The sequence below is a fragment of the Malus domestica genome, chromosome 05 (genome assembly GCF_042453785.1).
Source record: "Malus domestica chromosome 05, GDT2T_hap1".
NCBI lineage: Eukaryota > Viridiplantae > Streptophyta > Magnoliopsida > Rosales > Rosaceae > Malus > Malus domestica.
The window spans coordinates 39,917,727-40,058,952 of NC_091665.1; the positions used below are offsets into that span (position 1 = coordinate 39,917,727).

At 37.6% G+C, this 141,226-nt stretch overlaps 16 protein-coding genes and 2 pseudogenes across 21 annotated transcripts; 5 read left to right on the top strand and 13 right to left on the bottom strand.

The window, feature by feature from the left end:
* The first annotated feature begins 14,577 nt into the window (after positions 1–14,577).
* LOC103435638 (transcription factor MYB114-like) lies at positions 14,578–28,462 on the top strand. The gene is made up of 3 exons (XM_008374034.3): positions 14,578–14,704; positions 14,811–14,940; positions 27,944–28,462. The coding sequence occupies exons 1-3, from the start codon at positions 14,578–14,580 to the stop codon at positions 28,329–28,331; spliced, it is 645 nt and encodes a 214-aa protein (XP_008372256.3). The 3' UTR covers positions 28,332–28,462.
* Positions 28,463–31,574: 3,112 nt separating this feature from the next.
* On the top strand, positions 31,575–51,916 carry LOC108170912 (transcription factor MYB114-like). Its single transcript, XM_029103063.1, has 4 exons — positions 31,575–31,701; positions 34,204–34,333; positions 36,091–36,285; positions 51,655–51,916. The coding sequence occupies exons 1-4, from the start codon at positions 31,575–31,577 to the stop codon at positions 51,914–51,916; spliced, it is 714 nt and encodes a 237-aa protein (XP_028958896.1).
* On the bottom strand, positions 41,034–44,252 carry LOC103435188 (F-box protein SKIP19-like). 2 transcript variants are annotated; one of them, XM_008373587.4, is made up of 2 exons: positions 43,038–44,252; positions 41,034–42,028 (listed from the first exon to the last, which is right to left on the bottom strand). In XM_008373587.4, exons 1-2 carry the CDS (start codon positions 43,361–43,363, stop codon positions 41,380–41,382), a joined length of 975 nt encoding a protein of 324 aa, XP_008371809.2. In that variant the 5' UTR covers positions 43,364–44,252; the 3' UTR covers positions 41,034–41,379. The 2 variants fall into 2 exon arrangements, with proteins under 2 accessions (XP_008371809.2, XP_017187608.2); XM_017332119.3 differs by having other exon boundaries at positions 43,053–43,606.
* A 1,021-nt stretch (positions 51,917–52,937) lies between the features above and the next one.
* Positions 52,938–59,202, top strand: LOC139196556 (protein ANTAGONIST OF LIKE HETEROCHROMATIN PROTEIN 1-like). 2 transcript variants are annotated; one of them, XM_070822758.1, is made up of 5 exons: positions 52,938–53,254; positions 56,143–56,191; positions 56,414–56,925; positions 57,020–57,245; positions 57,341–57,948. In XM_070822758.1, exons 3-5 carry the CDS (start codon positions 56,416–56,418, stop codon positions 57,796–57,798), a joined length of 1,194 nt encoding a protein of 397 aa, XP_070678859.1. In that variant the 5' UTR covers positions 52,938–53,254; positions 56,143–56,191; positions 56,414–56,415; the 3' UTR covers positions 57,799–57,948. The 2 variants fall into 2 exon arrangements, with proteins under 2 accessions (XP_070678859.1, XP_070678860.1); XM_070822759.1 differs by lacking the exons at positions 56,414–56,925; positions 57,020–57,245; positions 57,341–57,948 and adding exons at positions 57,997–58,355; positions 58,453–59,202.
* Positions 59,203–61,653: 2,451 nt separating this feature from the next.
* On the bottom strand, positions 61,654–63,349 carry LOC103435209 (F-box protein SKIP19-like). Its single transcript, XM_029102019.2, has 2 exons — positions 62,850–63,349; positions 61,654–62,626 (listed from the first exon to the last, which is right to left on the bottom strand). Exons 1-2 carry the CDS (start codon positions 63,233–63,235, stop codon positions 61,867–61,869), a joined length of 1,146 nt encoding a protein of 381 aa, XP_028957852.1. The 5' UTR covers positions 63,236–63,349; the 3' UTR covers positions 61,654–61,866.
* Positions 63,350–63,976: 627 nt separating this feature from the next.
* Positions 63,977–64,540, bottom strand: LOC103408985 (putative F-box/LRR-repeat protein 9). Its single transcript, XM_008347801.2, has one exon. The coding sequence runs from the start codon at positions 64,538–64,540 to the stop codon at positions 63,977–63,979; it is 564 nt and encodes a 187-aa protein (XP_008346023.2).
* Positions 64,541–67,600: 3,060 nt separating this feature from the next.
* LOC103408981 (uncharacterized) lies at positions 67,601–69,255 on the top strand. The gene is made up of 2 exons (XM_070822761.1): positions 67,601–67,835; positions 68,104–69,255. The coding sequence occupies exons 1-2, from the start codon at positions 67,742–67,744 to the stop codon at positions 68,931–68,933; spliced, it is 924 nt and encodes a 307-aa protein (XP_070678862.1). The 5' UTR covers positions 67,601–67,741; the 3' UTR covers positions 68,934–69,255.
* Positions 69,256–69,371: 116 nt separating this feature from the next.
* LOC103408982 (protein BREAST CANCER SUSCEPTIBILITY 1 homolog) lies at positions 69,372–74,937 on the bottom strand. 2 transcript variants are annotated; one of them, XM_070822760.1, is made up of 15 exons: positions 74,782–74,933; positions 74,351–74,404; positions 74,171–74,241; positions 73,959–74,072; positions 73,732–73,767; positions 73,057–73,529; positions 72,711–72,824; positions 71,565–72,608; positions 71,334–71,434; positions 70,942–71,128; positions 70,761–70,858; positions 70,541–70,667; positions 70,258–70,423; positions 70,007–70,125; positions 69,372–69,877 (listed from the first exon to the last, which is right to left on the bottom strand). In XM_070822760.1, exons 1-15 carry the CDS (start codon positions 74,838–74,840, stop codon positions 69,521–69,523), a joined length of 3,120 nt encoding a protein of 1,039 aa, XP_070678861.1. In that variant the 5' UTR covers positions 74,841–74,933; the 3' UTR covers positions 69,372–69,520. The 2 variants fall into 2 exon arrangements, with proteins under 2 accessions (XP_070678861.1, XP_028959237.2); XM_029103404.2 differs by lacking the exon at positions 73,732–73,767 and having other exon boundaries at positions 74,782–74,937.
* Positions 74,938–77,525: 2,588 nt separating this feature from the next.
* Positions 77,526–79,742, bottom strand: LOC103435186 (pentatricopeptide repeat-containing protein At4g21065). The gene has a single exon (XM_008373585.4). The coding sequence runs from the start codon at positions 79,533–79,535 to the stop codon at positions 77,667–77,669; it is 1,869 nt and encodes a 622-aa protein (XP_008371807.2). The 5' UTR covers positions 79,536–79,742; the 3' UTR covers positions 77,526–77,666.
* A 454-nt stretch (positions 79,743–80,196) lies between these two features.
* On the bottom strand, positions 80,197–83,777 carry LOC103435187 (BAG family molecular chaperone regulator 2-like). Its single transcript, XM_008373586.4, has 4 exons — positions 83,401–83,777; positions 82,615–82,871; positions 81,123–81,269; positions 80,197–80,753 (listed from the first exon to the last, which is right to left on the bottom strand). The coding sequence occupies exons 1-4, from the start codon at positions 83,615–83,617 to the stop codon at positions 80,589–80,591; spliced, it is 786 nt and encodes a 261-aa protein (XP_008371808.1). The 5' UTR covers positions 83,618–83,777; the 3' UTR covers positions 80,197–80,588.
* An 8,948-nt stretch (positions 83,778–92,725) lies between these two features.
* LOC103435184 (LOB domain-containing protein 36-like) lies at positions 92,726–97,094 on the top strand. The gene is made up of 4 exons (XM_070821656.1): positions 92,726–92,988; positions 93,254–93,325; positions 93,607–94,482; positions 96,651–97,094. Exon 3 carries the CDS (start codon positions 93,641–93,643, stop codon positions 94,430–94,432), a length of 792 nt encoding a protein of 263 aa, XP_070677757.1. The 5' UTR covers positions 92,726–92,988; positions 93,254–93,325; positions 93,607–93,640; the 3' UTR covers positions 94,433–94,482; positions 96,651–97,094.
* A 1,807-nt stretch (positions 97,095–98,901) lies between these two features.
* Positions 98,902–100,140, bottom strand: LOC103435205 (peroxisome biogenesis protein 7-like; annotated as a pseudogene).
* Positions 100,141–101,569: 1,429 nt separating this feature from the next.
* Positions 101,570–103,366, bottom strand: LOC103435185 (phospholipase A1-Igamma1, chloroplastic-like). The gene has a single exon (XM_008373584.4). It carries the CDS (start codon positions 103,176–103,178, stop codon positions 101,619–101,621), a length of 1,560 nt encoding a protein of 519 aa, XP_008371806.1. The 5' UTR covers positions 103,179–103,366; the 3' UTR covers positions 101,570–101,618.
* Positions 103,367–110,165: 6,799 nt separating this feature from the next.
* On the bottom strand, positions 110,166–111,659 carry LOC103435206 (phospholipase A1-Igamma1, chloroplastic-like; annotated as a pseudogene).
* An 8,610-nt stretch (positions 111,660–120,269) lies between these two features.
* Positions 120,270–121,425, bottom strand: LOC103435207 (phospholipase A1-Igamma1, chloroplastic-like). Its single transcript, XM_070821943.1, has 3 exons — positions 121,326–121,425; positions 120,630–121,233; positions 120,270–120,522 (listed from the first exon to the last, which is right to left on the bottom strand). The coding sequence occupies exons 1-3, from the start codon at positions 121,423–121,425 to the stop codon at positions 120,270–120,272; spliced, it is 957 nt and encodes a 318-aa protein (XP_070678044.1).
* Positions 121,426–124,669: 3,244 nt separating this feature from the next.
* Positions 124,670–125,629, bottom strand: LOC139196264 (uncharacterized). Its single transcript, XM_070821944.1, has 2 exons — positions 125,377–125,629; positions 124,670–125,199 (listed from the first exon to the last, which is right to left on the bottom strand). Exons 1-2 carry the CDS (start codon positions 125,627–125,629, stop codon positions 124,670–124,672), a joined length of 783 nt encoding a protein of 260 aa, XP_070678045.1.
* Positions 125,630–128,099: 2,470 nt separating this feature from the next.
* LOC103435208 (phospholipase A1-Igamma1, chloroplastic-like) lies at positions 128,100–129,884 on the bottom strand. Its single transcript, XM_008373599.4, has one exon. It carries the CDS (start codon positions 129,728–129,730, stop codon positions 128,180–128,182), a length of 1,551 nt encoding a protein of 516 aa, XP_008371821.1. The 5' UTR covers positions 129,731–129,884; the 3' UTR covers positions 128,100–128,179.
* A 3,843-nt stretch (positions 129,885–133,727) lies between these two features.
* On the bottom strand, positions 133,728–140,317 carry LOC103435183 (phospholipase A1-Igamma1, chloroplastic-like). 3 transcript variants are annotated; one of them, XM_070822763.1, is made up of 7 exons: positions 140,096–140,317; positions 139,892–140,015; positions 139,701–139,799; positions 139,140–139,410; positions 138,469–138,526; positions 138,270–138,340; positions 133,728–135,890 (listed from the first exon to the last, which is right to left on the bottom strand). In XM_070822763.1, exon 7 carries the CDS (start codon positions 135,331–135,333, stop codon positions 133,777–133,779), a length of 1,557 nt encoding a protein of 518 aa, XP_070678864.1. In that variant the 5' UTR covers positions 135,334–135,890; positions 138,270–138,340; positions 138,469–138,526; positions 139,140–139,410; positions 139,701–139,799; positions 139,892–140,015; positions 140,096–140,317; the 3' UTR covers positions 133,728–133,776. The 3 variants fall into 3 exon arrangements, 2 of the variants coding, with proteins under 2 accessions (XP_070678864.1, XP_070678863.1); XM_070822762.1 differs by lacking the exon at positions 139,140–139,410; XR_011581600.1 differs by lacking the exons at positions 133,728–135,890; positions 139,140–139,410 and having other exon boundaries at positions 138,134–138,340.
* Between the last annotated feature and the right edge of the window lie 909 nt (positions 140,318–141,226).

A 141,226-nucleotide genomic window follows, 5' to 3' on the forward strand; every position in this document is an offset into this window, starting at 1 on the left:
TTTTGAAACATATATTACCTGATTTGTTTAGTGGTATTGAAGACTCGGAATTGAAATGTGAAGTATGTATTTTAGCCAAAAGTCATCGTGCTTCATTCCCTCCAAGTATGAATAGAAGATCTTCTTCGTTTGCACTAGTACACTCTGATGTGTGGGGGCCTTCCCCTGTTAGTACTACTTCGGGAATTAGGTTGTTTGTTACTTTCGTGGATGATTGCACTCGTATGACGTGGTTGTATATGTTGAAAAATAAAAGTGAGGTTTGTGATGTGTTTCGTCTGTTTCAACATATGGTTAAAACTCAGTATTCCACTGATATTAAAGTTTTGCGTTCTGACAATGGTGGATAGTACATAGCTTCTGAGTTATCCCAATTTCTACAAGATCGTGGAATTATTCATCAAACTACCTGTCCACATACTCCGCAATAGAATGGGGTTGCTGAGAGAAAGAATCGTCATATCTTGGAAACTGCTCGTGCCTTGCTTATTGGTGCTGTTCGTGCCTAAACGTTTTTGGCCTGAAGCCATTACCTATGCTGTGTATGTGATTAACCGTATGCCATCTCGGGTTGTAGAATTCCGTACACCTCTTCAAGTATTGACAGAACATGTTCCTGTAGTATCCACTAATACCCTTACTCCTCATGTGTTTGGATGTGTAGCATATGTTCATATTCATAAGATTCATTGTAGCAAATTTGATCCATGTGCCATTCGGTGCATTTTTGTTGGGTTTGCCTCCCAACAGAAAGGGTATAAGTGTTATCATCCTGAAACTCGACATATGTATATGACCATGATCCGAAATGCCGAGAATATCGGCGATATTTCGCCGATATTATCGGTTTTTAAGGGAACCGATTTTTTTTTCAATATCCAAATTATTTTCGTCAAAATATCGCGATATTATCGATAATATCGATAATATCGCGATATTTCCGAAACTATCGCAATATTTTGGCCTGGTTTCGACGGAAAGAGGACGCCGGAGCTTACAAGCTCCTGTCAACCCCAAAACGTGACCAACACATGTCAAATAAACTACCAAACTGAAGCCCAAGGGAAGAGGAAGAGATCTATACCATTTTCAAGGCATGCCGTGGTCGGAGCTCGACGGAGTTTCACCTTGGAACCCACGGTCCACACCGGAAACTGGGTTTTGGTTCCTTGTCTGAACTAGCAGAGGGAGAAGAAGAACGAGGGAGATGAGGGAGTGCTGGTGTGTGTGTGTGTGAGTTCGAAGAAGAACCGAAGAACTAGAAGGAATGATGAGAGTTGCAGAGAGAGGGAGGAATGATGAGAGTTGCAGAGAGAGGGAGAGCATGGGAAAGTGGAGAGAAAGAGAGGACTGAGAGAGATGAGAGATGAGAGCCTCGGGACAAAAATAAGGGGGTGGACCCCTTGGCTCACTAATTAAGATCCAAAAACAATAATTTAAAAAAAAATAAAAATAAAAACCTACAAAGTAAAATTATAAACTAAAGGGAAGGGTTTTACATTAAGGCCTTATTCGAAGATGTGACCCTTCTAAACTAGAAATATACCAACTGATGGATTGCTTTATGAAAAATTGGTAGAAAGAGACATAAAGATAAAGTCATCTAACTTGTAAGGTAACTTTCTTGACATAGTATTTTACGTCAATATATAATTTTGAACCTCATAGGAACTCTATGTGGTACTGAGTCACTAATATATCTTACCATGCAATGTATAAAATGTAAAATATTGTACTAATTCATTATATATAAATGATTATGGTGTGTTTAGACTTCTTTTATTAATTACTACATATTTTCTACATTCACAATGTTTGTCAGCTCGCTATATAATCAACTTGATAATGTTAAATCCATCATGCAATGCATTTCCTTCCAATTTTTTGTGATAAACTAATAGATAATTGACTAAATAAACATCCTGCAAAGTTTCAATAAAAATTTCCAAGTTTTTCTTACAATTTCCGTGGTTTCCAAGTAATTTTTATCGATATCGATATTATCCCGATATTTCCACCGATATTTCCGTGTTTTCGGACCACTGATATTTCCGATATTACCGATATTTAATACCTTGTATATGACTATGGATGTTACTTTTTCCGAATCAGAATATTTTTTATTCTTCGGTCCCATCACCTTCAGATAACCAGGGGGAGAACACTAGTGGTGATCAAATTGATCTTAGGTGGTTAGAGGTACCAGAGGATGTGATATGTAGTTCAGGGGGAGCATGTGTTGACGACAAGGATGAAAATGGGACACCAGTCTCTCGGCAAGAAACTACCGATAATGATATGAGCCTTCAACTGATGCCTGCCGAGACAAGTGCAAGGTAAGGTCCTACCGAGGAAGCTATAACAGTCCAGCAACCTACTGCCGAACCAAGTACTTTAGGGGAAAAAGTGCGACCTGTAGAATCTACATCACCCTCTCTCTCTAGCTTGATAGTGCCATCCAATGTGTCTACTCTGAATATCCCTGAGGTAAGTACTACAAATACTCATGTAACTAATCCAAATAATGATGTAAGTACGTATAAGTTGCCGCTAAGGCAAAATCGTGGTGTTCCTCATGATAGGTTTTCTCCTGAAGGAAAAGTAAAGTATCCAATAGCAAATTATGTGTCATGCAAGAATCTTGCACCGTAACGCCAAGCCTGGGTAAATAATGTGGAAGCAATCCAAGCACCAACCCGAGTTGATGAGGCCTTGAATGATCCTAAATGGGCTGCTGCAATGGATGAAGAAATGATGGCACTACACAAGAATGATACATGGGAGGTAATGGAGCTACCTAAAGGCAAGAAACCGGTTGGGTGTAGATGGGTCTTTACGATCAAGTACAAGGCAGACGGATCGGTAGACAGGTATAAAGCAAGGTTAGTAGCAAAGGGTTATACTCAAACTTATAGTGTTGATTATCAGGAAACTTTTTCTCCAGTAGCGAAGATGAATACAATACGAGTTCTGATTTCTTTAGCTGCAAATTTGAATTGGCCACTGAAATAGTTTGATGTGAAAAATGCTTTTCTTCATGGGCACTTGGAAGAAGAGGTATATATGGATTTTCCTCCGGGGTACAATGCCGGAGGGAAAACCGGAGCATGGTTTGGTAGATTTACTCAAGTTATGAAGATGATTGGGTTTTATCAAAGCCACTCGGATCATACATTATTTGTGAAACAGAGAGGTGGTAAAGTGACGGCCTTAATTATTTATGTGAATGACAATAACGGGTGATGATTTTGAAGAGATGATGAAGTTAGAACAAAACCTTGCAGCCGAGTTCGAGATGAAGAATTTGGGAGATTTGAAATATTTTATTGGTGTGGAAGTCGCTTGGTCATCTAGAGGTATTTTCTTGTCTCAATGTAAATATGTTCTGGATTTATTAATAGAAACATGCATGCTGGGATGTAAACCTGTGGACATTCCCATCGTAGAGAAACATTATTTGGGGATTTATCCAAATCAAGAACCGGTTGACAGAGGTAGATATCAAAGACTAGTGGGGAGGCTGATTTATTTGTCTCACACTCGTCCGGATATTGCCTATGCTGTAAGTGTGGTAAGTCAATTTATGCACTCATCTAGTGTGGATCATATGGTGGCGGTAATGAGAATATTGGCATATTTGAAGTCTGCGCCGGGTAAAGGAATTTTGTATGAATGTCATGGACATATGAGGATTGAGGGATTTACTGATGTTGATTGGGCAAGTGATATGACTGATAGAAGGTCTACATCTGGGTATTTTACATTTGTTGGAGGTAATTTGGTTACGTGGCGAAGCAAGAAGCAGAATGTGGTATCACAATCTTCTGCCGAAGCCGAGTATAGGGGTATGGCACATGGTGTGTGTGAGATTCTTTGGCTACAAAAATTGCTTTGGAGTCTCGGTTTTAAACAGAAGGAGGCAATGAAGTTGTATTGTGATAATAAGTCCGCTAGAGAAATTGCTGAGAATCCAGTACAGCATGATAAGACTACGCATGTTGAGGTTGATAGACATTTTATCAAAGAAAAGTTGGAGAAGAAGATTGTGTCAATACCGTTTGTGAACTCAAGGGAACAACTTGCATATATTCTTACCCATGCTGTGTGTAGTAGGAGGTTCGATGACTCGCTTGTCAAGTTGGGCATGAGTAATATCTATGCTCCAACTTGAGGGGGAGTATTGGAATAAGTCAATATTTAGGAAAAGAGGAATGTAAATATTTTGTAATTATTAGAGTCATGTTTTGGGAAGGATATTGTGTCCTTTATTTTGTTTCCTTTTGTAACAAGGATTGTATGTACCTTTTATTCAGAATTGTGAAATATAGAAAAGTTAAGCCCTAAATTTCAATTGAACCGTCATGAAGTACCGGACCACTACGATGGATGAAGCTTCACAGAAACTCCATGGAAGAAAAATGATCAGCCATACAAATCACTCCCAATTCAGATTCCTCATGATCACCATACAAACCGATCAATCACTACTATCATAATTTCCATACGGATCCCACCAGTGTGGTACAGGGATTTCACGACGACTTAATTGTTGATTACGCCAATCAATTTTTATAAGTTCAGAAGACGTCTGGTGGATCATACCATTTCAGCTCAGATTTTCAAGGGCTAGGACGACAAATTGTAATACGATTAAGGAGATCCTAAAGTATTATGAGCATACCTCTGGACAACAAGTTAATTTCAGCAAAAGTACGGTATGTTTCAGCCGCAACATCAATGGCAATATGCAGAATTCTCTTGTTGGTCTGCTCGTTGTTGAAAGAGTACATAGACATGAAAAAGATTTGGTACACCGAACCATTGTCGGTCGTAACAGGGGAAATTGTTTCAATCACATCTATTCTAGTTGCTCGCGGTCAAACTCGGTTGCGAGCTGGCATATGCCTGCATTCACAATTACGTAGTTAGCTCAATAGTTACTAAATCTGTGCGCCACTTAAGCGTTGTAATTTTTAAGATCAACACATTTATACCCTATAATTTATTGTAAATACTCCACAAACAAAAGTAAAGAAAACTCTCTTTGATTGACAACAGGATGAAAATATAACCGTAATACAATATAAATTTTTGTTTAAATAGTTTCATAAAACCCTAACAGCTAAAAGAAACAGTGTTCATCTTGGCATCATCAAGTTGAAGTATGTGGGGTTGAGGCCGGGTGGTTGCCTGGTTGGGTGGGGTTGGGGGATGGAGCTGGCCAATGGCGGTGGGTACATATAAGATTAAAAAATTGAAATTTTAATTTAATGGGTACAAAACTTATTATAATTTTATTTTTTATATTTTGGAAATGTTTGAATTGAAAATTAATTAGGAGTTTAATAAGGATGTGAGTATTAAAACTCTAAATCAATTACTAATTTTTATTATAGAAGTTATATAACTTACATGTAATTCATTAATATAGTAATGCTCACAAAAATTTAAGAACGACAACAACGGCACGTGTGATTAGTAGACTTTCAATGTTTATAATCCAAATATCAATTATTGATTAAGCTGTTTGCTTTCAGTCTCTAAAATCAACTTTTCTTAATAGGTTTTAATCATATAACCTATGGCTCTGATACCACATGTAAATTTTATGTGGTTATATAATTAAAACACAAAACAAGGAGTTGGCTGACCTGATCATGAATTGATAGCCATTGGAGACCAAGCAAAGAAGATGTAGGTTGTGGCAACACCAAAGTCTTCCACAAAGCACCTAGCCGGATACAACTACTTTATGGGAAGCGTTTGTTGTGTATCTAGGGTTTGTAGGGACCTTAGTATTTATACTGGCTAAGGCATTAAGGCTCAGTTCATAAAGGAATCCCAAATCCCATTTTAATTTTTAGCCTATCAATTAGGTATCATAATCACATATAATCAACGAGTCCATCAATCTTGTATTACAAAACACCTAATATAAGATTGATATCTTTAGGAGATCAAGTTACAATATCTACATTAATTTCCAATATTACATTCCCATTATATGTTGTAGACCATTTAAGGTTGATTTACAGTGAATAAATCCAACACATACAAGGCCTTCAATCTGCACACGTTTCCTTTCCTAGTAGTATCACCGGAGTAAGGAGGAAACTCCAAATAAACCTCCTCAGCTAGATTATCATGCAAGAAATCGTTCTTTACAGCAAATTGTTTGAGGCTTCCATTTTCGGAGAATTTTGAGTAGTGGGGTGGCTAAATGCATGCAATTCTACAGAATATATCAAAACCAAACGGACTTCAAAAGAATCCTGGAAGAGAACAGAAGCCAAGGCACACAAGCCAGTGAAAAACATACGTTGATTAAAAACACAGAACCCACAATATTACAAAACCCTAAGGTCTCGTTTGGCACGCCGTATAAAGCAGCGGATAGGATAAATAATACGGGAGCAGTTGTTTGGTGTACTCTCATACTAAATAAGCACCCGCTTAATTATCCGGCCTATCAAATTTTATACGGTTGACACCGTACTATTAAAACAACCCAAAAGCTCGAGATAATTAGTCAGGGCGCTGTCCTCTCCAACTTCACGAAGCTGCCGTTAACGACTGTGGGCCTTCAAGCAGTTCCTCGACGAGTTCTCCACCCCGGGCGCCACTCCTCTGCAGTCATTCGCCGACTAATTTCCTGTCTCGTCCGACGGAAAACACACAGAGGAACAAAGAAGAGAGTGAGAGAGAGACAAAAGGAGACCAGTAGCGAAACAACATATTCCACAGGGATATACAGAAAGGGGCGGATGGAAGCTGAGGAATTCGCCAACTGGAGGCGTCACTCAGCTCTTCCCCTCCTCAAAATCGAATTTTGTCAATGTTTTTCCCTAACATAATGCCCAAAATCACAGTCAACCCCATTTTTCTCTCTGATGAGTGTTCTTGGTTTTGTTGAAAAAAAAGGTGTCCTCCGTGAATTTCCTTCCAATTGTTTTTTAGGACTAATAGAAAACAAAGTCCTTTGTGTGAATTTTCTTGGTTTGTGGGGTGTTTTTTTGCTGGGTTGATTTGTAGCTAAAAAAAAGAGAAGGATTGGGAAAAAAACGATGAGAATTTGAAAGATGGTTTTTGCTGGGTTTCTTGTTGCTGCCTTTGTGGTGGGGTTTAGTTCAGGGGAGCAGACGGGGAAGAAGAAGAATGGATAGAAAATGAGGGAGTTTGGGGGGGGGGGTGCGGCGGAGATATCTGGAACAAGAGAGATGATTTCAGTTTTTTTTTTTTAAATTTTATTTTTAAGTTTGATTCCTTCTATCTGGTATAATACCAAACACAGTATAAATAATACGATCATTAGTCCAATACTGCACCAAACGCCCCACTAATTTAGTCAGTACTATCCGATGGCTATTTATCCTATCCGACAAAAATAGTCAGTACAGTCTGAGTTGCCAAACGAGGCCTAAAGGAAAAACTTAATATACTGATGGAATGTCGGGGTGTTTTTTATGTGTGTGTGTTTCAACCTATGGCGGGATTCTACACTTGATGCTAAAACATAGTTTGAAAACCCCACTAACAGCACATTAATTTTTTTTTTTGAACCAACGATATTATCTCCACTAAGAAAATGATGGAATGGGCTAAGCATGTACTGTATTCTCAAAGTGCTTTCGTCCTTATTCAAGCTCATTATGCCTAAACTTTTCTCAACATCAAAGTGCTTTCGTCCTTATTTAGGGGAAGAAGTAAAAAGAGATTCTTGACCCTTAAACTTGACATCAGCAAGGTGTGCGATTGCATCGAATGGGGTGCTTGTGAAACGTCATGGAGAAAATGGGATTTGAGCAACAATGGATTATCGTTTCTACGGTCTCATACGCTTTCCCTTTCAATGGTTATCCCTGCTCTCTCCTTACCTATTCCTCTTATGTGACGAAGGCCTCTCGGCTCTAATTGCGAAGCGGGAAGAGGAGGGCTAGCTCCAGAGGGGTTTCTATTTGCCAAGAAGCTCCTTCTGTTACTCACTTGTTGTTCGCGGATGATTGCATCTTGTTTTCAAGGGCTAAGACGACAGATTGTAATACGATTAAGGAGATCCTAAAGTATTATGAGCATGCCTCTAGACAACAAGTTAATTTAAGCAAAAGTGCGGTATGTTTGAGCTACAACATCAATAGCAATCTGCGGAATTCTCTTGCTGGTCTTCTCGTTGTTGAAAGAGTAGATAGACATGAAAACTATTTGATTGTGGGTCGTTATTAACAGGGAAAGCTGTTTCAGCCACATCTATTCTATTTGCCCGACCGAACTCGGTTGCGAGCTGGCATATGCCCGCATTTACAAGTACGTAGTTAGCTCAATAATTACTAGGTCTGTGCGCCACGTAGGCGTTGTAACTTTTAAGATCAACACATTGATACCCCATAATTTATTGTAAACACTCCACAAACAAAAGTAAGGTAAACTTTTTGTACTTTTGATTGACAACAGGATGAAAATATAACCCCAATACGATATAAATTTTTGTTTAAATAGTTTCATAAAACCCTAACTGCTAAAAGAAATACAGTGTTCATCTTGGCATTATCAAGTTGAAGTGTGGGGGGTTAAGGTCGGGGGGTTGCCTGGTTGGGTAGGGTTGGGGTATGGAGCTGGCCGATGGCGGTGGGTCTGGGGAATGGTTATGTGTTATACGGTTCAAAAGTCGACATTTTTACGTGTATTATTTGAAAATTGCCCATTTTTTGTCTTATTAGAAAGGGTGATGCTAAAGAATACATTTTCTTAAATCATATTTTATGAGTCGCATGATATAGTAGTTGATGGTTATACTTCTTATTTAAATCATAAAAAAATATCAACCGTCACATCATGTTCCTATAAAATATCATTTAAAAAATAGTCTCCCTAACATTTTCCTATTCAAAACTTCTGAGTTTGTAAACAATTACCTACTTCTCAGTGTAAGTTGATTTTCAGACTGGTAAAGAAATTAATAGAGCGAACAAAACAGAATGAAATAATTGAAAGATATTTCTCAATTGAAATTCTCGAGTTATTATTTAAAGTGAAAGGGAAGAATCAATCGCCACATCATATGGTTTAAAAACATGATCTTCTTAGCATTTTCCTATTCAAAAACTGGCGACTTTATATACAAATGGCTACTTCTCAGTGTAGGTTGATTTCAGACTAGTAAAGAAATTGATTGAGTGAACAAAACAAAATGAAATAAATGAAAGATATTTCTTAATTGAAATTCTCGAGTTATTATTGGAAGTGGTTTAGTTGCATCCATCCATGAACAGAGATAGAAACACTTTTTGTGGAGGCAACTTTGAATGATGAAATATATTGAAATTCGATATAATGTTCTCAACTTATTGTTCAATTATATGATTTTGAATAACTGGGGTTTAAAATGCTAAAATTGTAAATCATTAGCTAACAGAAAGTTACATGACTAAGAGGGTGAGATGGAAGGAATAGTATAGAACGTGAGAGGAAAACTTATTTTTTTTAGTTAGGGCAATTTTCATCGCAAAAGAAGGTTAGTGGTAGCAGCAGCCTCCGATATCCATATGCTGAATTCGTCCATGTGTCCATCACATGTCATTATAACCCCATTGTATTACAAAATGTGTTGCTATTGTATTGACAACAGCAAAGATGTCGAAGATCTTATATGATGTGTACCTTTCAATTCACCCTGTTCTTTGCATTTTTCCATTTTTCCCTTTTTTTTTGCCGCTACTAAAAATTCCGGTAGTGATTTGATGCAGATGATATTGACAGAAAAACAAACGACAAGAATGATCGCGAATCGCAGTAAGCCAAAGTTTTGTCGAATATATACAAGATAATGTGACTGATTTGGACCGATTTGAAAGAAACATATTTAACTGATTGGTTAGCAATTTAATTAGAAGGTGTATTCAATTGGAATTTTGAGGAATTTTAATTATTTTAATGAATTTAGGGGTATTCAATTAGGATTTTAAGTGATTCTTTGAAATTCAATGTGTATTCAATCAGGATTTTAAGATAGTTTATTAAAATTCTTAGAAATCCGAGTGTATTCAATTAGAATTTTAAAGAAATTTATAACATTCCAGGTATATTTAATTAAAATTAGAATTTGATGCATATGATATTGACAGAAAAACAAACGACAAGAATGATCGCGAATCGCAGTAAGTCAAAGTTTTGTCGAATATATACAAGATAATATGTGACCGATTTGGACCGATTTGAATACAAACGTACGATGACACGAAAATAAACAGCTAGTGCCCACTGCTTAAGTATTATTTGTCTCACTATATTTGGTGATTGAATCCAAATTGTAGCTAGAGACATCGGTTTAGAAGTCAGGTATCGTGGTCCCATCGGCTTATAAAGTGAAAATAGTAAGAGAAACGATGAGTGGTTTTTTTTTTTTAAAGTGAGATTTATTAAGGATTTTCTGTTACCTCACAGTTTAACGTTAATTTTTATGACAATATTATAAAATATTATACAAAAAATATGAGAAAACAGAAAGTCTACGAAAAGTCACACTTTGAGATAATTCTCTAACATTTCTCTAGTAGTAAAATGAGAGGCGAACAAAAGTGGCTAAGAATCTTAATTTGACAAAGGTGGAAAAAATGGAGAATTCGCATGACATAGTCCTTGAAATCAGGAATAAAAATAAGGGTGAACAGTTGATTTAGTCTTTAAATTATCACCTCAGTGAAAATTAGGTTTCTGAATTATTTTTTTTGTAAAATAAGTCCCTGAATTTATTAAAAATTGCTAATTACATCACTAATATTATATTCAAAGCAATTTTATCTAATTTTTTGTCAAATTAAGTCAAATGTCACATTTTAAAGGATATGGCCACCATTTTCTTGCATATAAGCTCTTAATGTTGCATATAGGTTGCGAATCTAAAGTCTAACTTACCCTTCGAAGTTATTATTTTTTTTTAAAGGGGGACAATTGGTGGCAAGCTACGGTTATCCACCCCTTCCAGGGGCTAAGAAGACTCAGAGAGGCATTTCAGCCTCTCTCTGGCCACAAGTCTGGCTTCCACACCATCAGCGGGTTTCGAACCCGAGACCTCCAGTTTTTAGTTTTAAGGAAGCCTCGTAATCCGCCATTTACCACTAGACCACCAGCGCGTGGTTACCCTTCGAACTTAATTTCATATACTATTTCTTCTAAGAAAATAAGTTCTTATACTATGAAAAACTATCAAACTACTATCTAAAGTGCATTTTATGCAAGTCATGTGACTTAAATCAATGAAAAATTGAATAGAATAAATTCGAATATAATATTAGGGATGTAATTGACAAATTTTATTAGATTGATGATTGATTTTTCTGAAAAAATAGTTTAGGAACCTAATTTTCACTAAAGTAATAATTTAACGATTAAATCAACAGTTCACCTTAAAAATAAATTTAGAGAAAATGAAATGGAAAAGAAGTAAATTGGGTAATACTGTATGGAAAGAGAGGTACATGCTAAACCCTAGCTAGCAATTGTGGTTTTTAATATATTTTAAGCCAATGGGGACCCCGATATTTTTATTATGGAAAAGGATTCTCTCCTGAGCATATGCTCAGGATTCTGCTGAGCAGGACACGAGGACCGTTGGATGAAAATCCAACGGCTATAAAAAGGTGGATCCCTTTAAAGTTATAATAATTGTAACCGTTGGATTTTCATCCAACGGTTCTCGTGTTCTGCTCAGCAGGATCCTGAGCATATGCTCAGGAGAGAATCCTTTTCCTTTTATTATGGCCAACTGGGGGTGTCGACCCACGGGAAACCATTTGCAGATGCGACCGTAAATCGAATCAAATCGAAACATTTGCTTTTGACGGACAAGCTGAAATGTCGACCACAAAAGATTGAATTAATGGTCATCGTGGTGATAAAGTAGTCAGAAGATAGCACATGTGGTAATAAAATTAACTAAAAATGTTATTTTACTCCTTCAAACTCAATTTTTTTTACATAAAATCCATAATAATATATTTTTCTAGCAAAAACCCGATGACTATGCTCCACCTAAGCAAATTACCTAATCAAGATTGTGCGTCATATTTAATATTATTCGGATTCCCCAAATTACCCTTAATTAAGTCGTTATAGCATTTTATGTTGATATCAAAATTAAAACGGAAAGCTTTTTTATTTTCTTGTAACATGTGTAATGGCTTTGAAATTTTAATTGACGTAGGAATAAAAATTCAAAACGTTTTGAATTCAACAATAAATTTTCGATTAATGTACCCTATTGATTTAATAAAAACCATTGTTTTCTTTAAAACAAAAGGGGTAAAACAATGATGTGTCTAGTATGTTTTGTTTTGTTTTTCGAATATGAATGTACCTATTTTTTTTTGTTTTGAAAAGATTAGTGTACCTCTTAGTACTTATAGTTTTGGTCATTTTGAAAAATAATGCACCTGTTATCAAATTTTTGAATTTAGAAAATATAGGTAAATTAATTTATGTAGGTAAATTAGTATAAGATTTCATACATGTTTATCATGGATCCTGAGCCTCTATTAGGTGGCATATTGTTAATATTTCTCATATAAAATATATTCATAATTTAAATTAGTGAATCTACAAAATGTAGGTAAATTAGTATAATATTTCATACATGTTTATCATGCATCCCGAGCCTCTATTAGTAGGCATATTATTGATATTTCTCATATAAATATACTTATTAGGCATACTATTGATGTTTCTCATATAAAATATATTTTATTATTTACATTAGTGAATCTACAAAATATAGGTAAATTAGTATAATATTTCATACATGTGTATCATGCATTCCGAGCCTCTATTAGTAGGCATATTATCGATATTTCTCATATAAATATACTTATTAGGCATACTATTGATATTTCTCAGATAATATACTTATTATTTAATCTACAAAATATAGGTAAATTTGTTGGTATAATATATTAATAGTATAGGGGCTTATTGCTCATCATAATTAGGGTGGGTTATGATAAACTTTATTGACTTAATTAGGGAGTTGTGGCATAAGTTGTAAATATATTGTAATAATAGGTGACTTATTTGCCTACATGTCAGTTTATTTGAAAATTGGGTTTTATTTGGAGATTTAAATTTATGTGGGTTTTTGTTTATGAAATGCAACATGTTCGGGCTTATATCTAAAGAACCCTAAAATTAAAATTCAAACCCTCATGGTGAAGACCGTTAGCAAATTTAATTTAAAAGTGGAATTTCCATCAATTCTTTGTTAGATGCAGGGATAAAAATGTCCATCACTGTCACATCCCGGCCCGGGCCCCCACCACATCCCTGGTTCAACTCTGCCATAGCACGATATTATCCGCTTTGGGCCCCGACCATGCCTTCACGGTTTTGTTTCTGAGAACTCAGATGAGAACTTCCCAGTGAGTCAACCATCCAGGAATTGCTCTCGCGTGAACTCGCTTAACTTCGGAGTTCCGATGGAACCCGAAGCTAGTGAGCTCCCAAAAGGTAGAGATAAGAATATACATATAAGGCTTACAAGATCCACTCCCCTGGGCGATGTGGGATGTCACAATCCACCCCTCTGAGTTCGCAAAAGGCCTCGTGCTAGGTAGAGATGAGAATATACATATAAGGCTTACACTCCTCTGGACGATGTGGGATGTCACAATCACCACTAGTTTTTCTATTTACCTTATTCTCTTTTTCATCTATCCCCTCTCTGTAATTGTAGCTTCGTCAAATCTCTGTTAGCAGCAGCAACAACAAAATTGTGGGAATGGAGAGCTTGCCGTCATTATCATCTCCGGCGTCGCCATCTGCCTCTGCTTCCAGCTCCGACAACTCCGCCACTTAACCCATCCCTCACTCTCCTCCAAATCCATAGGTTGAAGCTGGAGACAACAATGGAGTTCTCAATGCGTGGGGGGGGGGGGAGGGAAGAAGCCTGATATTATTTCTGCATGTTTTTATGACCTCCATAGCGCGACCACATAGAGAAGTTCAAGAAATATGAAGCTAACTATAGCCGTTGGTTGACTGATATATATATATATATATATATATATATATTTTTTATCCTTGCTTTCAACTGATATTTTAACTTTTTGGAGTAAATCTACTAATAGTCTTCACTACGAGGGTTGAATCCTAATTCTTTTATCACGGGACTATCTTCTGAATACCTTATCACCACATAAATCATTAATCCGATTGGACCTTTTACTATTTTTAAGCCAATGTGTTTCTAACTACTATTGGTTTCAATCACCAAATACAGTGAATAGGAGTAAGTTCAGTTTTATTTGGTTCGATTTTTTGTCAAAACTGAAAACCATCAAATTACTGTTTGGTCAATTTTGTCTGTACCAAATTACTAATTCACCCTAGACCAATTTTGGTCACTGGAGTATTACCCAATTGACACCTATTCGTTTTATATATTTAATTAGTTTTGTAAGAATCAGTGAAATACAACGGGAACTCTATCAAATTGTTTCAGTCGTACTGGGTCCCTTTCATTCATTTGTGTGGAGAGCAATCATGCACGTCGCCGTCGGTGGCCTTATGATCTCTAATCTGGTATATATACATATGGATGATAGTAATTTGTTGGGAATAATGAGGAAAGGTGCCTGGACTCAACAGGAAGATGATATTCTGAGGCAGTACGTTGAAAAGCATGGAGATGGAAAATGGCACCAGGTTCCTCGCGAAACAGGTTAAAGAGACAAGTTAGTTGGCATACTTTGACTAGAAAATTAGTTGTTCTTCAGTTTGGTGACCTTGAAACATGTCATAAATAAAGTGTTTGTGTAAATGTGCAGGTCTGAACAGATGCAGGAAAAGCTTCAGACAGAGGTGGTTGAACTATTTGAAGCCGAATCTCAAAAGCGGACATTTTACAGAGGATGAAATAGATCTAATCCATAGACTTCATAGACTTTTGGGAAACAGGCAAGCCCCTTTATTTGGCAAACAAAAAAGAAACCGGCAAGTCATTTTATATTCCAAGCAAAAGCCATTTGCATGCTTGCATGAGCTAGTTATCATAAAGATATTACGTACCTTGTAGAATATGTGTCAAAACAAAAGAACTTCATAAGAAGCTGGGAAAAGAACAGAAGCCAGCCAAGGCACATCAGCCAGTAAATAAGATTTGTTGATCGACTAACACACAGCATACATCCAGAATACGAAACCCTATATGCAAAACTTAAGACGCTGACCAGCATTTTGGGCCTTTTTTGTTCGTGCTCCAAGTCTGTGGAGCAAGGATTTCACACTTGAGAAAGCCTCTCACAAAAAATTAATGAAAAAAATATATTGTATTTAGAATATAAACGAAATGATAGTTTGTCATGACTTTTATTTTTAAGAAAATGTTAGAGAGACAACACCTTTATACCATATAGATTGTGGTCATATGTATCATATATATATATATAACTGCCAAGTAAAAAAGTAACTGACCTATTATTACACAATATTTACAACTTGTGCCACAATATTCAAATCAAATCAATAAATGTTATTACTCACCTTAATTATAATGAACAAATAATTATTGCACATACTATTACCCCTAACATACACACACACACACACACACACACACACACACACACATACATACGTTCAAAAGTATATAGTACTACTATACGTTCAAAAAATATATATATATGTACAGTACTAACATATATGTTAAAAATATAATATATAATTAATTTACCTATATGTAAATTTATGATTAGCAAATAATATATATTTTGTAGGTAAATTAATATTGAATCAAATAACATTTCTTTATTTTGTAGGTAATTTATTTTTCATATATTATTACATATATTTGGCACATTTTATTATTATAAGATATATGTACAAATAATAGGTAAATTAACTTCGAATCAAATAACATCGCTTTATTTTGTAAGTAAATTAATTTTGAATCAAATAGTATTCTTTTGTTATGTAGGTATTCTATTTAGTATATATCAATATGATTCAATATCATATATATATTTGGCACATTTTATTATTTTATGTACAAATAATAGTTAAATTAGTATTAAATAAAATAATATTATTTTATTATGTAGATAAATTATTTGTATGAATTTTACATATATCATGCATATGTGTGTGCGTGTGTGTGTGAAATAATTTACCGACATTAATATATAAAATATAGTTTTATTGACGTAATTAAGCAAGTATAAACATATATTAGACATTTGTAGGCATAATTTAGTGAACAATTATGGAGGCCATAAAGAGAGGGAAGGTGCGGCAATAGTAGAGAGAAGAGAGAGATGTGTAATTGTGGGTTTGTTCTATTCCACACCATTGTGCCTTATTTTATAGTAGTAGGGAAGGTTAATTCCTTACCCTTTTAGGATTACAATTCTTAATAGGTAATCAACTCCTAATAGGAATATAAGAGATATTCCTAGATCTATTAGTATTTACACAATCACATTCCTAATCTAATAGGACTGCAACACTCCCCCTTGAGTGTGTAAATACTCAAGTAAATGGCGCATCAGGTCTTCAACGATGAAGTAAGTAAAGTTGATGAAGTCGTCGGCAAAATGAGCAAATGCGAGTCTCAGATCAATGGATTAATGCATAAAAAGGTAAAACTCACAAAACCTCGCTATAGTAAAACCCAAGGTGGGAGAAAACACATAGACTAAGGAGAAAAGTAAGAAGTTGCATTAAGTCAAAACTAAACGTCTTCGGGACACAAGTAGAAAAGCTTACAATGGTATGATCAGCCCAGGATGGGTGCCTTGTTAAAACATAGTTAGGTAGCAAAAACCTAGTGGGAAAATGCTCCTAATCGTATGGAAAAAGAATACATTAAGATCAAGTGAGTACACTTCTGGATACTCCCCCTGAGTTTGACAGAACTTCCAAATGAGAACTACAAGCATTGCATACGAATAGTTTGGCATACCAATTCCTCGGACAAGCTTCTGGAAGGTTGACTTTGGTAGTGATGTCGTGTAGAGGTCAGCAAGGTTTTCTGGGATCAGTTTGCATGACTTCAATCTCCTGATGCTTTGCTGATGTAGATGTAGATGCAATATGTCTTGGTGTTGACTTCGTTGATGTATCATGGCTTGGTTGAGTTGATACATGCGACATAATCTTTATGGATCGTTGTTGGGACTCAACAGTGGATAAAAACACAGCAAGTACTTCGAATATGCTCAACAAGAACTCTTAACCATGTCTCACTTGTGGCGTAGTAAAGTAAGGTGAGTCTTGGAACGATTCAAAGATTTCACAACTAAGGTCATATCGTTAACCTCGGAGATATTATGATATCCCTAATGGTAAAGACATAACCATTTAGAGATTTTGCATTTTGAGGGTTTGATAAGTAATCTGCGTCAGCATAACAAACAAGGCAAGCATCATTCCGAGGATCAGGGGGTTGGATCCACTTGAGATGCGATGGGATTTGCCCAAATTCATAGTACCTTCAGTGTACATCTTTAATACTAATTCAGTGGTTGCGTGTAGGCACGATGCTGTATCTTTACCAATAGATCAACAGCCAATGAGATGTCCTGTCTAATACAATGAGCTAAGTAAAAAGAAGCGTAAAGTTGAACTCAGATATGGAATTTCGGATTCCATAACCTCTTCAAGGGTCACATTTGCATATAACGTATGGACGATAAAAGGTATACTCAAAGGTAACATCTTCGGGGTGTAGTTCGACTGGTAGACCAAGATGTCGTCAGAACAACGCTTGAACTTCAGGTCAAGGCATAAACGAGTTTTCCTAATATCCTTCATCTCAAATTCCATCTTCAGGTGCGAGGTAGTTTTCTCAAGCTCTTTCGGAGTCTTAGTGAGATTCGTGTCAACGACATAAACTATAACTCTAGCAATTTGGAATAAAACTTCATAGTTTAACATGCAAGGGCATAATTCATGACCCTGACTGATCAAATAATCACTTAGACGGGTATACCACATCCGTCGGATTGTAAGTGAACACCTCAAACAAGTTAAGAGGGTGTTCCGTGGTTTTGGAACTATTTGAACCAATCCATGTAATTCTTCAGGAACTTACATGTCAATCTCCGTATCTATATCCCCATGGAGAAAACATTAACCATATTTCATAATGCTGCTATTAATCACATGACGTTTGAGAGAAATCTTGCACCGTAAGACGTGCATCATATCGCATTATTTCATTCATCTCATAACGCTTTCTCTCCCATTTGTAACACAACGGGGTTACCTTGGGCAGTGTAGGAACGACAGTCCAAAACACACTTTGGTAAGGAATTTAACCTGGATTGTAATTTCATTTGTCCAATCAGTTCTACATTGTCACTTAATTAATGGAACACAGTTTGATATCGTCATTTTTCATTTATGTTGGTAGCTACCATATAAGTGAAAACATCATTGATGGTAATCTCATTTCAATTCCATTTAGCTCATCCAAACTAGTATACTGGACCAAGAACTTCAAGTTTCGGGAGTAATCCAGATTAATCCCATAAGATGGAAATGATTTGAGACAGCGAGCAAGTATGGATTCATTGTTGTGTCGTGTCTTCCTTTTCTAGGGAAGTGAATCCTTCGAACCGAGTGATATATCGTGCTCCAGGCCAAGACAGATTGATTGGCTATCCGCCGATGTACTAAACTGTCCAACAGGAACGTCCAAACCTTCCAATAGGGGTGCATTGTAACTACCCGTCCCGAAATTTATGAAATGGAAGGGTATTTTCGTATTTTCACTTTGGTTAGGTTTCATTTGTTTAGAATATTGCTTTTTGGGTCTTATTTTGTGTGCCACTTGGGGCCCACTTTCTTTTTTGGTTCCCTTGCTGAGAACATGTGACAATATGCATATAAATTTCATTGAAAATACTAATAACAAAAATAATATTCAACTGCCAACAATGAATTCATAAAGATGATGCATGGCATGCGCCGAAATGTGAGCCTCATCAAGGATTTCCTTTTTCACCGCTTCATTATCCTTAGGCACATATAACTTGTTTCCCATCACTAAGGCTATGTCTCTCCGAATCTTAAAATCTTCTTTCTTCCCTTTCTGCACTGAGAGGACTCGAAGATGCCAATGCGGAAGTGCCTTGATGACGGGATTGTACGCCTCGAATCTATGCCCTGAGGGGGCGTAAAACAAACATGAGTGGCATAATTATCAACATACTAACCCCCAAAGTTTTATAAAAACATCAGTAGCATAATATTTAATAGGTTTTCGAAACCCTAGCATGCCATAAAATCTTTCATAAAACATATCTCGTAGATAGTGTGATAAATAGTGGTATCTAATAATAATATCTCCCGGTCCAATGCCAGTTTCTATGTCTCTGCACTCGTAGCTAGAGATTATTTCTCCCGGCCTATTGCCAGCTCCATGTCTCTCGGCCCGAAGCAGAGATTATTTCTCCCGGCCTGCAACCAACAACCATCATCCTCACTCGTGGCGGTATAATGACCACTAGATAAGCACAAAACCATTGAACATAGACTTTCCAACATAGGTTATATATCTAAAAAAATATCTTCATAGTATAAAGTCATTCATCATCTATACTATAAAGAAGTGTGCAAAAACATGTTCATAAGCAGTATAAAGTCATCCATCATCTATACTACAAAGAATATGAGTTCGATAAAATATGGTATATTCTCAATAAGCATAATATCTCATAAAACGTAATCATTAAATCATGTATACATTTATACTATTAAAACATGCATTTTAGAAGGGGTCCACTCACAGATACTTCGTCGTAGTAGAGTCGTACGAAATAGGAATGAAGGGGTTTCCAAACGTCAAATTAATAAACTATACTCAAACGATTTAATTTGGGAAAACGGAAGTCAAAAACGGGTCCAGGACGTTAAAATTAGCCTATGAAGGGTTCCACACGAAACCCGAAAAAGGCAATAGTCAATGGTCAACGGTTAACGGGTCCAAGTCGGTCAAAGTTAACCGGGTCAAATCGGTTTAGGGTTGGATCGGGTCAAGGGTTTGGATCCGAGTAGGGCTTAGGGTTTAAAAGGGAGATGGGTTGGACCAGTGAATCTAGGCTTAGCCATTGGGCTTGGTCCTAAGGCCTGAAGGCCTGGGCTCAATAGGGTTTAGGGTTACAAGGGTTTTTGGGCTTAAAGCCTGAAGTGTTTAGGGTTCTAGGTCCATGGGTCGAAGACCTTATGCTGCACCTCTAAGGGGTTTGGGCTTGACGCCCGGCCCGATTGGTTTTTGGGTTAATAAAAGAAAAATAAATAACTAAAAATGATTTGGGCTTAAGGCCCGACCCAAGAATTGGGCCAAGGGCCTGTGCTACACACTCGGCCCGAAAGCCTGTGATGTGTTGGGTGTGGGTTTCTCGCCGGGGAAGAAGGTCGAAGCTTCCTAGCTCCGATCGCCGTCAAACTAGCAACCTAGGGTACAAGTTTGGTACCAAATTGAAGCTGAAGTCGAGAGGGGAAGGTTGGTTACCTTTGTTTCACTGAGAAGTGAACGAAGGTGGCAGGATCTTGCTCGAAACCCACGGGGCTCGCTGAAGGGATTTGGGTTGATTTTGGGTGTCCCGGAGTAACAGTTTACGTAAAAACCCTTTTTGTTTCGTAAAAATCCAGGACGGGTTATCACAGGCACATCCTCTAGGGATATTGACTTGACGTCCTTTAAGTATGTCTATCTTTGCATGCATGTTTGCTGCTGGTATATGATCTCGTCACTTTAGCTAGTTAAGAAGAATGCATCTAAAGCAACATTTTTAAAGGTAGAATTCATCGCACTTGCTTATAATACTTGTGCGGTATGGGGATCGAGATGAGACATAGTGGGAAACGTCCATGCAAATTCGTGTCGTTCTTATCTCTCCCCTAACGCCTAGAAGACTCTAATTGAAGTGACAACCCGCAAATAAGCAGTAAAGAGATCGCATGCAAGGGCACTAAGAGAGCTAATGTGAAGGAGAATCATAATCGACAAAGATTCACATCCTTCTTTGAGGACCCATGTTAGCACGTTGCGGCGGCACAACTTGGCACATAGAATGCACACCCAACTCACATAAATACAAAAAACATCAAGTTCGTACCCAGTAACCAACTGTAACGTCGAATAGGTTGGGTGGTAATGGGCCTCAAAGTGGACCAACATAGTTGTGTACAAGATTCCATAGCCCTAGGCAGAAACCGAAAACTTGGTATGTTTACCAAAATCCAGGCAATCATTTAAATTGCGCTTTATGATCACTAGGCGAGGCTATTTGGGATGAACATGGGAATTCAATGTTCAATTATAAACCCAAAATACATGCAATACTTTATCGAAAACCGTCAATATAAACTCTCCAACATTATCCAGTCTTCCGGACTTTAAGGGACAAGTAAGGTGGTGAACCCTTAATCGACCAGGGGGTTTAGTAGCAATGTGTGTGGATAAACATGTGACCAATTTGTCAATTCATTAATCAAAACCATAAGTATTTATATGGTTTGCATTTTGGTTGGATTAGTCCACATATATTCATATGAATCCACTGTGAAAAGAGAGTCATTTCGTATCTTTGCTAGGGATGATTTAGATATTAAATTTCCCAAAACGAGTGGGTTTTGGCAAAGTGTGCTTGTAAGCACAAGATCTTTACTTCGGGTAAGGCGATGCGCTGTAGCATCATTGTTCGACCCAAGTGTCCTAAATGGTCGTGCCAAAGCAAGTAAAACTGCTTAAATCACCAGGCTCTAGGCTGGCCACATGTGGCGTAGTTGGGAGACAACCCATTGGCCCCAAATCAAAGCTGCATGCTCATTTTTAGAGGTGGTGCAAAGATATTCCACTATATTTTCTTCAGTGGTTTCATTCATGATCATTGTTCTCTTAAATATCCTTAAAAACTCAACGACATGGAGAATTTAAGGTTACTTAAATGGTAATTCAGTACCATTCATACAATGAGGAGCATGCCAATGCTCTTTATCAGGTTGGATAGACCTGAAGCCGTTGTTAGAGATGTGATTTAGGTGTAAAGTTAGTGTGTGTAGTATCGCATTCATCAAGACAACTAATTTTCCCACATTTTTACCTAATCACGTGTTTAATTGAACTGGGTCACATGTATTAAGAAACATGATTCAATTAGCTCATATTTGAGGACAATATCAATAAGATTATCCATAAGTAAAACAATCACCAAATGTGAATCCAAGAACATGAAAAAATGTTCACAAAGTAAATGGTTTACTAATAGGATTCGGCCAACAAGGTCATCGATGTCAAAATTATGCTATTTCAACGGTGTTCGGTGGAGCAAAATTAGTCTCACATATTGACTACTAGAATGGTACTCCTCAACAACATTGGTAGGGGTACGAACAAGTGCATGACCAATGATCTATTCCATCAAGAAGAAAATAGATTATGTAGGGTCGAGGTTCGAGAATATCATCCCTTATTCTTGAATTTTTAGGTTTTAGATGCCAATGATCACACTTTGGGTATGATGCCACACCTTGACAGGCCCTGATTATACCATATGTTGTAAAAACAAACTCGAAATTAGATTGTGAGAGAGATAGACCAAAATTGTAAGCTTCAGCCGAAGCTAGAGGGGTCTGTTCGGTAGGTTTCTACGGAAGCAAAGAAGTACCATTCGGTGCACCTATTCCGAAACTGAGTATGCCCTTCGGTGCATCCCTGCTAAAGCAGGGCATCACCGTTCGGTAGGCTTTGATCGAACTGGGTTAAGCCATTCGGTAGACTCCAACCGAACTGGGTCTATACTGTTTGGTAGACTCCATGCAAAGCCGGGTCTATACTTTTCTCTCACGTTTGTGGTAGTAATCTGATCTGATAATTTGGTAAACTTCTGCTTTCTACACTGCTGCTTCATGGGCGAGTTAGAAACATGGAAGGACGAGAAAAATATTCTCCAGTCAAAATTCGATCAGATTTATAAACTTCAGAATTGTACACATTCATGGACGTAATCATGGTGTGTTTCGGGCAATGTCTTTCATGATTGGACGGTCCATAGAAGAGAGCCAAATAGCCATGGAATCCTCGTTTGGGATGTATTTCTGTTTGTAATGCTTCGGCCATAAGTCTTTAAATGAAGATCATAGCAGAAGCTTATTCAGCTCTTTCTTGCCATTGTTGGCTTCAATGGTTTCTTAGCTTCTTGATAGTCAAGTGGAGATTCACATCTTGTACCCCACATAAAGTGGTTTCTATTATAAACGTCCAAATAAGGGAAATCGAACTTGTGACAGTTCGACAATCCACATAATTGGAGGGAACAAGATTGTGATTGGTGTTATGAGAATTAATCATCCATAAGCATCAGAGTTAGAACATTCAAGTTCTAAGACATGGGTTTCATGAAAAACGTCGGGTTTTCATAGGTGTATTGTTTTAAGAAAACGTCAGGTTTCAAATGCACTAAATTTGAAACTACAGGTTCAATTTAGTTTATGAACCTTTAGTTCATAAAAGAGAGGTTCCTGCAAGAACACAGAATGCAATATGCTGATTTAAGTGTAGTGGATTTGAGTTGCTTCAGCAACTCAAGTGTGAGCGCTTCGGGACTACGAAAGTGAGTCAACGGTTCAAATAAGAGAAATAAAATATTGAATCGTTAATGTCCAAAAGTGGGCTTCAGGCCAATAATTTTGGATGTCATGTCAGATTAATGGACTACTGGTCGCTTTTAATTAATTCAATAGATTGGGATCATTCGGGGTCGATCATAGAAGCAAAATAATAATAACATTCAAGTTAAAATGATTTAAAATGCCAAATAATAGCATTGGGTCAAAAAAACATAGCCCAAAAGGGTTTAGGCTTGGGTGCCGTGAGTAGGGCAAAACCTTAGAAGCTTGGGTTGGCTGCAAAATGAGCCCAAAATGGCAACAGGCCACGGGTTGAGATAGGGAGCCTAGCAGTTGTTGGCGTTTTAGGCCAAGAATTAGGCATGGGTGTAGGCCTAGCAAGATGCTGGTCTGGGGGTTAGTGCATGCAAGGCCTAGCCAGATCTAGGGCCGGGTTTTGGGCTATGGGATAAGCCCAGCTGATTGGGCTAGCTGTGGTACACGCGGGCTGGGGTAATATGAAGCCCAACAAGCCAAAGGCTTGCTGCGTGTGGTTGAGGAAAATTGGGGGCCCAGTAAACTGCTTCAGGTCGTGCTTAGCTTGGACTCGGGGGTGAACCGAGGGCTGCAGACCCTTACGTTAGTCAACCCAGATTTTTTTTTTCTTTTCGACATCGTTAAGGTTAGGAAAACCCTAGAATTGCTTCTAATTTATTTCGATTCTTTGACTCACAAATTCCACATAGCAAAAATTGCGTAATGCATGAAACGTGTATATATATATTGACAAATATATGAACATATACAATATATATCGGAAGGAAAATATAAACATAGGGGGTTCATGCATCATGGGGAATGTTTTCATGCTTTAAGGTCGTTTCAAATATCTTACTTTATTTTAAGAGTACTTGATTGTCGGAAAACAATAAAAGCCTTTGAATTTGTAGAGGATCATTATCAGAAAGCCAGAATTGCATCTCCAATGCGTTGTATCATGTTCAACACAGAAAAATTAAATTGAATCAATAGCATGTAGATCAATTTAATAAAAGAATTAATCATAAAAATGATTAAAACGTAATACTCCATTGATTGAAGATCAAACTCTTGTTAGCGCAACGTCAAGAGAGTGCTGATAACGTGTTATAGACATAATTTACTGAACAATTATGGAGGCCATAGAGAGAGGGAAGGTACGACAATAGTAGAGAGAAGAGAGAGATGTGTAATTGTGGGTGTGTTCATTCCACTCCATTGTGCCTTTATTTATAGTAGTAGGGAAGGTTAATTCCTTATCCTTTTAGGATTACAATTCTTAATAGGTAATCAACTCCTAATAGAAATATAAGAGATATTCCTAGATCTACTAGGATTTACACAATCATATTCTTAATCTAATAGGACTGCAACACACATTTTATTATTATATGTACAAATAATAGGTAAATTAGTATTAAATAAAATAATATTATTTTATTATGTAGGTAAATTATTTTGCATCAATTTTACATATATCATGCTTATGTGTGTGTGTGTGAAATAATTTACCGACATTAATATTTAAAATATAGTTTTATTGACTTAATTAAGCAAGTATAAACATATAGTAGACATGTTTTATGTTACTATATAGGCAATGAATTTATAACGTTAATGTTTTTTTTTGTAAAATCATTAATTCTCCCTTACAATCCACATGGCATTAATTATGTACATCAAACATTCAAATATGGTTTATCAAAACAAAAAAAATTCAAATAGGGGTATTTTAGGCATCCAAATTGTTTTAAATATGTGAAGCCAAACATAATTAATGAATTTGCTAATATGGAATCTAGTCAATGGGTTTTATTCGAGTAAAAAACTTATGCCGGATTTTATGTGGAGAAAATTAAGTTTTAGGTGCTAAAGTCATACTTTCAGAAAAATATATTGTATTTAGAATATATACGAAATGATGGTTTGTCATGACTTTTTTTTTTTTGAAAGTAAATGTTAGAGAGACAACACCTTTGTACCATAAATGATGCTGGTTATATGTATCATATCATTTGTCAAATCTTGTGCTACAAAAATTTAATCTCTATAACATTTGCATGTAAGAGTAGTAATATTAAGCTTACTACGTACATATTTGTACCACATTTTAATATCATATAATGCTAGACTTATAACATCATGTAGCATGAAAATGTGATATGAGTAGAATTATTCATTTTGCGAAACAAATATTAAAATGGGGACTTTGGATACGGTCCTTATTTATTAATGTTCTTTGACTGAAACCTTGTTGGTTTTCAATTTTTATTGAAATTAATGTAATAATGCATTTCAATGTAGGTTATTATAATTTTTAAATTAAAAATTGAAATTTGTAGTTGTAGTTGTTTATATTAATGAGGTTTTAAATAAAACCCATGATTTGTGGGAATGAAAATATTAAAAGATAAATTATACTTCCAATATATTATACATAGAGCAAGCCTTTAAGGGAAGGGATCCCCATTTTTTTTCATAAAAATGGGGATTAGTTGTTGCACCCACACCGCATCGAACTTTAACGATCCGAACCGTCTATTTTTCAAGTTGCATCTCATAGATCATCCTCATAGAATATTAGCCAAATTGGAAATATTTGAGGCATCTAATTGAGTTTAAAGAAATTGACGAACACTTTGTTCTTTAAGAAACATTGAAATTTCATCGTGATAATTAAATAGGCAAATGGTTTGGGTTGAATTGAATTTTTGTAAGGATAATCTATGAATCGAGACTTACAAAATAGACAGTTCAGATCATTGAAGTTCGATGTGGAGTGGGTCCCACAACTAATCCCCATTTTTTTCAAAAATGAGGTATGTCTTCTCTTGAAAGGCCTATATATAAACATGGGTACATTCATCAAAATTAATCAAAAAAATGATTGTACCAAAACATGGGTACATTCTTCAAAACCAAAATAATAGATACTAAGCTTAATAAAATTAGTAAATTTTTTAGATTGAACTTGATATGAATACATTATCAAATCAACGAAAAAGAAAGTACGTGCCCAAACCCAAATAAGTTTTAAAAAATAGATTAGAAAAAAATTGAATGGATTTTGTATTAAAAAAATGGGTACATTTATATTTTTAAAAATGGTACATTTTACATATAAAAAATTGTTATATTTAAGAATGTGTACATTTAAGATTAAAAAATTGATTTGTTCAAAATAAAAAGAAAAAGATTAAAAAATTGAAATGTTACATATAAGAATGTACCCATATAAGTTTAAAAATGGATTAGAAAAAAATTGAATGAATTTTGTATATTAAATGGGTACATTTTATATTAATAAAAAAGGATCATTTTACATATAACAAATTGATATATTTAAGAATGCGTACATTTAAGATTAAAAAATTGAAATATTATATGAATGAGTATATTTAAGATTAAAAAATTTAAAACTTTTATAAAAAATTAATAAGTACAAGCTTATTTTTATTTTTTATTTTAGTAATGTTTTTGAATTGAAAATTAATTTGGAGTTTAATAAAAGTGTGAGTATTAAAACCCAAAATCAACTACTAATTTTTATTTTCAAAATTATGTAAATGACTTATTAATACATTAATGATAGGAACTTCGATCAAAATCTGAAAACTAATAAAGTCTCAGTTAATGAACATTAGTAAATAGAGAATTGATACTAATTCTTCTTTTAAAATTCTTATTCGTTAGAATCACATGATTCAATTATAATTTGCGCCAATCCCACCATATATCAAATTGAGTTATCCCTGTTCAATCCATTCTTCAAAACTAGCCCAGCAATATATTAGGATAATGCTAGGGAGACCAAAATTTTAAACTAATTTGTAAATCAAACTATGTGTCATCAATAAAAAAACAAGCACATTAATCAATACTTACTAATAATCCAATTATTTACAACCACATAATTTGATTTAAAAAATTTGGTCTGCCTAACATTAGCCTTTATTTTTATAAAAAAAGACAGGATACTTCTATTAAACGATATAAGCTAAGGAATGCAACCTAGGAAGAACTTATCTTGACTAAAAATTATCCCGTTCCTCAAGCCATACAAACCATGAGAAATAGAGAGAGAAAAAACACATCATTGACACTCCAAAATTTTATTGTGGACTCAATCAATGAGATGTCCCGTTGAAGACACAAGGCGCACTTGATCGATCGAGTGAGAAGAATTCTGAAACCGTGACAACAACTCCTTACAATTTTACTATTCTTGAGTTACAAAGCCCTTGTAGTTTTGAACAAATGCCCTTGTAGTTTTAACATATTATTTATTCATTTTGTTTGTGCATGTAAGGTGGTCAATAATTGCTGGAAGACTCCCAGGAAGAACAGCAGGCAACGTAAAAAATTATTGGAATAGCAAGCAACGAAAGGAGTTGGAATATATGAAGGATAAATCCAAAGAAAGAACAAAAGCCACATCCGTCATAAGACCTCAACCACGGAGGGCTAGAGGTGCAATTTTTCAATCTGAAGAGAACTGTAGCAGGTTATTACAGACATCATCACCACCTACAGAAAATGCTATTGATTCATGGAAGACCATGTTGCATGATACAGACAATGTTGATGGAACACTATTTTCTAGTTTAGGGTTAGAGGAAGACCTCTTCACAAACTTTTGGGTTGAAGATGTTGCACAATCGACAACGGTAGGCATGAATTCTGCTGATGAAGTTTAGACATGAGTGGCAACTTTTCTTTTAGAGAAAACCTTTGGAATCTAGAAGAAGAGAGAACTAAGATTTAGAGGTCCAAAGTCTCAAGCAATCATCGAATTAGTTGTACTTTGCAGACAATGTACGTACTTAATTAGTAAGTCCCTATATGTTTGTTTGTGATATATACACATATATTTCATTTTTCAGCTCAGAACCATAAATATTTTGTTTGTTTCAACTTATCATGCCGGGTTGTCTTTCAAAATTTCTGCTTTGTACTTATAATGTATGCAACACTAATTGTGCTTGTATAAAAAAGTAGTTGGTGTAACTAGGGGTGGAAAAAATTCCCAAAAATCTCGAACCAAACTGAAAAAATCCCAAACCAAAAATGTCCCAAACTGAAATTCCCGAAATTTTCAAGATGCTATCCCAAACCGATCCCGAAATTTCGGTATGAGATTCGGGATTGTCTTTTCAATATTTCGGGAATCCCATACCGAACCGAAAATATATATTTATTATTTATATATATTATATATATTTTTAATTATATTTAGAGTTAATTTCAACCATTGGATTGTTTCAAATTAATCTCTGTCGTCCATTCATTGTTAGGGTTCTCCAGCCTTCTCTTTCCATCGTTCGTTCATAACTTTCATTTCAATTGAAACCAACCTCCCTCCCTCAGCCACCGAGCCCTCTCCTCTCTGTCTCGAATTTGAAGCTCAACTCTGGCCTATCACCGGCCCACCACCACACCATTCTATTACTACCGTCTCCGACTATGGAGCCTTCCTTCACCACAAAGAGTCACCGCTCTCTCTCTATCGCGATTCTCTCTATCAGACACTCAAAGTTTGAGAGTCTTTAGCATGTAAATTTTGGAATTAATTTACGGTTTGAAATTTAATTTAGGGTTTGAATTCTAGATTAGGGTTTGTGAAATTTGTTCATGTTTTGGATTGGATGTTCATGATTCGAGCCCTAATTTAATTTCTATATTTATGTTTATTAGGTTAGGGTTTATGAAATTTAATCCCTATTTGTCCCGAAATATTTCAGGATTCCCGAAATTTAGGATTCCCAAAAATTTAGTTTGAAATTGGTCTTCAAATTCTCATCCCGAAAAATTTTGGTTTGGGATTCGGGATACTAGTTTCGGTTCAGAATCCAATACCAAACCAGCCCTAGGTGTAACAAAATGCCAAAATATATATACTTTAAATGAAGGGCCAAAGCATTTGGGTGGGACGTCACAACGCTCCAAAAGACACAGATTTGTGTTTTGGCTCACCAAAAGTGGCGTGAAGAATAAGTATTGATGCTTAGGCGAGTGAACAACCGCTTGGATGACCTAAAACAATGCCAAAGGTGTTCCGAGTGTTTAGTTTTTTAATATCATATTTGGCTTTTCACATATAGTTTTTAATAGCGAAGTGATAAATAGATAATCTTTTTCATCTCTCACGCTTTTCATTTGTATTTGTTTAATTTATTTAATTCGATGATTATAATTAAAAAATGATGTATAAGTGGTTATAAAAAGTGAAAATATCATAACATTTTAGACAAAAATACTTCAAACACAATAATTTTTTTTTAAGAAAATAAAGACAGTTCACGACTAAAAATCAATTAAAAGAAGACGACTAATTAGGCGACTAAGAATCAATTAAAACAAGAAAACTAATTAGATCGAGTACTTAATTGTCTGAAGAAAAAAAATTAATGGGAGATTTAAAAGATTTGGAACGAGTTGACCATTTTCACTCATTCTCTTTCGGAACCCCACGTGAATAATAGAAATGACGAGCCCTCCATTGGCTGATGGACACCTGGCATTGATGACTAGGAGAATCCCTGTTTTCTAACACACTTTTGGAAATTGACGCAACTTCAATCCAAACTGTCTCACTATTTTCTGCTGTCCTTTTTCCATTCCATTTCGTGGAGTGCAGTCATGCACGTTGATCTATAGTTTTGTGTACGAAGGCAGATTCTCTGCACTCTCACTTTCTGTGTCCTCTCGTGTTTTTTCTCTTTGTATGGTCACGGTTAAGCCACATTAATATTTTATATTATTTTTTATAAAAATAATAAAACAAAAAAGAATAGTAATATAAAATGTTGACGTGACTTAACCGTAACCACACAAACAAGAGGGCACATGAGGGCACGGGAAGTGGAAGGGCAGAGAATCTGCCTCCTTTGTGTATGTGCCGTGGGATCAGCTACCTCTAGTACACCTCTATTAACCCATCATATGGAGGAAGGAGGATATATAATAATTGGATCTGGCTTCTCTGCCCTCCCACTATCATCCCCTTCTATTTGTACGGTCACGATTAAGTCACGTCAAAATTTTATATCACTATTGCTTTTTGTCTTATTATCTCTATAAAAAATCAATATAAAATGTTGACGTGGCTTAACCGTGACCACACAAAATAATAAGAGATGAGAGTGTATGGAACTGGGAGGGCAGAGAAGTCGGGTCCATAATAATTTGCTGGGAATGGGGAAAGGTGCCTGGACTAAGGGGTGGTTTGGGAGTGAGGTGCTTAAAAAAAAAGCACCTATGAAAAAAAGCTATGAGGGTTTTAGGTGTTTGGTAAACTGAAAAAAATGGCTTATTTTGGAAGCTGCTGTGAGAATAAGCTGAAATCAAAGGAAAAAGCTGAAGCTGCTGTTTGCAGCTTTGGAAAACTAGCTTTTTTTCAAAGCACACGGAGCTATAGTGCTCCTTTAATGAAAAGACCCACTATCAGACTGCTTTTTTTTTCCAAAAGCACTTTTACAAAAAAGTTTACCAAACACTCTGTTGATTTATTTCACAGCCGCTTATTCTCACAACACAGCCGCTTATTCTCACAGCAGCTTTTTTTAAAGCACAATAATATCAAACCAGCCCTAAACAGAAAGATGATATTCTGGGGCAGTATTTGGAATAAAAATAGAGAACTTTGGGGCAATTTTCTTTTATATATATTTCTTGTATATCCGATCCGCTAACATAAGGAAACCTCTATATACACACACAAACAACTCTAACTACTGTACATCTGATATGAGACAAATTGACTCACATCAACACTCTTCCTTAAGAATCAGTGAAATACAACCTGAACCTATCGTTTCTGGTAAAAAAAAAAAACTCTATCAAATTGTTTCTTCGTACTGTGGTCCTTTTCATTCATTTATGTGGCGAGCAGTCATGCACGTCGGTGGCCTTATGATCTCTAATCTGATATATATTTACATATGGAGGATAGTAATTTGCTGGGAATAATGAGGAAATGTGCCTGGACTCAACAGGAAGATGATATTCTGAGGCAGTGCGTTGAAAAGCATGGAGATGGAAAGTGGCACCACGTTCCTCGCGAAACAGGTAAAGAGACAAGTTTATTGGCATACTTGACTAGAAAATTAGTTGTCCTTCAGTTTGATTATCTAGAAACATGTTATAAATAAAGTCTCACTAGAACACAGCAGCTCATCTACCACGACAATTCTACCACGGATTTTATGTGCGCATGATAAAAGTGAATATTTATCACGGGCTTAGTGAGCACGTCGTGGATAATAATATTTTATAACAAGCAAATAATGACCCGTTATGATAAAATAATCTAATACCACGAACTTAGTCAACACGTTGTAAAAATATTAAATCACCACGGACCTTCAACGTGGTATATAGTTCGTAACCACTCTGGATTCTTTTTATCTACCACGATCATTAAGTGTGGTAGAATTACACACATTATTAAAAAAAATTCAAAAAGCGGGATTACAAATTTCCCAAAATTTGAAATCTATGAAACTTACTAATATTCCCGCCCTTCTCAAAATTGAAATCCTTCTCAATTCCTATTTCTTATGGCTTCCTCTTTATTCTCTGGGCAGACTCCCACCTACCACCGACTTGAAAACTCCCCACCGCTTCTTAGCCATCTACAGATTTTCCTATTCACCATTTCCCTCTCATTTACCCCTTGTTCTTTCTTCCCCCTCGTACTTGTTCTCGGAAGATTCCTTTTTCTCTCTCTCTCTCTTTCTAACTTCTGAATTTCATTTTTTTCCTGAGAAAACTGCAATAATGGTGAGCTTCTCAGCCCTCTGAGTTTTTACTTAACGATATTCGTCAATCTGCTAGTATCGCTCTAAATCTCCTTGCTAGTGCCCCAACTGTTGTCGTCATGAAACTCTGCTTCATTGGCTTCATCACGGCTCTTCATGTGTTCGGCAAGCTGTACCTCCACCGATCTAGTGGCGGAACTTGAGGTCTGGGTCCTGGTTCAGATCGGGTTCGGATTCGAAACTTAATTGGTAATTCAATGCTACAAATACTTTGTTTTCGCTATGCTATGTAAATTATCTCAGGGTTGATATTGTTAGGGTTTTAATTTTGTTTAAAGTTTGGATCTTGGATTGTGTTTGGATCAAAATCGTGTAATAAATATTTAACCTTTCGTTATTTTGCTTTCTGAATTTTGATATGCTATTGAATGATTGAGAATTTGATGATCCAAAAATTTTGAATTTGTTAAAATTTTAGAGATTAAAAGGAAAGCAGAATTGTGTAAACTTGGGAGATTCATGGTTACATAAACTAAGTAGACGTTTGCTAATAAGATTTGGAATTGAAAAAAGGGCATCCAAAGCAAAAGGGATTAGAGCTTTTAGAAAATAAATAGGATTGGCTTTGCAATACATTGGCTACTGATGTATGTTCAGAAAAACTGCCCTTGATCCATTTTGGGGTGAAATCTTGATAAATGTAAAGATAAGAATGGATGAATGATCAACAAAATGTGAAGAGCTTGATTGTAGCCAACAATAACTAAGCTTCTTTCCTGCCCATGATTTGGACTTTGATTAGAAGGTATTATTTAGAGGGTTTCATAAGGTTGTTACATAATGAATGCCTATTTCTGTTAATATCCTTATTAGAAGGAATCAGAAGTTTGGACTGGGGCTGAGTTTATCCATAGGGTTCAGCATTTGATACCTATTGATCCACTGCCTGTCTCAGTAGTTTAGCATATCCTTGGGATAATCGGTACTAGGACATTTTTTTTTTTCACTTAGATGATGGACTGTTTGCCTTTTGGGAATTGACTTAATGGATGAAATTTTTTTGTATATCATGTCCTTGAGTTGAGACATGAGCTTCCTTTCTAAGATATATATTTTTTCTTGTTTTATCTCAAAGGTGGTTGGTGGTTCTAATTCATGAGGGTCCATAACTCCAATGTCAGCTATTACATCAACAGGAAACTACAAATTTGAAGTGTGTACATGGGTGGGCAACTGCAAATTTGAAAGGAATTTGATTGGAGGTATTCAAGGAAAACTAAAGTCTTCTAAGTGACAATTTCCTTGTAAATGGCGGCGTATTTCATAATTTATAGATAGTTTCATATTTCTTAGGACATCACATTGGTTTTATAGGTGATTTTGTTGTAGTTTAGTGTAATACTTGTAATTCTTTTTAAACATGTAATAATTTAAAATTTTATTGTATTATAGTAAATTTGCAATTTTGTGGGTTTTTATATATTGCTTTTTTTTTATCAAAATTTATATATTGTTTTTAATTAATTAATTATTTTTATTTTTTAGAATTTTTTTTATAATGGGCATTATCCATGGTTAATTAATGGTCCACAACGGTTTTAGCGTGTGGTGTTAGATTCGAATTCACTACGGGCTAAGTCCGTGATTATTATTTAATTGACAACGTGCTTTGGCCGTGGTAAAAGTCTAAACTTTTTACCACATCCTTAATACTAATGGGCAGTGTGTTCGTGGTGGATTTCGATCTACAACGGACATCCACCATGGTAGATGATCTTTTTTCTTCTAGTGTCTTTGTGTAAATGTGCAGGTCTAAACAGATGCAGGAAAAGCTGCAGACTGAGGTGGTTGAACTATTTGAAGCCGAATCTCAAGAGCGGAGATTTCACAGAGGATGAAATAGATCTAATCCATAGACTTCAGAAACTTTTGGGAAACAGGCAAGTCCCTTTATTTGGCAAACAAAAAAAGAAACCGGCAAGTCATTTTATATTCCAAGCAAAAGCCAAATGCATGCATGCATGAGCTAGTTATCATATTACGCACCTTGAAGATTGTATCAAAACACAAGAACTTCATAAGAAGCTGGGAAATGAACAGAAGCCTGCCAAGGCACATCAGCCAGTAAATAAGATTTGTTGACCGACTAAAGGGTGGTTTGGAAGTGAGGTGCTTAAAAAAAAGCATCCATGAAAAAAAGCTGTGAGGGTTTTAGGTGTTTGGTAAACTAAAAAAAATGGCTTATTTTGGAAGCTGCTGTGAGAATAAGCTGAAATCAAAGAAAAAAGCTGAAGCTGCTATTTGCAGCTTTGGAAAACTGGTTTTTTTTCAAAGCAGCTACAGTGCTCCTTTAATGAAAAGACCCACTATCAGAATGCTTTTTTTTCCAAAAGCATTTTTACAAAAAAAGTTTATCAAACACTCTGCTAATTTATTTCACAGCCACTTATTCTCACAACACAGTTTTTTTTCAAAGCACAGCAATACCAAACCAGCCTTAACACACATACATCCAGAATACGAAACCCTATATGCAAAAACTTAAGACGCTGGCCAGCCACCAGCATTTTGGGCCTTTTTTGTTTGTGCTCCAAGTCTGTGGAGCCAGGATTTCACACTTGAGAAAGCCTCTCACAAAAAATTAATAAAAAAAAAATATAGGGTTCTTTAAATATAGATCCTTACAACTTTTATTTTCTTGATAAAAATTCATTTAATTCTGAACATCCAAATAAAACCCAAATTGGAAAAAAATACCAAGTAAAAAATATATGTTAAAAAATATTATATATAATGAATTTACCTATATGTAAATTTATGATTAGCAAATAATATATATTTTGTAGGTAAATTAATATTGAATCAGGTAATTTATTTTTTATATATTATTACATTTTATTATTATAAGATATATGTACAAATAATAGGTAAATTAACTTCAAATCAAATAACATTGCTTTATTTTGTAAGTAAATTAATTTTGAATCAAATAGTATTCTTTTGTTATGTAGGTATTTTATTTTGTATGTATCAATGATTCAATATCATATATATATTTGGCACATTTTATTATCATATGTACAAATAATAGGTAAATTAGTATTAAATAAAATAATATTGTTTTATTATGTAGGTAAATTATTTTGCATGAATTTTACATATATCATGCATATGTCATGTGTGTGTGTGTGTGTGTGTGTGTGAGAGAGAGAGAGAGAGAGAGAGAGAGAGAGAGAGAGAGAGAGAGAGAGAGAGAGAGAGAGAGAAATAATTTACCAACATTAATATGTAAAATATAGTTTTATTGACTTCATTAAGCAAGTATAATAACATTTATTAGACATGTTTTATGTTACTATATAGGCATTAATTATGTACATCAAACATTCAAATATGGTTTATCAAAAAATAAAATAAATTCAAATAGTGGTATTTTAGGAATCCAAATTTTTTTAAATCTATGAAGCCAAACATAATTAATGAATTTGCTGATATGAAATCTAGTCAATGGGTTTTATCCGAGTGAGAATAATTCTGAAACCGTGACAACAACTCCTTACAATTTTACTATTCTTGAGTTACAAAGCCCTTGTTTCTGACCAAAAAAAAAAAAAAGAGTTACAAAGCCCTTGTAGTTTTGAACAAATGCCCTTGTAGTTTTAACATATTATTTATTCATTTTGTTTGTGCATGTAAGGTGGTCAATAATTGCTGGAAGACTCCCAGGAAGAACAGCAGGCAAGGTAAAAAATTATTGGAATAGCAAGCAACGAAAGGAGTTGGAATATATGAAGGATAAATCCAAAGAAAGAACAAAAGCCACATCCGTCATAAGACCTCAACCACGGAGGGCTAGAGTTGCAATTTTTCAATCTGAAGAGAACTGTAGCAGGTTATTACAGACATCATCACCACCTACAGAAAATGCTATTGATTCATGGAAGACCATGTTGCATGATACAGACAATCTCATTTCTCAAAACCTTTGTCACCTTCTCTTTTAATTGAATTGCCTAGTAACTATCCCACTCTTAAATATTTAGTGTACCAATGCTTTGTAATCTCCTTATTTAAAGGGCTCCATATGTATCTTTAAGGTAGTGAATTTGGTGATTTATATTAGAAGACAGTGAATTTTCTCCTCCTTAAAATCAAGTTTAAAGCTTGGTTGTGTGAATGAATCCACGATTAGCGACGTCGAGTGATTCCGTTGCCCTTGGTTGAGTGACTCCCAGGTTATCTATCCCTCGTCTCCTCGAGACCCCTTGGTTCTTCCTGCGTCAGGAGGGGTTCAAAGAAGTTGTCTTTGAACGATATAAGGAAAAAAACAATGTTGACCGATCGGAACAACTTATCTTGACTTAAAAAGTTAGGAGGTGCCTCAAACCAAACAAAATCATGACAGATAGACTATGAGATGCCCAAGAGAAATTTTCAGAGTGCCAAGAATACGGCCAGGTACGCCAAGTGTCATAATATAATTATTATTTTTCGAGTTTCCAACTAATTGTATTATTACACTTGGTGTATCAAGCCGTGTTCCTGACACTTAATCTCTGCAGACACGAAGCGCACATGAGTAGGTAGTTAAAAGAAGATTCATGGACCGTGACAACTCCTTGAGCTACAAGCTTGTTGGTGACTGGTTCTGCGCCCTACATCAGGCCATGGACTCTTCCTTGTCTACTTTGCAGAGGGAAATATATATATATATACACACACGCAGAGCTCAGCTGGTTGATTGTCTACACCAAGCTATAAAATGTAAGCAAAGATATTGTAAACCCGAAACCGAAAACCGAAACCCTGGCTACGTAACTGTGTGCACAAAAGATGAAAAGAAAGGCATGTGAAATAACAATGGAGGAAAAACAAGAGAGACAACAAAGTAAAAGAGAGCGAAAGGCTTCTGAAGTGGGCAGCACTTATGCTTTTGGGCACTCTTCGGCGGATGCTGTTCTCATTCACTACATGCAATCAGACAAAACACATGATGGTCCTGTTAGTGGGGATGAAGTTGAGGAGCAAATTCATAAGTTTCGAGGCCTAAAAAACCGGCAGAAATACAAGCGAAGGATAGAGATTATCGATGTTGATGATCTGGAAGAAGATGATCATAAGTTGGCGGATGAGAAGAAAAGGATTGAGGATGAGTGGACAGTATGCTATGCAGTTGAAGACGACGCGCTTCTTCAGAATAACAAGAAGAGACGGAAAGGTAGACATGCTTTGGAGGAAGTTAAGGCGTCTCCATCACGCCGTCAATTCCAATATTTGAAGACTTGTGGTCTAGTTTTGAGAGTGATCATCATGTTAACAACGATGGCGGCAAGGGATCATTCTGGTATACAAACTTGGAAGATAGTGAGGCACAATGTGTCTCGAACCAACCAATATCCAAATCTGAAGATATGATTACAAATTCAGTCCTAAATATTGAGAATCATCATCAGGGTTACAATAATTGCGACGGGTACTTTCAGGATAAAGATTTAGAAGATAGTAATGTGCTATGTGTCTCGACTGAACTAATATCAAACTCTAAAGACATCTTGCTGTTGGAAAATATTAGTATTTTGATTTATTTGAATGTTTGGTTTTTTGAGCTTAGCCCGTTAGAATTAGGTTTTGTTAGATATTAGGGTTAGTTTATTATAAATATGGTGCTTTGTTATTCATTAGAGAACAAGTTAGCCATAATGTAGTCTTTTTGAGTTTTATAGCCGTTTCGGCATTCTCAGTTTGTTTAATAATATTCTTATTATTTGTTAGTCTTGTTCGTTACGCACTCTGATATTCAACTTGGTATCAGAGCAGGTTTGATCCTTCGGGATTTAATCTGCTTCGGGTTGGTATCTGTTTGCTTGTTTCCGTTGTCGTTCGTGTTCAGATTGTTAGTTGGTATTGATTGTTTTCAAGAAGAAAAAAATTGTTCGTTCGTTTTTTGTCCCGTGACTCTGCTTCTGCACCTTTGAACGCCGCAGCCTGCAGAAGTATCCGCAAGTCTGTATTGCTGCAAAGGAAAAAAAAGAAAAAGTAGAATGGAATGAAAAAAAAAGGAAAAAAAGGGGAGTAAAAAAAAAAGGAAGAAACAAGAAAAAATTGGTTGCTTGTTTGAGGCCCATGCTGGCACAAGGAAAAAATAATAATTTGGTTGAATTTTTTGTTTGTTTGTTTGGAAGTTGGCATTGACATTGGTATCGACATCGGCATCGGCATTGGTATCGGCATCGGTATCGGCATTAGTATTGGCATCGGCATTAGTATCGGCATCGGCATCGGCATTGGTATTGGCATCGGCATCGGCATCGACATTGGCATTGGAATTTGGAGGCTTGCATCCACATCTGCTTGTTGGCAAACTCATGTCGTGTACCGCCATGAGTTTGACGGGGGGGGGGTGTTGGAAAATATTAGTATTTTGGTTTATTTGAATGTTTGGTTTTCTGAGCTTAGCCCGTTAGAATTAGGTTTTGTTAGATATTAGGGTTAGTTTATTATAAATATGGTGCTTTGTTATTCATTAGAGAACAAGTTAGTCACAATGTAGTCTCTTAGGGTTTTGTAGCCGTTTCGACATTCTCAGTTTGTTTAATAATATTCTTATTATTTGTTAGTCTTATTCGTTGCGCACTCTGATATTCAACTCTTACCTCATTCATCACCCCTCGTCGGTGGTACCAACCAATATTAAAATCTAAAGGCATCTTGTCTAATATTTCAACCCTCAATTTTGAGAGTGATCATGGTAACGACAATGGTGGCGATGAATATTTTTGGGATAAAGATTTGGAAGATGCTAGTCCGCTAAGCGACTCTACTCAACTAATATCAAAATTTGAAGACATCTTGCCCAATTCATCACCCTTGATTAGTTTTGAGACTAATCAACATCATCATGTTGTTGGTGATCACCATGGTAACAGAAATGCCAACGGAGAATCCTTCAGCTGGTATATTGATTTGGAAGATGATAAGGCACAATGTGTCCCGAACCACAATGACGGTGAGAGAGATATTTGGAATAAAGATTTGGAGGATGGTAAGGCGCTATGTGTCGCAACCCAACTAGGATCGAAATCTGAAGACATCTTGCTTAAGTCACTACCCTTAAGTTTTGAGAGTAATAATCATCGTCATGCAGTAGATGATGAACAAGGTAACAACAATGGCGACAACGGAATCTTTTCGACCAATTTGGAAGATGGAAACGCATAATGTGTCTTGAACGAACTGATATCAAAATCTGAAGACATACTGTCTATTTCAACCTTAAGTTCTGAGAGTAATCATCAGCTTGTGGTGGATGATCATCATGGCAACAACAATAATGGCGGCGAGGGATCTCTTTGAGATGAGATGAAGTGTTGGAGCATGCAAAGGAAGTGAATAACACTAATAATCCCAACGGATACTACGGTTACTCAGAGGAGTTTTGTTCTCCAATCTCGACCATGATGTTAGCTCTAATGTTTATTTTCTTCCTTTTACATAATATTTTAGACATTTTTTCATTTTTTTAAAAAAAATTAATAAATGTAATTGCATCGCCATTCTCATTAGAGCAGTTCCAGCGTGGGAGCCTCTCCCCCAGACTATTCACTATTTAATCCACCCAGTAAATAGTAACTGCCCTTAATGAATAGTAATTGTCTTTTGCATCTCTACCGTTGTACTTAAATAGCCCTGACAATACGTAATAAAATATTAGTTTTTTTTTAAATAATACAAAATAATTTTATTTATAATTTCGGATAAGATTTTTAATCGTTTTAGTTACATCGTGTCATTATCCAAAAAGTTATAAAATAATACAAAATAATTTTATTTATAATTTCGGATAAAATTTTTAATTGGTCTCGTTGTAACACTTTCTATTAATTTTTTTTATTTTTATTTTTTCTTTTAACATGGTGCAGCACACCATTCCAACACCTCTATTTTTTTCACATGGTGCCGATGCACCATGCCAAAACCTTTTTTATATTATTTTTTTCTTCTTTTCACATGGTGCCAACGCACTATTCCTTCTTTTCATTTAGTTCTCTCTCACTTTGAGCTCCGGAGGCAGGGCCTCAGCAGCGCTCTCTCTCTCTCTCTCTCTCTCTCTCTCTCTCTCTCTCTCTCTCCTCTTTCCCCCAAAAACAAATCCCAAATCGTGCGATCTGGGCGCACGAGTGGAAGGAGGGGGATCGTGAGTGCGTGGAGGCGAAGGCGGTGTGAGGTGCGACGATAACTGCAGTGGAGGAGGGACCGGATCTCTTCCATTTATCTGTGGGTATCAGTCTCAGCGACGAACTCCAGCCAGAGCCGTTGAGTTCAAAGCCAGAGTTTTACATTTTTTTTAATTTTTTAATTTTATTTTTTAATTTTTTATATTTTTTTAATTTTATATTATGGCCGACGTCGTCCTAACATCAGCTTCGGGCTCTCGGGCTGACAATTCCTGCCGGGCCTGTTGTTCGGGCCTCGCCTGTCCATCGGGCTCCCATACGCTGGACCCTATCTCCCCAGCAATTTGGCCCTGTTTGCTGGCCTGTCCCCCGAGCAACCTCCCCCGCTGGAGTTGCTCTTACCTACACCCCAATACGGTACCATGGCATTCTCAAACGAATAACGCGACGCCACAATGGATAAAAGTACAGAAACAGTCAAATCCATCGTATATAAAGCATAACTTCAGTCCCCATAACTAACAAAACCTGTTTTAAACAAGTAAGAAATGTTCAGAGAAAAATCATAGTCTGATGGGAGCCAGGCTATCAAAGACCAAGTACAAATTAAAATGAAGCGTAATTAGCCCTGCTTGTAAAATGGCAGAAACAGTCGTGCATCGGGAGGTAACGCATAAAAAACTGCATATTCTGTAGAGAATTAGGCATTCTGCAAAGAAATTCCAGACCCCTTGAATGTATAAAAGCTTTTTGCTTCGAGAGCACTAGATGCGCCAATTTCATCAGATACAAGGTCTTCAATGCATCAAAAGTCAGACAATCCATGGATAAACATCATTATCCTCAACCTCACGGCAGTCATCAGAACCACTCCCGTAGTTGAAGTCATACTCCTCATCATCTTCTACTTTTCGGTTACAGAAGTCATAATCCTTATCATCATCAGACATCAAATCTATATCCGAATACCCAAATGCGTTGTCTTCATGGTAATCAATTGCAGAATCAAATTCATAGTCAAGGGTGGAATCATCAGGAAACCACAATTTTTTCATTTGTTCAGCACAGCTTCTTCTCAACTTTCCTCCCAGCTTAAGATTGAAGCACTGCCGAAGATCAAGCGACTCGAGCTGGGGACAATGGTCAAGAATGGCCAGCAAGCCATCGTTCGTCAGCTTATTCCCAAAAAGCTGGAGGTGGCGTAAATCATGCATCGTTCCTGCTATAGCAAGTGCATCGTCGTCACACTCTTCATCTGACCATCTGTACCACCGGTTGTTAAATTTGAATGATTTCAAAAGAGGGCAAGAAGACCCTACAACTTCTAGAGGTTCATGTGAGAATGCACAGTATGAAATTTCAAGGTCCTCCAAGAGTGGAAGTTTCGAAGCCACTTTAGCCAGTCCCTCATTCGTTATGCCATCGCAACGGACAAGTCGGAGACGTTTGATTCCACTTGAACTATTGAAAGGTGATAGATTAATATGTTAGGAACTACAGAAAGACACATAGGAAAGAAATTCCAATCAACATAAATTACATAATAATTCATTGGCATGAATATATGGAATTTCTAGCATACAAATATGTATATATTGTCTGCCTTTGTGTGTGTTGTGAATCATATCAGAGAGAACAGATGCTGAATAAATATACGAAAAGAAGGCATTACTTAAAAGGCTTTTGTCGCCAAAATGGTGGTATAATAACTCATCACTTTAGTCTCTAACATTGAAAATAGATAGGAGTGGTCTCTGAGTTTGTCCACCGTCAATCATTTTGGTCATTCCGTGAAAAATCTTTGTTAGGTGGAAAAGCAAGTGGAGGAGTTGATTGAACAAAAATACCTCAACTTAACGGAGATTTTTCATGGAAAGATCAAAATGATTAACGGTAGACAAATTCAGAGACCACTCTTATCGATTTTTAATAACAAACCAAAGTGAGAAGTTATTATAATCCCAGGACCATTTTGGCTAAAGAGCCGTAATTAAATAAGTGACAGTATACCAAACAAGCAAACTAAACCAAATACTAAATACCAACTCTTTTCTTGGAAATTATATGCAAAACACATCACTAAATGTCTAGGAAAATCATCATCCCAAGAATTTTCATACATGCATTGCAGCGAATGGTCCAGTCAGTATCGAACCCAAATAAACAAGTTTGCAGCACAAACCCTGGACAAGGTGAAAGGTGTTCGTAAGAACACAAGTAGGTCGTAAGGACGAAAAGGGCATCGGCCACGTTTCCTCCTAGACTTCTTCTCATAAGGGTTAGTTAAACTACACAAGCACATTGGGACTCGCCCTCCAACGCAGTTCTTGAGATGAAGGAGTCATTAGGCTCAAACAAAATTGGTGACATTACCAAAAGACAATGACTTGACCAACCTTGAATTACAACTACGTTGAAAGAACAAAACCCGAAAACCAAACATAGAACAACTAAATTGACATTTGAATACCAGTTGGTGATGTACTTGAGAAGCTCATCGGAGCCGAAATCTTCGACATTGATACCGACCAGATTTCCAGAGCTGCGGTCAACGGCGTGGCGGCACATCTTCTCCAAGTCGTAATGAATGTGCTTCTGATGATCAAGATCGCGCAGGTCGACGGTGCACCACATCAGCGGGTCCTTGCAAATGTTGTACCACGTCGCGCACACCATCTGAGCGCTCGTCAGGATTTCGATGGCTCCGAGTCGAGAGAGTATTGAAGCCGTGACGTCCTCCGGCAGTTCCGTCCAGTTTCGGCCCCGGCCTGGAGCGGGTCGAGCGGAGGAGGCCATTGAGTGTGGGGAGCTGCTTGATTTCTGTTCCGGTTTTATTTAGAACCCACTCTATATATACCTAGGCCCAAGGGTTCAACTCGGGTGGTTGGGTCACGTTGGGTTGGGTCGAGCAACCCAACTCCAGCCCAAGTTTAGTTTTAACCAACCACCCCACTTGCCTCAAAGACTATCTCCAATCGCATCAAGCTCATTATGCCTAAACTAACTTCTCAACATCAAAAATTTCTAACACCATATTGGCCTTTGAAATTGCTCAGTCTTTCTTTAGGAGAAGTAAAGAGAGATTCTTGGGCCTTAAACTCGACATGAACAAGGCATACGATACATGAACAAGGCAAACGATTGCATCAAATGGGGTATTGGAGTAGCTCTCAATATAACAGTAAAAGCAAGACGTGTAGACAGATCGACTCATCAAGTTTCCATTGAAAGAGAATCCACACAAGAAAAAACACTTGTCATTCGTTGGTAGGTAGGGAGACACGCTCTCTCCTTACCTATTCCTCTTTTATGTCGAAAGCCTTTCGGCTCTAATTGCGAGGCGGGAAGAGGAGGACCAGCTCCAAGGTGTTTCTATTTGCCAAGGAGCTCCTTCTGTTAATCACTTGTTGTTCACGGATGACTGCTTCTTGTTTTCAAGGGCTAGGACGACAAATTGTAATACGATTAAGGAGATCCTAAAGTATTATGAGCATGCCTCTGGACAAGAAGTTAATTTAAGCAAAAGCACGGTATGTTTCAGCCGCAACATCAATGGTAATATGCAGAATTCTCTTGTTGGTCTTCTCGTTGTTGAAAGAGTACATAGACATGAAAAAATATTTGGTACACCAAACCATGCATTGTGGGTCGTAACTGGGAAAATTGTTTCATCACATCTATTCTACTCTCTCCGATGAACTCAGTTGGGAGCTGGTATATGCCTGCATTCACAAGTACGTAGTTAGCTCAATAGTTATTAAATCTTTGCGCCACGTAGACATTGTAATTTTTAAAGTCAACATATTTATACCGTATAATTTATTGTAAACACTCCACAAACAAACGTAAGGAAAACTCTCTTTGTATAAATTACCTACTTCTCAGTGTAGGTTGATTTCAAACTAGTAAAGAAATTGATCGAGCGAACAAAACAGAATGAAATAATTGAAAGATATTTCTCAATTGAAATTCTCGAATTATTATTTAAAGTGAAAGGAAATAATCAATCGCCACATCATAATCTAAAAACATGATCTTTCTAGCATGTTCCTATTCGAAAACTGCCGAATTTGTATATAAATGCCTACTTCTCAGTGCAGGTGGATTTCAGACTAGTAAAGAAATTGATCAAGGTAACAAATTAAAATGAAATAAATGAAAGATGTTTCTTAATTGAAATACTCGAGTTATTATTGCAAGTGATTTAGTTGCGTCCATCCATGGACGGAGCTAGAAACATTTTTTTTAGTGGAGGCAACTTTAAGTGATGAAATTAAATTGAAATTCAATACAATGTTATCAACTTATTGTTCAATCACATGATTTTGAATAACTGGTGCTTAAAATGCTAAAATTACAAACCATTTACTAAATAAAAAATTACATGACTAAAAAGAATGAGATGGTAGAAATAGTATAGAACGTGAGATGATAACTTAACTTTTTAAGGATGAGATGGTAGAAATAGTATAGAACGTGAAATGATAACTTAACATTTTAGTTGGAGCAAATTTTTGTCGCAAAAGAAATTGAGTGGTGGCAGCTGTTCTTGATAGGCACATGCTGAATTCGTCCATGTGTCCCATCACACGTGACCCCATTGTATTACAAAATGTGTTGCTACTTGACAACAGCAGAGATATCGAATATCTTGTATGATCGACATCTTATATGATGTGGGATCCTATGATGAGTACCTTTCAATTTGACCCACGTTATGTTCTTTGCATTTTTCCCCAATTTTTTTGGCTACCACAAGAAACTCCGGTAGTGATTTGATGCAGATGATATTGACAGAAAAAAAGTCGTGTATATATCTATTATATATAAAGCTAGCAGTGCAATGAACAATAATAAACAGAGAAATTTGGGGTCACGCATGTGACAAATATTTTGGTGTCATCCGCTTCGACAAAAATAATTAGACCAATTGCCTCTCAGCCAAAAAATTTCAAAACATACCTAGAATAATATATCAAATCATGCAAGGGTAAGTTGATATTTTGGTCATCATTATAATATAAATATAAATGGGGAGAGAGAAAAGAATAAAAAAATGAAAGGAAAGAGAGAAAAGAATAAACAAATAACAAAGTTGATGGTGCCTAAGAACAAGTTCACCCCTAAAGACTTTACACCAGCACCCAGCGCATTTATCCATTCAAGTGAACAGTAATAGATTCCAGTGAACAGTAATAGGCCAAAGCATCTCCACCCCTAACAAAAAATAGCTTAGTCAATTTTATTAAAATATTATTATTTTTTATTATAAAATAATAAATTTTTAATTTTTAATTTTTTTTTAAAAAGGAAAAGTCAGGAACCTCCACAGTTCCACTAGAACTCTCTATACTCTTCCTCTACATCCCCAAACGCCAAACGCCACTCCCGACGCCAACTCGCTTCAACTTCCCTCTGCATCTCTCTCTCTGTTGGGTGGAGCTCTACAAAAACCCACCACCCTATGCAATGATAATCCCACCGGATTCCAACTTTCCTTCCGGTTCACAATCCATAATCTTTATTCCTCCACAATATTCCAACAATTTTGCCTATCAAATTCCCTATCAATCCAACCCCCACTAACCCAATTTGATCTTTTCCTCAACCGGTGGTTCCCTCGGCAGTAGCTGCCGCGAATCCAGCCTGTCAGTCGCCCGGCACCGACTCGTATGACAATTCGGTCTGGTACCCGTGGACCTGTGTTAGATTCCGAGGTTAGACGCATTTTAGTGAAGGCCCCGGAATCTCTCTCCACCCCAGAATCAACCTCAGCCTTGAGGAGCTCTGCGACGTGTTGATCGTGTGGGAGGTTGATGGCCCGGCATGTGGGTCTGTCGATTTTAGGCCGGTCTCTTGCCTGGCTTGGGCTGGGTGCTGGTCAAAATGCTCTGCTGGAGTGGATAGCCTAGGTGCCAGGCTGGTTTTTTGGCTGGGTGCTGGCCTATCAGTTCCCTGGTGGAACTACTCTAAGTGTTGAGGAAGAAAAATATAATAAAAAGAAGAAAAATCATGAATATTGTGTTCAAAACATCTTGAGAGACGCGTAGCGCCAGTGATAAAAAAATAAAATAATGAAATAAAAAAAGATTGAACTAATTCACGCATATAAATACATATAAAATGTCTAAGTCGCACGTAGCATGCTGTGATTCAAAAAATGTCTTTTGCACGCGATTGTTTATTAAATATTATTTCTCAAGTTTTAAAGGTGCGTAGTTCCAGTTATAAAAAAGTATCTCGCACACTCATAATAATGTGATTCAATTAGTTGTCAAATGATTTTTTTTTTAACAAACAATGTTATCTACACTAAGGGGAAGGAAGGTGGGCTTACCCTCACAATGGACTAATAAAACTGTGATTCAATCAATTGTTTATTAAATATTATTTTCTCTATTCTTAATGTAAATTATATAGAAACCGATTTTATTATGTGAATTCAGCTGCTTTAATTGGTTTATGAGGGGTTTCTTCTAGCATGATCTAAAATTATTCATTTACTTCAAATATTTGACTTTTCTTTTGTCAATTTATGTATATAAATATATTTAAAATATATAAGTAATGCGTAACATGTTGTGATTCAAAAAAAACCTCATGCGCATGCATGAAGGCTAGTGGACAAGAATGATTGCGATCGGTTAAAGTTTTGTCGAATATATCCAAGAAAATATGTGGCGATTTGAAAGACACATAGTTTCAGTTTAATGTAGCTTCTAGGTTTACCTACAAGAACGCGAAAATAGACAGCCGGTACCCACTACTTCAATATTATTTGTCTCACTAATAATTGGTGATTGAAACCAATAGTAGCTAGAAGATACCTCTAATTAAAAAAGTCCAAGTATCGTGGTCCCATCGGTTTAAAAAGGCAAAAATAGTAAGAGCAGCATGCGGAAGTTCTTTTAAAAAGAGACTTTTTATAAAAATTTTATTATATTACATTTTAACGTTAATTCTTGTGTCAATATTATAAAATATTATGTAAAAAATATGAAGGAACAAAGAATCCATAAAAAAGCACACTTTAAAAAAAAATTCTCTTAACATTTTTCTAATAGTAAAATAAGAGTCAAACAAAAGTGGCTAGGAATCTTGATTTGACAAAGGTGGAAAAAATGAAGAACTTGAAGGACATAGTGACACACCCCGACCGAGATCAAGGCATGCTGGCCGTCACGTGAGAGTGACGAAGCCATGTGCACAGTACGAAAGCGATAAAGATAAGAAATATACGAATAATCAAAAACCAAATTACTAGAGTGCACTACTAGACATAGAGTGATAGGAGTTAGTTACAACAGCAAACACTACTAATCAGAGCATAAGGTCTAGGTGCAGTCCAATAGGAAAAGTACTGGTTATACAGTACCAAGAATGTCCTACTATTATTTAGATAAGTTAGAACCACCGACGTCCTCAAGCCTCCAACAGCAAGCTTACTTAAAACCTGGAGGGGTGCAAAACAGAAAACGTGAGTGGGTAAAAACAAATGTTTTACAAAATCATTTTCTTTATCAACATTGTTGATCCACAAAATCGGAGGTCTTGGAACAACGTAAATCCGACCGTGAATCTGCATGAAATGTAAATAACACAAGATGTATCGTGGTTCACCCCAAGGTTTGGGCTACGTCCACACTATTATTGTATTTATCTGAGAGGTGAGGGAGAGAACCTATGTAATGTGAAAGGGGATGTGAGAAGGCTTCTGAGGGTGAGAGGGCCTAGGAATTGGCTTCCTCTAATTGTTAAGGTGAGGAGTCCTTTTATAGAATAAGGGCTTCTCAGTTATTACATAATTGCCCATTCCTTTATTACATAATTACATTTAAGTCCCCTGAGTATTTGTACGAGATCTAAATACGGAGACCCTAAGTATGGTATAAACACATTACATATCTCATCAATCATGACTAGCATATAAGTCGGAGTCACATCTAGTGACTTGTACGAGTGTACTCATATTTCATTAATCATTGCTAGCACATAAATCGGAGTCACATCTAGTGACCTATACGGCACTACGCCTGCACACGAGTCGGAACCACAGTAGTGGTCTGTACGACATGACTAGGTGTAAATGAATACGCTCAAGTGTTACGATCACGTGAAGAGTCACTTACGAGTCGGAACCACCTATAGTGGTATGTACGGCAGGCCTGTGCACCTACCTTGAATTCAAGGTGAGCGTATGGTGCAAAAGGTGAACATTACGTGAATGACTGTGTCCTAGCCACGGGCGAGAACACTAACACTAGGGTGCAAGTTCATGAGCTTTGAATGTATCTAATACAACATGTACGACTCATAAGCAATATGTACGAAAATGCCGAAGTTGCCTACTATTGCAACATGTACGACAGTGTCGAAGTTGCTTTAAACATAAATGTAGTCATATCATAACCCCATCAATTCAATTAATACCGTATACTTACTTGAACTTACCTAAACTTACCTAAACTTACCTGTGTGTCTTGCATTCACCTTTGCACTTCAGAGCGTTCACAATAATTATGTGCAAGGAATATACGTATGGATATGCCATGACGAAATCTAAAATAAAAATATTTCATAGTATTTCCAATTATATAATACGGTGTACTAACTATTAATCACCAAAACATAAAGTTAAAATGCACATTTTTCACCAATATCCCTCACATTGCTCAATTCCTTAAACAGGGCTATTGTCTCGATTATATAATCTCATTTCTTATATGGCTGCATCTAACGTCTCGTTAGACTGCCTATGTACCCTAAATAGGGATCAAGTCATTCGTAGTTCACAATAATCAGTTATAGTAATACGCATATGGATATATCACGATGAAATCTAAACTCAATCATCTCATAGTATTTTTTAACATATAAATAAATAAATATATATATATGTCATGACATAAATTTCTCAGTTTTATTTAAAAGCATTTATAAAATTATCAATCATGAAAAAAATATGATAAGCAAGTCCGCGCTACAACTTCTTAGCACAAACATTAAGGCGTCACAAACGATCGGCACCTGTGACCAATTATCAAACCATATCTCATAATTCTCGTTGATACAATACATAACTTACATCGCACATGAGTCTATGTAATTCGGTCTAGAAGATCTACAAATCAGATCTCTGATCCGTAACTTCCAAGGATCCACATTATGCTTCTAGAATAACATACTAAAGTTTCGGAACGATCCAACGGTCAGATCTCCGCCAATTACCAAAACCAAGTGGTCGTTAACATTTTATTTTACGAACTTACAAATCCAATTCGAGAAGATCCGTACGTCGGATTCTCAATCTATAAGTTCCTATATTCCTCAAATATTATGAATAATAACCTATTAAAGTTTGATGACGATCCAACGGTCGGATCGTTTATTCATACAATAGCCAATTAACGTATCTTAGAGACTTTTGGTTCCAACGATCAATCTACGTCATTCAATTCTCAAAAATGAATTCAAGGCATCAAATATAGCCTAAAAATAGCATTGGCGGCCCTCTGGCCACGCGCCGCCGTGGGTGGCAGTTGGCCGCCCCGACTCGTCGGAAAAATCAACTATCTCTAAAAATTACCAAAATTTTCATATTTGAATATATCAATGAGTAGAACAACTTTCATACCTGTGACCAAGGCCAATTTGGCTTGGAAAGGCTCCAATTTCATCAAAACCCGTCCGAACCCTAGAATTGGGTGTGCTTCGATTCGACCTCCAAACGTGTTCCGACGCCTCCACCACTAATTGGGCTTTGTTCCTGGGTTCTAGGGGAGTCTAGTGGTGATAGCAATTTGCTGGATTACCTTCACAATTGTCGGATTTTGTCATGGCACCCTCGGAACCCATAGTTTGGTTCTACTCGAATTCAAGCTCAAATCCTATAAAATTTGATTGGGAATGGAAGAGGAAAGGACTAGGGGATGATTGGGAATGGTTTATTGGTCCAAATTCGTGAGAAATCCGGTGGATAATCACCGGAAAATATGGAGAATTGGATTGGGTGTACACGAGTCACGGGTTGGGAACCTGTTTCCCCCTTTTTTTTTCCCCCGCTTTCCACTCTCCCTCCTTTCCCTCCTCGCTTCTGCTTCTGATTGGGCAGTCTTCTCTCTTCCTTTCCTTTGATTGGGCAGCAGCCCTTCCCTATGTTCTCTCTCCCGTCCCCTCCTCTTCTTCCTCTTCTTCTTCAACTATTTTTAAAATCACTAAATGATAAACAAAATATATCATTATAAAAATGTATAAAATATATAAATAGCAACTAAACAAAAGTACTTCTCGGTTTTATAATTCCGTAACGTCGAGTACTTCAAGAAAACGCTAAGTATTAATTCATACACCTCGCTACATGTTGGTCAACGGATGTCAAGACCCTCGCCTCTAAAGGCATTTTCGTAAAATCACACTTTTAAATTTTGTAAAAATGTAAGATTTGGGACGGGTTGTCACAAAAATTTAGTTTGTGCAAAATTATTTTATTGTCCATAATTTTATTTTGTGATAGAAGACAAAAATATATTTTCACCTTCTTTAGGTTGACAAAGAAGGTTTCATTAGTATGTAGTTTAGATAAGCTAAGGAATACTACCTTTCAACAACTTATCGTGACTAAAAATTATCACGTTCCTCAAACCATACAAATCATGTGAAATAGATAAAGAAAAAACATATTGATGAAAACTACAAATAAAAGATATTGGCACTCCAAAATTTCGTTATGCACTCGATCAATGAGATGGCCCATTCTAGACACAAGGCGCACTTGATCGAGTGAGAAGAATTCTGAAACCGTGACAACACCTCCTTACAATATACTATTCTTTAGTTACAAAGCCCTTGTAGTTTTAACATATTATGTATTCATTTTCTTTGTGCATGTAAAGGTGGTCAATTATTGCTGGAAGACTCCCAGGAAGAACAGCAGGCAAGGTAAAAAATTATTGGAATAGCAAGCAACGAAAGGAGTTGGAATATATGAAGGATAAATCCAAAGGAATAACAAAAGCCACCATCGTCATAAGACCTCAACCACGGAGGGCTAGAGTTGCAATTTTTCAATCGGAAGAGAACTGTAGCAGGTTATTGCAGACATCATCACCACCTACAGAAAATGCAACTGATTCATGGAAGACCATGTTACAGGATACAGACAATGTTGATGAAAGACCATTTTCTAGTTTAGGGTTAGAGGAAGACCTCTTCACAAACTTTTGGATTGACAATATTGCACAATCGAAAACGGTAGGCGTGAATTCGGCTGATGAAGGGTTACACATGAGTGGCAGCTTTTTGTTTAGGGAGAACCTGTGGAATCTAGAAGAAGAGAGAACAAAGATTTAGAGGTCCAAGGTCTCTGGCAATCATCGAATTAATTGCCGACAATGTACGAACTTAATTAGTAAGTTCCTATATGTTTGTTTGTGATATATATATATATATATATATATATATGAAGTTTTCTAATATACAGAGAATTGTTATTGGCGCTCCAAAAATCTCATTCTACACTCAAAACTTTCTATATTTGGAAAAAAAAATACACTTATAAAGAGTGTAGAATGAGATTTTTGGAATGTCAATAACACTTGTCTTTCGAAATTTCTACTTTGTGCTTATAATGTATACAACACTAATTGTGCTTGTATAAAAAAGTAGTTGGTTTAACAGAATGCCAAAATATATATACTTCAAATGAAGAGCCAGAGTACATGGGTGGGATGTCGCAGCGCTCCAAAAGACACAGATTTGTGTCTTGGCTCACTAAAAGTAATAAGTATCGACGCTTAAGCGAGTGAACAACCGCTTGGATGACCTAAAAGGCTAAACCAATGCCAAAAGTGTTCCAAGTGCTTAGGTTTTTTATATCATTTTTGGCTTTTCACATATAGTTTTTCAGAGCGAAGTGATAAAGGGAAACTTGATATGAATCCAATTTTGTGAGTCATTTTTTAGATTATAAGGGGTTGGGTTATTCTCATATTAATTGCCAATTAGTTTTAGGATAGAGCGTCGACTTTCTTTATTATATCAAAGCATGTAATGAGGTCACACTTAAGGGAAAGTGTTGAGATTACATAGTAGTCTCACATTGGAGTGTTATTAGACCTTGCATGAGTTCATAACAAATTAGCTACTTCCTATATTGCCAATTAGTTGTAAAATGATGTCACTACTTCTCATTTGCCAATTAGCTTCTGAATTTAATTCTGTAAAACATAATTAGGCCCTCATGCTCCTTGGATGGTTCCTTCCCTAGTTCTAGCGAGACATTATTGAAGAGGACGGGTTCACAGAAGTTGTCTTTGAACGATATAAGGAAAAAAACAATGTTGAATGATCGGAACAACTTATCTTGACTTAAAGGGCACGTTTGTTTGACAGGATTCGCTGGGACTGGACTGGACTAGACTATAGTCCAGTGTTTGGTGGGTACCGGGATTAGCTTTAATGAGCTTAGGTGGGATTCGCTAGGACTAAGGGGGGGCTTAGCCGTTCTTCACGAGGGATCCCAAATTCGGGCGGACTCGTAAGCCAGAGAAACCGCGTCTTCCCACATCTCACATCCCACATCGTCCTCATCTCTGCGTCTGCCCTCGTCGTCGTCCTTGCCGTGCTCCCACATCGTCCTCACGCTCATCGTCGTCCTTGCATCTGGTCGCTGTCATCTGCCTCTAGTCGGTAAGCTTCGAATCTTCGATTTTTTTTCGTCGATTTGTGTGGATTTGTTTGTGATATTAACTGAGGTTTATTTGATTTTGTTGTTTTGGGTTTGAGAAATTCATAATATACAAGTGGATTTGCAATTGAACAAATTAGGGTTTTGTTATTTAGGTGAAATTGAGATTAGAATTTGGGGTTTTCATAAGATGAAATTGAGATTAGTCTCAGGTGTGTGCTCTCTGTGTGTGTGTTTGTGTGTACCGAAAAAAATTTGTCTGTGTGTTTGTGTGTGTGTGAGTGTGTTTGTGTGTGTGTGTGTATGTAATCTGTGTAACCTGTGTAATATCTGTGTGTGTGTAAAATGTGTGTGTAATCTATTCGTGTGTGTGTGTGTAACCTGTGTTATTTGCAGTGTGTGTGTGTGAGTTGTGTGTGTAAAATGTGTGTGTAATATGTCCGTGTGTGTGTGTGTAATCTGTTTTTGTGTGTATGTGTGTGAGTTGTGTGTGTAAAATGTGTGTGTGAGTTGTGTGTGTAAAATGTGTGTGTGAGTGTGAGTGTGAGTGTAAGTGTTTGTGTGTGTGTGTGTGTGTTTGTGTGTGAGTGTGAGTGTAAGTGTGAGTGTGCGTGTAAGTGTGAGTGTGAGTGTGTGTGAGTGTGAGTGTGTGTGCAGTGTGTGTGTGTATGCAGTGTGTGTGTGTGTGTGCAGTGTGTGTGTGAGTGTGTATGCAGTTTGTGTGTGTGTGTGTGCAGTGTGTGTGTGAGTGTGTATGCAGTGTGTGTGTGTCTATGCAGTGTGTGCAGTGTGTGTGTGTCTATGTAGTGTGTGCAGTGTGTGTGTGTGGGCGCAGTGTGTGTGTGTGTGTGTATGTATGCAGTATGTATGCAGTGTGTGTGTGTGCAGTGTGTGTGTATGCAAGTATGTATGCAGTGTGTGTGTGTGAGTATAAAAACAGAGTGTGTGTGTGAGGGTAAGAGTGTGTTGCACTCTGTCCCCGTGTGTGTGTGTGTGTCACTGTGTTCAGTGTGTGAGTGTGAGTGTGTGTGAGTGTGAGTGTGTGTGCAGTGTGTGTGTGTATGTAGTGTGTGTGTGTGTGCAGTTTGTGTGTGTGTGCAGTTTGTGTGTGTATGCAGTGTGTGTGTGTGCAGTTTGTGTGTGTGTGCAATTTGTGTGTGTATGCAGTGTGTGTGTGCAGTTTGTGTGTGTGTGTATGTGTGTGTCCAGTGTGTGTGTGTGTGTGTGACTGTGTTCAGTGTGTGAGTGTGAGTGTGTGTGCAGTGTGTGTGTGTGTATGCAGTGTGTGTGTGTGCAGTTTGTGTGTGTGTGTATGTATGTAGTATGTATGCAGTGTGTGTGTGTATGTATGCAGTATGTATGCAGTGTGTGTGTAAGTGTGAGTGTGAGTGTGAGTGTGAGTGTGAGTGTAAGTGTGCATTGTGTGTGTGTGTGTTTGTGTGTGAGTGTGAGTGTAAGTGTGAGTGTGAGTGTGTGTGAGTGTGAGTGTGTGTGCAGTGTGTGTGTATGCAGTGTGTGTGTGTGTGTGTGTGTGCAGTGTGTGTGTGAGTGTGTATGCAGTTTGTGTGTGTGTGTGCAGTGTGTGTGTGAGTGTGTATGCAGTGTGTGTGTGTCTATGCAGTGTGTGCAGTGTGTGTGTGTGCGCGCAGTGTGTGTGTGTGTATGTATGCAGTATGTATGCAGTGTGTGTGTGCAGTGTGTGTGTGTGTGCAGTGTGTGTGTGTGTGTGCAGTGTGTGTGTGAGTGTGTATGCAGTTTGTGTGTGTGTGTGCAGTGTGTGTGTGAGTGTGTATGCAGTGTGTGTGTGTCTATGCAGTGTGTGCAGTGTGTGTGTGTCTATGCAGTGTGCAGTGTGTGTGTGTGTGCGCAGTGTGTGTGTGTGTGTATGTATGCAGTATGTATGCAGTGTGTGTGTGTGTGTGCAGTGTGTGTGTGTGTGCAGTGTGTGTGTGTGTGCAGTGTGTGTGTATGCAAGTATGTATGCAATGTGTGTGTGTGAGTATAAAAACAGAGTGTGTGTGTGAGGGTAAGAGTGTGTTGCACTCTGTCCCCGTGTGTGTGTGTGTGTGTCACTGTGTTCAGTGTGTGAGTGTGAGTGTGTGTGAGTGTGAGTGTGTGTGCAGTGTGTGTGTGTATGTAGTGTGTGTGTGTGTGTGCAGTTTGTGTGTGTGTGCAGTTTGTGTGTGTATGCAGTGTGTGTATGTGCAGTTTGTGTGTGTGTGCAATTTGTGTGTGTATGCAGTGTGTGTATGTGTGTGTCCAGTGTGTGTGTGTGTGTGTGACTGTGTTCAGTGTGTGAGTGTGAGTGTGAGTGTGTGTGCAGTGTGTGTGTGTATGCAGTGTGTGTGTGTGTGTGCAGTGTGTGTGTGAGTGTGTATGCAGTTTGTGTGTGTGTGTGCAGTGTGTATGCAGGGTGTGTGTGTAGTGTATGCAGTGTGTGTGTAAGTGTAGTGTATGTAGTGTGTGTGTGTGTGCAGTGTGTGAGTGTGAGTGTGTGTGTGTGCAGTGTGTATGCAGGGTGTGTGTGTAGTGTATGCAGTGTGTGTGTAAGTGTAGTGTATGTAGTGTGTGTGTGTTTGTGTACTGTGTGTGCAATGTGTATACAGTGTGTGTGTTTGTGTACTGTGTATGCAGTGTGTATGTATGCAGGGTGTATGCAGTGTGTGTATGTATGTATGCACTGTGTGTGTACTTGCAGGGTGTGTGTGTAGTGTATGCAGTGTGTGTGTGTAGTGTATGTAGTGTGTGTGTAGTGTATGCAGTGTATGTAGTGTGTGTATGTATGTACTGTGTTTGCAGTGTGTATGTATGTACTGTGTATACAATGTGAATGTTTTGTATTGTGTGGGGTTGATGCTGAATTGCAATTTGTTGTGGTTGTTGGTTGCAGAGAAGAGGAGCATAAACGGAAGGCTAAGGCTAAGGCTACTGCATTACAGGTGTCCTTTAATTTCCCTTTTCACATGCAATGCCTAGCAATGATAGCAATCCTCATACTAGTGTTCTTAGACACATGTTTATAGATGTATAAGAGTAGAACATTTTGAATATGATGCTTCGGGTTAATGAAAACTTTTTTTTTTCAACGCCATATGTATATTTGTTGCCTCGGGTTAATGATTTAGTTAATTTGTTTTTTGTTTTTTTTTTTGTTTGGATAGATATGGATCGAAGGAAGCTTTTATTGATCTTATTGTTAGAGATGTCTTATTTGGAAACAATTTGTATTTGTACGATTCTTGTGGTGATGATGCTACGTGGCAAACAGAGACATGTTGAACGACCCACATTGACTAATCGTTCACTTATTAGACGAGAGATTAGTTTGTGTTATCTGAATGGTATAATAGGGAATACTGATACTGAATGTGTTAACGAATTGAGAATGGATAGAAGGACTTTTGGCATATTATGCGACTTACTTCGTCAAGATGGGAGGGTAAAAACTGATGGTTTGGTGTCTGTAGAGGAACAGGTGTGTATGACTTTACAAATATTAGCACATCATACTAAGAATCGTAGTGTTGGCGGTAGATTTTATAGGTCGGGAGAGACTATAAGTAGGTATTTCAATAGCGTATTGCAAGGAATTTTGCGATTACAAGGTTTCCTACTAAAAGTCCCACAGCCTGTGCCTATTGATTCTACAGATGCTAGGTGGCGATGTTTTAAGGTATGATGAGAAATATTTTTCATTTTCCTTAAGCTTTAACTCTTCATTCCCTTTGTATAAATTAACAAAAAGTTTTTTATTTTTTATTTTTAAGAATTGCTTGGGAGCATTGGATGGAACACACATTGATGTGCATGTACCTGAAATTGACAAACCAAGATACCGAACAAGAAAGGGTCGAGTCGCAACTAATGTGTTAGGTGTGTGTTCAGGAGATATGCAGTTCATATATGTGTTTCCGGGGTGGGAGGGTTCCGCATCAGACTCTAGAGTGCTACATGATGCAATTAGTAGGCCTAATGGTTTTAAGGTACCAGCGGGTAAGACTATTACTTAGTCTCAACTTTCTAAGTTAGGTTTAGTTCTGTTTGTCAACTACAAAACACTAATAAGGTTTGTTTTTTTTTTTCATTAGGTTGTTATTACCTTGTAGATGGTGGTTATACAAATGGTGAAGGATTCCTTGCACCCTATAGAGGAATACCTTATCATTTATCTGAATGGGAGGGACGAACACCTTCTAATAAGGAAGAATATTTTAACATGAAGCATTCTAAGGCAAGGAATGTAATTGAACGCTGTTTTGGCTTGCTAAAAGGAAGGTGGTCGATACTAAGGAGTCCATCTTTCTATCCGATAAGGACACAAGGTCGAATAATTACCGCTTGTTGCCTACTACACAATCTTATTAGGCAAGAGATGTCAGTAGATCCAATGGAGAATTTGCCAATAATAGAAGATGGACAAAATACAGAAGAAGGTGAATATGTTGGTAGTGTTCAATCATCGGACCAGTGGACTGCAATGAGGAATGATATGGCTGAGGAAATGTATAATGAGTGGAGAGCAATTAGGAACCAGCAACCGAACTAGCTATATGTTTTAATGATAACATTTTATTTTAGTATTCCTTTTTATCATGCATTTGTTAGATATTAGCACAATGATTGGATGGTATGCAAATTAATTGGATATTATGCAAGTTGATTGGATATTATGCAAGTTGATTGGATATTATGCAAATTGATTATTTGTATGGTATTTTCCTTCATTAAAATATTTTTTGTTTAGGTATGGATAACGAAAATATTTTGAATGCTACTCAAGAGCCAAAAGGAAGAAGGCGTAAATGGGAAGCATTTGAGGAAGAAGTATTACTAGGAGTTCTTGAGGATTTTGTTGCTCGGAAGCAACGGTGTGACACCGGTGCTTTCAAACAAGGTACTTTGGTTGAAATAGCAAAAGCTGTCAATGTTTTATGTCCTCATTCAAATATAAAGGCAAATCCACATATTGAGTCCAAGTTGAAGAAATGGAAAAAAACATATAGTATGGTCGTTGACATGATAAACACAAGTGGATTTGCATGGAATGATGTCAAAAAGTGCGTTGAAGTTGACAGTGATGACGCATGGCAAACTTATGTGCAGGTTCATATCCTATTTTATTTATGCATTAGTTATATTCTTGCTCCTATATTTGTTACGCATGCTAAATTTTAGTTTTGCTATGTTGATATAATCTTAGAGAAATAAAGAAGCCGATGGATGGAGAAGCAAACCTTTTCCACTGTTTGATAGATTTGCATATATATTTGGAAAAGATCGGGCTACGGGTAATGTAGCCGAAACCCCTGCTCAAATGGTGGAGGAACAAAGTCATGATCATGTTGGTGAAAGTGATATTGGAGGTGATAATTTTGTTTCTTCAATGAACCAACAAAGCCAACAAAGCACCCCATCTGAAAATAGCCAAAGAAAGAGGAAAAGAGCTGTGGGAAGTTCAAGTGATGGAACCGAGGCAATTATCAGTGGACTGAAAGATTTTTATGTTGAAAGTGGGAAGAGGATGCAAATGGTAACTGAAGCTTTAGTTCAAGGTACTGCAGATCATACTGACATAGCTAATGAACTTGAAGCAATGGGTCTCTCTCCTATGGATCAAATTGATGCATTGTCTCTTATTTTGGATAAACCAAAAAATGTGGGAGTGTTCAGGGCAATCAAACCGGAACTCAAGAAAGTGTTCGTCCAAAGACTTTTAAGAGACAACGCAAGCGGATGAGGATTTTGGCTAATGTTAACATGGATGTATTTTATTAACGTTAACATGGATGTATTTTATTAATCATACAGTCTTATGTTATGACTTATAACTTAGCTTTGCACTAGTATTTTGGCTTATGTTAACTAGCCATTTTGTAAATTATGGAGATCTATTTTGGCTAATGTTAACTAATGTTAACTAGGATTTTCTAAATTATGGAGATCTTATGTACTTGTATTTGTTGAAGTTGCATGTATTGGCCACTATTATTTTTCTTCTGTTGGGTGATAGAGTTTAAATCAAGCTACATTTGCAAATTAAACCCAATTCTATTAGCAGGTAATAGAAACAAAACAATTGTCAATTTTTTTTAAGATTCATAATATACATGGCAAAAATATGCTCCAATTAACCCATATCATGAGATTTGTAGTATTACTCTATTACACAATGACAAAAATTTGTAGTCCTAGTCTAAGCAAACACAAATCTGGTGAACAGTACTGTTTTTCTTATCCTGCTTCTTAGTCCGAGACTGCACCAAACGCTTCACTAAGTTAGTCCAGCTTAGTCCAGTCTAAGCCAGTCCAGCTTAGTCCCGGCAGCTAGTCCAGTCCGAGACAGTCCGGCGCAACAAACGCACCCAAAAAGTTAAGAAGGTGCCTTATATCATAATAATTAGTTAGAAATTTTATTTTTCGAGCTTTCATCTACTTTTATTATTACACTTTCGGTGCGTTTGTTTGGCTTCCTTAGGATTCACTGGATTGGACTGGCTTATAAGTCCATGTTTGGTGCGGAAAGAGATTAAGTTTAATGGAACTAAATCAGACTCGTGCCGACTAAGTCCATCGCTAGCTGTTCTAAGCAAGACCCTCTACAAACTAGGGGATTGCTAATCCCGTCTTCACCACCAACGTCTCACCAGTCACCAAAATCCTTCTTTCTTGCCGATCTCCATCATCCCGCAAACCTAGTCACCAAAATCCTGCTTTCTCACTGATCTCCATCATCCTGCGAACCTAATCCCTAATTTGCTTCCTGACGAACCCACAACCCAGATTTCCCCTTTTTGCTTCACGAAAGAACACCTGATCTTCGCTTGAAGGACTTAGGATCCGTGAACGATCTCTGCTACTCTGCTGCTTCAGCTCCCGCGCTAGGCGTTTCCTTTGAGGCGAAACAAAATAAATACAAAGGGAGAAGAAAGGGGACAATGGTACAGAGGTGAAATGGGAGAAGAAAAGAAGGGGATGGAGACTCTGGTACAGAGAAAATGAAGGAGAAAAGACGCAGATGGGAGGGATGCAATGGGCGGAGAGAAAAATGGAGGTATAGAAAGAAGATGAGGCGGAGGAGGGATGAAGTGGGCGGAGAGAACAAAGGAGGTATACACGAGATGATTCTTGAAATTATAAGTAATAATAAAATATTAATTCATATAGATTAAAAAAATATTTTGGGCTCTAAAATAATTTTAGTCCATAAATTAGTCCGACACTGCACCAAATGCTTCATTAAGCTAGTCCAGCTTAGTCTATTCTAAGCCAATCCAGCTTAGTTCCTGTAGCTAGTCCAGTCCGAGACAGTCCGGTGCAACAAACGCACACTTTGTGTACCAAGCCGTGTTCTTGGTACTCTGAAATATCTCTGCAGACATGAAGTGCACATGAGTAGGTAGTTAAAAGAAGATTCATGAACCGTGACAACTCCTTGAGCTACAAGCTTGATGGTGACTGGTTCTTCGCCCTACGTCAGGCCATGGACTCTTCCTTGACATGTTTCAGTTCAAGCCAACTTTACAGAGAAACCTAGTAACTATATCTTTATGAATTTCACACATCATCCAAACAATGTGAGCGGATTTTCAAATATGCTTCGGAGTTATTTCTGCTGCTAGACGGTCTCCAATTCATACGAGGTAGCTAGAAAATCGAATTTGGACGGAACACAAGTGAAAAGGGTAGCTAGCAATCCCCAATTTAGAATTTGTACGTTGATTTGTTGATGAACGTGTACGTTGATTTGTTGATGGACTCCCAAAACGAACATACGTACGTAGAAAAGGTTGCGGAGAGTAACTTTTGTAACTGGTCCGACCGAAAATTTTGGCCGGAAATCTCAGTCACCGAGGGTGTTAGAGTGTAAATAAAATACAAAGTATGACAACGCGACCTACCACAAAAGAAACACATACGAGGTGCTTTTCCATAAAATCGCTTGCGCTTAGGTACCATTTGGTACGTGGGACGGGGCGGAACGGAGTGGAACGAGATGTTCCGTACCACGTTTGATGAGCCTAAAACGGATGGAACGCGCTATTCCACGAGACAAATTTTGTGTGAATTTTCATTCCGCCTCACCCTCATGGAACAACTCGTTCCACATCCATGGAACACAAAATTATAACCTCTCCGTCTCCTTCTTTCTCCTTGTTTCGATCTGAGGGCATCCTCCCTCTCCGTTCCGACCCGTCATGTCTCTGCATACCAAACGATATCTTAAAGTTCATCTTTGGGATGGACTTGGTTCTGCCCCTTGCATGGACTTATCCTTGACTCGTTTCAGTTCAGTCCACAAGTAAAACGCATTCTTGTAAATTTGAAATCCCAAATTACAATGTGGAACCAAATTATGCAAAACTGAGATGCAGGGGAACAAAAGAAATATACAAAAAGGAGATCTCAAGAAAGCTTTTAAATTAGTAGCAAAACAACAATACAAATAACTTTGAGCTCTCTTTCCATACACAGAACAGGCAACAAGGTCCATGTTGCTACCAAACCGGAAATTGAGTTCACGGCGAAATTCAGGATCCCTTGGACGAACGAAGTTGATACCCTGCAAATTCAATACCTCTGCATCCCAGATTTCTGCTGCTATATGGTCTCCAATTCAGAACAACATATCAGAAATTCGAATTTTAGTAAAATCATCATACCAATCACTATCATCTGAGAAGTAACTAGCCTCATCATAGTCATAATCAGCATCGAAGTCATCCTCGTCATCAAGATAATCCCTGTAGCCACAGAGCTCAGATTCATCAAAATCTCCAAATGGGGTTCCATCTCCATAATAGGCTGTAGAAGAAAATTCGTAGTCCTTAGTTGAATCAAAGGGAAGCCGCAAGTTTTTAACTCGATCAGCACATCTTTTTTCCACATCTCCCTTCAGATTAAGATTGAAACAATTGCGCACATCAAGTGACTCCAGATGAGGACAAGAATCAAGAATTGCCTTCAAGCCGTCACTAGTGAGCTGATTCCCGAACAGTTGGAGGTGGCGTAAACCATGCATCGTTCCTGCTATAGCAAGTGCTTCGGTATCTTTCCGGGAAGGAGCAATCGCAGAGCTACCATTCTGATCATCAATCACAGGATAGTCATAATCACCGTCATCAAAGTAATCATCATCTTCATCATTAGAGTAATCAAACATATCATCCGGGAATCTGAACCACTCTCTGTTCAGTTTCAATGACTTCAAACGGGGGCATGAGCGTCCAACCGCTTCCACAGATTTAGACGACAGATTGTCACACAAAGAAATCTCAAGCTCCTCTAACAGAGGAAGTTTTGAAGCCATTTCACTCAACCCCCCATCTGTTATACCGTAGCAATATGTGAACCGGAGACGTTTGATTCCACGGCACCTATGGCAATATTTCAGATGAACATTATCCAATCCACAAAAAACAGAATACACAAAAACAAAATCAAAATCAAATTAACATATTGATTAGAGCAAATTCATACGCAAACGATCGAGTAAACGTCTATTCGGGGATCTATTGATTCAATTTTAGCAAATTAATGAAACCACAGTACCAAAACATTTCAAAAACCAAAAATTTAACAAAAGCGAAAATTCAATACCGATCGGTGATAAAGTTGAGGAGGCAATCAGAGCCGAAGTATTCGACGTTGAGATCGACGAGATTGCCGGCGCTACGATCCACTGCGCAGCGGCACATCAAATCCAAGTTGAACATCACATCATCCAAATCGCCGTCGTTGCGCATGTCGATGGTGCGCCACATGAGAGGGTCCTTGCAGATCTGGCGCCAAGCCATGCACACATACTGTGCGCTCCAAAGAATCCCGACGGCCCCGAGTCGGGACAGGATTGAAACGGTGACGTCTCGTGGAAGTTCTAACCAGTTTCGGGTTTCGACTGTGGCGGGTCTCGATTTGGGTACCCACTTGTAGCGAGGGGGTTGGAATCGGGGGGCTTGGGGCTTCTTGTTTCTTTTCTTCCCCATGGAGGCTTTTGCTTGATTGGATTCGGGGATTTTCCGGGAAAGTTTCGAAATTGGGATTTTCTCGGGAAAATGGAGGGCTAGGGTTTTCAGTTTCGGGGTTAAGGAGAGTGGGAAACGAGTGATAACTGATCAATTACGAAGAACACTTATGGGCCTGGTTGGTTCTGGGCCTCCATTGGGCCGGTACCTTTCCGGGTTCAACCGTTGACTTTTTCATATTTTTGATCGTGATCGTTGACGTTTTTATATTTTTCGTTATTTTAAACAATGAATGTATAAATTGTAATAGACAAAATTACCCTTGTTTTTTAGGAACCTGTATGCCAGAGACTACTAAGGGGACCCCGTTGTTTTCAGGTTGGTCAAGGAGGTCTTTGGTTAACTCCACTCTTGGCGGGAAGGGGTGGTCTTGCTTGGTTCTGTATGTTTTCTTGTTGGTGCGTGATCCTTTGGACGAACACAAGAATTTCTCGTTGTTTTGAGCAATTACAAATGAACATATAAATGGTAATGGACAAAAGTAACCTAATGCTTGCTAAGCTTTTGTAATTTGCATTTTCTTTACATAAATTCATTATAGTTTTACAACAGCCAAACAAGAAACTTCATAATTTCTAGAAAATGAATTTCATAATTTCGAATTTCACAATTCTGATTTTCCTTAATAATCTTAAAAACTTCCTCATCTAAACATAGAGTAAAAACCTATATCGAATACACTTGAATTTGGTCATTTGAGAGTCAAACAAAGTCCATCAAACTTCTTGAGAACAAACCCTTGTCATCAGTAAATTGGGAATATTCTAAACTTCTTAATTTGTGCAGCGCATCTTCTTCTAAAACTTGGGTGGCTACATTAATATTTGAACACCAGCGCAGTTTAAGTGACTTAAGATGAGGGCAACCATAAAGAATTTTCTGCAATCCCATAACAGAAAGTGGATTCCCAACAAGTTGGAGGTGCTGTAATCCGTGCATTCCTCCTGCTATAGCAAGTGCATCTTCGTCTGCATACTCAAAAAAGAAGCGACGAATCTCGTCAAGGGTACGAGCGGCCAACTGCTTCGCCAGCCCGCATTTGTCCAACTTGAATGATTTCAAGAGAGGGCAAGAGCGGCCAACTGCTTGTAGAGATTTATGTGAGATCCCTTCGCAAAAGGAAATGTCAAGCTCCTCTAACAAAGGAAGTTCTGAAGCCACTCTACTCAACCCTTTATCTGATATGCTACGGCAACCCGTAAGTAGGATGCGCCTTATTTTCTTTGAACTATTAGAAGGATTACGATGAAGACGTATGTTAGCCATTACACAAAGAAATACATATCAAACAAATTCTATAAGATAACATTAAGAAAATCAATGATCAAACCGTTTAATTTAGTAGTATTTTTATTTGAAAATCAATTATAAAGAGAGACTAAATTTGTAGACAAAATTTTAGAAAGACATGAAAGTTGATGATTGGTTTATTATTTAAACGTTATAAACGTGCTCATTCCTATTAGTGATACATCATATAGTTTGTAAATTTTGTCTCCAAATTTAATATTCCTAACATTACCCACAAAGAAATTTAAAAAAAAAAAACCAAAAATAATTAATTTAATGAACAAAATATATATCGAAAAAGGAAAAGACCTGTTAGTGATATACTCGAGGAGATCATCGTTACAGAAGTATCCGAGACTGAGATTGACCAAATTACCAGAGCTACTATCCACGGCATGCCGGCACATCTTAAACATTTTGTCAAACGTAGCGGGATTGTGACCATGCATGTCGATGGTGCGCCACGCCAGAGGTTCATTGCAGATTTTATGCCACTTCTTGCACACAATCTGAGCGCTCGTTAAGACGTCGATGACTGGCAGCCGTGAAATTATCACCGCCGTGATGTCGTCTGGGAGTTCCGTCCAGTTTCTCTTGACCATATAGGCGGCTTTAGCTGCTGATTTGTGTTTGGTGATTTACACCAAAGAGAAATATGAAGTTTATGAGGCGGTGATTGATATTGAGCAGGACAGTGGACCTACAGTATTTCTAGTTGGTATCAAACGGTAAATATATAGCAAAAGAAGAAAAAACTATAGTGTTTTTTTTTTTTTTTTTGGTAGTGAGTATTCTAATTTAATTAATTTCAAAGAGTGAATTTAGATGCAGAAAGAAAATAATTTGTTAATGTAATTATGCTCATATCTACAAAATAATGTTATTTTTTTAAAAGAGTACGATATTTATTAGAATGGTAGATGAATTGGTATATAGGAGGATAGGGTTTAGGATTTATTTATTTAGATCTTGATAAAATTTTACTAGGAATTTCAATTTAATCAAGGGAAAAAAGTATATTCCACACCAAATTATGCCGTACTGGTCTCCATAGTATTTTCCGCCTTGAAGAGGTCTGTTTGGATAGGTAAATTAAGTATTTTAATTTTCTTTTCTTTCCAAATTGAAGACCACCAGAATCCAAATTTCAGCTGCTGGAAGATGTCTAATTCAAATAAAAGACATCGTAGATTTCATCTGGGAGTTCATAAGCATCATCATAATCCAGTAGTCATTTAGGCTGACAATACGATCAGTCGGAATGATAAATGCGATATCTTCAGCTGCAGCAGCAGCAGCAAATTCATAGTCATATCAACGGAATCATTCGGAAACATATCATTCTTCATCTGCATTGTAAGTTGTAACCAAATAAGCCAGTTCAATCGAAAACTCAATCTATGTAGTCAACCTTTCCATGATCGAAATAGAAAACACTTCACGAAGAAGAAGAAATAGAAGAACCAGAGAAATAGAACACTTTAATACATTGGTACGATGTGTAAAGCATTCACTACATAAGTTTCAGGTCTCTTTCCCACTTCCCTTGCAAAACTAGCCTCCTTTCAAATTATCGTTAGGGTTATAAACTCAGCATGTTAAGAGTCACAACACAGGAGCAGCATGCAACGTAGTTTTAGGTTGATGATTTACCGGAACAAGATCCTGCCATGATAACTAGGGTTTGCAAGACAGTCTTCTACACTCAAGCAGCCGTGAGTCCCTTGCTAGCAAATAGGGTTTAGCACGAATTAGGGTTAGAAATGTGAGTGCAAGAGCTTCCTAATATACTGATAAGATCCTTATAATCCGGCCTATTAACTGATTATAAGGGATTAAGCCAAGTCAATAGGATTACATCATAGTCCACAATTGTATTGAATTCTTGTTAAACCAAAACAAGGTCTCTTGATTTTGCACAAGATAAGGCCTCCTAATCTTAACCAAAACGAGATCTCAAGATTTTCTCAACAAAATAACTCGTTGACCGAGTTACTTGAATATCAAGAAACAATAAAATCACTCTTTGATACTCACAGGCTTACAACTATAATATCATATATAGACCCTCGATTTCAGCAGGTGGACGGTCTCCTAATCAAATACGCAGTCAGTCTGATGCCACGGCAACTATTGAATTTTTATTTTTTTTATTTTATAAAATCAATAAAAATGGTGGCGTTAATGGTGCTCCATGTCATATGTATGGGTTGTGATTCGGAGAATGATTACATTATTGGTAGAAGGGTAGAGATATGGTAATATGGTAACATGCATTTGGGTGGACTCTTTTTCTTATATTATTATTATATTTTTATTATATCATATACTCCGCTTAGGTTAGAAAACAGACAAAATATGAGTTGCATATTAGAAGAAAGGAGACTGTTCTAGCCAATTTGATCATATTTATTTTACTTCTTAATTGTGTATGATATATTATTGTTTGTTTGCCAAGAAACCCCTTACTCCTGTTTAATTGTTTTTTAATACAACAATATCAAAATATTGTGGCTAAACCACAAAATCCATCAGCCATAATTTGGTAACAAACTTGTTATTCATGCGATTTAAATTTTACAAATGAAAAAAAAAATATCACTAAAGATCATAATGTCAGTGACATTTAATTAGTTTCTTGAGTCCAAAATTTGTGTTTTTTTCCGGACAATCTGTTTGGGTTCTATTTCAAACCAGCAACAACATGTGTTATTTTCTTTCTTTCTTTCTTTTTTCCTTTGTTTTTTTGTTTTCTGCAATAAAAAGGGAAAACTAACTAACTTGACTGCATGGGAAGTGGGAACGACTCCACCCATTTTGTGTAATAAGTAAAAGCATCCAATAGCCAAAGAAAATGTCAAACCGTCACCAATAATTCCGCATGATTACCAACCAAGAACCACCAATTCTTTATATTTACATATAGCTTTTGACGAACATCAAACAAACAGAAGAAGAAAGGTTTTAATTTCCAAGAGCTAGAGAAAGGAGAGAGAGAGTGCAAAGGCAGTCTCTCTTTTTTGGATCTCTCGAAATATTTTATGTTGTTAGTAAATTATTAGAGCATAATCTTAATCAAAACAAATACTAAATTCTTCTGTTTGATCTTTAAGATATCCACCATTTCCCCCTGAAGATCAAAAGATCGTTTTTGATCGGGTTTTTTTCGGGGTGAATATGAACCGGGTTCTAGCATTTCCATCTCCTGCAGTACTGTTGCCAGCTTCTTCCACAACCCCTAAAGACCGCCCAGAAGATCATAGTTTTGATGGTAATCTATACATACATACGCATTACATATATATGTAGAAGATTGTTGCTGAAGAAATCTCAATTTTTCAATGCTTGCTTGTAGTCATGAATATTAAAGTCATTGCAAAATGACATGTATTGTGTGTTTTTCTAATTTCTGAATTAAGACAACAATTTTTCCGATATTATTCTTTTGTGAGAAAATCACAATTAAACTTTTGGAAAAAAGAATAAATTGCGCTGCAATATGTACTGGTTTTTGTGTAATTTTATTGTTATTTGTTTAGGCATTGCCCCCAATGTGAAGTTATTATTAAAGCTAATCCAAGAACATAACGAGGCCAGCACAAAAGACAATGATGACCGGAAGATGCAAAGGGTGGCGGGAATGATGACGATAATCGATGATGTTAAAACCCGGATTCAGAAATCTCAAACCGTTGGGCGGAGAGCAGAGCTCCGGCTATGCAATACAGATGTTAGGCCAAATGTTCTGAGGGACAAAAGGCCTCCGGAGCCAATAATTGATGAGAAAGAAAAGTTGAGAAGACAGCTTAGCGCGAGCTTGGCAGTGAGAAAGAGCCTAGAAATAATGTGTTCAGGCTTGGGAAAGGAGAAGGAGATTATTGCATTGGAGTGTGCGAGAAAGGTTCACGAATTGAGTGGGATGGAGGAACATATCAATGATCTTCGAGCACAAAACGAGATGCTGTTGGCAAAAGTAAAAGTTTGTGCAGCAGAGCACAAGGAGAAGAGGTGTGCAGATGGGGTAGAGATTCATGGGAATGCAGCACTCCAGGAGCGAAACAAGGAGCTTTCAGAGCTACTCCTTAAGTCCCTTGATGGTTGTAGATCCTTAAAAAGAAAGATCAAAGACGCACAAAAGGAAAACAATGGGATGCACTCTGCGATGGAGGAGATGAGGGTGGAAGTTCAAGAAGGCCTAGACCGAATACATGTCCTCAAGGAAAAGATTGCCACAAAGCAAGCAGCAGATATCGAAGAGGAGATTTCAGCATTGGAACATCTTTTTGAGTGCTTCAGTATGAAGATTTCGAAGCATGAACCGAAGAAAGGTGAAAGTGCAAAACACAACACTGAGATCAACACTACTTAATTTGCCTCGTACTGTTGCATTAGAACAAGGGGTGACTAGAAACCAGAAAAGCCTGGTCTCTCCACTTTTGCAGTTTTGTCAGTCTGTCTTTCGATTGCCAAGACATGAAAACAACTAAAATTCTTCGAGTTTATATAATAAATGAGGAAAGTAGTTGTAATTTGTCAGAAGTAGAAGAGATTTAGTGGTGTTGCATATTTGTTTTGCAATGGATTAGTTCAGGTTTCTAGGTTGCATCTACAATGGCCGAAAGAGTTGTATAATTCTGATTTTTCTTCTTGTTTCGTAGTTCATCCTGGATATCAATAGTTGATTTTTCTCACATTCTTCTGTACAGCAGAATTTCGGTAACAAATCAGCAGCTGCATCACATAATTTAACTGCTCAGCACACATTTGATTCAAGCAATTCCCAAAACTTGGAGTTGTACATTGAAGGGATTGAAAGCCATAATTGATTGGAAGCAACGAAGAATTACATAATCATTTATGTTCACAGTTTAAAAGAACCACAAAGTAACTAAATTGAAATAAGAACTGGATTCTGGAGAAGTTCTAAACATTTACAGGACTTGTGCAGTATGTATACTATTCGAAATCAGAAAGATTTTGTAACTTGCAGGCGGCAATGGAGTTCAAAACCCATGAATTGCTCACTGCCATGGCTCCATCGGAACTGGCCAAAGCCTTTGCATCAGCCTGCCTAGTGTTGAAAATCGTACTCTTCTTGCTACGATGACATTGATCAGGCAGCTCGAGGCTGTAAATTATGTAGGTTTGACATTTGGGGGAACCGGCTGACAAGGCTTTTTGGCCCTCTGGAACAGGCTTTCTTTGCAGAATCGTTCCTCCGGCAGCTATTACAAGGTCTTGTAGATACCCCTTGTACGAAGGTAGAAAGTCTCCCATGAAGTAAAACTTGAATCCATCAAAAAGCTTTGGTTGCTGCATATAAAACAGTTCGTTAAAAAAAGCTTGTAACCTGTTTATTACCCAACAAGGACAAATGCATATCGTGAATTCATGAAAATCTGATCTTTTCGTTATGATAGTTGAACTCAAGGAAAAGCTAACCTTGTTCTGCAGCCTTAGTCTACCAAGTCGAGGACCATCCCTGATTCCATAAATGTCGACCTTGATTTCATAAGGCTCCTCATCAACTAGTTTCATGGCCTCTGTGCAAGCATTAATCCCTGCACAAACAGACAGACAAAGACACACCTATATCAGATATAAATAGCTCATGTCAGGCTTCTATACTCCTTATAATTGTAAAGTCCAAGTGCTTGAGGGAGAACATTTCAAACAGAAACAGTAATACTCACACTCCACATTCAGGATCCACTTCCCCTCCAAGATACCCATCAAAACTTTGAGGGTCCTTTTGCATGCTCCATTTTCATCTGTCGATGCAATAACATGTGTAACATTAGAATCCCAATTCTTCAAAACCATAAGTCCAGATAATCTTTCAAATCCAGCGACAGACTCCTGCAGTTCAAACCAGCAAGGATTAGTGAAACTATTTAGAACATTTCAATTTCCAAAAGGAAGAGAATGAAAAAAAAAAAAAGAACAAAAAAAAAAGGCTCTAAGAAGCTCTTTTACCCTCTCTGCATTTGTGAGGGATGAACAACAAAGAACCAATTTCTTGGACGGTCCACAAAACTTCTGATCTGGAGGGGTATTGCTGTCTTGTTTAGCAGCAACTTTAGGACATTCAACATTCGGTTGTCTATAACAGAGAAAGAAAAATGCATAAATGAGAATCTTAGAAAATATGAGTTTGCATGTGCTAAGCTTTAGATATTCGAGGAAAAGTACATACTTTTTAGGATTGCTCTTCTTCCTCGTTGCTTGAGATTCAGGACTTTCATTTGGCAACTTAGAGGAGGCATGAACGGGGCATAACATAACAAAATTGTCCTGATTCAACACACTTGGAATTAGAATACCGCATGGAAAATGAAAACAGTGAATGAAAATAGCACTTATTTTGTTATACATACAGTATCCCATCGACATTGAGGCATCAACTTTGCACAGGTGACATGAAAGCTCCTACGACAACTCTTCTCGTAGCACCCAAGAGCTGCTCCTTTAATTGCGCAGCAAGAACATTTAATTTTACGACTCCTAGTTAATTCAGCTTCAAGATTAATAGCAGTATCTTCTTCAAAGTAGACATTGGGAGCCCTGCACATATTTTTGAGCATTTATAAGTTGAGAGTATCTAAAGAAATGCTTCTATGAATAAATTAATTTCAGTCTTGTTAAACAGAAATCTACTCATAAACATAACTATGTCTTGGCTTATTTGTAGAATGTGTGTGTGTGTGTGTGTGTGTGTGTGTGTGTGTGTGTGTGTGTGTGTGTGTGTGTGTGTGTGTGTGTATTGTACCATTCAGCGCAGGTCCTGTGTGCATGTATAACCTTGAGTCCTCCATTGTGATCCGCAGCGACAGGCTTGCCATTATAGTAGTGACCTATATCTCCAGAAGCCTGTAATTAAGGTTTTGACGGTAATGAATGTCAGCTTTGAATTCTATAGGTGAACTTTATATGCAGATGAGTAGGGGATGAAAATAGTGAGTTGTCAAAAAGAATATAAAGGGAAGGAAGTGAGAAATACCTCTGATTCTTCTGATGCAAGACAGAAAGCACATTGAATTTTACTAGGAATGGCCTCACATCTCTTCAAGACCACATTCTTTGTCAATGAAGGAAGCTTCTGCACTGGTGATTGATTAGTTACAACATTACAATTGCCCTTGCTCTTCTCAGCAGGTTGATTTCCATTTCCATTAACATGCCCATGACCTTCTCCAATCTCAACAGAAGTATTGTCCTTTGAGTTGTCATCAGAAGAAACTTTCACCTTTTTGTTCCTTTTCAGTTCTCGATCTCCCAACTTGTCTTTTCTAGCAAGTTTTCTGGATTTATTCCGGGATTCGGAGGCTTTCTGGTTATCCGTAGGAAGATTTATAAGAGACAACTCAGTAGGAGTATCCTTATTTGCTTGCTTCTGTATTTCTGATACCTCCTCAAGCATTGTCTGTCGCATGGAGACCATCTTTTGTTTTTTTGACCTTACTGGGCGGTCAATCTTGTTCTTGTCATTGACCTCCCTACACATTTTTCCAGCTTTCTTACTGAACGGTTCATCACCGCCTGCATTCTTTCCCAATGAAGTAGGTGATACAGTTATCCCGTTTTCATCACCATTAATTCGACTATCAGCTCTGGTAGAGAGGACATGAACATTTTCATATGTGGGCTTGGTTACAACAACAGATGAATGTTCCTTCTTACTCCTTTTGCGAGTCTTAGCCAAAGAACTACCGTTATTCTCACATGCTTGTCCTTCATAAAATACCTCAGATCCCTTCGAAGTGACATTAATATCTGTTCCTGGATCTGTATGACTTGTAGCACACTTTCTTTTAGTGAGATTCTTTGCCTTCCTACCTCGCTTGTCAGATTCATTAGTAACAGCGTTAGTTCCAGCAGCAGGAAGATCTGGAAGAAAATCCATATTTCCAGTACTTTTTTTGTTTCTTTTAGACCTTGCACTTTTAGCAGAAAGCTCAACTGATTTCTTGTTTTGTAAGATTTCTTTTAGTTCCTTCAATAGAACTCTATCGTTTTCATCCTCTCCAACCTGCATTTCAGTTCCCTGCAGTGAAAGCTGTGATTTTTTGTGCAATATTGAAGGACTAGACAATATTAGAATTTGTAGAAGGGAGAATTACATATGAGGTGCAAAATGAGCTGATACCTGCATCTTCGGAGGACTTGGGAAGAGTTCGGGAGAGCAAGGTATTTGTGTCCATTCAAAAATCTCACTATCAAATAAATCTGCAGCATGAGCAGATGTACCGTGCACTTCCCCCTACATGAAATTATCATGATAACTTTATGGCATCATCTAAATAAATAATACACTTTTTGAATTGCCCTGATGAGTGAAATTATATAAACTTGCCAGCTTAGTAAAGAACTCTGTAGCACATATCTAAGATGAAAAACAAAAATAAACCAGCCCAATGATTTGGCATTACTGCCATATCAATTAAGCAATATTACAAATCATTTCAAAGGTATAAAACAGGTTATACACTCACCGGTTGGGTCAATCTAACAGAGTTTTCATCATCTGAGTCTTTGATATCACTGAATGCGGGAACATTTGGAGATGGAAGATCGGTAAGTTGATCACCGAAAGAAAACTGACTCAAACTTTCTACATCTTTGTCATTCAACCAAAAGAAAGGTGACAGCACCGGTTCTCCCTTTTCATTTAGAACAGGCTTCTCCTTTAGTGTTTTTGAACTCTGCTTAGCTCGATCAGCCATTAAATCACCTTCTAACTTTTGATGGCGTGTTGGGGTTTCTGAAATAGGACACTGTGGAACCTGAACCCTTTTCTTGTTTGGAAATGAAGGTTTGATTGAAATAGAACCAGAACTTTTCAGGTTGGCTTTAGCTTTCCTGGATCCTTTTCCTCTTAAGGTTTTCTGTTTCTCAGCTCTATCCTGAAACTCAGGAAGATCATGCTCGCCATGGCTAAAATCATCTTCAGCTTGCTGTTTTCCATCTTTAATAAAGCAAACCAAATGAAAACAAAAAAGTGCATTACTCAAACTATAGTACATGTAAAACCAAAAAGTAAAACACCTAGAAGTGTATCTTAACATGATAGGATATAATCAAGTGGTGCAAGTGTTGTCAATATCTTGTACTCTACTGACAACATAAATAATTCCGGACTGACATATCAAAAGTGCATGTGGACATACAATTCAACTGTAATGTTGCGCTGCATCGTATCTCCTCTGTCGTTTACGAAAATAAAAGTTAGAACAACATTTGAACACATTTTATGAACTAACAATTGCACTATGAACAGATGGAACAAAACTGAAATCCCAGTAAATAAAATGCTGGTATTGATTCTTTGATTACACTAAACGTGTATGCAAATTGCAAATGAAACTATTGCATATGCGTTGTACATAAATGATACCTGATGATTTAGTTGAGGGTGCATTCTGAGTGACAAATATATTAATTCCCGAAGCATGTTCCATGCTCTTGTAAATACTAACCAAATTATCCATGTGAGGAGCCGGGCGAACCTCTAAAACAAAAATTATCGATAAGAATATTGGATTTCACATAAAACAATCTTACTCTCTTAACAGTTCAGCACAATAATAAAAGCATCATGATTCATACCCCTACGCCGATATGGAATTTTACAAACAGGACAATTGGAACCCGATTTCATCGACTTCACAATGCAAGCGCTGTAAAGAATAACCAAACACTGGCAATAAGATCAAGCACATTCCATGTATTAACACAGCCAATTAAAACTAACATTCATATGCGAATAGCAATGAAGGAGGAGATTACTTGCAGAAGAGATGATTGCAATTGAGTGAAACCGCAGAACTCAGTAGACTCAAACTGCAAAACAGATGGGGAAAATCGAACCCATTAGCGGAGTGAAGAGAAATTTCAAATCTTTAACCGAATTCTAGACAAAATCATGTAAAGGGTCTGTTTGGCTGCCGAGAAAATTAGTGTACATTTGAATATTACTACATTTCAATACAAAAATTTAGCTGTATTCAAATGGGTCCTTTAAATTTCTCGTAAAACACAAATATACAGATATCAAAGTGCACAAACTGGGTATCGTTTATTTGGGTTTTTCCCCATAATTTTCCTACAACTTTCCCATCAAAACAAACAAATCTTAAAACAAATGTATATATATATATATATATATATACAGAGAGAGAGAGAGAGAGAGAGAGAAGAGAGAGAGAGAGAGAGGATACCAGATGGGGCACTTGAGTTCTCTGCCCATTTTCTCGAGGTGGGGCGGAGGAGTCTCCATTTTCCTTTGCTATTTGCTTTGATCAGAGAGATTGATTGAACGCAGGTGGAGATTGCTGTTTGCTTTGATCAGAGAGATTGATTGAACGCAGCGGGAGATCTCACCTTCTTTTTATATGTTGAGGAATATGAAGCTTCGTTTCGAAGCTTTGCTTTTTGAATTTTAAGCCGCCAAAATATCCCAAGCTAACACTCTTTGGCGGGTTTTCAAAATTTTCAACTTTAGGGCTTGGTTGGCTTCACGGATTTTTTTTTTTTAATACATCGTTATTTTTACACTAAGGAGAAGAGGGGTTCGCTAAATCACACAATGAACAACTTAATTTGATATCGAATTTACTATCAGCTTCACGGATTTAAATGCCTTGTTTTTATTTTTCCTTATGTCAGCGCTAGACAAAACAAAATTTATATAACTATTTGCAACATTATTTAGAACTTTTTTCTTTAGCCAAAAGAAATTTAATGGGCTTATCAAACAAAAGATTTAGCACAAACTTTGTACTAATTTGATTAGTGTACTTGAAACGCAAGCTATACACCATCTGTCATAGTATTAATAGATGTGGTGACGGATGCATGTTGGGAGGTAGGTGGTCCTAAATCATCTAGAGTTTGAGAAATATACATGTGAAGATTTTTTTAGAACCTTCAAATGTTTGGTACGGTTCCTTTTTGTGCTCACACAATGACTGAAGAAATGTCTTTCGCATGTTGCGTTGACAACACTCTTCAAACTCTCTCATTAGCACTCATCAAATTGTTTCGGCATATGTTAATATGTGTTGATATGTACGCAACTTGGGGGTGATTTGGGAGTGAGGTACTTAAAAAAAAGCACCCATGAAAAAAAAGCTGTGAGGGTTTTAGGTGTTTGGTAAACTAAAAAAAAAGGGCTTATTTTGGAAGCTGCTGTGAAAATAAGCTGAAATCAAAGGAAAAAGCTAAAGCTGCTATTTGCAGCTTTGGAAAACTGGTTTTTTTTTCAAAGCACACGGAGCTACAGTGCTCCTTTAATGAAAAGACCCACTATCAGACTGCTTTTTTTCCAAAAGCACTTTTACAAAAAAGTTTACCAAACACTCTGCTGATTTATTTCACAGCCGCTTATTCTCACAGCAGCTTTTTTTCAAAGCACAGCAATACCAAACCAGCGGCTGACAACAACAAACTCACTAAGTGTTCATCAAATTGCTTCAGTAAATAAACTGAATTGTTTTTTAGCGCTTCGCTTTTTGTTTCTATCTAAAAACTAGAACCTTTAACATGAGACCCTTTAGAGCAACTCCACCCTTGGAGCCCTCCCCCCAGACAATCCACTATTCAATCCACTATATGAACAGTAACTCCCCTAATGAACAGTAGATGCCTTTTACATCTCCACCGTTGCACTTGAATAGCCTTGGCAATAGGCAATAAAATATTATTATTATTATTTTTTTACAAAATAATACTAAATAAATTTATTTGTAATTTCGGATAAGATATTTTAAATCGTTCTTGTTACGACATGTGTCATTTACCCAAAACGACTATTATTGGTCATAGATTTCGATAAGATTTATATCCAATGTCATCATGCCAGATGTCGTTATCTTTTCAGAATCTTTGAGGATAGATTTTGATCAGATTTTAAATCGTTCTCGTTGCACCACGTGTCATTATCCGAAAAGATAATTTTCCTCACTTCGAACATTACTACTATCTTGTGTCAATGCGTCTCTCCAAATAGTAAACGATTGGCTAAGTAATTTCCAACAACTAGACATTGATTCTTTGGTTCTACTACCACCAATTTTCTCAAGATAATTGGTATGAATAAGACTCAACATTTCTCGCAACTGCATCTCATTACCCGTACGCGAACTATGAGTAACTTCAACCCAGCTAGTACACAACGCAACATCTTCAAGAGACGTCCAATTCGTACCTGCATCAATAGTCATTTTGTTGAAAAAAATTGGATTGAAACTTTGAGAGAAAGATAGGAATGTGATTGAAAATAGTTGGGAACACATGAAATTGTGGTGTAAGGTAGATGATAATAAGAAGGTATTTATAGAAAAGTAGAAACATTTTTTTTTAATTTTCAGATTTTTTACAATTTTTAATTTTTTTATTCAAATAATTAATCTCTGCCGTTGGATTTAAAAAAAATTAAATTCCAACACTCCAGATTATGCCACGTGTCACAACGGTAACTTTTCTTAATTTTAAAACTATTTTTTCTTTTTTTTTTTAAATTTATAAAGCAGATTAATATCATTCGTTGATCTCAGATCGAACGGTTAATATTAAATCAATTTTTTTTATTACCGTTTCAAATCGAACGACTCATATTAAAGAGCCGTTGAGATCGAACGGACCGTGGGAAGCCACGTGGCTTACCAACGATCACTTGCATTTCCTGGCGCGCGAGCCCCGTGCCCTGTAAACTTGTCGGCTAACGCGCCCCCACTTGCGAGTGAGGGGCACGTGCCTGACACAAAAAAAATAAAAAAAGGACCGACGCCAGGCCTGGCTTTAGCCTGACGTCACACCCACCTCGGACTGCAGGGCTGACAATCCTCCACGGACCTGGCCCTCAGGCTCCCACCTTCACTCGGGCTGCCCAACACTGGAGCCCTATCCACCAGCCCTTGGGCCCTTTCCCTTCGCCTGTCCCCCGAGCATCTTAAGATTTGAATCATGAATTCGCCACTAATTGGATGGGCAATGAATAATATATCATGTCCATTTAAACTATGACACGTACTATGCCAAATCTCGCGTAAACATGCTCATTATCGTTCGAGTTTGACAAATATGAAACAACTTGCTGCAAATGTTACCAGTAATCTCTACAAGAACAAGAACCATCTCTAAAATGGTGAAACCGACTACGATCCCTCACAACAATCTCCCGATCATAAACCTTCGATATGAGTTTAAATGCAAGATGACAATCTGCACAAACTCTCAAGTTCTTCCAAATCCTAATCGGGACCCCTGGTGCAGTATTTAGGAGCATAAAGGCAACTGCAATCTTTTCACTATGATACGACAAAGCATTTTCTTTCTCCTCCTCCTCTATGTCCGCAAGAACATTTGCCGTATGTGGCACGTACCCTTTCGGTTTCAACAATCGCGCGATCTCTGCTAGCATTGCGTATATCTCTTCACTTTGTGGATGAGATCTGTCACCCATAGTGAACTCATAAATACAATTCCTCAGCTCAACAATACTATATCCGGGAGTTTTCCTCACCCCTTCACTAAGCATTGTCCTCCTGACCTTTTGGACGTCTGACCAACGGTGTTCAGATGCATAGAGATTGGAGAGGAGCACATAATCCCCACTGTGTCCAGGCTCTAACTCGCGGATGCGTGCTCTTGCAGTCTCCCCAAGAGCCAACTGCCCGTGTATCGTGCACGCTCCTAATAAGGTCCTCCAAATAACAGCATTCGGCTTCATGGGCATGTTCATAATGTATTCATATGCTCGTTTCACTAAGCCCGCCCTGCCTAACAAATCAACCATACAACCATAATGTTCTATTCTCGGCGCAATTCCATACCCCTCTTTCATCATTCGAAAGTATTCAAAGCCTTCATCAACCATCCCACAATGGCTGCAGGCATACAATACGCCGACAAAAGTGATCTCAGTGGGCACCAATCCCTCTCCCTTCAACTCCTTGAAAAGCTCAAGTGCTTCCATACCAAACCCATTAACAGCCAACCCAACAACTAAAGCAGTCCAAGAAACCACACTCCTTTCGTCCATCACTTCAAACACCTTCTGCGCCTCTCTAATGCTTCCGCACTTTGCATAAAGATCCAGCAGCGCATTCGTAGCATGCGAATTTCCCGTCAATCCCACCTTCAACATATACACATGGATCCTCCTACCCAAAGCCAAAGTCCCAATCTCAGCACAAGCAGATAACAAGCTAACCATGGTGAACCCATCCGGCTCAACACCTTCCAAACTCATATCCCTGAAAATCGTCAGAGCCTCGTTCGGCCTCCCGTTTAAAGCAAACGCATTAATCACAGAATTCCAAGCGACAAGGTCTCTCTCAGACATTGATTCAAACACCTTGTGTGCACTCTCAACATGCCCACAACAGGCATAAACATGAAGCAATGCGTTCTTAACAAACACCAATGACTCAAACCCATTTCTTACGACAACAGAATGTATCTTCTCACCCTCTCCAACATCCATCAACTTAGCCACAGCCTTCAAAAGAAAAGGGTAAGTGTGTGTATCAGGTTGCACGGAACTTTGATGCATCTGGTGGTAAAGTTGGATGACAGGAACTGGGTTCTGACACTCAGCATAGCCTCTGATCATGGTGTTCCATGTGAACACATTGGGGTTTTTTATTTGGGAAAATATTTGGTGGGCATAGGAAACTGGAGCAGAGAGAGAGACTATGGAGAAGATGAGGTGTTTGCCCATGTCTGGGTTGCTGAGTGGTACCCCATGCCTTATGGAGAAGGCATGGATTTGCTGCAGTTTGGACTTGGAGGATGCACAGCATTGCAGGAAAGCAATGCATTTTTGGAGAAGGTGACCAATTGGGTTTTGTGGGGAAGTTTGTGAGGAGGGTGCAAAGGTAGAGAAGTGGGTTTTGAGGTTGTGAGTTAAGGAGGTTGAGAATTTATGTGCAAAAGTTGGGTGGATGAGTGTGGAATACTTTGGGAGCATTAGATCATGTTCCTGTGAGAAAAAAGGGGTTTATCTTGCTTCAATGATAGGTATAACATTCCATTTGTACCCAATGCGGTGAATATAAAGTGCGTAAGTAGAGGCCATATATCCGTTGTTTCCAAATACGTCTCTCATTTATGTCGCTTTACTATATTCTTTCGATATGTGTCATTCAAGGGCCACAGGTCTGCTGTCCTAATTCAGTGTCTTCCTCGTATCTCTTCTCTCAAATTTTGATATGTGTAAAACCATTAACTATAACTTAATTAGAGACACAAAAGAGACACTAAATTGGGGATAGCAAACCTACAGCCGTTGTGCACACCCTCGAGGGTGCATTAGGGAGAATGGAATCAATTTACTTTTTTTTTATATTTAATTTCTAATTTTTTACATGATACATATTTTTATTCAGTTTGATGAAAGGGTTAGCTGATATTTTTTAGAGTTTTGGTTGAAAAAAAATGTTCTATTAATAAGTAATTTAGATTTAAATATGGAGTTGTTCATGGGAAATAACTTTGGTAGGAATATTTGATTAGGGCAGTTCTCATATCGGATGAGGCCAGTGAGACTAATGTGGGGGTCAAATACAGGAAGTACCATCTTTGTATTCATGTTCCTCGAAACTTTTTGCTATATCAGACTTTTCTTCCCATTCTCACAACCGATCCAGTATGATTTCAAGTGAAAACAAAATACAAGAGATCATTACGTGATAGTTGTAATCACATGTCATAAAAGAACATTATATTCTCTCGTTCATACTCAATAGAATATTGATTTGGACTAAAAACCACGCCTTCATGGAGAAAACTACATGTCCACTCCACAACATTCAGGCAAAGTAAAAATATCAGAGTGCTGCGACAAAACTACATTTATCTAAACTATATGTGACTTATCATTACCAACACTTATTGGCGATGTCCATATGGAAGAAGAAGCTGTAAGTACAGGTAGGTTCGCCACGCCCCAATCTCGAGCTAATTACATAAAACGAACGAGCGATGAAGATGAAGAAAAAAAAGTCGCAGTCATCGTCGAAGTTTAGTCGAACAACTCCCATTGAGCTGTGGTTGTAGGAGGGTCAAAAGTCTCCCACTTGGTTGTCACAACAGGCTCCCATTTGGTTGTCACCACAACAGGCTTCACCTTTGCATTTGATATCTTCAGTACATCCAGACTTTCAACACATTTCTGCACCCTCTTGCCCTGGAAAAAGCAACTTCTAAATTAAAATTCCTTTTTGGTTAAGGCCTTTTTAATTGACAAAGACTATATATATTGGAAAGGCATCCTCTCCAGATGCCTTCCACCTAATCCTCCTCATCAAACAATCCGGACATTTGAAATTTGATCCAACGGCTACAAACAATGGCCTACTCTAAAGTTATAATAACTTTAGTCGTTGGATTAAATTTCAAGAGTCCGAATTATTTGATGAGGAGGATTTGGTGGACCCTTTCCATATATATTTAAACTACTGCAACACGTCAGCATACTGCTCCGCCCAATTAATAGACCTAACCAACATATGCAGCTGAAGCCTTGAATTAACGACCACTGAAGACATATTATTACCTGCAGATTCTTCTGAGCAGAAGCATCTCCTTCTGCAGAAATGTTGTCCAGCTTGATTGCTAGTCTCATGAGCATCTCAATTAGTGTAGTTATCTGAAGTTCTGGTACTTTGACTCCATTTGAGATGGATTTTTCAATTGCAGAGACCTGTTGAAGGCGAAAATATAATATTTAATATTCATTTTGTTAATTATCTAGTAATTTATCATAGTTAAACGTATGCATGCATGATTGGTGACGAAAAGAAGAAGGAGATAGGTACGTAGGTGATGGCTTAAAAGGACCTTGCATTACGCCATAAACTATTGAGATTCCCTAAAGTTGCACTACAAAAATTTTATGATGCTCCAGGGTATAGAATACTTCGAAATTCAACTGTCAGATTTTGATTTTTGTGTTTTTGACTAAAGATCTAACAATTAAAGGTCTGGAGTATCCGATACTTCGAAACACTATGAAATATCCATCATATGAATCCTTAGAGAGACGCAATTTAAGAAAAACTTCTGAATTCCGTTTGAGACAACTAATCGACCAGTAGTCACAAAATGGAATCCTATTCTGGGTTTGGTGCAATATGAATGTACACCATGCTATTTCTGGTAAAAGAGTAACCTGTAAGGTTCAGGCAGACATACCCCGATACAATGGACAGTTCAACTGATTTATAATTATATAACTAAGAGTGGGAGATGCACATCAAAGTCAAAACTTTATACTTGTAAGAAGCTTCAACACCAAACCAATCTGAAGCTTGTAATGTGATACAAACTTCCAAACCATATTTACCAATTTAATTACATGATTCAACAACCGCACCAACCAACCAGTGGTTCACTCACAAATTTCAACTGGGCATTCACCAAATCACCGCTTAATGACTCTATCGTGTTTTTCAAATCTCCGCTTAATGGAGAGAAACTTATATGTAACTGTGAGGTCCGACATACTAATATGATGATATTTTAAGTTTATCATGAGTATTCGTAACTTTTAATTTTCTCACATGTTATTCCATCAATAATTAAAAATACCACCACATTAATGTGTTAGTTGCATATAAGCTTGCTCTACAAAGCAAGTTATGTTTAGAGAAATACTAATAAAACTCTCTCAAAATAGAACTTTGCCGCTTTATGTTTTTAGCATAATATTTTATAATATTGACATAAAAATTAACGTTAAACTGTAAGATTACAGAGAATCCATAAAAAACCTTAATTAATAAAAGTCCTCTTAACATTTATCTTTTGTTTAAATGACCTCTCTTTTCATTTTAATCAATCTTAGGGACCCCACTAAACCCCAACTTAATGGTCAAGATTCAACACCCAAACCCAGCTGTCTCACCCACTTTTGACTGAATCATCACACTTCCAATCTAACGGCTGACCTTACTCCACACTCTTTTGTCCCACCAAAAAAACACACAATACAAAAACAAAGTGAACAGTGATCAAGTGTCGAAGTGGAAGTTTGGGTTTTTGCTCACCTGCTCCGCGAGCTTGTCAACCTCCCTGGACACGTCCAGTATGGCGCGATGTGCGGCCTGGATCTTGGCATTCCTACGCATCTCAACGGCCCTCCTCGCGATGCTCGCTGGGTCCTCCACCAGTACGACTTTTGACCGGTCTTTGACTCCGCACATGTCCAAGTACTCGCCGTTTTCTCGCTCTTTTCCTCTGAATAACAGCCTCTGCTCGCCAGGCTGTAACCCTGTCTCTGCCGTAAGAACCTTCTTCAACTCCCCTGTAGAGTTTGGTTCAGTCAATTCCCACGTCAATTTACCACTTTACCCTCACAGTTCGCCACCACCCCTCCGCCAACAACGTTGCACGTGGAGTAATCTAACATTTTTCTTCTTTAAATTATAATGCTGGATGTTATTGTGACGGTATTCTAAAGTCAATCGAACGGTTTTATGCTTAGAAAGTTCAAAGCATGACAATTAGCTTGGAATACAATCACAGCGATGCTCCGCCAACGTGATTGCATGTAATCAACTTTGCTCTCCAAATTATTCATAGAATGATCCATTGCATTACAAGTCAACCACACACAATTATATGTTGACAAATTAAAAGCATGACATTGAGTAATTAACTTGGAATACGATCAAAGTAACATAAGCTTTAGTGATCATCAGTAGTGTGTTTGGTTAGCGAGAAAATGCTATGATAATTCTTAATTTTACCCCCATTTTCTTGGAAGCCAAACAGAAAGCAAAATAAATAAATAAATAAAAGAATACGAAACGGTAAATCAATATCATTTTTACCGAATGTGGACTGAGCACTGGCCGAGATCTCGTAACGGAGAGCACCGAAAGCAATCCGAAGCCGCAAATTCGGAGCCGGAGCGTCCGATTTCTCACCTCTCTTCTGCACCAGCATTCCTCCGGGCCTCATTTCCCACGCAACTTCCTCGTCGACCGACGTCGTACTGTTGGCGCTATCCCGCGCTCTGCCGTTTGCATTGGACCTCCGCTTCATCATTTTTTGGTTTGGGAAATTCGGATGAAATTTTCCGGGAAAATCTCAGACGGCGCGGGGTTTTGATCGGGAAAATATCTCTCGACGGCTCGAATTAATGCGCTGTTTTCTGCCGACACGAACAGGGTGTCGTATGTGTGGGGGTTTATATAGTGTGGTTTTTGGTTCGAACACATGACGGGAAGGATTTGGATCCCATGGGGGGATTGCTTTGCGAATGGGAAAGTGACACGTGTCGGGGTGCGTCAGGGTTGTGTGGAGTGACAGTTAAGCAGTGAGAGAACTTTGCCGACAGTCGAAGGAATGATCCACGATAAGTGAAAACAAGTTGTCCAGTTTTATCTTTTACCGTTGACACGTGGACGGAAGTAATTGGGTTTCACTGTGATGGGTCCACCTTGGTTTCGTTTTCTTTGGAGGAAAAGGTTGGCACGTGAAGTTATGTGGGACCTAGAAACTGACGCGTGTGAGTTTCGGATGGTGAATTGTGGATGAGGGAGGATCAGAACCGTAGGATGGAGTTGGAAGTTGTTTGATCCAAAGGTAGAACAAATGTTTTAAGTTTCAAATATGCCATAGATTGTTGCTTAGAGTTGTGCTAATTTGTATTATGAAGGGACAATTAAGGGTTAACAACTTATCAGTGAGGTTAAAACCGAAGTGATTATGCCTCCAAATGTTTCTTTGTGACTTTATGTGAGGGAGGGTGGTCGGTACATGGCTGAAAACTCCATACAATTGTGGTAGTGTTGGAGCGGAAAAATTCAGTCACTTTAATCCTCCATCAACAAGTGATAGACATTATTTTCATTTGCTATCAATGAGGGAAGAGGGAGACATGTAATAAAACACTCAAATGCTAAGTCAATGTTTGTTCAGGATGCTTGTAAAATATAGAACAATCTCTTTCTTTTCTCTTTTCCCTTTCCCCATTTGGGTGGTATTCTAGGCCTTTTATAGGCATAAAAGGCTTGAGCTCCAAGTCCCAGTATCTCACTCCATGTTCCTTAGCAGTGGCTCGTTCATGTTGTTATATTTTAGCCCCACTCCCGTATTTTTTAGATGCATCGAAGTGGCTCGTTGCTTGAGTCTTAATTTTTGCATCCATAAGTAGATTATATGATGAAGTAGGTTATTATTTGTAATACTTAAACGTGATCTTAGTGTAATTTTTTTTTTTTTTTTTTGAGGAATGAGTAAGAATCGAAATTCAAACTAATTGTTGAGGTGTAAGTACTATATCGTTAAGTCTGGAGTGTCTCACACCATATTTAAAGTACCCACAATGCAAATGATGTATACAATTACAAGTGAAAGAGAAGAAATTTAGAATAAAAAATAAATCTCACCGGTCATCATATTTTTTATGAAAATAATTTCACCGATACCATAACATTTCAAACTAGTAATACAAAGTCATGAGAAAGATCGATAAAGCGACAAATGATTATTTGTAGTCGATTAAACGCAAATTTGTTTTATATATGGTAATAATTTTATGAAATAGTTGTAGTTTTGTTAGCAAAAAAAATCAGCTGACATTGATGGATCACCTATTTCTGGGTGAAAACGACAAGTGTGGGTTACAGAAAGTGACATATCGTACGAATCGTCATCAAACATTTGTCTGAACAAGTTGGGTTTGTTGAATAATTGTTCCTAGATATTTTCTTTACTTGGCTTTCAATTGGAAAAATGGGAAATATGATAAGCATACAAACCAACTCTGAATAGGATAAGCTGTCAATGAAAGTTGATTGAGTTGGTAAAGATTGTTTTATTCGTTAAATTAAGGCTTAGATTTGAGTTTCGTTGTCGGCAACTCCTCATGTTAAGCGATTTGAACCAACAAAATAAGAGGCTAAGAGCCCCCCAGTAATTCCTCTAAAAGACTTATGATATGCTTCACCCTGAAATGGGTAGCCTTCCCTCTTCCTTAATTTTTTCACCAAAAATTTTTTAGATTGGAAAAGTTATAATAACATTGTTAATAACGATCCTCAAAGATTTTATAGTTCTAATATCACCTAGTAATAAGATTTTTCATTGTAAATTTGTTATTATTTGAAGAGCAAGATACGCGAAAGATTTTCTCATGTAGCTAAGTTTTATTTTTAGTGATATCATTGTTTAGGAACACTCATAAAGTTTATTACTCGTCCAATGAACAATTCGAATGTATTGAATTTGAACTTGATGATATACGAAGACGAACTTTACGACATCTAGAGTTTGTAGGCAAACTAATTCTTCATTATATATTGGGAGATTATATTCACACATCTTAAATTACTTCTCTCATACCCTTTTAATTTTTTAATATTTTTCTATCAAGTGTTAATGGTGTGTAGAAAATATTAAAAAAGTAAAAATGTATGGATCAAGTAATTTGGGGTGTGTGAATATAATTTCTCTATATATTTCATGTACGTTGCTCTCCGTAGAGAGAAGGGGAGAAAAATAATATAATCTCATGGGCTTACTGATTTGTAGCCAAGACGTAAATATAAAGCCCGTAATATAATCGCATAAGACATCGGTTTTGTTTTGAAGGTTTGATTTTACGTTTTATGCATTTTGGTTTCGTGTTTCGATCATTAGGCGTAGGCTAAAAGGCTTGATAGCCGCTGAATTCACATTCTTTTCTGTCAAGTCTTGTGACTTGATAGAAGAAGTTGGCTGGAACTTTAATGTGTCAGTGTCACTAAACAGATGGATGTTGAAGCCAAGGGTTTGGAACTGGTAAGAAGAAGCTTCGACGACGAGAAGTTTCAAATTTTCGATTGTTTTTGCTACTTGTGTGTTTGTTGCTGTTAATTGATGCATGGTATCTGTTTTTCACACAGATATGGTAGTTTTCTGCATCTGCCCGTGATGCTTTGGACGCACAAATGTTGATTGTTGGCATACTCATTGGCACCGATATATTTGAGTTTCTCAAAATGATGTATTGGATAATATTAAGGGAGTTTTACCGAAAAGTCCACGGTATTATTCACTTTAACGAAAAATTACATTTTTACACTAAAAAGTCAAACCTAGTATTATTCACTTTACCCTTTATTTTGTCCTTATCGTTAAAACTCAAAGTTTTCAAACATTTTTCATTAGTTTTCCTTAATATTAACTTATCCCTTCGTTAATGATCCCTTCGCTTTGAAACGTCTTTTATTAATTTAAGGTTTAGAGAGAAACAATAAACATGACGGTTTAAGCATACATATAAACTTGAAAATAATTAAATATTCCAAATTTATATTTATTCATTTTGGGGTAGAGCTTGTATTGGACTCCGTATGAAGTGCATTTTCTGCGTGCTGAAGGGTTTACACAGTATTGTCTGTGTTTTTTCATTCATATGGATCTGCTGTTTGCTCTTATAGTTTATGGGTTCACTATTCAGAGCTTCACGTTTGAAGAGTAGAACGTGAAGTTTAAACGCAGTGATATGGCAATCAGCGCTTTATTCAACCCTTTTGATCGTGAAATGGTCACTTGGAAGAGGCCTGAGAAGGTCACCACTCAAACATATAAGAACTACGTGTTAATTCCTTTCCAGCAATCTCTGTTCAAAGATATGTATATAATGATTCACATTTGTAGACACAAATATTCAATAGGTGTCTGTCTAATTTTGTCTGAGACAAAATTCTCCTATACTTGATATTCGAGATTCAGAGTGAAGTTCACTTGCATTTAATAACTTTTGTGTTTCCTAGTTCCTTTGCTACATAGTACATACTGTTATTGTGCATGAAAACAAACGATTGATGGATACCGAAACTCACACAGAGGCAAGAAAACACTGATACTCAAGTATTCGCTTGATTTCTTACTTTTTCTAAGGTTTTTTTCCTATTTGTTGCTCATGAAACCATCTTTGTGCATATTCATGATACTTGAGTCTGTGTCTTAGACTTGTAAGTCTTTTTGTGATGAACATTTTTGTCTTTCGAATTTGAGTTGTGTGAATTTGGCATTTCGAATTTGATGAATTTACCCTGATTCTATTTTTGTAACATGAAAAGAAACGAAAAAGAAGGTTATTGAATTCCACATCTCCTCTGGACCTACATTTGTGATCCCTATTCTTTTTATCTCTTTACAGTTCATTCAGAAGAGGAGACTCGATGGTTTTGAAGATCCTTTCGTCTCCGGACATAAGAAAAACCAGGTAACAGAAGCAAACATTAGAATGGCCTTTGAGAAGGATGTTCTTGGTGATAATCACATTATTCGCTACTTCTGTACCTTTCCTTTCGCAAGTTCGTGTTCGTGTTTTCGGGTTATTTTTCTTTTCCTTTCCAGATGCTTAATTATGACTAGTTTCCTTCCAACTTTGTCATCATCAGAATCCAAGAATCCTACTTTGAACACATTGCGGATTTAACACTTCGAAAAGTCCTCCGGTGAAAAGCTAAATTCATCAAATGAAATGAATCTAGGAAAAATATTCTGGAGCATATAAACCTCGGATCCTGTTTATCATGAACCGCATGTCACATTGTCTATAATGACAAAAAATACAGAAAATGTAACACCCAAACCATTATTGTTTAATCTATTTTTTCCCATCTTGCTTTGTTTGATTTCATATTCGTGAATCTCCTTATGGTGTCAATCTTCTTCTCTTAAGCCTCGTTTAGTACAGATACAGATAATTGAATTAGAATGGATAGCTTTGTAAATCTAAATCATATTGATAGTCGAGGAGAATGATTTTTCATTTTGAGGTGATTAGACGTAAAGAGCACAATGAAACTCAAGTATGGCATACGCTACAAGGAGTACTATTAGTGCTATCTGGCCCAATTTTTACAACACCTTGTTATCTGATTATGTACATCTCTAACTTCCATTTGATGCTTTCACCTATTTTTTGTATTTTCTTCAATAAGAAATTTATTGTACAAATTTGGTGTCTTTGGCGTTACTTAATAAGTGAATCAACTTCTCAATACCCATTTATGAGAATGGAAAAATTAGTATTCGGTGTCTAATTACTAATATTCATTGACTGAAACCTTATTAGTTTTTAGATTTTGATCAAAGTCCCCAACATTAATGTAATAATGAATTTACATGTCAGTTACATAACTTTTTAAAATAAGAATTAATAATTGATTTAGAATTTTAATACTCGCACCTTTATTAAACTCCTAACTATTAATTTCAATTCAAAATATTTCCAAAGTAAATTGTAGTTATGGTCCCTTAACTTTAACTCAATTGGAGCAATGGTCTCTCAACTAAAAATTCATTACCATTGGTCTCTCAACTCATCAAAACGTGCAGCTATGATCCCTCAACTAAAAATTCATTACTATTGGTCTCTCAACTTTAATTCAACTGGATAAATGGTCATTTAACTTTAACCCAATTATAGCAATGGTTCTTCCAACATAACTCGTTTTGATAAAAATTTTGACGTAGATAACGAAAATGACCATAATTACACACTTTGATGAGTTAAGGGACCCTAATTATATAAATGGTTATTCCAACATAACTTGTTTTGACAAAATTTTGACGAAATTGATGAAAAATGAATATAGCTACACATTTTGATAAGTTGATGGACCAATGGTAATGAATTTTTAATTGAGGGACCATTGCTTTAATTTGATTAAAGTTGAGGGACCATTGCTACAATTTACTCATATTTCCAAAATAAATAAAAAAATTAGAATAAGTTTGTACCCATTAGCTTTTTAAAAAAAAAAAGTGTTTTCAAATTTTCAATTAACCCATTCATGTAATTTTTTTCAAATTTTTAATCTTAAAATGTACTCATTCTTAAATATACCAATTTGTTATATGTAAAATGTACCATATTTTTTTTTATATAAAATCTATTCAATTTTTTTCTAATTCATTTTTAAACTTATATGGGTAAATTCTTTTTTCTTTGATTTGAGAATGTATCCATGTCAAGTTTAATTGAATAAATTTACTAATGTTATTACGCCTAATATCTTTTTTTGTTGTTTTTTTTGATTTTTTGAAGAATGTACCCATGTTTTGTTACAATAATTTTTTGGTTAATTTTGATGAATGTACCCATGTTTATATATATATATATACACACACACACACACAATAATATATTTATATTTTAATATTTTTAATCCTACAAATTATTGTTTTTTATTTAAAATCTTATTAATATAAACAACTATAAATTTTAATTTTTAATTTAAGAAATATAGTAACATATATAGAAATAAATTACCACATTAATTTCAAGGACTTTGATAAAAAATTGAAAACCAACAAGGTTTTAGTCAAAGGATATTCATAGATAGAGATCGCATCCAAAGTCTTCCTATAAGAATAGTGGTGAATCAACATCTTGAGCTCTAAACCTGCAAAAGGTCATATGTCATTCTTTCACAAGGTCATATGTCAATTATAATTGTCACAAAGACATTTCAATCTCCCCCTGGCCACAAGTCTGGCTATCACACCAGCAGCGGGTTTCGAATCCGAGACCCCCGATTTTTAGTATTAAGGAAGCCTCGTAATCTGTCATTTACCACTAGTCCACCAGCTTGTGGTTTGTTATAAATAAGTTTGGGTAAAGTACAAAACACTACCTTAACTATTGGTGTCACGACACTTTCATACCTTATCTTTTAAAATTGACAATGTTATACCGCATCTTACCAATTTGTAACAATGTCATACCTCCATCAGTTTTTCTGTTAATTTCTCTATTCAATGCTGATATGGCCCGACACGTGTCCCACTCACTAATCCAGCTGGATTAAAAAATAATTAAATATTTAAAAATTAAGAATAAAAAAACAAAAACAAAAAAATTTCCTAGGGGTGCGGCATCTTTCCTTCTCCCGCACCAATTTCAATTTTTTTGTTCCTCTCTCCTCCTTCTTCATCATCTTCTTCTTCTCCTGGGCGATTTATCACTTTTTTTTTTTGTTTTCAATTTTTTTTGTTCTTCTCTCTCCTCCTCCTTCTTCTTCATCTTCTTCTTCTTCTCTTGGGCCAAAACTGGATTTGTCACTTTTTTTTTTCGTTTTCAATTTTTTTGTTCTTCTCTCTCCTCCTTCTTCTTCTTCATCTTCTTCTTCTTCTCTTGGGCCGAAACATCCAATCACTTTTTTTTTTTCGTTCTTCTTCACTTTTTTTTTTCTTCTCTCTCCTCCTCCTTCTTCTTCGTCTTCTTCTTCTTCTCCTGGGCCGAAACATCCAGTCACTTTTTTTTTTTTCATCTTCAATTTTTTTTGTTCTTCTCTCTCCTCATTCTTCTTCTTCTTCTCCTGGGCCGAAACATCCAGTCACTTTTTTTTTTTTTGGGTAAAGTACAAAAAACTACCTCAACTATTGGGGTCACGACATTTTCATACCTCATCTTTTAAAATTGACAATGTCATACCTCATTTTACGAATTTGTGCCAATGTCATACCTTCCGTTAGCCTGGCCGTTAATTTATCAGTTAAATGCTGACGTGACTTGATTCAGATCCTACTTTCTATTAAAAAATTAATAAAATATTATTAAAAACTAAAAAAAATCGTTTAATATTTTTTAAATATTAAAATAATGAAAAAAGTTAAATATATATATATATATCTCTTTTTTTTCTTTTTCTTTTCTCTCTCTCTTCTCCTTCTTCTTCTGCATCCCTTTTTTTTTTCTTTTTCTTCTCTCTCTATTGTTCTTCTTCTGCACGGACGAGCTGGGTTTCTCCTTTTTTTTATGTTTTATTTTTTTTCTTCCTCTTCTTCTTTTTGGGTTGTAGGTTGGCTTTAGGGGGAGGGACGAACTAGGTTTTTTTTTTCTTTCTTTCTCTGTATCTCTCTCTCTCTTCTTCTTTTTCAGGAGGTTAGGTTGGGGGGGGACGAACAAACTGGTTTCCTTTTTTTTTTTCTTCTCCCTCTCTCATTCCTTCTTTTTCTTCTTCTTCTGGAGGTTGGGTTGGGGGGAGTAGGGGACGGACGAACTGCTCCTCCTCCTTTTTTTTCCTTTCCTTCTCTCTTCTTCCTTCTTCTTCTTCTTCTTCTTGGGGGCTGGTGGATTTTGGGTTGCAGGTGTGGGGATCTTGGGATCTTGGGGGGGGTGGGGGGTGGGGTTGGTGCGGTGAGGGATGTGACCGGATCTGGGCGAGGGGGGGAAGGGACAAAGGTTTTTTTTTTTCCTTCTCTTCTTCTGTTTTCTGGGTTGCAGAGGGGGTGGAGGGGGGATGGGGGAGAAGAGAGAATGACGTCGGCCGGGGGGGGGGGGGGGTGGGGAGGGACGAAGGTAGGTTTTTTTTTTTTTTTTTCCTTCTTTTTTCTGGGTTGCAGCTGGTAGATAGGGGAGAAGAGGAGAGGAGGGAGGGAGGGAGGGAGGAAGGAAGGAAGGAGAGGGTGGGGAGGGACGAAGCTTTGGTTTTTTGTTTGTTTGTTTTTGTTTTTACTTTTCTTTATTATTTTAATATTTAAAAAATATTAAATAATTTTTTTAGTTTTTAATAATATTTTATTAATTTTTTAATAGAAAGTGGGTCCCGAATCAAGCCACGTCAGCATTTAACTGACAAATTAACGGTCAGGCTAACGGAAGGTATGACATTGGAACAAATGCGTAAAATGAGGTATGACATTGTCAATTTTAAAAGATGAGGTATGAAAGTGTTGTGATACCAATAGTTGAGGTAGTTTTTTGTACTTTACCCTATTTTTTTTTCGTTTTCAATTTTTTTTGTTCTTTTCTCTTCTTCTTCTTCTTGGGCCGAAATTGGGTTCGATTTTTTTTTTTCTGGGTTGCAGGTAGAGTGAAAAGGGGCCGAAGATGAAGATGGGGAGGAGACAGATAGGGTTCTTCTTCTTATTCTTGGGCCGAAACTGGGTTCGAATTTTTTTTTGTTTCTGGGTTGTAGGTAGAGGGAAAAGGGGAAGAAGATGAAGATGGGGGAGGAGAGATGAGTGCGCGTTGGGTTGGGGGGGGACGAACTGGGTAGGCAGAGTGAGGGAGTGGCGAGAAAGTGGGGAGAGAGGCGAGAAAGGGGGGAAAGAGAGAGAGGAGAGAGTGAGTGGTGGAGGACGGGTGGGAAGGGGTTTTGGGTTGTAGAGAGAGTGGCGAGAAAGGGGGGGAGAGAGAGAGGAGAGAGTGAGAGATTTAATATATATATATATATATATATATATTTTATTTTATTTTATTTTATTTTATTATTAAAAATATATTTTATTATTTTTTAATCCAATTGGATTAGTGAGTGGGACACGTGTCGGGCCACGTCAGCATTTAACAGAGAAATTAACAGAAAAACTGACGGAGGTATGATATTGTCACAAATTCGTAAGATGCGGTATAACATTGTCAATTTTAAAAGATGAGGTATGAAAGTGTCGTGACACCAATAGTTGAGGTAATTTTTTGTACTTTACCCAATAAGTTTCTATATATTATTTTGCCTAATTGCTTTCTCTATTTTTAATATTACCATATATAATGTGCCTAATTAATTTCTATGTTAACATACACCATATATATATATTCTGCCAGTTCTCCTTTTTATTAGTAGCACAGGGCTCCGGAGAGAAGAAAAAAAAAACCACTCTCTCTCTTCCCCTCTTCACTCTCTTAAACACTCCCCTCTAATTAATTTGCATTTCTTTTCTCCTCATCCAAAGACCGATAGACGAAGACGACAAAGGGGATTCGAAATTGTGGAGAGATATCGCTTCGCCTATCCATCTATTTAGGTATATATATACCATTCTTCCTCGATGTTTCTTCATTAATTGTCTAGCTAGGGTTAGGGTTAGGGTTTTTTTTCCCAATGAACTCTCAAAATTTGGCTCTTGAACTCTAATTATCCTCAGCATGGGTTAAAGAATAATTGATCATCAAGAAATGGATTAAATTTAGGGTTAATTACGTTTTTAATTAATTATTTTGGTTTTCTTAATCCCAATTCTCTTACATAATATATTTTATCGTGCTCTGACGATTAGATTCTGTTCTTGTTAATTCCTCTTTGCAGTTTGTTGTGACAAATCAAGTAAAACCTAAAAACAATGTCGTCAAACACTCATTCACCGTGCGCTGCGTGCAAGTTTTTACGGCGAAAATGCACACAAGAATGCGTGTTCGCCCCCTATTTCCCACCCGACCAACCTCAAAAGTTCGCAAACGTTCACAAGGTTTACGGTGCGAGCAACGTCGCCAAGATCCTGAACGAACTCAATGTTGCACACCGTGAAGATGCGGTGACATCATTGGCCTATGAGGCGGAGGCTCGTCTTCGGGACCCGGTGTATGGGTGCGTTGGTTTCATCTCAATCCTCCAGAACAGGCTCAAGCAAGTCCAGACTGACCTCTACAACGCCAAGAAAGATCTGTCTGCCTATATTGGCCCTCAGGCAATGATGATCCCCGTTTTTCCTCCGCCCCAACAAACAGACATGAACGGGTCTGTGCCTATGTTGGGGGTTTCCACTGGCCCTCCGCCCCAGCAGGGCTGTGGTGGAGGTCAGCTTGTGATTCGCGACCAGCATCAGCAACAATTGTTCGAGGCTCATCAGCAAGATCTTGTGAGGTTCAATATCAATGGTATGGACACCGCAGCGAGTTCAGTTACTGGAAATGGGTTTAATCAGATTCCCGCAGCTGCTGCTAGTAATGGTGTGGTGTCTGGTTCATTGGGTTTGGGTGGAGCTTTTGATAATAACCATTATAACCAGGTCCAACAGCAAGCAACTGCACATCATCAGAATTCCCTTGAATATCAGCTTCAGGCTCAGCTGATGCTCCAACCACAACCGGCGGCCGAGCAATCGCAGCAGAAATCAGAAGGCGAGGAGAGTTGAGATTCTCCCTTGCATGCCTTCCTTCTTCAATAAACAATTTCCCATCCTTGGTATGTACTATGCAGAACACTTTCTTTATTATTTATATATTGACAGAGTAAAACTGTACCAATGAAAATAAAAATAAATTGTTTTTGAGTCTCCAAAAATTTATTTTGTACTTCAATTTTTTAAAAATACAAAGGAAATTTGTATAGAAAGAACTGTATGATGACATTTTTGGAGTTTCAATATAACTGCTCCAAAGCCAAAATAAAAAAGGTAGAATTCTGGTTAATTTTTCTGTTTGGTGGTTCTCTACTTGTTTTATTAATTTGTATTAAGTGATTGGGTCTTAGGTTTTAAGTTTGTTCTTCAGAAAGTGCTTCCACTATTCTTTTCTTAAACTTGCAAGTGTTATAATGCTTTGAAATGCAATTTAAATTAATGTTCCACGACTAAACTAGCAACCATATCAACATGCTTATATCTTTCCCGATTATGTATGATTCTTTTCGGAAGAATTTTATTGGAATTATATATTAATTCTTACTGGAAATAAATCCATTGCTCTATTGCATGATACATATACTTTCGTGAGTAACGTATCATTTGCATACCAAAATACGTGTGATGACATTTTTGGAGTGTCAATATAACAGCTCCAAAGCCAAAATAAACAAGGTAAGATTCTGGTTAATTTTTCTGTTTGGTGGTTCTCTACTTGTTTTATTAATTTGTATATATTAAGTGATTGGGATCTTAGGTTTAAGTTTGTTCTTCAGAAAGTGCTTCCACTATTCTTTTCTTAAACTTGCAAGTGTTATAATGCTTTGAAATGCAATTTAAACTAATGTTTCACGAATAAACTAGCAGCCATATCAACATGCTTATATCTTTCTCGATTATGTATGATTCTTTTCGGGAGAATTTAATTGGAATTATATATTAATTCTTACAGGAAATATATATTACCATTGCTCTATTGCGTTATACATATACTTTCGTTAGTAAAGCATCATTTGCATGCCAAAATACGTGTGGGGAAAAAGTGATTAGGAATATGGACTTGTTACTTTATTTTTCTGAAAAGGGGGAGTTGAATTAATTAGTAGTTAATTGTTAGGTATTTAATTTGAAACTAATTTATAGTTTTTAAAGACGATGAGTGTAAATATCACAACTAATACTCGTTGATTTAAAATACACAAGAAATAGATCCAAGAAAGATACCAAACTTGTTCTAAAACTTCTTCAAGGGTTTTCTTGGGATTCATGAAACATTTGATCACTAGTGTACGCTTAATAAGTTTTTCTCATTTCTTCAATGTCAACTTATTTACATATATGGTGTGCAAAATCAACTCTTTAATTTCTTTTCTATTTTTCGTTTTTTTGAGAGAAGAGTCTTTCGTTCTTGGTTTATTGTGGTGAGAAAGTTTGTTTCTGTAATCTAAAGTCTATATGCTGAATATTGTGTATTTTGAATTTGTCTTGATATAAGTTTGATTTTCGTTTAATCACTTGAGTTGCAAGTATTTTTTGCACTTTGTAATTTGTCTTTTCTATATCAAAACTTGTAATTCGACTTGTCATTTGGCATGTATGTAATGGAAGGGCTCTCACATAAACCAATCACTTTCTCTTGACATTATATCTGCCCCTTGACATAGACACTCTCTCTTCTTACCTTTAATACATCGATCTGGCTAGTCTGTTTGACAAAACTAGCTCAGACAACCACACCCTCCAATGTGAGAAGATCACAAACTCCCTTATGTTAAAACCATATAACCAACTTCAATGTCTACACACACATACACATACGAAACTCGAAATGAAATTAATTGCTTATCAAGAAATAAATTAGGCGATACTAATTTATTTCTGTTAAATCTTAATATTGTCAAAGTAAAATACTAAACTACATTGGAAATTTATTTACCAAAAAAATAAACTACAATAGAAATTTAACACCTACGCTACTAGATGTACTTGCTTATAGTTCTTTGCTCATTTTTTGTCCTAGTGTAGTTTCCTAAGGGTGCTATATGTATTGAATGAAAAATTCTATATTTAAGGGGGCTCATGTACGTAACTGTTTGAATTTGCCATACAAAGGTTTAATTAGGGTTTAGAACTGTGGATCTTGTAACGCAACTTAGTCTTTCAAGACATTGTTGTTAATTAAATGATTATTGTTTGACTCATTTCCTCTCTTTCCCTCCATTCTTTGCAGTTTAATTTGTAAGTCCAGCTCTAGCGCAGAGATGAAGATACAAATATACTGAAAGAGAACTCCATATATGAGACTGAATGAAGATGTGCAAGTGTAGCCAAACACTATAAGTTGATGAGGGATTGGTTTGAGCTTAAAAGAACAACTCGGTTTGGTGATGTGATTGAATTGTAAACTTATGTTCGTTCTTGAGCAAAGACTTTCTTCACGAATTGCATCCTCCTTCATTTCCTAGTTTAATTACTTGTCGCAGTGCTTGGGTTTTACTGTTTACAACGACAATTGTTATTATTGGTAATAAGCAGTGGTCAATTGTTGTAGTAGTTCTTAGAATGTGACAGTCGTACTGTGCGTTCTGGACGTCTTATATTTACCAAATAAGAAACTGTCATCATGTAATAATTTCTCGTTTAGTTATATATGGAGTATCTAAATATCTTTACACTTTCTTGTTTCCAGTTTTACATGTGTTGATGCACAAAACTGGAGGGGTCTTGGAACAACGTAAATCCGACCGTGAATCTGCAAAAAAGTAAAGAACACAGGATGTATCGTGGTTCACCCCAATGTTTGGGCTACGTCCACACTGATATTGTATTTCTCTGTTTGTGAAAGGATGAGAGGGTGAGAGCTTCTGAGGGTGAGAGAGCTATTCCCATGGCCTAAGAATTGGCCTCCCTTAATGAGGAGAGTGAGGGGTCCTTTTATAGAATAAAGGCTCATCACTTATTACATATTTGCTCCTTCATTTATTACATAATTACATTTGAGTCCCCCGAGTATTTATACGAGATCTAAATATGGAGGCCCTAAGTATGGTACAAACAATAGTCCCCCAAGTCTTTAGTCAAGAGAGTTTTTTGGTTGGAGACTTGAAATTCAGTCCATGTGTGGGCCGAAGTAACTAGATGTCGTCTTGAACTGATGCTCGATATGAGGCGATGCTCAATCTGAAATAATGCTCAACTAGAAGTAGCACATGTTGCGATGCTACTCGGTTTGTGGCTTATGTTGTTTTAGTTGGCTCGGCTTGTGGTGTTGAAGATGAGGGAGTCCCTTTTATAGAATAAGGGCTCGCTCTTCAATACATAAATGATGGGCTAGAGTTGATGCTCGCAGCAAGGCGGTTGCTCAGTAGGTGGCGATGCTCTCTAATGATGGTGATGGAGTCCCTTTTATAGAATAAGGGCTCGCTCTTCAGTACATGAATACTGGGTGTTCTCCAGTGAAAGTGAAGGAGTCCCTTTTATAGAATAAGGGCTTGCTCCTTAGTACATAAATAATGAGCTAAGTCCCCCAATTATTTTTCATGAGGCCCAGTTGAGGCCCAATATATGGTACATAATGTAGTCCCCCAAGTCTTCAGTCAATAGAGTCTATTGGCTGAAGACTTCAAATTGAATCCATGTATAGGCCGAAATGGCGGTTGTTTGGAGGCGGTATTTGTATACCCTGCACTGAAGCTTTGTAGGTGAAGCTTTGCAAGTAAAGCTTTGAAACTGGAGCTTTTGTAAATGAAGCTTTTGAAGCTGGAGTTCTCGAAGCTGGAGCTCTGTAAATGAAGCTTTCGAAGCTGATTGACATGAGTGATGCTCATGAATGTTTTGATTGACATGAATGATGCTCATGGATGTTGACACGAGTGATGTTCATGAATGTTAACATGAGTAATGCTTATGAATGTTGACATGAGTGATGCTCATGAATGTTGACATGAATGATGTTCATGAATGTTTATGCATGATTGACATGAGTGATGCTCATGAATGTTTATGTATGATTGACATGAGTGATGCTCATGTATAATTTTGGAGTATTGGACGTACTTTTGATCACCTAGTGGGTGATAATAGCGGCAGGCTGCCGAATAATTTTGGAGTACTGGACGTACTTTTGATCACCTGGTTGGTGATAATAGTGGCAGGTTGCCGAATAATTTTGGAGTACTGGGTGTACTTTTGATCACCTGGTTGGTGATAATAGCGGCAGGTTGCCGAATAATTTTGGAGTACTGGGTGTATTTTTGATCACCTGGTTGGTGATAATAGCGGCAGGCTGCCGAATAATTTTGGTGTACTGGGCGTACTTTTGATCACCTGGTTGGTGATAATAGCGGCAGGGTGCCGAATAATTTTGGAGCTATAGGGCCTAGCTCTTTTGAGTATATGGGTCTTCGCCCTCCACATGACATTGCAACCCATTATTTTGGGCTTGCCCTTTTTTTTTAATTTTATTTTATATTTTTTTATGATTACCCTCCGAAGTGACAACTCCAGGTCACTCCCTTATTGTTCCTCACGTTCCAGACTTTGATTGACTTGTCGACGGACGCCATGGCGATACAGCAGTCGTCGTACTTGTTCCAATCGTACGCGAGGATCTCGAGCTCATGCGCGAGGATGATCATGGTGGATCCAGGCTCTCGCACGTCCCACGCGCAGAGTGCAGTCGTCGGAGAGGTGAATACATCGGCATGGCGGGGGTTCCATACGGTGGGGTAAATGCAGTATGTGTGTTCCTTGAAGGTTCGAGCCGAGGTAGGGCGGTCAACGGTCCAGAGCTTAATGGTGTCGTCCCAGGAGGAGGTGAGGAAGGAGTCACGGCGCGTGGGGTTGTGATCGGCGGAGCTGACCTCGCGCGTGTGCTCGTGGAGGGAGCGAAGGGGGTTGGAGGTCGGGGGAGAGCGGTATCGTAAATCTTGACGGATCCGTCGGCGATGGCAGCGACTAGGAGGGAATCGTGGGACTCAGATTATGCGACGTCGTATACGCCGTCGGCGGTGTCGTAGGAGACGAGCTCGGTGATTGGTTGGCGGGGTACACCGGGGCCCAGAGGGGCGGGAGAGAGTTCGATGACGTGGAGGCGGCCGTTGCCGAGGATGCCGAAGTTTTGAGAGGTGGCGACGGCTGTGACTTGATAAAGTATGATTGAAGGAGGTGGAGGAAAAGAAGGAGACGGAAGCCCATTCATGCTTGTGATAACACCTATCATGTTACATTCCGCTCTGCATTAAGTTCATCACTTAAAAAAAGTCAACGTGCACTCCACTTACTGTATAAGAGAAAATATAGCTAATCCACGATGCGTTTAGAAGGATAAAGGGTTTAGTCCCAGTTGAATTTCTACTAATACAAAACACCCCTAGACGTGTCTAGCAATACATGCTGAGGATGGCATCTGCATGCTTTTGGACCGCTTTCCAACCCATGACTACGTGTTTTTCTTCCATATATAAGACTTGCACTGCACAACGTAACACATGTATACCTCCCACCATAGCATGAGTCATGTACACACGACCTGAGGCATTGATGGCCTCCAGAAACTTGCAGTTCACCTCGTTAATTACGCGGGTTTCATCACTTGGAGTTGGAGCCTTGTTGCTACTTGCCAATGGCGAAACCCTAAAACAGAACAAAGAGAAATTCCTCGGGACAACAATTTCAAACCTTTTGTCCATCCCCATAAGCCCTTCAAGACGCTTGGCCATTTTTACATCACTTCTAATATAAAGTTTCCAAGGTTAAGTTATTTGGCGCCTGAACAATAATAATATGTCTTGTACGTCCAATGGTGTGCCAAATTTCTCGTCCACTAATTGCTGGTTTGGTTATTTTGGTTGTTAAGTTGGGTTATTTTTCTCTGGCTATGGTTATATCACTGTCAATGACAAGATGATATAGCAGCAATGAATTCCGAGCTTCTACATTCATAAGAGGTCGCACTTGGTGCGATGACAAGTGCCTTCGCCCATGAGCGGTAGGTCTCGGGTTCGAGACTTGGGAGCAGCCTCTCCATAAATGGGGGTAAGGCTAGCCGACATTCACCTCTCCCAGACCCTGCGTAAAGCGGGAGTCTTGTGCACTAGGTACGACCTTTAGAAACAGTGCATTTACCTCAGTTAACAACATCAACTACATCTTGACTACTTTACTAATCGTTCAAGTTATGGCATGTCATCAATATTATTTGAATACAAATCTATGGAGAATCCAATTGAATCCTGTATCTCTCTCACTCTCAACAAAAAATTCTACACTTTCGAAGCTAACAAATAAATTGCCTACATACAAATATACTCATTGGAAGGTTGACACAAATTGATTTGATACCGATCTTTTATCAAGCACCATGCATGTATGCCCAGTTTGCCAGTTTGCCCCAACCATGGCCGCCACACAACCAAACAAAAAAAAAAAAATCTCATATGCAACTAGCTATTTATTATTTCATGGGGCTATAAGCACGCCAAAACTGTGTCTAATAATTATGATTTTGTTAGACAACAAAAACGGCGGAACCATACATTATTAAAGGCGTGGGAAATTATTTTGTTTATCTTATCAAAGTCAGCCAATAACATCTGAATTGAATTATTATTTTTATTGAAACACGTAATTAACATGATTTATAATATGAGTTTTGTTTATAAAAGTAGAGAAATTAAATATGTGGGAGTTGTTTGGAGTGGGCTGAAATGTCGAAAAACTATTAGATGATGAGCTGTATATATATGAGACCTATGTGAACATGTCATTATGCTCTTAGAGATAAACATAAGGTTTCAAAAATTTAAGTTGTCAGACAATGAGTCAAGCGTGTATGTTAAATTAACAAAACATTGTCTAGTTATAAAATGATCGGTATTTCCAATGACGTTATTCTTTATAATATGACACTGCAACACTTAGCGGTTCTTTTACAACCACTTTGTTTTTAGTCTTGTTCATTGTTTTGAAAACTAAAAATTGAAAATTATTTAGTTAGTGCTATGGCCGAGAAATCCTGTGCATTTGGGCGGAATATGGCAAGCGTTTTAAGAGAGAACCAATCGACCTGAGCATTCCAAAATTAAAATGACGAAGCACAGGGTAAAACACAGAGAACATTGAGGATGCTTAAAAAACAAGGCAAACAAGTAGGCCAAACATTCAAGTTCTTAATCAACCGTCAAAATTTACATGTTAATTAAGTACCACATAAAGATTTAAGTGTATAATCTGATGATGGTTGCATCATCTCTCCTTGAAGAGCATGAGCTTGTGCTTCTCTTGTAGGTGAAGGTATGTCTTCGGGGTCTCGTTTTGGTTTAACCCATCTCCCATGAGCGTTTCTTACTAGCCCCTTGTGTGGCAATTGATACCAACACTGTGGGATTTTAAGATCATCCACCAACATGTCGCATCCCTTGTTCACCAAGGCAATATCCCTCCTAGCATTTGATCTAAAAGTAGTTTCTGTACTAAAAAACCCATCCACAAGATGGAGGTATGTCTCGAGGCTATGAAACCCGGGCAGATTGAACCTGCCATGCTTGAGATAAGGCGAAGAACCAACTTCGAGCTTCAATTCAGCTCCAACATGTGTGTAAACCCAATCCAATGTTCCCGTAATATCATCAAACTTCTGAAGACTCTCATTCAAAACAAGGCCTGGCATTTTCGGAACCATGTCTTGTTTAACCACAACCCTCAATGTCTTGACTCCCATTTGGTGTAGCTCTTCCTTGAAGGCAATGTTTCCCACCCTAGGGGCACCAAAGGAAATTACGCTTATCGGAAGGCCAGGGAGTTTTTCGGCAGCTTCATAGGCATTGAGCAAAGCCAATGCACCTCCCAAGCTATGCCCTGTGATTGTAAGGCTCACTTCTTCACCTCTTGCTTGATACAACTCCACGAGCCTAGCCACTTCTTTCATGACTTGCTCTGATGCACTAGATCTGTTGTACCTTGTGGTGTCACTCTTGGCAGTGTAAATCCCATGGAACCCATGTTCCACTTTGGCATCTCCACTCCCAATCGGCTCCAATTTCCTTTGCATATCCTCATACCACTCTGATGGCGCCACGGTCCCCCGCCACGCCACCACAATGTCCCTCCTCCCAATCCTCCTAGTCTCCTCCTCATCGCTTACGGCAACATACCCCATCCAGTTGGAATGCTTGCTCCAAGTGTCAGCCAAGTGTGACCTCTCCAACCACTGTGGCATGTCGATGTGTGACATTGCATAAATGTACTTGCTAACATTGTAGCCATTTTTGTCTAGACCCAACACATCAAAAAGCTTGTTTTTGTTGTACCTGCAACTCCCGCAGTACTCGGAGAAGGAATCAAAATCGAAAGCGTCATACGTTGCTTGTGCAAACTCACCATATTTGACAATCTCCCTTCTTAGCCAAGGGTGGAGAGGGTCCAAAAGACCTTCCCAATCATTGGACCCGTGGATTTCGCGCCATTTTTCGGATATGATGTCTTTCGGAGAAGTTGTGGGAGTTGAATGCATCTCTTCCGTGAACAGATTCCAATTATTAGGGTTAATGTTGGTTCTTTGAGGAGTATCTATGTGGAGGTGAAGGAGGTTGGCTAGGGATTCAGCTAGACGGTTGGCTTTGTTTGATGTCTTGGTTTGATGGGGATGGTCAAGAACAGCTTCTTGATGATGACAAGCTCGGATTAGGGAAAACCGGGTTGCACCGGGGGCGGCTTGAGTGGCCGGAAGATATGTGTATATCATAGTTGATAGCGTCATGGTTGTCTGGATTTGTTGATGCTGCTCAAATTTCCAAGCACATAGCCGGAAAATAAAGGTTAAACTCTTGTGGTAGATGTATTAGGATTGACTATTGAGTGCTCTACCGCTGAAGCTATGAGCTCCGACGAGTTGGAAATAGAGCTCAGAAGATGGAGGAATTGAGTTTGGAATGAGAGAATGAGGCATTGAGAGATGAATTATATAAAAGCAAATTGGAATTAAACAATGAATGTGTGACGAGTGGGACAAAGACTACAACATGGAAATATGCGTATGTTTGATTGACCATGTATTTTATTTAGTATTGTTCTTGTTGATGGAGACAAGTTCACATGCGGAAGTATAATCTAATCTGTCAAATCTCCAGGCCTTTTCAAGCTTAACCTTGCTCAAGGAGAAATTATCAAGACTGCCACTCCCACAATGATGCATTGGCTGTGGACACGTAAATTTCAGTGGCATTTGGTAATTGTTTGAAATAACGAGGGTAATACATATAAAGATCATGTAAACTTCAAATTTAGTGACAACATTATTAAACAAATTAAAAATAAAATTAGGCATGGGAAGAAGTAGGTAATGACTTTATTGGACTTTCAACACGTAGTTGTGGATTCAATTCTCAATTTTCACACTTCCTTCTGGCTAAAAATCCGCGAATTCTTGTTAAAAACATGTGAATTTATAGTGGAGGTTTCATGTTGAAGAAGTCATTAGAATTATGACTTAGTTATATATTTTTTTTACTTTAAAGTGAAGACGTTATGTTAAATTTTCATTGTCTCTTATATAGATGATAAATTTGATATCTAGCTATGATCGGTCTGTTAGATGACTTAACCCAAATAGCAAAAATAGAAATTGTTTTTGCACCAATATAAAGTCTTCCTCATTTATTTCACTATTGAGGAATACATGATACTTTTTGGAATGTAAATACATAAAACACTAAATTGCACCCCAATTGTTAGTTACTACTATTGCACCCGGCACTAATAGTTGATTTACGAGATTCTTTTTTCTTTCTATAAATTGCTTTCAAATAAAAAGTATTCTTCACTAACATTAGTGGCTTACAGAAAGGGCAATGTTATCCACACACTCACTTATTTTTACTCTCTACCTTATATAGAAGTAACCAAACAAACAAAACAAGAAAGCAAAAAGCCATTTGATCAAAAAAAAAAAAAGGACAAAAAAAAATGATAAAAAAAAAGAAGCAAAAAGGTCATTCCAATTTGTCAAATTTCAATTTGCTCAAATCATCTTCCCAGCAAAGCAGGCGCAGAAATACTCAAATCATTTAGTTGACACGCTAGCAATATTTTGAGTATAGCTTACCGGTTTGATCCAGGCAATACCCTACTTTCTTAATCCAACTAGCAGTCTTTTAATAAGCAATAAGAACAAAGTAAACGGGAAATTTTGGTTTCCGAATAACTTAATCCAATTTAATCCAATTAGAAGAGTTCAATAGGCGATAACGCAAAGTAAATTGGAAATTTTGATTTCGGTATAATAGTCGATGCAAGTGCTTCCTATCAACCAGATAAAGAGGGGGCTGGGCGAGCAAAAAGTGCAATTGCACATGTCTCAAATTTGAATGAGGCCACTCCATAATTTTTGCCATCTAAAATGAATGGATCTTGTGAAGCATAAAAATTAGAGCTAAACATTGATAATGTTGTGATTGTGTTTGATATACCATTGAATTCTCATAGATTTTGATTCATATCAAAACTTTTGAACTTTTCCACAAAATGCAGCTTTTGTATTCTTAAAGTAATGAGTTCGGTAAATAATGAATATATATATATAATACTATTATATTATATATTCGGTTCGGATTCGGAAACGGATACGGATTGGAGACCTCTATAACCATATCCAAAACCATAACCGAATAATATTCACGGTTTTTTCCCATATCCAAAATATACCCGAATTTTCATACCCCAATCCAATCCATTCGGGCGGTTATCCACTAAAACGATTAGAATTGCTATCCCTACTTAACTATGGTTGTTCAAATAGGAAGGGATGGAAAAAAAAAAAAAAAAAAAAAGAGAGAATCTTACAAAAAAAAGGGATGTGCTATCCACACATCCCTTTTTACTTCTCACACACCCCTTGTTAATTTTTGTCCGTTGATCTTCTTCAATTCATCCGATCCGACTGCCGAAAATAAAAAAGGTGTGGGAGAAGTAAAAAGGAGTGTGTGGATATCACACTCCAAAAAAAAATTTCACTGCTCTACCAACATTGTGTAAGATTAGGTTCCATTCTTTTGGAGTCAATGACTCTAGTTTGTCCATATAATCCTTTTATTACTGTGCTGATGTCATCCACACTAAGTTTAGGGTGATTTTGTATAAAATCAATTTAAAAGTTATGATATTAACAATAGGTCAATCAAATTTATTGGAATTATAAGTAGATCAATGAAACTTTAAGATATATTAAAACACCTCAATCAAATTAAAATTACAAATGATGCCATTACCATTTAAAACACCAAACATTTCCATCTCTTTCATTGTAAATCGCACCTCCCACCACCTTCAACCTCCATTTTTCTTGCAGTGTCTGTTTCCTGTTCTGTGATTGTGCATTTGGATTAAAAAAGGTTTGGATTCATACACTGTTTCTTGTCATATGATTGTGCATTCGGATTCAAATAGGTTTGTGGATTCAGACACTTACACTTCATTGTAGTGTCTGTTTCATGTTCTGTGAGTGTGCATTGAGATTCAAATCGGTTTGTGGATTCAACACCCCCTTCAAATCCCCTTGCCCCGCCTCCGATTCCAAACCCTGGCCGCCCGAAATCGAGTCCTTCCTCGACAATTCAATCTAAGAAATTCGAAATTTGACCCCTAATTCAATTTTTTGCAATTTTTCCAGAACAAAAAAAGAAGATGAAAATTTAAGAGAGAGAAAGAGAGGGACCTGTGGGCAAAGAAGACGGCGCGGTGGAGGAAGACAACCGGTGAGGCAGTGGATGCGATCGACGAGCGACTGGTCAATTATCTGGCAGCCGAATTGGTCGATGAGCTAGTCGTATTCGATTTTCCTGCCACCTTTGGTCGACACCATCCATGGATTCACTACTTGCTCCTCTCTTCCTTCTGTTATGGTTCTGCCTCTCCCTCTCTTTTCTACATTGTCACACACACACACACACACACACTCTCTCTCTCTCTCTCTCTCTCTCTCTCTCTCTCTCTCTCTCTCTCTCTCTCTTTCTCTCTTTCTCTCCACCGTTTGCTCACTGTCTGTAAAAATCGGCGGTGTCTTCTTCTTCCTTTCTTTTTCTTCGGATGGTATTTTGGTGTTTTCATGAATTTGATAATGACTTAAAGCTTTTGTGGCATTCATTATTAATCTATGCCTAATTAATAAAAATATATCATTGATTAAGTCCAAAACAAAAATATGTCATTGATATATGGCTTAATAGTAAGTTTTTATTGACCTTTGGCCAAAATTATCTTAAAATTGATATGCAATAGTGCTATATAGTAAAAATTTTGCCTTATTAGCAGTTTAAAATCTCGTTGTGCCCTTTATATAAGCGTAATTTTTTTCTTTCTAAATTAAAAATTTTGGAGTGTACAATGAAATATTTGAAGTGCCAATAACAATACCATAAAAACGATTTTTTTTTTCAATTTTATTATATAATAATGCTATATATTCAAGTCAAATTTTAAGGTTAGATTTTTTGAAGCTTTTTTATTCAGTTTTTTTTTTAATTGCTTTTGATAATTGAGTGAATGTTATGTTTGTAGTTTTATTTATTTATTATTTAATGGTATTTGTAAATCTACAATCAGTGAGTCATAAAGTTTGTTTTCATTTAAGTTATTACATGAGAATCCTCTTGGATAAGGAGCCTGTTTTAAAAAACTATTTTAAGGAGGTGTCATTTATAAATTTTGCACAGGCCCCTGAAATCTTAGAGATGGCCTTGCAATCATACAACTTAATTTATAGGATCCAAAGTTGATATTTATTTGTTATAAATCGGATTACGTCCTTCAGCTCTTCCCATCCACCAGTCATTTTTAGGGTTAAGAAACAAAACCAGCTCGTTGTGTGCATGCCGCAAGCAAGTCCAATGATTAAAGGAATTAAGGAAGAGGCTTGAATCACAGTAAAATTAACAAGCACTTGGCTGGATCGAAAGTCAAGGAATAGGCGCAGTTTCTGCACAAGAAGTTCGCGTGGTCCGGAAGGAGGCTTGCTGCTAATGATCCAGTCCTTCTCAAGAAAGCCCTTTTAGCATTGCTTGCCATCTGATCATGGGAAGCAGACACAATCTGGTAGATTTCCTCAGAACATCAGCAAAAGCATGTGCTTTTGAATGAAGGGGGCCGGCTCTCTTTTTACTCATGCCAGTATTAGCCATGAACTGATTAGCAGACTGCAAAGTGGTCTTCTTCCCCATGTATGTTTCAACACTAAGAAGGCAAGAAATCGCCGTTTACATTACACCAGCGTTACTACCAGTGATCTGGGCAACCCCATTTCTGTCCTCTTTGTGTGAGCGAGCATGCAGTCAGTGAGGCAGCTATCCACGCATACCATGCATATAACTGCATTAAAAAATTAAAGGGATATTTTGGATGCGGTCCTTAATCCTTAACATTCCTTGATTAAAACCTTAATAGTATTCAAAGTTTGATCAAGATCCTTTGACTTTGTACACCTCATTATATTACTATTAATATTTATATTTTTTTATAGTTTTGACATTAATTGTTTGATATTTTATTAAATTTATAATCCTATAAATATAAAATCCCTCATTATAATACTATTAGAAATGGTTACAATAAAAAATTCTAATATTTTGATTGAATAAATGGATAAAAACTATGTAAAAATAAGAAATAATAAATGGCAAAAGAATGTATCCATAGTGTTAAAAAAATTGGTACATTTCACATATAACAAAGTGGTACATTAATAAAGAAGAATGGGTACATTAGAAATAAATTAGGGTACAAATAAAAGATTAAAAATTATGAATACAAATGAATTTTTAAAAATATAGGCGCTAAAAGAAATTAATACATGGGTACAAAATAAAACTAAAAAGAAAATACTACAAATTAAAAAAAAATGTTGCAAATTAAAAGTGGGTACAAAGTAAAAATATAAATATATGATACAAAGTTTAGGCATAAAACATAAATATACCATATGTAATTGTTCTATCATTGATTAAATATATAATGTCACGTGACGGTATACATATGGGTACAAACACAAATAAAACTTTAAAAAATATGGCACAAAAAGAAACTAATTTATGGGTACAAATTAAAAATGAAAAGAAAATTGGTACAAATTAAAAAAGATTTACAAATTAAAAATAGGTACAAACTAAAAATAAAAATATATGATAAAAAATTTAGCCATAAATATAAATATACTAATTGTAACATTATATATTTAAAAATAAAAATATTTTATTATTCAAATAATTAATGATGTTATTAATACCCAAGGACCTTAATCAAAAATTGAAAATGAATAGGATTTTAATCAATGGAGTAACAAAAAGAAGGATGTGAACCTAATTTTCCGAAAATTAAATATATTAGGGTCTTTTCGATTGTGACAAGAACAATTGGAAGTTTTTCCAAATATTTAGTACCATTGTCTCACATGCGTAACTGCAAGTTACGCCAATTAGCATACTGCCTATCCATTTGTGACGAACTGGCTACTATGGATAACAATTAACAATGCAAAAAAGGAAAAGGTGACGAAGTCCATAACCAGAGAAAAATACTAAAATGTTAGAATCTCATAATTCAGATAGACGTACTAGTGCAGAATAGCAATTATTTATTATTTTATGAGGCTAGAAGAACGAGAAAGCTGTGTCTAATAAAATATTTGTTATCCAAGTCTCTTAACATTTTTCCCATTTTGTTGATCCATAATTATGATTTTGTTAGACAAGTCATTATGCTCTTGGAGATAATTGCTAGGTTTCAAAAGTTTAAGTTGTCGCATTGTTAGACAAGTCATTACACATGAGTGGTATTTAGTATTGTTTGTCTGATTGTTTAGGGCGTATTCCGATGCTGCCTAGTTTGTACGAACTGCACTTTTTTTTATTTTTTATTATAGGTTTTGCCTTTGGGCTATCATAGATTCATAGCCTTTATTTGTACTCGTTGCCCCTCTTCGGGTCTTTTATAAAGTTTTCATTTGACCAAAAAAAAATTGTTGTTACCAGGTATGTCAATATATTAAACTATCAAAAACATTGGCATCAATGACTAATTATTAGTTATAGAATGAAATTGCAACAATTAGCCGTCCTTTTATAATCATTTTGTTTTCAAATTTTATTAATTTGTTTGAAAAGTTGAAAATTGAAAACCATTTTGGGAGTACTTCCAATTTTCAAAAAAAAAAAAAAAAAAAGAAAAAGAAAAAAAAAGTGAAAGTTCTTTTTTGACTTTCAGAAAGTAGTCAAAATAAGGTTTCAATTTTCAATTTTTAGTTAAAAAGAAAAAAGAAAACTAAAAGCTGAAATAGTTTTCAAGCTTAGTTTAGAAAACTTTCTTCAAGTTTGCCCTATATGTGTTAATCTGATCAATATGCAGAACTAGGTTCCCAATTGATGCTGTGTCTAGCAATTTGGCATAGGGAGTTTAAGCACGTCCCCAAGCCAATCAATGACTATTTCAAGCTCAGTTGCAGCTGGTGATGCTCTTGCCGAGAAATCATGTGCATTCAGGCGGAATCTGGCAAGCGTTCCAATTGGCCTAAGCATTCCAAAATTAAAATGATGAAGCATAGAGTAAAACACAGAGAACATGGAGGATGCTTAAAAAACAAGGCAAACTTGTAGGCCACTAATTCAAGTTTTTAATCAACCGTCAAAATTTACATATGAATTAAGAACTACATAAAGATTTGTGTGTATTATCTGATGATGATTGCACCATCTCTACTTAATTAAAGAGCATGAGCTTGTGCTTGTGCTTCTATTCTAGGTGAAGGGATGTCTTCGGGGTCTCGTTTCGGTTTAACCCATCTCCCATGAGCGTTTCTTACTAACCCCTTGTGTGGCAATTGGTACCAACATTGTAGGATTCTGAGATCATCCACCAACATGTCACATCCCTTGTTCACCAAGGTAATATCCCTCCTAGCATTTGTCCTAAAAGTAGTTTCTGTACTCAAAAACCCATCCACAAGATGAAGGTAGGTCTCGAGGCTATGAAACCCTGTCAGATTGAACCCGCCACGCTTGAGATAAGGCGAAGAACCAATTTCGAGCTTCAATTCAGCTCCAACATGTGTGTAAACCCAATCCAATGTGCCCGTAAAGTCATCAAATTTTTGAAGACTCTCATTCAAAACAAGCCCAGGAATTTTCGGAACCATGTCTTGTTTAACCACAATCCTCAATGTCTTGACTCCCATTTGGTGTAGCTCTTCCTTGAAGGCAATGTTTCCAACCCTAGGGGCGCCAAAGGAAATTACGCTTATCGGAAGGCCAGGGAGTTTTTCGGCAGCTTCATAGGCATTGAGCAAAGCCAATGCACCTCCCAAGCTATGCCCTGTGATTGTTAGGCTCACTTCTTCACCTTTTGCCTGGTACAACTCCACAAGCCAAGTCACTTCTTTCATGACTTGCTCTGATGCACTAGACCCGTTGTACCTTGTGGTGTCACTCTTGGCAGTGTAAATCCCATGGAACCCATGTTCCACTTTGGCATCTCCACCTCCAATTGGCTCCAATTTCCTTTGCATATCCTCATACCACTCCGATGGTGCTACAGTGCCCCACCACGCCAGCACAATGTCCCTCCTCCCAATCCTCTTAGTCTCCTCCTCATCGCTCACGGCAACATACCCCATCCAGTTGGAATGCTTGCTCCATGTGTCAGCCAAGAGTGACCTTTCCAGCCACTGCGGCATGTCAATGTGTGACATTGCATAAATGTACTTGCTAACATTGTAGCCACTTTTGTCTAGACCCAACACATCAAAGAGCTTGTTTTTGTTGTACCTGCAGCTCCCGCAGTACTCGGAGAAGGAATCGAAATCGAAAGCGTCATACGTTGCTTGTGCAAACTCACCATATTTGACAATCTCTCTTCTTAGCCAAGGGTTCAGAGGGTCCAAAAGACCCTCCCAATCATTTGACCCGTGGATTTCGCGTCATTTTTCGGACATGATGTCTTTCGGAGAAGTTGTGGGAGTTGAATGCATCTCTTCTATGAGGAGATTCCAATTATTAGGGTTAATGTTGTTTCTTTGAGGAATATCTATGTGGAGGTGAAGGGGGTTGGCAAAGGATTTAGCTAGACGGTTGGCTTTGTTTGATGTCTTGGTTTGATGGGGATGATCAAAATCAGCTTCTTGATGATGACTAGCTCGGATTTGGGAAAACCGGGTTGCACTGGGAGTGGCTTGAGAGGCCGGAAGATGGGTGTAAATCATAGTTGATAGCGCTATGGTTGCCTCAATCTGTTGATGCTGCTCAAATTTCTAAACACACTGCTGGAAAATAGGGTCGAACACTAATAGGATGTATTAAGATTGAGTGTTTTACCACTTAAGCTATAAACACCGACAAGTTGAAAATAGAGCTCAGAAGATGGAGGAATTGAGTTTCGAAATTAGAGAAGTGGAAAAGACGGTGAACTAATATTGGAAAATGTTCATTTGTTTGATTGACCATTCGTATTTTATTTAGGCTTGTTCTTGTTGATTGAGACAAATCTCCAAACCTCTTCAAGTTTAGCCTTGCTCAACTTGAAATTATCAAGATTGTCACTCCCAAAACGATGTTCTGGCATTTGGTAATTGTTTTAAATAAGTAAGGTAATATATATGCAGATCATTTAACCTTCAAATTTAGGGACAACATCATTAAACAAAGTAAAAACAACATTAGGTACGGGGAGATATACGTAAGGACCATTTTTGACGTTCAACACGTATGGTGGAATCAGTTCTCAGTTTTCACACTTCCTTTGCACCCCTAAACACGCGAATTCTTGTTAAAAACATTCTAAAGTGGAGGTGTCATGTCAAATATGATGCTATAACTACGATTTAGTGATATGTTTTTACACATTAAAATGGAGGCATCATGTTAAAGTTTAGTGGTCTCATATATAGATGACAAGTTTGATATCTATAGCTAGCTGTGATTGGTCTATTAGATGACCTAACCCAATTAACAAATATAAAAAGAAAAATTTTATTCTGACCCATTTATCATTTTTTTACTACCAACTTATCATTTTTATCTTAAAATTCCTTATGTGCCCAACAATTCCCTTTCTACGCCCAAAATGAAAAAGAACAAAAATAAAAAATAAAAAAAAATTCTAGCAATAGGAAACTCTGACCACCTCATCTCTCCAAATCCCAACCATGTCCAACTTCTACCCCGCTCCGCCACCTCCCCTACCACCCACAATGAAAACCCAAAAGTCTTAGCCACACAACAACTTCTTCCACGCAGTCCTAACATGTATGTCTGAATTTTGTTGAAACTGTCGACTAGTCGAATTTATTTGTATTAGACCATTGATTGTACGATATATGTGTAGAATCACAATTTTAATATTATCATGAATTTAAAAAAAAAAAACATTGTGATGACATTCTTTTGGGTTTTTTTTAAAGGTGGGTTGTTAGGGGATAAGGATTGTTTATACCATACTTGACCAATCCGGAAACTACCGAGCACGGGTCAACGTTATACCGTCAAGGACCCAGAAGAGTTTCCCTCCAACCAGGAGGCCAATCACAGTGCGACACGTGTCGACATCAGAAGCCAATCATAGCGCGACACGTGTCAACATCATAAGCCAATCATAACACGACACATGTCAATGTCAGAACAAAGCTAGAAACTCTCTTCTATAAAAGGAGATCATTCTCTCACAATATGGCTTAATGTCATTTGTACTAAATCATTCACCAGTACTCACTAAAGGAGAACTTGAACCTATGTACTTGTGTAAACCCTTCATAATTAATGAGAACTCATCTACTCCGTGGACGTAGCCAATTTGGGTGAATCACGTACAACTTGTGTTTGCTTCCCTGTCTCTATCCATTTACATACTTATCCACACTAGTGACCGGAGCAATCTAGTGAAGGTCACAAACTTGACATTTTCTGTTGTACCAAAGTCCTCACTGATTTTGTGCATCAACATTTGGCGCCGTCTGTGGGAATCGCACTTATTCCTACTTTCTTCAGCTTTGTTAAGCTGGTTTCCACCATTCGTACACTCTTTTTTGACCAGGTATCCCTCTTCAACATAGGGATGCTCACTCCCTAGAACAAAAGAAGTTTGCTCTTCAGGCTAAAGTCGATGAGCTGGAGGCTTAGAACAACAAGATAGCGATGAAGAATGAGATATTCCAAGAGCAGTATTAGAAGGTCTTCGAGATGCTCCACGAGGCTATATATACTAAAACACACGAGCTCATCACCCATGTGGAAGTCAACCATCAACTGGGTGCCCTCCAACATGGAGGGTCATTTTCCCTTGACATGGGTATTCCTGTTGAGGAGCGAGCTACTCATCGAAATGGCGACTAACATGAGACTTCTCTCAACCCAGCTGCTTCGACCTGAAGCAGGAAGAGTGGAGGAATGCACCTCCTTACAGAAGGAGTGGAAGGATCGAAAGCCGTCTTTTGCGACTGTCGAGACTTCCTAAAGCAACGTCGAGACAATCTCATCCATGTAAGCTTGAAGATCAATGACCCAAGGGTCTCTGAAAGACTCGGTCTCCTCCCATGTCCCAGGTTGACTACCAATTTGGGGAAGGGGCAACAAGTCTTAGAGAAACACGAAGGTATAGAAGACTCAGAGATGTTCCGACAGACAAACCTTGGAAGTCAGTACAGTGAGTCCAGGGAAAAATCACATGCTCTTGATCAAACCTTCCTATTTCCAAAAGGAGATGGAGATTTACGAAAGAAAGTTCCAGTGGTACATGACTCCACTCAGGACCCTCTTATCCTACAAGTTAAGATACCTGATTGGAACCAACCTAGGCCTGGCCTTCTTACAAGGAGGATCCTCGACACCCCTTTTAAGAAAAAACAAATCAGAAGCTTGGCTTACAACTCTATACTGGACAGGAGGACCCGATTGCACACCTTAACCTCTTTGAGTCCACCATGGCATACCAGATGCACACCGACGAAGAGCAATGTCTTCTCTTCCCCTCCACCCTCTTTGGTGGAGCTCTAACTGGTATTGCCGTCTTCCACCTGAGACAGTAGACTCATTTGAGGAATTGAATAAACTGTTTGTTTCTCAACACATTTTCCAGACCGATCGCTTACATTCTACAGATGACTTGTACACTATTTGCCAGAAGCCAGACGAGTCATTACGTATGTATGCTGGCCGCTTCAGCCATGAGTATTCCCGTTATGCCGAGACAGACGACAAGACTGCCCTCAAAGCCTTCACGGCAGGCCTACATGACTGTTTCTTCAAATACATGATCAATGCTAACACTTGGAAGACTTACTTTGAGGTGATGGCGCAAGCTTATAACCATTCCTCTGCCGAGGCAAAGACATACTAAGAGAAACCCCCATCAACCATCCCCTATCAACAAGTGGGGAGGGGAAGCCAGACCTATCCAAATGAGAAGACCTCAACCTTCATCAATGGAGGGCAACTACAATGCTCAAAAGCTTCACACACTCTTGATCAAAATAGTCTGAAGCAAAATCAATTTATGGTGCCAACAAAAGCTTCAACTCCAAAGCTTCACCTACAAAAGCTTTACCTACAAAGCTTCAACTCCAAATCTTCACCTACAAAAGCCTCAACTCCAAAGCCTCACCTACAAAGCTTCAAGCTTCAACACAAAAGCTTCACCTACAAAGCTTCAACACAAAAGCTTCACCTACAAAGCTTCAACTCTAAAGCTTCACCTACAAAGTTTCAACACAAAAACTTCACCTACAAAGCTTCAACTCCAAAGCTTCACCTACAAAAGCTTCAGCTCCAAAGCTTCACCTACAAAAGCTTCACCTACAAAGCTTCAACACAAAAGCTTCACCTACAAAGCTTTAACACAAAAGCTTCACCTACAAAGCTTCAACTACAAATGCTAAAAGCTTCACACACTCTTGATCAAGATAGTGTGAAGCAATATCAATTCATGGTACCCAACAAAGCTTCAACCTCAAAACTTCACCTATAAAGCTTAATATATAAATATATATATATATATATATATATATATATATATATATATTCGGAAATTCGAAAATTCAAAAATTCAAAAATTCAAAAATTAAATAAAAATAAAAATAAAAAGGCCTAGGCCTCATCTTCTTTGGGCCTAACAACTTTCATAACAAATATATATGAAAGAGGAGTTTTAGGCTACCACTTAGAAAGGAAAACAGTGAAGTTTTGTTACTTTGGAAACTTGGCTACTAGCAAGACACCTTATTCGTCAACTCCTTCGACCAAAGACTTGGGGGATTCCTACCATATGCTACTACACATCGGTACTTGGAAGGTTCACGACTACTCAGTGACTTGGATCTTTCAAGTCTCCAACCGAGAAGTTTTCCTCACTCGGGAAATTAATGGAGCACTATCTCAACCTACATGCTTCACTCATAAAGCTTCAACATACAAGCTTTAACAAAAGAAAAAATTCAAAGAATTTAGTGAAGAAGGCTTTGGCGTATTTAACACAATACGTTGAAATGAAGCAAAACTTATTTATTGATATCTCCGATAAGTTACAAATATGTACATATACATGAATCAAAATAAACAAATAAGAGGGAGTTTTCACAAAGGTTGCTTAGGAGAAGTCTCAGTAGTCGGCAGAGCCACAGAAAGAGAATGCACCGGAGGGTGATCATTCGGAGCCTCAGTACTGGGCAGAACCCCAGAAGGAAAAGGCACCAGAGGCTGATCATTTGGAGCTTCATTACGCGGTACAGCCCCAGAAGACGAAGGCAATAAATGCCTTTGGAACAAACCCACAAACCTCTGATGATCAAGTAAAATCTGACCATCAGATTCCTGCAGTTGGTCAAGCTTTCTCTTTATGTTTGTAGCATAGTCATGTGCGAGCCTAAGCAACTATTTATTATCATGCTTGAGCCCTCTAATCTCCTGTTTGAGACTTATCACTTTAGCCGCCAATGATTCAACTTGGCAGGTTCGAGCAAATAGGCGTTGGGCCATATTAGACACAGAACCTACACACCGAACACTGAGAGCCAGAGAATCCTTAACAGCCAACTCATCAAACCGTTTGTAAAGTAGTCTGTTATCTTTGGGAGTAAGAAGGTTCCTAGCCACCACCGCAGCGGTCATATCATTCTTCATCACAGAGTCCCCAACGGTAAGAGGACCAGTAAGGGATAAGAAGGGTGGGCGCCATATGTTGTTTTGAGGAGGCCTGCCTTTTCACCAAAGTTCAAGTCAAAACGACGGTTGGATGAGCTAGACATTTTCAGAAATGATGAAGGAGAAATGAGGTCCAATAAATCTCTGAAGTACGAAAATAAGGGGAAAATTCCTACAAGCAATAACTCTCTGAACGTACTTCTTGCACACAATGGGTGCCCCTATAAAAGAAAGGGCAGTATGGCCGTTTGTTCAAAAATCTTAGAGGCACCACTCTCCGGGTTTCGAGAAGCAGATTTTCCTGAGTAAAATATGTTGACAATCCCCACACGCAACATCAGCTCATTGGGTACCACAGATAACTTTGCCAAAGATCTCTGATAAAGTTTAGATACATAAATTTTGAAGGTCTAGCTACCCTACCATTACCCACAAAGGTAAAGGAACAACACCACTGCTTGATAACTGGAAAGTCCCTATATGTGTCAGCCTTTGTGCTCCGTGGCAAGGAAGACTGGCAAAAATGCCCAACCTTTACTCACATCGAGAAAACACTCCCAACAGGATTACTTGCTCAAAAATCAGAGAGGCACCGCTCTCCGAATCTCGAGACCCAGACTCCCACCAGGATTGCTTTCTAAAAAATCGAAGAGGCACCGCTATCTGAATCTCGAAAGCCAGACTCGCACCAGGATTATTTTCTCAAAAATCGAAGAGGCACCGTTATCCGAATCTCGAAAGCCAAACTTACAACATGATTTCTTTCTCAAAAATTGAAGAGGCACTGCTCTCTAAATCTCGAGAGCCAGATCCCTAATAGGATTGCTTGTTCAAAAATCGAAGAGGCAACGCTCTCCGAATCTCAAAAGCCAGATCCCTAACAAGATTGCTTGTTCGAAAACCGAAGAGACACCGCTCTCCGAACTTCGAGAGCCAGATTTCCTTGGATAAAATTTGTCTTCAATCTTCACACGCAACATTAGCTTTTCAGATACCACATACCATTTTTTCAAAGTACTCTGACAAAGTTAAAACATGTGAATCTTGTAGCTCCCATTACATTGCTATGACCGATAAGGGTAAAGGAATAACGTTACTACTCGCTGTTGGGACAATTCTTATATATGTCAACCTTCATCATCCACAGCCAGGCAGACCTGCAAATAAATAAAAAATGCTCAACTTTTCTTCACATCCGAGAGGGCACTCTCAGTAAAGTCTCTTGAAATACTCAGCTTTTTTTCCCCTCGATAATACCTCTGCAAACAAGCCATACCAAAGCAAGAGTATCTCATATCATCAGGGTTAAAAGCAAGAGTATCCCATATCATGCTTTTTCCATATCTTTTCTTTTGCCCATGATCTTACCTGCAAGACAAGGAGAAAGAAATCAATCAGTCGAAACTTGAAATCAAACTTCCGATCTGGAACTGATTGCCCAGAACCTTTGCCCGGTTGCTCACCTAGCATTGCTCTTGAGTACTCATCTTCAATTGTTGTCAAGGTTGCGAATTCTTTCGACAAATACCTCAGAACAGTTGATACAATATTGGCTCTTTACACTGAAGCTACCAAGTATGGATGAGTCGCTGAAAATAGTACTCTGAAGGATCATTCAAAGGCAAAGGTTGCGCACAACTTCTGCAATGCAAAAGATTGAAGCAGAAGGTTCAACAATGAGCTGGAACAGATCATTATAGCACAACGCCCTCCCTGTAGAACCGCATAATCTAGACGGATGAGTCTAAGTCAAATCCAAGCTCCACATCATTGCCCTATCCAAATAGCTCGATAAGCTTCAACAACCTTTCGCTGACACCGTCACCAAATAACACAGCCTCGCCATGCCACATCCACTACTTTGTCAACAGCAAAAGTATCTCATATCATCAGGGTCGAACGTACTCTAGATTTGATAGACTTGTTTTGACCCTCAAATTCTTGAGTTGGCCTTATACTTTAGAGGAAACTAAAAAACCCTCCAACCCAGTTCAAGAATAAGACTGTGGAAAGTTACTTATTCAAAAGCAAAAGTATCTCATATCATATATTCTCATTTTTCTTCTCTTTATCTTTCTTGCTGCCTGCGAGATAGGGAGAATGAGAACAATCAGCCGGAACTCGAAATCAAACTTCTGTTTTGGGACTAATTGCTTGGGACTTTGATTGCTTACCTTGTCTGTCACCTCCTTCTGCAGATCACTTTGCTCAGAGACTTGGGGGACTCCTACTATAAGGTTTGTATCGCATTTGACCAAGCCCGAAACTACAAGTAGCTTCAAGTGAAATTGATACATTACCTTGTGCATCTCCATTTGTTAAAGATACCACCCCTTAATGGAGGAAAAATACTTCCAGAGAAGATGCCACATCTACCTATGAGACAGATAAGGCAAGTGAAAACAATACCACACTTCGGTACTTAGAAGTTTTGTGATTATTCAGTGGTTTGGATCTTGCAAGTCCTCAACCGAGGAGCTTCCTTCACTCGGGAACTTAGGAGAGCACTGTTTGTACCATACTTGACCAATCCCAAAACTATCGAGCACCAATCAACGTTATACCGTCAAGGACCCAGAAGAGTTTCCCTCCAACCAGGAGGCTAATCACAGCGCGACACGTGTCGACATCAGAAGCCAATCATAGCACGACACGTGTCAACATCAGAAGCCAATCACAACATGACACGTGTCAATGTCAGAACAAAACTAGAAACTCTCTTCTATAAAAGGAGATCATTCTCTCACAATATGGCCTAATGTCATGACGCAATCCTCTTCCTCAAATTATTTCACTATTGAGGAATACATAATACTTTTTGGGAGTGTAAATTAGGGGTGCAACTCGGGCTAGTTGGGCAGGTTGGAAGGTCAACCCAATCATAACCCAACTTTTACAATTAAGGCCCGGGTTCGGGTTGGGTTGCATTCGGGTTCATTTGGGTTCAGATTTAATTGGGTTAAGGTTTACTTGGGTTGCCCAACTTTTTCAAGTTTAATCTTGTAACAACTTAGTTTTCAAGAATTCCTAAAAAAATAAGCCAAGTAAAACGGAATTTTTTTATTTCGATATAATAATCCATGCAAGTGCTTCCTATCAACCAAACAACTTAATTTATAGGATCAAAATTTGATATGTCTTTGTAATAAACCGGATTATCCAACAATCATTTTTAGGGTTAAGAAACAAAACCAGCTCTTTGTATGCATGCCGCAAGTCCGTCCAACGATTAAAAGATGAGGCTTGAATCCCAGTAAAATTAATAAGAACTTAGCTGGCTTGAAAGTCAAGGAATCGACGCAGTTTTGGAGAATGCTTAAAAAACAAGGCAAACATTCAAGTTCTTAATCAACTGTCAAACATTACATGTTAATTAAGCACTACATAAAGATTCAAGTATATCTGATGATGGCTTCATCATCTTTGATTGAAGAGCAGGAGCTTGCACTTGTGCTTCTCTTGTAGGTGAAGGTATGTCTTAGGGGTCTCATTTCGGTTTAACCCATGTCCCATAATCGTTTCTTACTAACCCTTTATGTGGCAATTGGTACCAACATTGTGGAATTCTAAGATCATCTACCAACATGTCACATCCCTTGTTCACCAAGGCAATATCCCTCCTAGCATTTGACCTAAAAGTAGTTTCTATACTAAAAAAACCCATCCACAAGATAAAGGTAGGTCTAGAGGCTATGAAACCCTTGCAGATTGAACCCGCCACGCTTGAGATAAGGCGAAGAACCAACTTCGAACTTCAATTCAGCTCCAATATGTGTGTAAACCCAATCCAATGTGCCCGTAATGTCATCAAACATCTGAAGACTTTCATTCAAAACAAGGCCTGGCATTTTTGGAACCATGTCTTGTTTAACCACAACTCTTAATGTCTTAACTCCCATTTGATGTAGCTCTTCCTTGAAGGCATTGTTTCCCACCCTAGGGGCACCAAAGGAAATTACGTTTATCAGAAGGCCAGAGAGTTTTTCGGCAGCTTCATAGCCACTTCTTTCATGACTTGCTCTGATGCACTAAACCTATTGTACCTTGTGGTTTCACTCTTGGCAGTGTAAATCCTATGTAACCTATGTTCCACTTTGGCATCTCCACTCCCAATTGGCTCCAATTTCCTTTGCATATCCTCATACCACTCCGATGGCATCACGGTCCCCCGCCACGCCACCACAATGTCCTTCTTCCCAATCCTTCTAATCTCATCCCTCCCAATCCTTCTAATCTCCTCCTCATTGCTCACTGCAACATACCTCATCCAGTTGGAATGCTTGCTCCATGTGTCAGCCAAGTGTGACCTCTCCAACCACTGTGGCATGTCGATGTGTGACATTGCATAAATGTACTTGCTAACATTGTAGCCATTTTTGTCTAGACCCAACACATCAAAAAGCTTGTTTTTGTTGTACCTGCAACTCCTGCAGTAGTTGGAGAATGAATTAAAATCGAAAGCGTTATACGTTGCTTGTGTAAACTCACCATATTTGACAATCTCCCTTCTTAGCCAAGGGTGGATAGTGTTCAAAAGACCATCCCAATCATTGGACCCGTGGATTTCGCACCATTTTTCGGATATGATGTCTTTCGAAGAAGTTGTGAGAGTTGAATGCATCTCTTCTGTGTTAGAATTCCTCTGTCCTACATCAGCCAGAAGGCTTGAGAACAAGCCCTTTAAATAGAATTACCTCACTCTAACTAATACCGAGGCCTTTTGTATTAAAACCTCACACCTGACGAATTGAGCAGGTGGCCAAGTGGGGACAATATCAGTGTTGTTGGAGTGAGCCAAGGGACGGACCCATACATCCACGTGAATGGGTGGGTCCCCATTGGCCCCGCGCGAACGAGTGAGCCCCGACTTGGCTCCACGTAGGAGATGCCACGTGAATGAGTGGGTCCACATTAGCCCCGCGCGAACGGGTGAGCCCCGACTTGGCTCCACGTGGTTGTCGATATGTGGAACTCCATGTGTGACACATAAAATGGGGTCTCACATGCGAGGGAGTGTTAGAATTTTTGTCCCACATGGCCGGAAGGCTTGAGAACAAGCCTTTTAAATAGAATTACCCTACACTACCTAATACCGAGGTCTTTTGTATTAAAACCCCACACCTGACAAATTGAGCAGGTGGCCAAGTGGGGACAGTATCGGTATTGTTGGAGTGGGCCTATGGCCCGTCTACCTGAAATTTAAGATTTTGTGAACAAATTCCAATTATTAGGGTTAATGTTGGTTCTTTGAGGAGTATCTATGTGGAGGTGAAGAAGGTTGGCTAGGGATTCAGCTAGACGGTTGGCCAAGAACATCTTCTTGATGAACACTAGCTCGGATTAGGGAAAACCGGGTTGCACTGGGGGCGGCTTGAGTGGCCGAAAGATGTGTGTACACCATAGTTGATAGCGCCATGGTTATCTGGATTTGTTGATGCTGCTCAAATTTCCAAGCACACAGTCGGAAAGTAGTTGTTAAACTCTTGTAATAGATGTATTAGGATTGACTATTGAGTGCTCTACCGCTGAAGCTATGAGCTCCGACGAGTTGGGAATAGAGCTCAGAAGATGGAGGAATTGAGTTTGGAAATGAGAGAATGAGGAATTGTGGGATGACTTATACACAAGCAAATTGTGGAATTAAACAATGAATGTGTCACGCGTGGGACAAAGACTACAACATGGAAATATGCGTACGTTTGATTGACCATAGGTATTTTATTTAGAATTGTTCTTGTTTATGGAGACAAGTTCACTTGCGGGGAGTATAATCTAATCTGTCAAATCTCCAAGCCTCTTCTAGCTTAACCTTGCTCAAGAAGAAATTATCAAGACTGCCACTCCCACAATGATGCATTGGCTGTAGTCTGTACACACGTAAATTTCAGTGGCATTTGGTAATTGTTTGAAATAACGAGGGTAATATGTATGCAGATCATGTAAACTTCAAATTTAGGGACAACATTATTAAACAAATTAAAAATAAAATTAGGCATGGAGAAGAAGTAGGTAATGACTTTATTGGACTTTCAACACGTAGTGGTGGATTCAATTCTCAATTTTCACACTTCCTTCTTGCTAAAAACCTGCAAATTTTTGTTAAAAACATGTGAATTTAAAGTGGAGGTTTCATGTTAAAGAAGCCGTTAGAATTACGATTTAGTGATATATTTTTTTTTACTTTAAAATGAAGGTGTCATGTTAAATTTTTATTGTCTCATATATAGATGGCAAATTTGATATCTAGCTATGATTGGTTTGTTAGATGACTTAACCCAAATATCAAAAATAGAAATTGTTCTTGCACCAATATGAAGTCTTCCTCATTATTTCACTATTGAGGAATACATGATATTTTTTGGGATGTAAATACATAAAACACTAAATTGCACCCAATTGTTAGTTACTACTATTGCACCCGGCACTAAAAGTTAATTTGCGAGATTCTTTTTTCTTTCTATAGTATGCTTTCAAATAAAAAGTAATTTTCACTAACATTAGTGGTTTGCAGAATGGGCAGTACTATCCACACACCTATTTTTATTATCATATCTCTCAAAATTTTCAACAGTCAGATCAAATAAATTGAAGAAAACTAAGAAACAAAAATGAATAAAAGTGTAAATAATAATAATAAAAAAAAATATGTGAATAGCACTACCTTATAAAAGTACAACCAAACAAACAAAACAAGAAAGTAAAAAGCCATTTGACCAAATAAAAAATGAAGAAAAAAAGTCATTCCAATTTGTGAACTTTCAATTTGCTCAAATCATCATCCCAACAAAGCAGGCGCAGAAAGGAAAGAGATCCTCTCTGGATCTCTTTCACCAAAACTCATAGATTAAGTGATTCGGATTCTTAAAATTTGATCCAATGGCCAAAAAGAGATGCCCCTTTTAAAAGTTATAATAATTTTAACCGTTGGATCAAATTTTAAGGACCCGGATCACTTGATTCGTGAACTTTGGTAGAAGAGATCCGAAAATGATATCTTCCGTGCAGAAATACTCAAATCATTTAGTTGACACGTTAGCAATATTTTGAGTAAAGCTTACCGGTTTGATCCAGGCAATACCCTAATTTCTTAATCCAACCAGCAATCTTTTTATAAGCAATAAGAACAAAGTAAACGGCAAATTTTGGTTTCCGAATAACTTAATCCAATTTAATCCAACTAGAAGAGTTCAATAGGCGATAACGCAAAGTAAATTGGAAATTTTGATTTTGGTATAATAGTCGATGCAAGTGCTTCCAATCAACCATATAAAGAGGGGGCTGGGAGAGCGAAAAGTGGAATCGCTTCCTATCAACCATAGAAAGAGGGGTTTGGAAGAGCGAAAGTTGCAATCGCACATACCCCAAATTTGAATGAGCCCCTCATAATTTTTGCCATTTAAAATTTATATGCAATAGTGCTATACATTAAAAATTTTGCCTTAATAGCACTTTAAAATCTCGTTATGCACTCTTTATAAGCGTAATTTTTTTTTCTTTCTAAGTTTAAAAATTTAGAGTGTACAATGAAATATTTGAAGTGCCAATAACAATACCATAAAAATGATTTTTTTTTAATTTTATTATATAATAATGCTATATATTCAAGTCAAATTTTAAAGTTAGAGTTTTTGAAGCTTTTTTATTCAGTTTTTTTAAATTAAACTACTTTTGATTATTTAGTGAATGTTATGTTTATAGTTTTTTTTTATTTATTTATTATTTAATGGTATTTGTAAATTTTCAATCAGTGAGTCATAAAATTTGTTTTGATTTAAGTTATTACATAAGGATCCCTTCGGATAAGGAGCATAATTTAAAAAACTATCTTAAGGAGGTGTCATTTATAAATTTCGAACAAGTCCCCGAAATATCAAAGATGGCCTTGCAATCATACAACTAAATTTATAGGATCCAAAGTTGATATTTATTTGTTATAAATCGGATTACATCCTTCAGCTCATCCCATCCACCAGTCATATTTAGGGTTAAGAAACAAAACCAGCTCTTTGTGCATGCCGCAAGCAAGTCCAATGATTAAAGGAATTAAGGAAGAGGCTTGAATCACAGTAAAATTAACAAGCACTTAGCTGGATCGAAAGTCAAGGAATAGGCAGTTTCTGCACAAGAAGTTCGCGTGGTCCGGAAGGAGGCTTGCTGCTAATGATCCATCCCTTCTTAATGGCTCAAGTTGCACGGGCTCATCGGTGGCGTCATGAGCACAATATATACGTGTTCTTGAATTGTTCATCGTGTCTGGCTCATATTCATTAACGGTTTCATAATCGTACTCATATTCCATAATCATGTTGTGAAGAATGATGCACGTCATCATGATGGATCGAAGCGACACTACATCAAACAATCTGGCAGCACCCCTGACGATCGCCCAGCGAGCTTGAAGGATACCGAAACAACGCTTCACATCCTTCCTGCACTCCTCTTGACATCTTGCAAAGTGTTTTTCCTTTGCACTTCGCGGACGTGGCACTGTTTTGACAAATGTTGACCACCTTGGGTAAATGCCGTCAGCTAGGTAGTATGGCCCGTCGTACATACGTTCATTGACCTCATACATGACTTTTGGTGTATTTCCTTGCAGGACATCGTTGAACACTGGGGATTGGGCAAGGACGTTGAGGTCATTTTGAGCTCCCGGAACCCCAAAAAAAGCGTGCCAAATCTATGTATCAAAAGATGCCACCGCCTCCAAAATGATACATTTTGCTCATTTTCTGTCTCCATAAGCGCCTTGCCATGCACTTGGACAGTTTTTCCACGTCCAATGCATACAATCAATGCTCTCAATCATCCCAGGCAAACCTCGTATCTCGGCCTTCTTCAGAAGCCTTTCCAAGTCTATGTGAGTAGGTTTCTGGAGGTACTCTGCGGTGTAGATAGATTCGATAGCTCCGCAAAACCTCATCAGGGACTCAAGAATAGTTAATTTCCTCATCCTCGCTATCTCATCCACTTGGTCTGCAGATGCTCCATACGCAAGCATCCGCAGCGCAGCAGTAATTTTTTGCTCGGGAAGGTGACCCATAGCACCACAAACATCCTTCTTTTACACAAAGTAAGAATCATGGTTGCAAACAGCAATCATGATTTTGTTGAACAAATGTCGTTCCATTCTAAAACGATGTCTGAAGTACGTATCAGGAAATGCACTATTATGGACAAAATAATCGTCCAACAACTCCTCAGCTCATTGTTGCATGCTTCTATCAAGGTTTCCGGAATGGGTGGGCCTGCATATCTGAGCCACAGCTTGGATGACTCGACGGGAATGTGAGTCTCTAGCCATTCTTACTTCGTCATCTCTCATTCTCCGCTCCTCATCCTCTTCCTTCTCATTTTGGGCTATATAGAGATTGAACATTCCTTCAGATTGGTAAAACAATTATTCCTCTTCTTGATCGATTTCCCACATCATGCTTGAAGAAGAAGACATTGTAAGTAAAAACTATGAATAATGATACAGATTTTGATTTGATGAAGAATGAAGCAGAAACTATGAATAATGATAGAGATATTGAGAAAATTGGTGTGATATTTAAAAGGATGGATGATGGATTATATGGAGGATTCTAAAATGATTAGGTTGTAGATAGTGTCACGTGGCATGCCGTCATTCGTTAAAAATCTGATCGAAATCTATCCTAAAAATTCTAAAAAGATAACGACACGTGGCACGATGGCATTGGATAAAAATCTTATCGAAATCCATCACCAATAATTATCTTTTCGGATAATGACATGTGTCGCAACGAGAACGATTTAAAATCTGATCGAAATCTATCATCAAAGATTATGAAAAGAGAACGACACGTGGCACGATGACATTGGATAAAAATTTTATCGAAATCTATGACCAATAATAGTCGTTTTAGGTAAATGACATGTGGCGCAACGAAAACGATTTAAAATATCTTATCTGAAATTACAAAAAAAATTATTTAGTATTATTTTGTAAAAAAAAAAATTAATAAATATTTTATTGCCTATTGCCAAGGCTATTCAAGTGCAAGGTAGAGATGCAAAAGGCAGTTACTGTTCATTATGACAGTTACTGTTTATAAGGTGGATTGAATAGTGGATTGCCTGAGATAAAAGCTCCAAGAGTGAAGTTGCTCTTACAGCAGCGTTACTACCAGTGATCTGGGCAACCCCATTTCTGTCCACTTTGTGTGAGCGAGCATGCAGTCAGTGAGGCAGCTGTCCACGCACACCATGCATATAACTGCATTAAAAAAATAAATATATTAGGGTTTTTTCGATTGTGACAAAAACAATTGGAAGTTATTCCAAATATTTAGTACCATTCTCTCACATGCATAACTGCTAGTTAACGCCGATTAGGATACTGACTATCCATTTGTGACGAACTGGCTCTTATAGATAACAATTAACAATGCCAAAAAGGAAAAGGTGACAAAGTCCACAACCAGAGAACAATACTAAAATGTTAGAATTTCAGAATTCAGATAGAAGTACTAGTGCAGAATGGCAACTATTTATTATTTTATGGGGCTAGAAGAACGTGAAAACTGTGTCTAATAAAATATTTGTTATCTAAGTCTCTTAACATTATTCGCATTTAGTTGATCCATAATTATGATTTTGTTAGACAAGTCATTATGCTCTTGGAGATAATTGCTAGGTTTCAAAAGTTTAGGTTGTCGCATTGTTAGACAAGTCATTATACCTAAGTAGTGTTTGTCTGATTGTCTGCGCCGTATTCCGCTGCTGCCTAATTTGTATCAACAACACTTTCTTTTTTTTATTATGGGTTTTGCCTTTGGGCTATCATAGGCCTTTATTTGTACTTGTTGCCCATCTTCGGATCTTTTATGAAGTTTTCATTTGACCAAAAAGAAGAAAATTGTCACAGTGTATGTCAATATATTAAACTAACAAAAACATTGTCTAACTAACAAAAACATTGGCATCAATGACTAATATTAGTTATAATATGATATTGCAACACTAAGCCGTCCTTTTATTAGCATTTTGTTTTCAATTTTTTTCCATTTGTTTGAAAAACTGAAAATTGAAAACCATTTTGGTAGTACTTCAAATTAAAATAAAAAATAAAAAATAAAAGTTGACAACCTAAAAGTGAAAGTACTTTTTTGACTTTCAAAACGTAGTTGTCAAAATATGGTTTCAATTTTCAATTTTCAATTTAAAAAAAATGAAAACTAAAAGCTGAAATAGTTTTCAAGCTTAGTTTAGAAAACTTTCTTCAAGTGTGCCATGTATGTGGTTGATCTGATCAATATGCAGAACTAGGTTCCCAATTGATGATGTGTCTAGCAATTTGGCTTAGGGAGTTTAAGCATGTCTCCAAGCCAATACATGACTATCTTTCAAGCTCAGTTGCAGTTGGTAATGCTCCTGCCGAGAAATCCTGTGCATTCAGGCGGAATCAGGCAAGCGTTTTCGGAGATAACCAATAGGCCTAAGCAATCCAAAATTAAAATGACGAAGAACAGAGTAAAACACATAGAACATGGAGGATGCCTTAAAAACAAGGCAAACAAGTAGGCCAAACATTCAAGTTTTTAATCAACTGTGAAAATTTACATGTTAATTAAGAACTACATAAAGATTTGTGTGTATAATCTGATGACAATTGCACCATCTCTACTTGAAGAGCATGAGCTTGTGCTTGTGCTTCTCTTCCAGGTGAAGGGATGTCTTCGGGGTCTCGTTTCGGTTTAACCCATCTCCCATGAACGTTTCTTACTAACCCCTTGTGTGGCAATTGGTACCAACATTGTGGGATTCTGAGATCATCCACCAACATGTCACATCCCTTGTTCACCAAGGTAATATCCCTTCTAGCATTTGACCTAAAAGTAGTTTCTGTACTCAAAAACCCATCCACAAGATGAAGGTAGGTCTCGAGGCTATGAAAGCCAGGCAGATTGAACCCACCATGCTTGAGATAAGGCGAAGAACCAATTTCGAGCTTCAATTCAGCTCCAACATGTGCGTAAACCCAATCCAAAGTGCCCGTAATGTCATCAAACTTTTGAAGACTCTCATTCAAAACAAGCCCTGGCATTTTCGGAACCATGTCTTGTTTAACCACAACCCTCAATGTCTTGACTCCCATTTGGTGTAGCTCTTCCTTGAAGGCAATGTTTCCAACCCTAGGGGCGCCAAAGGAAATTACGCTTATCATAATGCCAGGGAGTTTTTCGGCAGCTTCATAGGCATTGAGCAAAGCCAATGCACCTCCCAAGCTATGCCCTGTGATTGTTAGGCTCACTTCTTCACCTTTTGCTTGGTACAACTCCACAAGCCTAGTCACTTCTTTCATGACTTGCTCTGATGCACTAGACTTGTTGTACCTTGTGGTGTCACTCTTGGCAGTGTAAATCCCATGGAAACCATGTTCCACTTTGGCATCTCCACTCCCAATTGGCTCCAATTTCCTTTGCATATCCTCATACCACTCTGATGGCACCACGGTCCCCCGCCACGCCACCACAATGTCCCTCCTCCCAATCCTCCTAGTCTCCTCATCATCGCTCACAGCAACATACCCCATCCAGTTAGAATGCTTGCTCCATGTGTCAGCCAAGTGTGACCTCTCCAGCCACTGTGGCATGTCGATGTGTGACATTGCATAAATGTACTTGCTAACATTGTAGCCATTTTTGTCTAGACCCAACACATCAAAGAGCTTGTTTTTGTTGTACCTGCAGCTCCCGCAGTACTCGGAGAAGGAATCGAAATCGAAAGCGTCATACGTTGCTTGTGCAAACTCACCATATTTGACAATCTCTCTTCTTAGCCAAGGGTGGAGAGGGTCCAAAAGACCCTCCCAATCATTTGACCCGTGGATTTCGCGCCATTTTTCGGACATGATGTCTTTCGGAGAAGTCGTGGGAGTTGAATGCATCTCTTCTATGAGCAGATTCCAATTATTAGGGTTAATGTTGGTTCTTTGAGGAATATCTATGTGGAGGTGAAGGAGGTTGGCAACGGATTTAGCTAGACGGTTGACTTTGTTTGATGTCTTGGTTTGATGGGGATGATCAAAATCAGCTTCTTGATGATGACTAGCTCGGATTTGGGAAAACCGGGTTGCGCTGGGAGTGGCTTGAGCGGCCGGAAGATGGGTGTACATCATAGTTGATAGCTCTATGGTTGCCTTATCTGTTGATGCTGCTCAAATTTCTAAACACACTGCCGGAAAATAGGACTCTAGTAGTAGATGTATTACGATTGAGTGTTCTACCACTTAAGCTATAAGCACCGACGAGTTGAAAATAGAGCTCAATTAGAAGATGGAGGAATTGAGTTTAGAAATGAGAGAATGAGGAAAAGACGGTGAACTATATACAAGCAACAATGAATGTGTCACGCGCGGGACATTGACTACAACATTGGAAAAAAATGTTCATTTGTTTGATTGACCATTGGTATTTTATTTAGACTTGTTCTTGTTGATTGAGACAAATCTCCAAACCTCTTCAAGTTTAACCTTGCTCAACGGGAAATTATCAAGATTGTCACTCCCAAAACGATGAAGTGGCATTTGGTAATTGCTTGAAATAAGGAGGGTAATATATATGCAGATCATGTAGACTTCAAATTTAGGGACAACATTATTAAACAAATTATAAACAAAATTAGGTACGGGGAAATATACGTAAGGACCATTTTGGACGTTCAACACGTATGGTGGAATCAGTTCTCAGTTTTCACACTTCCTTTGCACCCCTAAACACGCGAATTCTTGTTAAAAGCATTCTAAAGTGGAGGCCACTATAACTACAATTTAGTGATATATTTTTACATATTAAAGTGGAAGCGCCATGTTAAATTTTAGTTGTCTCATATATAGATGACAAGCTTGATATCTATAGCTAGCTGTGATTGGTCTATTAGATGACCTAACCCAAATTAGCTGTGATTGGTTTATTAAACAAAGTAAAATCAAAATTAGGTACGGGGAAATATACGTAAGGACCATTTTGGACGTTCAACACGTATGGTGAAATCAGTTCTCAGTTTCACACTTCCTTTGCACCCCTAAATACGCGAATTCTTGTTAAAAACATTCTAAAGTGGAGGTGCCATGTCAAATAAGACGATATAACTACAATTTAGTGATATGTTTTTATATATTAAAGTGGAGGCATCATGTTAAATTTTAGTTGTCTCATATATAGATGATAAGTTTGATATCTATAGCTAGCTATGATTGGTTTATTAGATGACCTAACCCAAATAACAAAAATAAAAAGAAAAATTTTATTCCGACCCATTTATTATTTTTTTTGCCGCCATCTTATCATTTTTTTATCTTAAAATTATGTATGTGCCCAACAATTTCCTTTCTACACCCAAAATAAAAAAGAATAAAAAATAAAAAATAAAATTCCAACACTAGGAAACTCTGAGCACCTCATCTCTCCAAACCCCATTGACGTCCAATTTCTACCCCTCTCCACCACCTCCCCTACCACCCACAATGAAAACTCAAAAGTCTCAGCCACACAACAACTGCTTCCACGCAGTCCTAACATGTACGGAATCTGTTGAAATTGTCGACTAGTCGAATTTATTTGTATTAGACCATTGATTGTACAATATATGTGTAGAATCACAATTTTAAAATTATCATTAATTAAAAAAATAAAAAAAATGGTCATGACTTTCTTTTGGGTCTTTTTAAAGCTGGGTTGTTAGGGGATAAGGATTGTTGTGGATGGTAAGGGAGGTGGCGGTGGGGGTTTGGTGGAGGTAGAAATTGGGGTAGTTGGAGTTTGGAGAGATGGAGTGCCAAAGTTGCCTATAGCTAGATTAATTTTTAGGAAAACTAATGAAAAAGGCTTGAAAACTTTGAGTTTTAACAATAAGGACAAAATAAATGGTAAAGTGAATAGTATCAAGATTGATTTTGTAATGTAAAAATGTGGTTTTTCGTTAAAGTGAACAGTACCGGGAACTTTTCGTTAAAGTTCCCTTAATTTTTTTGTTTTGTTGTTCTTGTTTGGTTTAGAAAGAGAATTGTTTGACACATTCGGAATTCAAGATAAAAAATAATAAATTGAGTGTAAAAAGAAATCAAATGAATATAAATAAAATTTCCTATATCAAAATTGTTCCTGTACCAATATAAAGTCATGACGCACTCCTCTTCCTCATATTATTTCACTATTGAGGAATACATGATACTTTTTGGGAGTGTAAATAGGGCTGGAAAAAAATCCCAAAAATCCCAAACCAAACCGAAAAAATCCCGAACCCAAACCGAAAAATCCCAAACCAAAATTATCCTGAAAATCGGTAATCCCATCCTGAAAAATACCGAAATAATCGGTATGGGATTGGTTTCCAAATCCCATTTTTTCGGTATTCCCGAAATCCCGAAATGTTTTTTTTCTTTAGCTTTCGGTTCCCACTTCCTAAGTCAAAAGCAGGAGCCTTTTGGCTTCCACTCACAGAAGGCACCAAAATATTATTAAAAAATTGGGAAAGGTACAAATTGGCTCACAGAAGGCACCAAAATATTATTAAAAAATTGGGAAAGGCACAAATTGGCTTTGTGTTTCGATTCAGACTTCCCACCTCAAAAGCAGGAGCCTTTTGGCTCCCACTAACAGAAGGCGCAGAGAGCAGCACTTGAAGCAGAGAGCATCACTCATGGGGCAGAGAACATCACTCTTCATGTTGAGAAGCAGAGAGGAGAAGAGAGAGGAAGGAGTTACTGCCGAAAGCTCTTGAGTTTGGTTTTGACAGCAGCACTCTTCGTGTTGAGAAGCAGAGAGGGCAAAGAGCTACTGCCGAAAGCTCTCTCAAATCTTCGAAGCTCGACCCATATCTTTCTCTTTCCTCTCTGAAGCTTTCTCTGAATTAGGGTTCGAATGAGGATTTATAAATTAGGAATTTACGATTTAGAGCTTTTGATTGTTTTGATTTGGATTTGGATTTCTTGATTAATTTTCTGGGGATTTCTGGATTAATTTTATGTGGATTTGGTTGATTTGGATTTTTGGATTTCCATGGTCAATTTCTCCTTTGCATGTTCGATTTCTTTTCTGCTTTGCATGCTCAATATGCAGGTTTGAATCTTTTCTTCTTTGCATGCTCGATCTGCAGGTTTGAATCTTTTCTGCTTTGCATGCTCGATCTGCAGGTTTGAATTGAATTGAATTGAATTTATCAGCTTCTTCCATTAACAAGAAGCCAAATTTTTTTTGAATTGAAAACCGAAACCGTACCGAAATCCCGAAAATATTTCGGGAATCCCGAAATTCGGGAATACCGAAATTTTGGTTTGGGATCGGGATTCGGATTTTCATCCCAAAAAGGATCGGTTTGGGATTCGGGATCCCATTTTTGGGACGGGATCCCATACCGATCCAGCCCTAAGTGTAAATACAAAAGCACTAGTTTGCTTCTGATAAAAAAAATAACCTTAATTTAATAAAAAGAAATAAATTTGAAAACTCATGGACCTAATTGTTAGTTTCTGTTATTGCAGCCAGCAATAAAAGTTAATTTGCGAGATCCCTTTTTTTTTCTATAGTTTGATTTTTTAAGTGTTTCTCGCTATGGTTTACAAATGTATAGCCAAACGAATAAAACAAGAAAGCAAAAAGCGATTTGGCCAAAAAATAAATTGACAGTAAATTAGTAAAGCATTACAAATTTGATCCAGGCCATACCCTAATTTCCCGATCATACTTAATCCAACTACCAGTGTATAACAAGCAATAAGAACAAAGTAGAAATATTTTTTATTTCCGACCAACTTAATCCAATTTAATCCAACTAGTAGAGTTTAATAGGCGATAACACAAAAGTATACCGGAAATTTTTTATTTCGGTATAATAGTCCATGCAAGTGCTTCCAATCAACCATACAACTTAATTTATAGGATCGAAATTTGATATTTCTTTGTAATAAATAGGGAGTATGTCCTTCGGCTCATCCCATCCACCAGTCATTATTAGGGTTAAGAAACAAAACCAGCTCTTTGTATGCATGCTGCAAGTCCGTCCAACGACTGAAGGATGAGGCTTGAATCCCAGCAAAATTAATAAGAACTTAGCTGGCTCGAAAGTCAAGGAATCGAAGCAGTTTTGGAGAATGCTTAAAAAACAAGGTAAACAAGTAGGCCAAACATTCAAGTTCTTAATCAACTGTCAAAATTTACATGTTAATTAAGCACTACATAAAGATTCAAGTATATAATCTGATGATGGTTGCATCATCTCTAATTGAAGAGCATGAGCTTGCGCTTGTGCTTCTCTTGTAGGTGAAGGTATGTCTTCAGGGTCTCGTTTCGGTTTAACCCATCTCCCATGAGCGTTTCTTACTAACCCCTTGTGTGGCAATTGGTACCAGCATTGCGGAATTCTAAGATCATCCACCAACATGTCACATCCCTTGTTCACCAAGGCAATATCCCTCCTAGCATTTGACCTAAAAGTAGTGTCTGTACTAAAAAACCCATCCACAAGATGGAGGTAGGTCTCGAGGCTATGAAACCCTTGCAGATTGAACCCGCCACGCTTGAGATAAGGCGAAAAACCAACTTCGAGCTTCAATTCAGCCCCAACATGTGTGTAAACCCAATCCAATGTGCCCGTAATGTCATCAAACTTCTTAAGACTCTCATTCAAAACAAGCCCCGGCATTTTCGGAACCATGTCTTGTTTAACCACAACCCTCAATGTATTGACTCCCATTTGGTGTAGCTCTTCCTTGAAGGCAATGTTTCCAACCCTGGGGGCGCCAAAGGAAATTACGCTTATCGGAAGGCCAGGGAGTTTTTCGGCAGCTTCGTAGGCATTGAGCAAAGCCAATGCACCTCCCAAGCTATGCCCTGTGATTGTAAGGCTCACTTCTTCACCTTTTGCTTGGTACAACTCCACAAGCCTAGTCACTTCTTTCATGACTTGCTCTGATGCACTAGACCTGTTGTACCTTGTGGTGTCACTCTTGGCAGTGTAAATCCCATGGAACCCATGTTCCACTTTGGCATCTCCACCTCCAATTGGCTCCAATTTCCTTTGCATATCCTCATACCACTCCGATGGCACCACGGTCCCCCGCCACGCCACCACTATGTCCCTCCTCCCAATCCTCCTAGTCTCCTCATCATCGCTCACGGCAACATACCCCATCCAGTTGGAATGCTTGCTCCATGTGTCAGCCAAGTGTGACCTCTCCAGCCACTGCGGCATGTCGATGTGTGACATTGCATAAATGTACTTGCTAACATTGTAGCCATTTTTGTCTAAACCCAACACATCAAAGAGCTTGCTTTTGTTGTACCTGCAGCTCCCGCAGTACTCGGAGAAGGAATCGAAATCGAAAGCGTCATACGTTGCTTGTGCAAACTCACCATATTTGACAATCTCTCTTCTCAGCCAAGGGTGGAGAGGGTCCAAAAGACCCTCCCAATCATTTGACCCGTGGATTTCGCGCCATTTTTCGGATATGATGTCTTTCGGAGAAGTAGTAGGAGTTGAATGGTTCTCTTCTGTGATCATATTCCAATTAGCAGGGTGAATGTTGGTTCTTTGAGGAGTATCTATGTGGAGGTGAAGGAGGTTGGCTAGGGATTCAGCTAGACGGTTGGCTTTGTTTGATGTCCTGGTTTGATGGGGATGATCAAGAACAGCTTCTTGATGATGGCTAGCTTGGATTAGGGAAAACCGGGTTCCATGGGCAGCGGCTTGAGTGGCCGGAAGATGGGTGTACAATAGCGCCATGGTTGCCTCCTGCTCAAATTTCTAAACAAACGGCTGGAAATAGGGGTCGAACTCCGAGGAGTGTTCAACCGCTGAAGCTATAAACTCCGACGAGTTGAAAAGAGAGCTCAGAATATTGGAGTAATTGGAAATTAGAATATGAGGGATCGAGGGATCGAGGGATGAATTATATACAAGAAAAAATTAATGTGTCACGCGTGAGACAAAGACTAAAACATGGAATTATGCAGTGTTTGATTGACCATTTGTATTTTATTTAGACTTGTTCTTGTTGATGGAGACAAGTTCACATGCAGGGAAACCCAAATCTCCAAACCTCTTCAAGGTTAACCTTGCTCAAGGAGAAATTATCCAGACTGCCACTCCCCAAATGATGCAGTGTGGCATTTGGTAATTGTTTGAAACAACGAGGGAAATAAATAGGTAGATCATGTCAACTTCTAATTTAGGGACAACGATTAGTCTTGGGGAAGAAGAAGTACGTAATGACCTTAGTGGACTTTCAACACGTAGTGGTGGAATCAGTTCTCTGTTTTCACACTTCTTCCTTGCACTTCCTATAAACGCGAATTTTTTGTTATAAAACGGGAATTGTAATTAGAAAACTAGATTTTAATCATTTAAGTAAGATGAAGTCTAGAAAAATATCTTATATAAGATTAAAATTAGATTTTAGTCTTAGACTCTATTTAATATCTCTCTTTTTTATTTATAATTTTATGATGTTCATAAATTAAATTGCATGAAAATATTATAAATTTTAATTCTCACTATAATAAGTATTTTTCGGTATACTTATGCTTTTGCATATTTTCTTATGTGCCACTAATTCATTACAATATATTTAGGTACAAGCATTTTGGTACACTAGGTTAGTATAATAAGTTTAGACACGGACATTTCGTTACACTAGTTTAGTATAATATATTTAGGTACCATTATTTCGGTACACTAGTTAGTATCATTTATTTAGATACGAAATTTTTGGTACAGTTATGTTTTTGCATATTTTCTTATGTACCACTAATTCACTACAATATATTTAGGTACGGACATTTCAGTACACTAATTTGGTAAAATATATTATGATACGTACGTTTAGGTACACTAATTAGAGGAAGTTAAATAAAATTAATGAATTAAAATGTATATAATAATAATTTTAAATTTTAATGTAATGTGACACACCCTGACTCGGAATGTCCATTAGGACTCCGAATCGAGGTATGATGGCCGACACCTAGAAGGTGACGAAGTCATAAAGTGCAGTTATATGGAAAATGTGAGTAATTTAAACCTAAAAGTGCTTAAATACCAGAATGCGCTTGTAATAACTTGAAATTTTTAAATATATGAAATAGTTATTCATAATTATGAATATGTGGGGAAAATAAAAAATAAATCGATTTATGATTATGGAAATAGAATTGGGAAATTTTAAAGTTTTGTTTCCGAAAATTATTATAAGTTACGTAAAGTGTTATCGAGATTTTATGTTATTCATTGAGAAATTATATTAATTTATTTGAATCTAGTTTTAAATTAAACTAGTTATGAAGTTTGAAGTTGGAAATTAATTATTTATAATCCATCGACCTTTTTAGGTCACAATTTATATTTGAGAATAAAGCTCGACCTCACGAACACGTGGGCGCAAAACGTTCGTGAAACGGAGTTATAACGAAAGAATTATTAATGTTTAAAGTTAGGAACAAAATGGTAAATTGGTCATTAATTTGGAAGGCTCCAGATTTTTGGAGAAATTTGATCAGCCACGTGGATGTCTGGGATTAAAAGGTGAGGAGGAATAAGGAGGGAAGGGGGACCAATGAGGGAGAAGACCGGGAGGGAAAGGAGAGAAAGGGAGAAAGATGGGAAAATTGGGTTTTCCCCAACCCGTGACCCGATCCGGCGTAATCTCCCAACTCCGGTCACCGTTAATGACAAGGTTGGTGTCAAAATGATCCTTACCTCGAGAACCATCGATCTCACTTCCATTTTCATTCGAAAATGTAGGAAAATTGGGTGAATTTTGGGTGAAAACCAAACGGAATGGTGCACGGGTTGGGCTTCAATTCGCCACAATCTAAAACTAACTCCTCCCATTTCCACCACCAAAACACTCTCCCTAAACCCAGGAACAAAGCCCATGATTTGGTTAGGGCGTTGGAGTTGTTTTGGAGCCGAATCAAGAATGCCCAAAAATAAGGGTTTCGACGGGTCGTGGGCAATTTGAGGTGTTCTCGGCCAAATTGGCTTTGGCCATAGGTATGAAAGTTGTTCTACTCATTAAGATCTACTTAACTGTAAAATTTGAAAATTTTTGGAAAAAGTTGATTTTTCCGACGAGTCGGGGCAGCCGACCGCCACCCGCGGCAGCGTGTGTGGTGGCGCCTGGCCAGTGGGCCGACTCTGCCATTTTTCATGCTAATTTTGATGTTTTGAATCCATAATTTATGTTCACATGGTGTGATGAAAATGTTTGGACTGAATTTGTGATTATTGGTCACTGAGATGTTAAAGTTAGTGAATTGGGAATTGTATGTGAACTACGAGAAGCTTGATCCCGCTCAATGGTACGTAGGCAGTCTAACAGTGTTAGATGCAGCCTTAAATAATCGAGAATTTTATTTTAGTTGAGAATTATTCTTAGATCGTAAATTTATTTAAGTGCAGTAAAGGTAGTAAATTGATAAATAAATTGTATTATGCTTTGTTAAGAGAATTAAGGTTATAGAACGTGTGAAATTAAGGAACTTAATTAAAGTGTCGTGAAGATTGGCAGCTAAATAGACGAGAGTTTGAATTTTTGGGCCTATTACCAATAATTATTGCCGAAAATAAATATTTTCGGGGCGGGGTGTTACAGCGCTGGTGAGCGAGTATGCACCCACTTCACATGTAGTAAAGTACAGTAGTGTGGGTAAAGATCATACCCTCAGAGGTAGTCACTTATACTGACATTCGCCAAGAATCCTCATCGATACGAATTTCCAGCAGCTAAAACCTGAAGGAGCGCAAAACAGAAAATGTGAGTTGGCAAAAACAAAGCTTTTCAAAACCATTTCTCTTTCCAAAAGTAATAAACCCTCGCTGTAAAACCCGTATAATTTTCCAGAAAAATAAAATACTTACATATGTTGAAACCATACTCGAAATACCAAAATCCACATGTATGCCATGTCAAATATCTCTGCATAATGAATAAGTAAACCAGGTGAAGTAAATCAATGAAAAATGATATGTCATCCGGATCCACCTATTGTAGCATGTACAACTGAACCTATAGTTCATCAAGTATGCCTACACACGAGTTGGAACCACATAATGTGGTCTGTACGACATGGCTAGGTGTAATAAGTATGCTCAAACGCTACGATCACGTGAAGGTTGTGCGATAAATCGCAGGTCAGCTACAAGTCGGAACCACCTATTGTGGTCTGTACGACAGAGTTGTGCACCAAACTTGGATCCAATGTGAGCGTGCGGTGCGGGAGGTGAACATCACGTGAAGGACTGTGCCCTGGCCACAGGCGGGAGCACTAACACCGAGGTGCAGGTTAATGAGCTTTAAATGCATTTATGTATAACCATCATAACGTAACTCACAATCAATAACACATATACTCACCTGAAACTTACCTGAGCGTCCGTAGCGTCCAATACTAACATACATAACTACTAATGCATATTCTAAAATATAAACCATTTGACATGGCATCTAAAACGCAAAATCATTTAAATCAATTTTTCTGGGAAAAACGTAATGCATATATACATATATTAAAAACCCAAAGCCCACTCACCTGATGTCCGCGCTACACTCCTTAGCACGAATATCGAGATGTCTCAAATGATGTCTCAAAATTCTTACTGATAGAACACGTAATTTACATAAAACACATCCCCCAGGGACATTCTAGAATGATTTGAAACTCATAGATCCCAAAAGTCAACCGTCGGTCAGAGATCAACGGTAGAGTCCACAACTCTACATAACTTGATTCGGAAGATCTGCTCCTCGGATTTCCTATCCGTAACTTCCAAAGATCCACATTATGCTTCTAGAACAACATCCTAAAGTTTTATTACGATCCAACAGTTAGATCTCCGTCAATTACAAATTCAAGTGTCAGTTAACGTTTTATTTTATGAATTTACAAATCCAATTTGAGAAAATCCGTCGTATTCTCAATCCGTAAGTTCATATGGTCCCCAAATATTATTAAAGTTTGATGATGATCCAACGGTCGGATTTTGCATATTTTCAGGGCAATTTTAGAACTCTATATCTGACTTGTTTCTCAACCAAATTCGACTTATAATACACCGACACGAAGCTAAAGAAGTGTAAAACAAGATTATACCTGCTTGGAGTCCAAATGGTGGCCGGAGGTGGCCGGAAAATGGCCTGAAAGACAGCTGTCCGCGGGAAAACTAGTGACTCGCCGGAATTTCTGGGCAGCCTTTCAACATCCATAACTTTATCAATACTCAACGAAATCAAGTGATTCAAAAATGTAAATCATAGTTCTCAATGAGATGAAGAGATTGATACCTTTCTCGATGGCTAACTAGCTGTGCTTTGGCAGGAAAAGCGTCTAGAATACGGCCAAACAGTCACGGTTTTGAATTTCCAGATTTCTGGAAAATGCTTCCCGAGTTGATTTTCGAGTTAAAACCTTCATCAAAGTCATTTTTAATCACTAACCAAGTAACACAGATTACGGGGAAGGAAGATCGAAGGAGTTTCGAAACTCACCTTCATCGGAGATGACGATACGTCATCAGAGATGGATGCACAGTAACTGTGCCGTGTAAGGTGATGAAGAAGGGAATCTTTGCTATTTTAGGACCTAGGACGATGGTTGGTCGATGGTGTGTCTGATGGAGTGATGGGGAAAGCACGGTAAAGAAAGGAAGATGAGAGGGAAGATGGTGAAGTGACTATGTCGGCCAAGAGGGAGAAAGATGGGATGTATGTGTGCGTGTTAAGTGACAGAAAGAAGAAATAGGCAGGGAATATGGATCACGGGCCAAAATGGAACCCTCCAGAAATTGGGGGAGAAATATGTCACGTGGCAGCTCCTGAGTGGTTCAAGGGTATATGAAATTACAAAAACACCCTTGTGTTTAAAATTTTGTAGAAGCTTCAATTTAGCTTTGAATTCAAATTCATTTGCGCGACGTGAACTACGAGAATATGCCAAGAAAATGAGTCTTACATGACACAACAAGAGGGTCAACAAAAGTCAACGTATTTGCCTCAAAGAGCATTTTTGAAATTTTGCATTTTAAAATTATAAAATTCATAATAATTGGGGACGGGTCATTACATAATGACATTAAATAAGATATCTATTAAACATTAAAACAAAAATATAATATGAATTTAAATTAAGTACATATTAAGGGACTAAAACCAATCCAATCTAATTAAAGTTCAAAAACCCCAATTCTAATTTTACGACAGATAGTTTAGCGAACTATAATCTTTAGGTTTAGTCATTTTAATTTTGATAATCGTCCTTGTTTACATAGTTTTGTTCATAAGAATCGACTTGAGATGTTCTTGTCTAGATTATTTATCAATAAAAAAACATGTCGATTCTAAAATCATACATTTTTTTATTGATTATTATTATTAAGGAGATGAAAATTTTGAAACTGTTACAATAGTTTAAGAGATCGAGGAGTTTAGAATCCGAAGCACATGCCCGCGAATTCTAAAATCATATGTTGCTTGTGGTTTGTTAAGTGTAATTTTATAGTCATTCATAATAAAAAATGTAAGTGCAATTTTATAATCATCAAGAGGATAAAATGTTACCAATAATTTAATTTAGGAATCAAAAGTTGATTTACAAAAAGCCTCATCCACAAAAAGTCTAAG

What these genes read in the sequence shown, in the direction of transcription:
- LOC103435638 (XM_008374034.3), top strand. Translation starts at nt 14,578, where the DNA reads ATGGATGATAGTAATTTGTTGGGAATAATGAGGAAAGGTGCCTGGACT. An exon ending in CCAGGTTCCTCGCGAAACAG is followed by an intron (nt 14,705 to 14,810) that starts GTTAAAGAGACA and finishes GTAAATGTGCAG; the next exon opens with GTCTGAACAGATGCAGGAAA. An exon ending in CATAGACTTTTGGGAAACAG is followed by an intron (nt 14,941 to 27,943) that starts GCAAGCCCCTTT and finishes TGTGCATGTAAG; the next exon opens with GTGGTCAATAATTGCTGGAA.
- LOC108170912 (XM_029103063.1), top strand. Translation starts at nt 31,575, where the DNA reads ATGGAGGATAGTAATTTGCTGGGAATAATGAGGAAATGTGCCTGGACT. An exon ending in CCACGTTCCTCGCGAAACAG is followed by an intron (nt 31,702 to 34,203) that starts GTAAAGAGACAA and finishes GTAAATGTGCAG; the next exon opens with GTCTAAACAGATGCAGGAAA. An exon ending in CAGAAACTTTTGGGAAACAG is followed by an intron (nt 34,334 to 36,090) that starts GCAAGTCCCTTT and finishes TGTGCATGTAAG; the next exon opens with GTGGTCAATAATTGCTGGAA.
- LOC103435188 (XM_008373587.4), bottom strand. Translation starts at nt 43,363, where the DNA reads ATGGCCTCCTCCGCTCGACCCGCTCCAGGCCGGGGCCGAAACTGGACG. An exon ending in CTCAAGTACATCACCAACTG is followed by an intron (nt 42,029 to 43,037) that starts GTATTCAAATGT and finishes ACCTTTCAATAG; the next exon opens with TTCAAGTGGAATCAAACGTC.
- LOC139196556 (XM_070822758.1), top strand. Translation starts at nt 56,416, where the DNA reads ATGGATCGAAGGAAGCTTTTATTGATCTTATTGTTAGAGATGTCTTAT. An exon ending in CTAGGTGGCGATGTTTTAAG is followed by an intron (nt 56,926 to 57,019) that starts GTATGATGAGAA and finishes TTTATTTTTAAG; the next exon opens with AATTGCTTGGGAGCATTGGA. An exon ending in TGGTTTTAAGGTACCAGCGG is followed by an intron (nt 57,246 to 57,340) that starts GTAAGACTATTA and finishes TTTTTTCATTAG; the next exon opens with GTTGTTATTACCTTGTAGAT.
- LOC103435209 (XM_029102019.2), bottom strand. Translation starts at nt 63,235, where the DNA reads ATGGGGAAGAAAAGAAACAAGAAGCCCCAAGCCCCCCGATTCCAACCC. An exon ending in CTCAACTTTATCACCGATCG is followed by an intron (nt 62,627 to 62,849) that starts GTATTGAATTTT and finishes ATATTGCCATAG; the next exon opens with GTGCCGTGGAATCAAACGTC.
- LOC103408985 (XM_008347801.2), bottom strand. Translation starts at nt 64,540, where the DNA reads ATGGCTAACATACGTCTTCATCGTAATCCTTCTAATAGTTCAAAGAAA.
- LOC103408981 (XM_070822761.1), top strand. Translation starts at nt 67,742, where the DNA reads ATGAACCGGGTTCTAGCATTTCCATCTCCTGCAGTACTGTTGCCAGCT. An exon ending in AGAAGATCATAGTTTTGATG is followed by an intron (nt 67,836 to 68,103) that starts GTAATCTATACA and finishes TTATTTGTTTAG; the next exon opens with GCATTGCCCCCAATGTGAAG.
- LOC103408982 (XM_070822760.1), bottom strand. Translation starts at nt 74,840, where the DNA reads ATGGAGACTCCTCCGCCCCACCTCGAGAAAATGGGCAGAGAACTCAAG. An exon ending in ACCCTCAACTAAATCATCAG is followed by an intron (nt 73,768 to 73,958) that starts GTATCATTTATG and finishes CGTAAACGACAG; the next exon opens with AGGAGATACGATGCAGCGCA. An exon ending in CTCAATGTCGATGGGATACT is followed by an intron (nt 70,859 to 70,941) that starts GTATGTATAACA and finishes GTGTTGAATCAG; the next exon opens with GACAATTTTGTTATGTTATG.
- LOC103435186 (XM_008373585.4), bottom strand. Translation starts at nt 79,535, where the DNA reads ATGCTCCCAAAGTATTCCACACTCATCCACCCAACTTTTGCACATAAA.
- LOC103435187 (XM_008373586.4), bottom strand. Translation starts at nt 83,617, where the DNA reads ATGATGAAGCGGAGGTCCAATGCAAACGGCAGAGCGCGGGATAGCGCC. An exon ending in CAGTGCTCAGTCCACATTCG is followed by an intron (nt 82,872 to 83,400) that starts GTAAAAATGATA and finishes CAAACTCTACAG; the next exon opens with GGGAGTTGAAGAAGGTTCTT. An exon ending in CTGCTCAGAAGAATCTGCAG is followed by an intron (nt 80,754 to 81,122) that starts GTAATAATATGT and finishes TGCTTTTTCCAG; the next exon opens with GGCAAGAGGGTGCAGAAATG.
- LOC103435184 (XM_070821656.1), top strand. Translation starts at nt 93,641, where the DNA reads ATGTCGTCAAACACTCATTCACCGTGCGCTGCGTGCAAGTTTTTACGG.
- LOC103435185 (XM_008373584.4), bottom strand. Translation starts at nt 103,178, where the DNA reads ATGACGCTATCAACTATGATATACACATATCTTCCGGCCACTCAAGCC.
- LOC103435207 (XM_070821943.1), bottom strand. Translation starts at nt 121,425, where the DNA reads ATGGGGACCCACCCATTCACGTGGATGTATGGGTCCGTCCCTTGGCTC. An exon ending in CCACCTGCTCAATTCGTCAG is followed by an intron (nt 121,234 to 121,325) that starts GTGTGAGGTTTT and finishes TGGCTGATGTAG; the next exon opens with GACAGAGGAATTCTAACACA. An exon ending in GCCAAGAGTGAAACCACAAG is followed by an intron (nt 120,523 to 120,629) that starts GTACAATAGGTT and finishes TGGTGCCCCTAG; the next exon opens with GGTGGGAAACAATGCCTTCA.
- LOC139196264 (XM_070821944.1), bottom strand. Translation starts at nt 125,629, where the DNA reads ATGGGTCACCTTCCCGAGCAAAAAATTACTGCTGCGCTGCGGATGCTT. An exon ending in GATGATTGAGAGCATTGATT is followed by an intron (nt 125,200 to 125,376) that starts GTATGCATTGGA and finishes CCCAATCCCCAG; the next exon opens with TGTTCAACGATGTCCTGCAA.
- LOC103435208 (XM_008373599.4), bottom strand. Translation starts at nt 129,730, where the DNA reads ATGATGTACACCCATCTTCCGGCCGCTCAAGCCACTCCCAGCGCAACC.
- LOC103435183 (XM_070822762.1), bottom strand. Translation starts at nt 135,333, where the DNA reads ATGGCGCTATTGTACACCCATCTTCCGGCCACTCAAGCCGCTGCCCAT.